Source organism: Columba livia, unplaced genomic scaffold (genome assembly GCF_036013475.1).
Source record: "Columba livia isolate bColLiv1 breed racing homer unplaced genomic scaffold, bColLiv1.pat.W.v2 Scaffold_105, whole genome shotgun sequence".
NCBI lineage: Eukaryota > Metazoa > Chordata > Aves > Columbiformes > Columbidae > Columba > Columba livia.
In genome coordinates this window covers 3243421-3385438 of record NW_027043010.1, presented here as the reverse complement: position 1 = coordinate 3385438, position 142018 = coordinate 3243421, and positions in this window count along the sequence as shown.

Sequence of the window (142018 nt, the reverse complement as noted above, 5' to 3'; positions counted from 1 at the left end):
CCTTGGAGACTTTGGGCCAAACTGGCCCCAAGTCTGGGTATGGTTTGACAAGTTTTCAGAGGCCTGGCTGGTGGCCGCAGCGCCAGCAGGCAGTGACAGGCCCGGGGCTGACAGGCTCCCCATCCCCTAGGGGGCGCTTGGCTGCCACACACAGCTGACATACAACCTTTGTCACAATGCCCGCTACCGTGGCGAGGATGCGGTGGCTCTGCAGGTGACAGGGACACTGCAGGACTTGGTGTCAGCTCCGCAATTTCTCACTTCCCCTAAGAAGCGGAATTCTGCAAATTGCTGCCTTTGCTCTTGAAAGGATGTCATCAGGTGGGTGTTTTGGTGTCATACACTGAAAACAGAGCAGAAACTGTGAAATATTCCCATGATATGCATGGTCCCTGCCCCAAAGCACCATGACTCAGCCTAAGGAGATCTGCAGCTTAGTTTTTTGTACTGCCAGCAGATTGTGGAAGTACAGTATAAAAACCATCCTTATGGAGAGATCTTCCTATTTTAGGCTTAGTCTAAGCGTCTCAAGTAGCTGGGGTTTTTGCTTGGGCCTAATCCATACGGTTTTATGGCTTTCCTCTTAGTATGAAGACGAATGTGCTAGAAACTATAAAGCAAAAACATGTCCTGTAGCCTAGCCTTGCCTTGCCTGTCCTTGCCTGTCCTAGCCTTGCCTTATTTCCTTCTCATCCTGTTCTCTGTCCCATCCTGTCTCACTAACCCCTCGTCTGGCTGCATGTCTCTTCTTTCCTTTTCTCTCACTCTCCTGCTTCCTGCCTCTTTTCTTGCAATTCCTCCATCTCACTCCTGCAGCCCAACACTACTTTTTATTCTTCCTTCCCTTTCTCCTGCTCCCTTCGCTTTCTCCCTCTGTCCCATATCTTTCTTCCCGACTTGTCTCTTGCAGACTTTGGGCCAAACTGGCCCCAAGTCTGGGCATGGTTTGACAAGTTTTCAGAGGCCTGGCTGGTGGCAGCAGGGACACCAGGCAGTGACAGGCTCGGGGCTGACAGGCTCCCCATCCCCTAGGGGGCGCCTGGCTGCCACACCCAGCTGACATAGAACCTTTGTCACAATGCCCGCTACCGTGGCGAGGATGCGGTGGCTCTGCAGGTGGCAGGGACACTGCAGGACTTGGTGTCAGCTCAGCAATTTCTCACTTCCCCTAAGAAGCAGAATTCTGCAAATTGCTGCCTTTGCTCTTGAAAGGATGTCATCAGGTGGGTGTTTTGGTGTCATACACTGAAAACAGAGCAGAAACTGTGAAATATTCCCGTGATATGCATGGTCCCTGCCCCAAAACACCATGACTCAGCCTAAGGAGATCTGCAGCTTATTTTTTTGTACTGCCAGCAGATTGTGGAAGTACAGTATAAAAGCCATCCTTAAGGAGAGATCTTCGTATTTTAGGCTTAGTCTAAGTGTCTCAAGTAGCTGGGGTTTTTGCTTGGGACTAATCCATACGGTCTTATGGCTTTCCTCCTCGTCTGAAGACGAATGTGCTAGAAACTATAAAGCAATAAAATGTCCCGCAGCCTTGCCTGTCCTTGCCTGTTCTTGCCTTGCCTTATTTCCTTCTCATCCTGTTCTCTGTCCCATCCTCTCTCACTTTACCCCTCGGCATGTCTCTTCTTTCCTTTTTTCTCACTCTCCTGCTTCCTGCCTCCTTTCTTGCAATTCCTCCATCTCACTCCTGCAGCCCAACACTACTTTTTATTCTTCCTTCCCTTTCTCCTGCTCCCTTCGCTTTCTCCCCGTGTCCCATATCTTTCTTCCCGACTTGTCTCTTGGAGACTTTGGGCCAAACTGGCCCCAAGTCTGGGCATGGTTTGACAAGTTTTCAGAGGCCTGGCTGGTGACAGCAGGGCCAGCAGGCAGTGACAGTCCCGGGGCTGACAGGCTCCCCATCCCCTAGGGGGCGCCTGGCTGCCACACCCAGCTGACATAGAACCTCTGTCACAATGCCCGCTACCGTGGCGAGGATGCGGTGGCTCTGCAGGTGACAGGGACACCGCAGGACTTGGTGACAGCTCAGCAATTTCTCACTTCCCCTAAGAATCGGAATTCTGCAAATTACACATTATCACACAGAATCACAGAATCGACTGGGTTGGAAGAGACCTCAGAGATCATCGAGTCCAACCCTTGGTCCAACTCTAGTCCGTTTACTAGATCATGGCACTAAGTGCCTTGTCCAATCTCAGTTTAAAAACCTCCAGGGACGGCAAGTCCACTACCTCCCTGGGCAGGCCATTACAATGCCTGATCACTCTCTCTGTAAAGAATTTCTTTCTAATATCCAGCCTAAATTTCCCCTCGTAGAGTTTAAGCCCATGCCCCCTTGTCCTATTGCTAACTGCCTGGGAGAAGAGACCAATCCCCACCTGGCTATTACTTCCCTTCAGGTAGTTATAGAGAGTGATGAGGTCACCTCTAAGCCTCCTCTTCTCTAGACTAAACAACCCCAGCTCCCTCAGCCTCTCCTCATAGGTCTTATGTTCAAGTCCCTTCACCAGTCGTGTTGCTCTTCTCTGGACCCGCTCCAGCACTTCAATGTCTTTCCTGAACTGAGGGGCCCAGAACTGAACACAATACTCCAGGTGTGGCCTCACCAATGCAGAGTACAGGGGAAGGATCACTTCCCTTGTCCTGCTGACCACGCTGTTTTTGATACAGGACAGGATACCGTTGGCCTTCTTGGCCACCTGGGCACACTGTTGGCTCATGTTGAGCTTCCTGTCAATTAGCACCCCCAGGTCCCTTTCTGTCTGACTGCTCTCCAGCCACTCTGCGCCCAGCCTGTAGCGCTGCAGGGGGTTGTTGTGATCAAAGTGCAGCACCCGGCATTTGGCCGTGTTGAACTTCATCCCATTGGAATCAGCCCATTTTTCCAGTCTATCCAGATCCCTCTGCAGAGCCCTCCTGCCTTCCAGCAGGTCGACACTCCCTCCCAACTTGGTGTCATCAGCAAATTTGCTGATGATGGTCTCAATCCCCTCGTCTAAATCATCAATAAAGATGTTAAACAGGACTGGACCCAACACTGACCCCTGGGGAACACCACTAGTGACTGGCCGCCAGCTGGATGCAGCCCCATTCACCAGCACTCTCTGGGCCCGGCCCTCCAGCCAGTTCTTAACCCAGCATAGAGTACACTTGTCCAAGCCATGGGCTACCAGCTTTTGCAAGAGTATATTATGGGAGACAGTGTCAAAGGCCTTGCTGAAGTCCAGATAGACCACATCCACAGCTTTCCCCTCATCCACCAGGTGAGTCACCTGATCATAGAAGGAGATCAGGTTGGTCAGACAGGACCTGCCCCTCCTAAACCCATGCTGGCTGGGTCTGATCGCTTGTCCATCCTGAAGGTGCTGTGTGATTCCATTCAGGATGATCTGCTCCATAACCCTGCCAGGCACCGAGGTCAGGCTGACAGGCCTGTAGTTGCCAGGGTCAGCTCTGCAGCCCTTTTTGTGGACTGGGGTAACGTTGGCCAATTTCCAATCATATGGGACCTCCCCAGTGAGCCAGGACTGTTGGAAGATGATGGAGAGCGGCTTGGCAAGTTCTTCTGCTAGCTCCCTCATCACCCTAGGATGGATCCCATCTGGTCCCATAGACTTGTGAGGATCCAGATGGCTCAGTAAATCACCAACTATGTCCTCCTGGAATACAAGGGGCCTATTTGGCTTCCTATCTCTGCCAGCCACCTCCAGAGATCAGTTGTCCTGAGGGCCACCTGTATTACTGGTAAAAACTGAGGCAAAGTAGGTATTAAGTACCTCAGCTTTCTCCTCATCTTTGTTAACTATATTTCCTTCAGAGTCCAACAGAGAATGGAGGTTTTCCTTGCCCCTCCTTTTGTTATTAACATATTTGAAGAAGGACTTTTTATTATCCCTGACAGAATTGGCCAAGTTAACTTCAAATTGCACTTTTGTTTCCCTGATCTTTTTTCTGCATGATCTAGCTATTTCCATAAATTCTTCATAAGTAGCCAGCCCTTTTTTCCACAGTCGGTAAAGTCTCTTTTTATTTCTGATTTCATTCAAAATCTCCCTGTTTAGCCAAGCCGGTTGTCTTCCCCGCCGGCTAGCCTTTCGGCGCACTGGTATAGCCTGTTCCTGTGCACTCAAAACCACCTGCTTGAAGAATGTCCAACCCTCCTGGGCCCCCTTGTTTTTAAGCATTGTTTCCCAGGGTATGCTCTGAACTAGACTTCTGAATAGGCAAAAATCTGCCCTCCGGAAGTCCAGCGTAGAGGTTTTGTTAATGGTTCTCCCTGCATCTCTGAGTATTGAAAATTCTATTATTTCATGGTCGCTATGCCCCAGGCGGCCTCCAACCACCACATCTCCCACCAGCCCTTCTCTGTTTGTAAACAGTAGGTCTAGCGGGGTCTTGCCCCTGGTGGGCTCATTTACCAGCTGATGAAGGAAATTGTCCTCTATACACTCTAGGAACTTCCTAGACTGCCTCTTCTGTGCAGTATTGAGCTCCCAGCAGATATCCGGCAGGTTAAAGTCACCCACAAGAACAAGGGCCGTCGATTTTGAGACGTCTGCCAGCTGCTTGTAGAATAATTCATCTCCTTCATCGTCCTGGTTGGGTGGTCTGTAACAGACACCCACGAGGATGTCAGCCTTGTTGGACTTCCCCCTGACTCTGGTCCACAGGCACTCAACCTTGTCACTGCTGACCTCAAGTTTAACAGAGTCGAGTGACTCTCTAACATATAAAGCCACCCCTCCACCTCTCCTACCCTGCCTATCTTTTCTGAAGAGCTTGTAGCCACACATAGCAGCACTCCAGTCATATGAGTCATCCCACCATGTTTCTGTGATGACAACTATGTCATAGCTTTCCTGCTGCACGATGGCTTCCAGCTCCTCTTGTTTGTTGCCCATACTGCGTGCATTAGTGTACATGCACTTCAAGTGGGCTGCTGATTTCCCTCTTAATTTGGGCTTTCCATCCGTAGGCTGATTTTTGGAGAGCCCAGTTTCAATCCCTTCCCCCTTCAAACCTAGTTTAAAGCCCTCCTGATCAGCCCTGCCAACTTATGGGCTATAGTCCTCTTGCTCCCCCTAGAAGGATGAAGTCCATCTGATTTTAGGAGACTGGGTACCACGAAGCTTGGCCCATGGTCAAAAAACCCAAAATTTTGACGGTGACACCAATCCTTAAGCCACCTGTTGATGAGATGGGCTTTTCTGCTCCTCTCTTTATTTAGTTCCTCATCCATCCCAGCTAGCACAGGAACTGAGGCAAATATCACTTGTGCTCCCGTCCCATGAACTGACTGACCCAGTGCTTTAAAGTCCTTTTTAATTATCTTGATACTTCTTCTGTTGATGTCCTCGCTGCCAGCTTGGACTACTAACAGGGGATAGTAGTCTGAGGGCTGAATTAGCTCTGGAAGTCTTCTATTAATGTCCCTCACCCTGGCCCCAGGAAGGCAGCAGACCTCCCTGTGGGATGGGTCTGGGCGACATATAGGGCCCTCTGTTCCCCTCAGAAGAGAGTCGCCGACTACTACCACTCTTCTTTTTTTTTTTCCTCTTACAGCTGCAGTTATGATTCTTTTTGTTGATGAGGTCCATCCAGAGGGCTCTCCAGGTGGATCTTCTTGGCTATCCTCTGCCTGATTTTCAGGGTCCAGGGCCTCATATCTATTTGTTAGGGGCACCAAGGGTGGTGATGGGGTTCGAGAGAGGGTTCTTTTACCTCTCCGATCAGGGACCTGTTTCCATTCCCCCCCATTAATTAGATCTGCTGTATCCGCCTTATGGCAGGAGGGACAAGGCTTTGCCATCTCCTGTTGCACACCCTTAGGAGTCAAAAGAGCCTGACCCCACCAGTCTATTTCTTTTTCACTCTCCCTAATGCTCCTTAGTCTCTCCACCTCTTCCTTAAGCTCTGCCACTAGGCACAGTAAGTCATTCACCTGGTCACATCGTACACAGGTGCCTCCCATACCATTCTCGGATACTAATGCCAGGCACAGACACTCTGCGCAGCCAGAAGCCTGGGTGGCTGCATCCTTCTTGGCAGGTAGTGTCTGTGTAGACACACTCTTTGTATTAACGGCAGCAACAGCTTTCCTTTTTCTAGAAACCATTGCTACCCTTAGCTAAATTGGGGACAAGAAAACAAATGTAACCCCGGACAAACTCACCTACAAGAGCTAGTTGTGTCCAGTCTACTTGCCCTGCCACACCCCAGTCTGTGTCACCAGCAGCAAGTGAGAGGTCTAACAGCGAGGAATGACAGAACCTCTGAGCCCCACTGCACAAGCAGCCCCAGTCGCTGCTGCAGCACCGTGTGGGTGGTGCTCACCTGCCTCACAAGCACTTCACCTTCCAGCACCTGGTGGGCAGCGACGTGTCGCTGCCCTCCAAGAGGCTTTTTCAAAGCAAGGGGGAGGGGTGTGACTCCCGTCACCGTGGTAACGGTCGCGCCACGTCAGCCGGTTCCGCAAGGGCTGCCGGGGACTCCCGGGTAGCAGAATCGAAAACGCGACCAGAAACCCCTCTCTTTACCCTCTCTTACCTCTGTAGCTTCGAGATTTCGCTCCCGGCTCCGGCAGAGCTGGCTTCAGTCAGCTGATCCGAGGAACTGAGTGCTTGTCTCGAGTTACAGCCGCTTTTAAATCTCCCGCGTCACCGTGGTAACGGTCGCGCCACGTCAGCCGGTTCTGCAAGGGCTGCCGGGGACTCCCGGGTAGCAGAATCGAAAACGCGACCAGAAACCCCTCTCTTTACCCTCTCTTACCTCTGTAGCTTCGAGATTTCGCTCCCGGCTCCGGCAGAGCTGGCTTCAGTCAGCTGATGCGAGGAACTGAGTGCTTGTCTCGAGTTACAGCCGCTTTTAAATCTCCCGCGTCACCGTGGTAAAGGTCGCGCCACGTCAGCCGGTTCCGCAAGGGCTGCCGGGGACTCCCGGGTAGCGGAATCGAAAACGCGACCAGAAACCCCTCTCTTTACCCTCTCTTACCTCTGTAGCTTCGAGATTTCGCTCCCAGCTCCGGCAGAGCTGGCTTCAGTCAGCTGATCCGAGGAACTGAGTGCTTGTCTCGAGTTACAGCCCCTTTCAAATCTCCCGCGTCACCGTGTTCCCTTTGCTCTTGAAAGGATGTCATCAGGTGGGTGTTTTGGTGTCATACACTGAAAACAGAGCAGAAACTGTGAAATATTCCCATGATATGCATGGTCCCTGCCCCAAAGCACCATGACTAAGCCTAAGGAGATCTGCAGCTTATTTTTTTGTACTGCCAGCAGATTGTTTAAGTACAGTATAAAAACCATCCTTATGGAGAGATCTTCGTATTTTAGGCTTAGTCTAAGTGTCTCAAGTAGTTGGGGTTTTTGCTTGGGCCTAATCCATACGGTCTTATGGCTTTCCTCCTAGTCTGAAGATGAAAGTGCTAGAAACTATAAAGCAAAAACATGTCCTGCAGCCTAGCCTTGCCTTGCCTGTCCTTGCCTGTCCTTGCCTTGCCTTATTCCTACTCATCCTGTTCTCTGTCCCATCCTCTCTCACTAACCCCTCGTCTGGCTGCATGTCTCTTCTTTCCTTTTCTCTCACTCTCCTGCTTCCTGCCTCTTTTCTTGCAATTCCTCCATCTCACTCCTGCAGCCCCACACTACTTTTTATTCTTCCTTCCCTTTCTCCTGCTCCCTTCGCTTTCTCCCTCTGTCCCATATCTTTCTTCCCGACTTGTCTCTTGGAGACCTTAGGCCAAACTGGCCCCAAGTCTGGGCATGGTTTGACAAGTGTTCCGAGGGCTGGCTGGTGACAGCAGGGCCAGCAGGCAGTGACAGTCCCGGGGCTGACAGGCTCCCCATCCCCTAGGGGGCGCCTGGCTGCCACACCCAGCTGACATAGAACCTTTTTCTCAATGCCAGCTACCGTGGCGAGGATGCGGTGGCTCTGCAGGTGACAGCTACACTGCAGGACTTGGTGTCAGCTCAGCAATTTCTCACTTCCCCTAAGAAGCGGAATTCTGCAAATTGCTGCCTTTGCTCTTGAAAGGATGTCATCAGGTGGGTGTTTTGGTGTCATACACTGAAAACAGAGCAGAAACTGTGAAATATTCCCATGATATGCATGGTCCCTGCCCCAAAGCACCATGACTCAGCCTAAGGAGATCTGCAGCTTATTTTTTTGTACTGCCAGCAGATTGTGGAAGTACAGTATAAAAACCATCCTTATGGAGAGATCTTCCTATTTATAGGCTTAGTCTAAGTGCCTCAAGTAGCTGGGGTTTTTGCTTGGGCCTAATCCATACGGTTTTATGGCTTTCCTCCTAGTCTGAAGACGAATGTGCTAGAAACTATAAAGCAAAAAAATGTCCCGCAGCCTACCCTTGCCTTGCCTGTCCTTGCCTGTCCTAGCCTTGCCTTATTTCCTTCTCATCCTGTTCTCTGTCCCATCCTCTCTCACTAACCCCTCGTCTGGCTTCATGTCTCTTCTTTCCTTTTCTGTCACTCTCCTGCTTCCTGCCTCTTTTCTTGCAATTCCTCCATCTCACTCCTGCAGCCCAACACTACTTTTTATTCTTCCTTCCCTTTCTCCTGCTCCCTTCGCTTTCTCCCTCTGTCCCATATCTTGCTCCCCGACTTGTCTCTGGGAGACTTTGGGCCAAACTGGTCCCACGTCTGGGCATTGTTTGACAAGTTTTCAGAGGCCTGTCTGGAGACAGCAGGGACAGCAGGCAGTGAGAGGCCCGGGGCTGACAGGCTCCCCATCCCCTAGGGGGCGCCTGGCTGCCACACCCAGCTGACATAGAACCTTTGTCACAATGCCCGCTACCGTGGCCAGGATGCGGTAACTATGCAGGTGACAGGGACACTGCAGGACTTGGTGTCAGCTCAGCAATATCTCACTTCCCCAAAAAAGCGGAATTCTGCAAATTGCTGCCTTTGCTCTTGAAAGGATGTCATCAGGTGGGTGTTTGGGTGTAATACACTGAAAACAGAGCAGAAACTGTGAAATATTCCCGTGATATGCATGGTCCCTGCCCCAAAGCACCATGACTCAGCCTAAGGAGATCTGCAGCTTATTTTTTTGTACTGCCAGCAGATTGTGGAAGTACAGTATAAAAGCCATCCTTAAGGAGAGATCTTCCTATTTTAGGCTTAGTCTAAGTGTCTCAAGTAGCTGGGGTTTTTGCTTGGGACTAATCCATACGGTCTTATGGCTTTCCTCCTAGTCTGAAGACGAATGTGCTAGAAACTATAAAGCAAAAAAATGTCCCGCAGCCTACCCTAGCCTTGCCTGTCCTTGCCTTGCCTTCTTTCCTTCTCATCCTGTTCTCTGTCCCATCCTCTCTCACTTTACCCCTCGGCATGTCTCTTCTTTCCTTTTCTCTCACTCTCCTGCTTCCTGCCTCTTTTCTTGCAATTTCTCCATCTCACTCCTGCAGCCCAACACTACTTTTTATTCTTCCTTCCCTTTCTCCTGCTCCCTTCGCTTTCTCCCTGTGTCCCATATCTTTCTTCCCGACTTGTCTCTTGGAGACTTTGGGCCAAACTGGCCCCAAGTCTGGGCATGGTTTGACAAATTTTCCGAGGCCTGGCTGGTGACAGCAGGGCCAGCAGGCAGTGACAGGCCCGGGGCTGACAGGCTCCCCATCACCTAGGGGGCGCCTGGCTGCCACACCCAGCTGACATAGAACCTCTGTCACAATGCCCGCTACCGTGGCGAGGATGCGGTGGCTCTGCAGGTGACAGGGACACTGCAGGACTTGGTGTCAGCTCAGCAATTTCTCACTTCCCCTAAGAAGCGGAATTCTGCAAATTGCTGCCTTTGCTCTTGAAAGGATGTCATCAGGTGGGTGTTTTGGTGTCATACACTGAAAACAGAGCAGAAACTGTGAAATATTCCCATGATATGCATGGTCCCTGCCCCAAAGCACCATGACACAGCCTAAGGAGATCTGCAGCTTATTTTTTTGTACTGCCAGCAGATTGTGAAAGTACAGTATAAAAACCATCCTTATGGAGAGACCTTGGTATTTTAAGGCGTAGTCTAAGTGTCTCAAGTAGCTGGGGTTTTTGCTTGGGCCTAATCCATACGGTCTTATGGCTTTCCTCCTAGTCTGAAGACGAATGTGCTAGAAACTATAAAGCAAAAACATGTCCTGCAGCCTAGCCTTGCCTTGCCTGTCCTTGCCTGTCCTAGCCTTGCCTTATTTCCTTCTCATCCTGTTCTCCGTCCCATCCTGTCTCTCTAATCCCTCGTCTGGCTGCATGTCTCTTCTTTCCTTTTGTCTCACTCTTCTGCTATCTGCCTCTATTCTTGCAATTCCTCCATCTCACTCCTGCAGCCCAACACTACTTTTTATTCTTCCTTCCCTTTCTCCTGCTCCCTTCACTTTCTCCCTCTGTCCCATATATTTCTTCACGACTTGTCTCTTGCAGACTTTGGGCCAAACTGGCCCAAAGTCTAGGCAAGGTTTGACAAGTTTTCAGAGGCCTGGCTGGTGGCAGCACGGACACCAGCAGTGACAGGCCCGGGGCTGACAGGCTCCCCATCCCCTAGGGGGCGCCTGGCTGCCACACCTGGCTGACATAGAACCTCTGTCAAAATGCCCGCTACCGTGGCGAGGATGCGGTGGCTCTGCAGGTGACAGGGACACTGCAGGACTTGGTGTCAGCTCAGCAATTTCTCACTTCCCCTAAGAAGCGGAATTCTGCAAATTGCTGCCTTTGCTCTTGAAAGGATGTCATCAGGTGGGTGTTTTGTTGTCATACACTGAAAACAGAGCAGAAACTGTGGAATATTCCCATGATATGCATGGTCCCTGCCCCAAAGCACCATGACTCAGCCTAAGGAGATCTGCAGCTTATTTTTTTGTACTGCCAGCAGATTGTGGAAGTACAGTATAAAAACCATCCTTATGGAGAGATCTTGGTATTTTAGGCTTAGTCTAAGTGTCTCAAGTAGCTGGGGTTTTTGCTTGGGCCTAATATATACGGTTTTATGGCTTTCCTCCTAGTCTGAAGACGAATGTGCTAGAAACTATAAAGCAAAAACATGTCCTGTAGCCTAGCCTTGCCTTGGCTGTCATTGCCTGTCCTTGCCTTGCCTTATTTCCTTCTCATCCTGTTCTCTGTCCCATCCTGTCTCACTTACCCCTCGTCTGGCTGCATGTCTCTTATATCCTTTTCTCTCACTCTCCTGCTTCCTGCCTCTTTTCTTTCAATTCCTACATCTCACTCCTGCAGCCCAACACTACTTTTTATTCTTCCTTCCCTTTCTCCTGCTCCCTTCGATTTCTCCCTCTCTCCCATATTTTTCTTCCCGACTTGTCTCTTGGAGACTTTGGGCCAAATTGGCCCCAAGTCTGGGCATGGTTTGACAAGTTTTCAGAGGCCTGGCTGGTGACAGCAGGGCAAGCAGGCAGTGACAGGCCCGGGGCTGACAGGCTCCCCATCCCCTAGGGGGCACCTGGCTGCCACACCCAGCTGACATAGAACCTTTGTCACAATGCCCGCTACCGTGGCCAGGATGCGGTGACTCTGCAGGTGACAGGGACACTGCAGGACTTGGTGTCAGCTCAGCAATATCTCACTTCCCCAAAAAAGCGGAATTCTGCAAATTGCTGCCTTTGCTCTTGAAAGGATGTCATCAGGTGGGTGTTTTGGTGTCATACACTGAAAACAGAGCAGAAACTGTGAAATATTCCCGTGATATGCATGGTCCCTGCCCCAAAGCACCATGACTCAGCCTAAGGAGATCTGCAGCTTATTTTTTTGTACTGCCAGCAGATTGTGGAAGTACAGTATAAAAGCCATCCTTAAGGAGAGATCTTGGTATTTCAGGCTTAGTCTAAGTGTCTCAAGTAGTTGGTGTTTTTGCTTTAGCCTAATCCATAAGGTGTTATGGCTTTCCTCCTAGTCTGAAGACGAATGTGCTAGAAACTATAAAGCAAAAACATGTCCTGTAGCCTAGCCTTGCCTTGCCTGTCCTTGCTTGTCCTAGCCTTGCCTTATTTCCTTCTCATCCTGTTCTCTGTCCCATCCTGTCTCACTAAACCCTCGTCTGGCTGCATGTCTCTTCTTTCCTTTTCTCTCACTCTCCTGCTTCCTGCCTCTTTTCTTGCAATTCCTCCATCTCACTCCTGCAGCCCATCACTACTCTTTATTCTTCCTTCCCTTTCTCCTGCTCCCTTCGCTTTCCCCCTCTGTCCCGTATCTTTCTTCCCGACTTGTCTCTTGGAGACTTTGGGCCAAACTGGCCCCAAGTCTGGGCATGGTTTGACAAGTTTTCAGAGGCCTGGCTGGTGGCAGCAGGGACACCAGGCAGTGACAGGCCCGGGGCTGACAGGCTCCCCATCCCCTAGGGGGCGCTTGGCTGCCACACACAGCTGACATACAACCTTTGTCACAATGCCCGCTACCGTGGCGAGGATGCGGTGGCTCTGCAGGTGACAGGGACACTGCAGGACTTGGTGTCAGCTCAGCAATTTCTCACTTCCCCTAAGAAGCGGAATTCTGCAAATTGCTGCCTTTCCTCTTAAAAGGATGTCATCAGGTGGGTGTTTTGGTGTCATACACTGAAAACAGAGCAGAAACTGTGAAATATTCCCATGATATGCATGGTCCCTGCTCCAAAGCACCATGACTCATCCTAACAGATCTGCAGCTTATTTTTTTGTACTACCAGCAGATTGTGGAAGTACAGTATAAAAACCATCCTTATGGAGAGATCTTGGTATTTTAGGCTTAGTCTAAGTGTCTCAAGTAGCTGGGGTTTTTGCTTGGGCCTAATCCATACGGTCTTATGGCTTTCCTCCTAGTCTGAAGACGAATGTGCTAGAAACTATAAAGCAAAAACATGTCTTGCAGCGTAGCCTTGCCTTGCATGTCCTTGCCTGTCCTAAACTTGCCTTATGTCCTTCTCATTCTGTTCTCTGTCCCATCCTCTCTCACTAAGCGCTCGTCTAGCTGCATGTCTCTTCTTTCCTTGTCTCTCACTCTCCTGCTTCCTGCCTCTTTTCTTGCAATTCCTCCATCTCACTCCTGCAGCCCAACACTGCTTTTTATCCTTCCTTCCCTTTCTCCTGCTCCCTTCGCTTTCTTCCTCTGTCCCATATCTTTCTTCCCGACTTGTCTCTTGGAGACTTTGGGCCAAACTGGCCCCAAGTCTGGGCATGGTTTGACAAGTTTTCAGAGGCCTGGCTGGTGGCAGCAGGGACACCAGGCAGTGACAGGCCCGGGGCTGACAGGCTCCCCATCCCCCAGGGGGCGCCTGGCTGCCACACCCAGCTAACATAGAACCTTTGTCACAATGCCCGCTACCGTGGCGAGGATGCGGTGGCTCTGCAGGTGACAGGGACACTGCAGGACTTGGTGTCAGCTCAGCAATTTCTCACTTCCCCCAAGAAGCGGAATTCTGCAAATTGCTGCCTTTGCTCTTGAAATGATGTCATCAGGTGGGTGTTTTGGTGTCATACACTGAAAACAGAGCAGAAACTGTGAAATATTCCCATGATATGCATGGTCCCTGCCCCAAAGCACCATGACTCAGCCTAAGGAGTTCTGCAGCTTATTTTTTTGTATGGCCAGCAGATTGTGGAAGTACAGTATAAAAACCATCCTTATGGAGAGATCTTGGTATTTTAGGCTTAGTCTAAGTGTCTCAAGTAGCTGGGGTTTTTGCTTGGGCCTAATCCATACGGTCTTATAGCTTTCCTCCTAGTCTGAATACAAATGTGCTAGAAACTATAAAGCAAAAACATGTCCTGCAGCCTAGCCTTGCCCTGCCTGTCCTTGCCTGTCCTAGCCTTGCCTTATGTCCTTCTCATCCTGTTCTCTGTCCCATCCTCTTTCACTAACCCCTCGTCTGGCTGCATGTCTCTTCTTTCCTTTTCTCTCACTCTCCTGCTTCCTGCCTCTTTTCTTGCAATTCCTCCATCTCGCTCCTGTAGCCCAACACTACTTTTTATTCTTCCTTCCCTTTCTCCTGCTCCCTTCGCTTTCTCCCTCTGTCCCATACCTCTCTTTGTGACTTGTCTCTTGGAGACTTTGGGCCATACTGGTCCCAAGTCTGGGCATGGTTTGACAAGTTTTCAGAGGCCTGGCTGGTGGCTGCAGGGACACCAGGCAGTGACAGGCCCGGGGTTGACAAGCTCCCCATTCCCTAGGGGGTGCCTGGCTGCCACACCTAGCTGACATAGAACCTTTGTCACAATGCCCGCTACCGTGGCGAGGATGCGGTGGCTCTGCAGGTGACAGGGACACTGCAGGACTTGGTGTCAGCTCAGCAATTTCTCACTTCCCCTAAGAAGCGGAATTCTGTAAATTGCTGCCTTTGCTCTTGAAATGATGTCATGAGGTGGGTGTTTTGGTGTCATACACTGAAAACAGAGCAGAAACTGTGAAATATTCCCATGATATGCATGGTCCCTGCCCCAAAGCACCATGACTCAGCCTAAGGAGATCTGGAGCTTATTTTTTTGTACTGCCAGCAGATTGTGGAAGTACAGTATAAAAACCATCCTTATGGAGAGATCTTGGTATTTTAGGCTTAGACTAAGTGTCTCAAGTAGCTGGGGTTTTTGCTTGGGCCTAATCCATACGGTCTTATGGCTTTCCTCCTAGTCTGAAGACGAATGTGCTGGAAACTATAAAGCAAAAACATGTCCTGCAGCCTAGCCTTGCCTTGCCTGTCCTTGCCTGTCCTAGCCTTGCCTTATGTCCTTCTCATCCTGTTCTCTGTCCCATCCTCTCTCACTAAGCCCTCGTCTGGCTGCATGTCTCTTCTTTCCTTTTCTCTCACTCTCCTGCTTCCTGCCTCTTTTCTTGCAATTCCTCCATCTCACTCCTGTAGCCCAACACTACTTTTTATTCTTCCTTCCCTTTCTCCTGCTCCCTTCGCTTTCTCCCTCTGTCCCATACCTCTCTTTGTGACTTGTCTCTTGGAGACTTTGGGCCAAACTGGCCCCAAGTCTGGGCATGGTTTGACAAGTTTTCAGAGGCCTGGCTGGTGGCAGCAGGGACACCAGGCAGTGACAGGCCCGGGGCTGACAGGCTCCGCATCCCCTAGGGGTCGCCTGGCTGCCACACCCAGCTGACATAGAAGCTTTGTCACAATGCCCGCTACCGTGGCGAGGATGCGGTGGCTCTGCAGGTGACAGGGACACTGCAGGACTTGGTGTCAGTTCAGCAATTTCTCACTTCCCCTAAGAAGCGGAATTCTGCAAATTGCTGCCTTTGCTCTTGAAAAGATGTCATCAGGTGGGTGTTTTGGTGTCATACACTGAAAACAGAGCAGAAACTGTGAAATATTCCCATGATATGCATGGTCCCTGCCCCAAAGCACCATGACTCAGCCTAAGGAGATCTGCAGCTTATTTTTTTGTACTGCCAGCAGATTGTGGAAGTACAGTATAAAAACCATCCTTATGGAGAGATCTTGGTATTTTAGGCTTTGTCTAAGTGTCTCAAGTAGCTGGGGTTTTTGCTTGGGCATAGTCCATACGGTGTTATGGCTTTCCTCCTAGTCTGAAGACGAATGTGCTAGAAACTATAAAGCAAAAACATGTCCTGCAGCCTAGCCTTGCCTTGCCTGTCCTTGCCTGTCCTTGCCTTGCCTTATTTCCTTCTCATCCTTTTCTCTGTCCCATCCTCTCTCACTAAGCCCTCGTCTGGCTGCATGTCTCTTCTTTCCTTTTCTCTCACTCTCCTGCTTCCTGCCTCTTTTCTTGCAATTCCTCCATCTCACTCCTGTAGCCCAACACTACTTTTTATTCTTCCTTCCCTTTCTCCTGCTCCCTTCGCTTTCTCCCTCTGTCCCATACCTCTCTTCCCGACTTGTCTCTTTGAGACTTTGGGCCAAACTGGCCCCAAGTCTGGGCATGGTTTGACAAGTTTTCAGAGGCCTGGCTGGTGGCAGCAGGGACACCAGGCAGTGACAGGCCCGGGGCTGACAGGCTCCGCATCCCCTAGGGGGCGCCTGGCTGCCACACCTAGCTGACATAGAACCTTTGTCACAATGCCCGCTACCGTGGTGAGGATGCGGTGGCTCTGCAGGTGACAGGGACACTGCAGGACTTGGTGTCAGCTCAGCAATTTCTCACTTCCCCTAAGAAGCGGAATTCTGCAAATTGCTGCCTTTGCTCTTGAAAAGATGTCATCAGGTGGGTGTTTTGGTGTCATACACTGAAAACAGAGCAGAAACTCTGAAATATTCCCATGATATGCATGGTCCCTGCCCCAAAGCACCATGACACAGCCTAAGGAGATCTGCATCTTATTTTTTTGTACTGCCAGCAGATTGTGGAAATACAGTATAAAAACCATCCTTATGGAGAGATCTTGGTATTTTACGCTTAGTCTAAGTGTCTCAAGTAGCTGGGGTTTTTGCTTGGGCATAGTCCATACGGTGTTATGGCTTTCCTCCTAGTCTGAAGACGAATGTGCTAGAAACTATAAAGCAAAAACATGTCCTGCAGCCTAGCCTTGCCTTGCCTGTCCTTGACTGTCCTTGCCTTGCCTTATTTCCTTCTCATCCTGTTCTCTGTCCCATCCTCTCTCACTAAGCCCTCGTCTGGCTGCATGTCTCTTCTTTCCTTTTCTCTCACTCTCCTGCTTCCTGCCTCTTTTCTTGCAATTCCTCCATCTCACTCCTGCATCTCAACACTACTTTTTATTCTTCCTTCCCTGTATCCTGCTCCCTTCGCTTTCTCCCTCTGTCCCATATCTTTCTTCCCGACTTGTCTCTTGGAGACTTTGGGCCAAACTGGCCCCAAGTCTGGGCATGGTTTGACAAGTTTTCAGAGGCCTGGCTGGTGGCAGCAGGGACACCAGGCAGTGACAGGCCCGGGGCTGACAGGCTCCCCATCCCCTAGGGGGCGCCTGGCTGCCACACCTAGCTCACATAGCACCTTTGTCACAATGCCCGCTACCGTGGCGAGGATGCGGTGGCTCTGCAGGTGACAGGGACACTGCAGGACTTGGTGTCAGCTCAGCAATTTCTCACTTCCCCTAAGAAGCAGAATTCTGCAAATTGCTGCCTTTGCTCTTGAAAGGATGTCATCGGGTGGGTGTTTTGGTGTCATACACTGAAAACAGAGCAGAAACTGTGAAATATTCCCATGATATGCATGGTCCCTGCCCAAAGCACCATGACTCAGCCTAAGGAGATCTGCAGCTTATGTTTTTGTACTGCCAGCAGATTGTGGAAGTACAGTATAAAAACCATCCTTATGGAGAGATCTTGGTATTTTAGGCTTAGTCTAAGTGTCTCAAGTAGCTGGGGTTTTTGCTTGGGCCTAATCCATACGGTCTTATGGCTTTCCTCCTAGTCTGAAGACGAATGTGCTAGAAACTATAAAGCAAAAACATGTCCTGCAGCCTAGCCTTGCCTTGCCTGTCCTTGCCTGTCCTAGCCTTGCCTTATTTCCTTCTCATCCTGTTCTCTGTCCCATCCTCTCTCACTAAGCCCTCGTCTGGCTTCATGTCTCTTCTTTCCTTTTCTCTCACTCTCCTGCTTCCTGCCTCTTTTCTTTCAATTCCTCCATCTCACTCCTGCAGCCCAACACTACTTTTAATTCTTCCTTCCCTTTCTCCTGCTCCCTTCGCTTTCTCCCTCTGTCCCATATCTTTCTTCCCGACTTGTCTCTTGCAGATTTTGGGCCAAACTGGCCCCAAGTCTGGGCATGCTTTTACAAGTTTTCAGAGGCCTGGCTGGTGGCAGCAGGGACACCAGGCAGTGACAGGCCCGGGGCTGATGGGCTCCCCATCCCCTAGGGGGCGCCTGGCTGCCACACCTGGCTGACATAGAACCTTTGTCACAATGCCCGCTACCGTGGCAAGGATGCGGTGGCTCTGCAGGTGACAGGGACACTGCAGGACTTGGTGTCAGCTCAGCAATTTCTCACTTCCCCTAAGAAGCGGAATTCTGCAAATTGCTGCCTTTGCTCTTGAAAGGATGTCATCAGGTGGGTGTTTTAGTGTCATACACTGAAAACAGAGCAGAAACTGTGAAATATTCCCATGATATGCATGGTCCCTGCCCCAAAGCACCATGACTCAGCCTAAGGAGATCTGCAGCTTATTTTTTTGTACTGCCAGCAGATTGTGGAAGTACAGTATAAAAACCATCCTTATGGAGAGATCTTGGTATTTTAGGCTTAGTCTAAGTGTCTCAAGTAGCTGGGGTTTTTGCTTGGGCCTAATCCATAAGGTCTTATGGCTTTCCTCCTAGTCTGAAGACGAATGTGCTAGAAACTATAAAGCAAAAACATGTCCTGCAGCCTAGCCTTGCCTTGCCTGTCCTTGCCTGTCCTAGCCTTGCCTTATGTCCTCATCCTGTTCTCTGTCCCATCCTCTCTCACTAAGCCCTCGTCTGGCTGCATGTCTCTTCTTTCCTTTTCTCTCACTCTCCTGCTTCCTGCCTCTTTTCTTGCAATTCCTCCATCTCACTCCTGTAGCCCAACACTACTTTTTATTCTTCCTTCCCTTTCTCCTGCTCCCTTCGCTTTCTCCCTCTGTCCCATACCTCTCTTTGTGACTTGTCTCTTGGAGACTTTGGGCCAAACTGGACCCAAGTCTGGGCATGGTTTGACAAGTTTTCAGAGGCCTGGCTGGTGGCAGCAGGGACACCAGGCAGTGACAGGCCTGGGGCTGACAGGCTCCCCATCCCCTAGGGGGCGCCTGGCTGCCACACCCAGCTGACATAGAAGCTTTGTCACAATGCCCGCTACCGTGGTGAGGATGCGGTGGCTCTGCAGGTGACAGGGACACTGCAGGACTTGGTGTCAGTTCAGCAATTTCTCACTTCCCCTAAGAAGCGGAATTCTGCAAATTGCTGCCTTTGCTCTTGAAAAGATGTCATCAGGTGGGTGTTTTGGTGTCATACACTGAAAACAGAGCAGAAACTGTGAAATATTCCCATGATATGCATGGTCCCTGCCCCAAAGCACCATGACTCAGCTTAAGGAGATCTGCATCTTATTTTTTTATACTGCCAGCAGATTGTGGAAGTACAGTATAAAAACCATCCTTATGGAGAGATCTTCGTATTTTAGGCTTAGTCTAAGTGTCTCAAGTAGCTGGGGTTTTTGCTTGGGCCTAATCCATATGGTCTTATGGCTTTCCTCCTAGTCTGAAGACGAATGTGCTAGAAACTATAAAGCAAAAACATGTCCTGCAGCCTAGCCTTGCCTTGCCTGTCCTTGCCTGTCCTAGCCTTGCCTTATTTCCTTCTCATCCTGTTCTCTGTCCCATCCTCTCTCACTAAGCCCTCGTCTGGTTGCATGTCTCTTCTTTCCTTTTCTCTCACTCTCCTCCTTCCTGCCTCTTTTCTTGCAATTCCTCCATCTCACTCCTGCAGCCCAACACTACTTTTTATTCTTCCTTCACTTTCTCCTGCTCCCTTCGCTTTCTCCCTCTGTCCCATATCTTTCTTTCTGACTTGTCTCTTGGAGACTTTGGGCCAAACTGGCCCCAAGTCTGGGCATGGTTTGACAAGTTTTCAGAGGCCTGGCTGGTGCCAGCAGGGACACCAGGCAGTGAGAGGCCCAGGGCTGACAAGCTCCCCATTCCCTAGGGGGCGCCTGGCTGCCACACCTAGCTGACATAGAACCTTTGTCACAATGCCCGCTACCGTGGCGAGGATGCGGTGGCTCTGCAGGTGACAGGGACACTGCAGGTCTTGGTGTCAGCTCAGCAATTTCTCACTTCCTCTAAGAAGCAGAATTCTGCAAATTGCTGCCTTTGCTCTTGAAAGGATGTCATCAGGTGGGTGTTTTGGTGTCATACACTGAAAACAGAGCAGAAACTGTGAAATATTCCCGTGATATGCATGGTCCCTGCCCCAAAGCACCATGACTCAGCCTAAGGAGATCTGCAGCTTATTTTTTTGTACTGCCAGCAGATTGTGGAAGTACAGTATAAAAACCATCCTTATGGAGAGATCTTGGTATTTTAGGCTTTGTCTAAGTGTCTCAAGTAGCTGGGGTTTTTGCTTGGGCATAGTCCATACGGTGTTATGGCTTTCCTCCTAGTCTGAAGACGAATGTGCTAGAAACTATAAAGCAAAAACATGTCCTGCAGCCTAGCCTTGCCTTGCCTGTCCTTGCCTGTCCTTGCCTTGCCTTATTTCCTTCTCATCCTTTTCTCTGTCCCATCCTCTCTCACTAAGCCCTCGTATGGCTGCATGTCTCTTCTTTCCTTTTCTCTCACTCTCCTGCTTCCTGCCTCTTTTCTTGCAATTCCTCCATCTCACTCCTGTAGCCCAACACTACTTTTTATTCTTCCTTCCCTTTCTCCTGCTCCCTTCGCTTTCTCCCTCTGTCCCATACCTCTCTTCCCGACTTGTCTCTTTGAGACTTTGGGCCAAACTGGCCCCAAGTGTGGGCATGGTTTGACAAGTTTTCAGAGGCCTGGCTGGTGGCAGCAGGGACACCAGGCAGTGACAGGCCCGGGGCTGACAGGCTCCGCATCCCCTAGGGGGCGCCTGGCTGCCACACCTAGCTGACATAGAACCTTTGTCACAATGCCCGCTACCGTGGTAAGGATGCGGTGGCTCTGCAGGTGACAGGGACACTGCAGGACTTGGTGTCAGCTCAGCAATTTCTCACTTCCCCTAAGAAGCGGAATTCTGCAAATTGCTGCCTTTGCTCTTGAAAGGATGTCATCAGGTGGGTGTTTTGGTGTCATACACTGAAAACAGAGCAGAAACTGTGAAATATTCCCATGATATGCATGGTCCCTGCCCCAAAGCACCATGACTCAGCCTAAGGAGTTCTGCAGCTTATTTTTTTGTATGGCCAGCAGATTGTGGAAGTACAGTATAAAAACCATCCTTATGGAGAGATCTTGGTATTTTACGCTTAGTCTAAGTGTCTCAAGTAGCTGGGGTTTTTGCTTGGGCCTAATCCATACGGTCTTATAGCTTTCCTCCTAGTCTGAATACAAATGTGCTAGAAACTATAAAGCAAAAACATGTCCTGCAGCCTAGCCTTGCCCTGCCTGTCCTTGCCTGTCCTAGCCTTGCCTTATGTCCTTCTCATCCTGTTCTCTGTCCCATCCTCTTTCACTAACCCCTCGTCTGGCTGCATGTCTCTTCTTTCCTTTTCTCTCACTCTCCTGCTTCCTGCCTCTTTTCTTGCAATTCCTCCATCTCGCTCCTGTAGCCCAACACTACTTTTTATTCTTCCTTCCCTTTCTCCTGCTCCCTTCGCTTTCTCCCTCTGTCCCATACCTCTCTTTGTGACTTGTCTCTTGGAGACTTTGGGCCATACTGGTCCCAAGTGTGGGCATGGTTTGACAAGTTTTCAGAGGCCTGGCTGGTGGCTGCAGGGACACCAGGCAGTGACAGGCCCGGGGTTGACAAGCTCCCCATTCCCTAGGGGGTGCCTGGCTGCCACACCCAGCTGACATAGAACCTTTGTCACAATGCCCGCTACCGTGGCGAGGATGCGGTGGCTCTGCAGGTGACAGGGACACTGCAGGACTTGGTGTCAGTTCAGCAATTTCTCACTTCCCCTAAGAAGCGGAATTCTGCAAATTGCTGCCTTTGCTCTTGAAAAGATGTCATCAGGTGGGTGTTTTGGTGTCATACACTGAAAACAGAGCAGAAACTGTGAAATATTCCCATGATATGCATGGTCCCTGCCCCAAAGCACCATGACTCAGCTTAAGGAGATCTGCATCTTATTTTTTTGTACTGCCAGCAGATTGTGGAAGTACAGTATAAAAACCATCCCTATGGAGAGATCTTGGTATTTTAGGCTTAGTCTAAGTGTCTCAAGTAGCTGGGGTTTTTGCTTGGGCCTAATCCATATGGTCTTATGGCTTTCCTCCTAGTCTGAAGACGAATGTGCTAGAAACTATAAAGCAAAAACATGTCCTGCAGCCTAGCCTTGCCTTGCCTGTCCTTGCCTGTCCTAGCCTTGCCTTATTTCCTTCTCATCCTGTTCTCTGTCCCATCCTCTCCCACTAAGCCCTCGTCTGGTTGCATGTCTCTTCTTTCCTTTTCTCTCACTCTCCTCCTTCCTGCCTCTTTTCTTGCAATTCCTCCATCTCACTCCTGCAGCCCAACACTACTTTTTATTCTTCCTTCACTTTCTCCTGCTCCCTTCGCTTTCTCCCTCTGTCCCATATCTTTCTTTCTGACTTGTCTCTTGGAGACTTTGGGCCAAACTGGCCCCAAGTCTGGGCATGGTTTGACAAGTTTTCAGAGGCCTGGCTGGTGCCAGCAGGGACACCAGGCAGTGAGAGGCCCAGGGCTGACAAGCTCCCCATTCCCTAGGGGGCGCCTGGCTGCCACACCTAGCTGACATAGAACCTTTGTCACAATGCCCGCTACCGTGGCGAGGATGCGGTGGCTCTGCAGGTGACAGGGACACTGCAGGTCTTGGTGTCAGCTCAGCAATTTCTCACTTCCTCTAAGAAGCAGAATTCTGCAAATTGCTGCCTTTGCTCTTGAAAGGATGTCATCAGGTGGGTGTTTTGGTGTCATACACTGAAAACAGAGCAGAAACTCTGAAATATTCCCATGATATGCATGGTCCCTGCCCCAAAGCACCATGACTCAGCCTAAGGAGATCTGCAGCTTATTTTTTTGTACTGCCAGCAGATTGTGGAAGTACAGTATAAAAACCATCCTTATGGAGAGATCTTGGTATTTTAGGCTTTGTCTAAGTGTCTCAAGTAGCTGGGGTTTTTGCTTGGGCATAGTCCATACGGTGTTATGGCTTTCCTCCTAGTCTGAAGACGAATGTGCTAGAAACTATAAAGCAAAAACATGTCCTGCAGCCTAGCCTTGCCCTGCCTGTCCTTGCCTGTCCTAGCCTTGCCTTATGTCCTTCTCATCCTGTTCTCTGTCCCATCCTCTTTCACTAACCCCTCGTCTGGCTGCATGTCTCTTCTTTCCTTTTCTCTCACTCTCCTGCTTCCTGCCTCTTTTCTTGCAATTCCTCCATCTCGCTCCTGCAGCCCAACACTACTTTTTATTCTTCCTTCCCTTTCTCCTGCTCCCTTCGCTTTCTCCCTCTGTCCCATACCTCTCTTTGTGACTTGTCTCTTGGAGACTTTGGGCCATACTGGTCCCAAGTGTGGGCATGGTTTGACAAGTTTTCAGAGGCCTGGCTGGTGGCTGCAGGGACACCAGGCAGTGACAGGCCCGGGGTTGACAAGCTCCCCATTCCCTAGGGGGTGCCTGGCTGCCACACCTAGCTGACATAGAACCTTTGTCACAATGCCTGCTACCGTGGCGAGGATGCGGTGGCTCTGCAGGTGACAGGGACACTGCAGGACTTGGTGTCAGCTCAGCAATTTCTCACTTCCCCTAAGAAGCGGAATTCTGTAAATTGCTGCCTTTGCTCTTGAAATGATGTCATGAGGTGGGTGTTTTGGTGTCATACACTGAAAACAGAGCAGAAACTGTGAAATATTCCCATGATATGCATGGTCCCTGCCCCAAAGCACCATGACTCAGCCTAAGGAGATCTGGAGCTTATTTTTTTGTACTGCCAGCAGATTGTGGAAGTACAGTATAAAAACCATCCTTATGGAGAGATCTTGGTATTTTAGGCTTAGACTAAGTGTCTCAAGTAGCTGGGGTTTTTGCTTGGGCCTAATCCATACGGTCTTATGGCTTTCCTCCTAGTCTGAAGACGAATGTGCTGGAAACTATAAAGCAAAAACATGTCCTGCAGCCTAGCCTTGCCTTGCCTGTCCTTGCCTGTCCTAGCCTTGCCTTATGTCCTCATCCTGTTCTCTGTCCCATCCTCTCTCACTAAGCCCTCGTCTGGCTGCATGTCTCTTCTTTCCTTTTCTCTCACTCTCCTGCTTCCTGCCTCTTTTCTTGCAATTCCTCCATCTCACTCCTGTAGCCCAACACTACTTTTTATTCTTCCTTCCCTTTCTCCTGCTCCCTTCGCTTTCTCCCTCTGTCCCATACCTCTCTTTGTGACTTGTCTCTTGGAGACTTTGGGCCATACTGGTCCCAAGTGTGGGCATGGTTTGACAAGTTTTCAGAGGCCTGGCTGGTGGCAGCAGGGACACCAGGCAGTGACAGGCCCGGGGCTGACAGGCTCCCCATCCCCTAGGGGGCGCCTGGCTGCCACACCCAGCTGACATAGAAGCTTTGTCACAATGCCCGCTACCGTGGTGAGGATGCGGTGGCTCTGCAGGTGACAGGGACACTGCAGGACTTGGTGTCAGTTCAGCAATTTCTCACTTCCCCTAAGAAGCGGAATTCTGCAAATTGCTGCCTTTGCTCTTGAAAAGATGTCATCAGGTGGGTGTTTTGGTGTCATACACTGAAAACAGAGCAGAAACTGTGAAATATTCCCATGATATGCATGGTCCCTGCCCCAAAGCACCATGACTCAGCTTAAGGAGATCTGCATCTTATTTTTTTGTACTGCCAGCAGATTGTGGAAGTACAGTATAAAAACCATCCTTATGGAGAGATCTTCGTATTTTAGGCTTAGTCTAAGTGTCTCAAGTAGCTGGGGTTTTTGCTTGGGCCTAATCCATATGGTCTTATGGCTTTCCTCCTAGTCTGAAGACGAATGTGCTAGAAACTATAAAGCAAAAACATGTCCTGCAGCCTAGCCTTGCCTTGCCTGTCCTTGCCTGTCCTAGCCTTGCCTTATTTCCTTCTCATCCTCTTCTCGGTCCCATCCTCTCTCACTAAGCCCTCGTCTGGTTGCATGTCTCTTCTTTCCTTTTCTCTCACTCTCCTGCTTCCTGCCTCTTTTCTTGCAATTCCTCCATCTCACTCCTGCAGCCCAACACTACTTTTTATTCTTCCTTCACTTTCTCCTGCTCCCTTCGCTTTCTCCCTCTGTCCCATATCTTTCTTTCTGACTTGTCTCTTGGAGACTTTGGGCCAAACTGGCCCCAAGTCTGGGCATGGTTTGACAAGTTTTCAGAGGCCTGGCTGGTGCCAGCAGGGACACCAGGCAGTGAGAGGCCCAGGGCTGACAAGCTCCCCATTCCCTAGGGGGCGCCTGGCTGCCACACCTAGCTGACATAGAACCTTTGTCACAATGCCCGCTACCGTGGCGAGGATGCGGTGGCTCTGCAGGTGACAGGGACACTGCAGGTCTTGGTGTCAGCTCAGCAATTTCTCACTTCCTCTAAGAAGCAGAATTCTGCAAATTGCTGCCTTTGCTCTTGAAAGGATGTCATCAGGTGGGTGTTTTGGTGTCATACACTGAAAACAGAGCAGAAACTCTGAAATATTCCCATGATATGCATGGTCCCTGCCCCAAAGCACCATGACTCAGCCTAAGGAGATCTGCAGCTTATTTTTTTGTACTGCCAGCAGATTGTGGAAGTACAGTATAAAAACCATCCTTATGGAGAGATCTTGGTATTTTAGGCTTTGTCTAAGTGTCTCAAGTAGCTGGGGTTTTTGCTTGGGCATAGTCCATACGGTGTTATGGCTTTCCTCCTAGTCTGAAGACGAATGTGCTAGAAACTATAAAGCAAAAACATGTCCTGCAGCCTAGCCTTGCCTTGCCTGTCCTTGCCTGTCCTTGCCTTGCCTTATTTCCTTCTCATCCTTTTCTCTGTCCCATCCTCTCTCACTAAGCCCTCGTCTGGCTGCATGTCTCTTCTTTCCTTTTCTCTCACTCTCCTGCTTCCTGCCTATTTTCTTGCAATTCCTCCATCTCACTCCTGTAGCCCAACACTACTTTTTATTCTTCCTTCCCTTTCTCCTGCTCCCTTCGCTTTCTCCCTCTGTCCCATACCTCTCTTCCCGACTTGTCTCTTTGAGACTTTGGGCCAAACTGGCCCCAAGTGTGGGCATGGTTTGACAAGTTTTCAGAGGCCTGGCTGGTGGCAGCAGGGACACCAGGCAGTGACAGGCCCGGGGCTGACAGGCTCCGCATCCCCTAGGGGGCGCCTGGCTGCCACACCTAGCTGACATAGAACCTTTGTCACAATGCCCGCTACCGTGGTAAGGATGCGGTGGCTCTGCAGGTGACAGGGACACTGCAGGACTTGGTGTCAGCTCAGCAATTTCTCACTTCCCCTAAGAAGCGGAATTCTGCAAATTGCTGCCTTTGCTCTTGAAAGGATGTCATCAGGTGGGTGTTTTGGTGTCATACACTGAAAACAGAGCAGAAACTGTGAAATATTCCCATGATATGCATGGTCCCTGCCCCAAAGCACCATGACTCAGCCTAAGGAGATCTGCAGCTTATTTTTTTGTACTGCCAGCAGTTTGTGGAAGTACAGTATAAAAACCATCCTTATGGAGAGATCTTCGTATTTTAGGATTAGTCTACGTGTCTCAAGTAGCTGGGGTTTTTGCTTGGGCCTAATCCATACGGTCTTATGGCTTTCCTCCTAGTCTGAAGACGAATGTGCTGGAAACTATAAAGCAAAAACATGTCCTGCAGCCTAGCCTTGCCTTGCCTGTCCTTGCCTGTCCTAGCCTTGCCTTATTTCCTTCTCATCCTGTTCTCTGTCCCATCCTCTCTCACTAAGCCCTCGTCTGGCTTCATGTCTCTTCTTTCCTTTTCTCTCACTCTCCTGCTTCGTGCCTCTTTTCTTGCAATTCCTCCATCTCACTCCTGCAGCCCAACACTACTTTTTATTCTTCCTTCCCTTTCTCCTGCTCCCTTTGCTTTCTTCCTCTGTCCCATACCTCTCTTTGTGACTTGTCTCTTGGAGACTTTGGGCCAAACTGGCCCCAAGTCTGGGCATGGTTTGACAAGTTTTCAGAGGCCTGGCTGGTGGCAGCAGGGCCAGCAGGCAGTGACAGGCCCGGGGCTGACAGGCTCCCCATCCCCTAGGGGGCGCCTGGCTGCCACACCCAGCTGACATAGAACCTTTGTCACAATGCCCGCTACCGTGGCGAGGATGCGGTGGCTCTGCAGGTGACAGGGACACTGCAGGACTTGGTGTCAGCTCAGCAATTTCTCACTTCCCCTAAGAAGCGGAATTCTGCATATTGCTGCCTTTGCTCTTGAAAGGATGTCATCAGGTGTGTGTTTTGGTGTCATACACTGAAAACAGAGCAGAAACTGTGAAATATTCCCATGGTATGCATGGTCCCTGCCCCAAAGCACCATGACTCAGCCTAAGGAGATCTGCATCTTATTTTTTTGTACTGCCAGCAGATTGTGGAAGTACAGTATAAAAACCATCCTTATGGAGAGATCTTGGTATTTTAGGCTTAGTCTAAGTGTCTCAAGTAGCTGGGGTTTTTGCTTGGGCCTAATCCATACGGTCTTATGGCTTTCCTCCTAGTCTGAATACGAATGTGCTAGAAACTATAAAGCAAAAACATGTCCTGCAGCCTAGCCTTGCCTTGCCTGTCCTTGCCTGTCCTAGCCTTGCCTTATTTCCTTCTCATCCTGTTCTCTGTCCCTTCCTCGCTCTACTAAGCCCTCGTCTGGCTTCATGTCTCTTCTTTCCTTTTCTCTCACTCTCCTGCTTCCTGCCTCTTTTCTTGCAATTCCTCCATCTCACTCCTGCAGCCCAACACTACTTTTTATTCTTCCTTCACTTTCTCCTGCTCCCTTCGCTTTCTCCCTCTGTCCCATATCTTTCTTTCTGACTTGTCTCTTGGAGACTTTGGGCCAAACTGGCCCCAAGTCTGGGCATGGTTTGACAAGTTTTCAGAGGCCTGGCTGGTGCCAGCAGGGACACCAGGCAGTGAGAGGCCCAGGGCTGACAAGCTCCCCATTCCCTAGGGGGCGCCTGGCTGCCACACCTAGCTGACATAGAACCTTTGTCACAATGCCCGCTACCGTGGCGAGGATGCGGTGGCTCTGCAGGTGACCGGGACACTGCAGGTCTTGGTGTCAGCTCAGCAATTTCTCACTTCCTCTAAGAAGCAGAATTCTGCAAATTGCTGCCTTTGCTCTTGAAAGGATGTCATCAGGTGGGTGTTTTGGTGTCATACACTGAAAACAGAGCAGAAACTCTGAAATATTCCCATGATATGCATGGTCCCTGCCCCAAAGCACCATGACTCAGCCTAAGGAGATCTGCAGCTTATTTTTTTGTACTGCCAGCAGATTGTGGAAGTACAGTATAAAAACCATCCTTATGGAGAGATCTTGGTATTTTAGGCTTTGTCTAAGTGTCTCAAGTAGCTGGGGTTTTTGCTTGGGCATAGTCCATACGGTGTTATGGCTTTCCTCCTAGTCTGAATACAAATGTGCTAGAAACTATAAAGCAAAAACATGTCCTGCAGCCTAGCCTTGCCCTGCCTGTCCTTGCCTGTCCTAGCCTTGCCTTATGTCCTTCTCATCCTGTTCTCTGTCCCATCCTCTTTCACTAACCCCTCGTCTGGCTGCATGTCTCTTCTTTCCTTTTCTCTCACTCTCCTGCTTCCTGCCTCTTTTCTTGCAATTCCTCCATCTCGCTCCTGTAGCCCAACACTACTTTTTATTCTTCCTTCCCTTTCTCCTGCTCCCTTCGCTTTCTCCCTCTGTCCCATACCTCTCTTTGTGACTTGTCTCTTGGAGACTTTGGGCCATACTGGTCCCAAGTGTGGGCATGGTTTGACAAGTTTTCAGAGGCCTGGCTGGTGGCTGCAGGGACACCAGGCAGTGACAGGCCCGGGGTTGACAAGCTCCCCATTCCCTAGGGGGTGCCTGGCTGCCACACCTAGCTGACATAGAACCTTTGTCACAATGCCCGCTACCGTGGCGAGGATGCGGTGGCTCTGCAGGTGACAGGGACACTGCAGGACTTGGTGTCAGCTCAGCAATTTCTCACTTCCCCTAAGAAGCGGAATTCTGTAAATTGCTGCCTTTGCTCTTGAAATGATGTCATGAGGTGGGTGTTTTGGTGTCATACACTGAAAACAGAGCAGAAACTGTGAAATATTCCCATGATATGCATGGTCCCTGCCCCAAAGCACCATGACTCAGCCTAAGGAGATCTGGAGCTTATTTTTTTGTACTGCCAGCAGATTGTGGAAGTACAGTATAAAAACCATCCTTATGGAGAGATCTTGGTATTTTAGGCTTAGAGTAAGTGTCTCAAGTAGCTGGGGTTTTTGCTTGGGCCTAATCCATACGGTCTTATGGCTTTCCTCCTAGTCTGAAGACGAATGTGCTGGAAACTATAAAGCAAAAACATGTCCTGCAGCCTAGCCTTGCCTTGCCTGTCCTTGCCTGTCCTAGCCTTGCCTTATGTCCTCATCCTGTTCTCTGTCCCATCCTCTCTCACTAAGCCCTCGTCTGGCTGCATGTCTCTTCTTTCCTTTTCTCTCACTCTCCTGCTTCCTGCCTCTTTTCTTGCAATTCCTCCATCTCACTCCTGTAGCCCAACACTACTTTTTATTCTTCCTTCCCTTTCTCCTGCTCCCTTCGCTTTCTCCCTCTGTCCCATACCTCTCTTTGTGACTTGTCTCTTGGAGACTTTGGGCCAAACTGGCCCCAAGTCTGGGCATGGTTTGACAAGTTTTCAGAGGCCTGGCTGGTGGCAGCAGGGACACCAGGCAGTGACAGGCCCGGGGCTGACAGGCTCCCCATCCCCTAGGGGGCGCCTGGCTGCCACACCCAGCTGACATAGAAGCTTTGTCACAATGCCCGCTACCGTGGTGAGGATGCGGTGGCTCTGCAGGTGACAGGGACACTGCAGGACTTGGTGTCAGTTCAGCAATTTCTCACTTCCCCTAAGAAGCGGAATTCTGCAAATTGCTGCCTTTGCTCTTGAAAAGATGTCATCAGGTGGGTGTTTTGGTGTCATACACTGAAAACAGAGCAGAAACTGTGAAATATTCCCATGATATGCATGGTCCCTGCCCCAAAGCACCATGACTCAGCTTAAGGAGATCTGCATCTTATTTTTTTGTACTGCCAGCAGATTGTGGAAGTACAGTATAAAAACCATCCTTATGGAGAGATCTTCGTATTTTAGGCTTAGTCTAAGTGTCTCAAGTAGCTGGGGTTTTTGCTTGGGCCTAATCCATATGGTCTTATGGCTTTCCTCCTAGTCTGAAGACGAATGTGCTAGAAACTATAAAGCAAAAACATGTCCTGCAGCCTAGCCTTGCCTTGCCTGTCCTTGCCTGTCCTAGCCTTGCCTTATTTCCTTCTCATCCTGTTCTCTGTCCCATCCTCTCTCACTAAGCCCTCGTCTGGTTGCATGTCTCTTCTTTCCTTTTCTCTCACTCTCCTGCTTCCTGCCTCTTTTCTTGCAATTCCTCCATCTCACTCCTGTAGCCCAACACTACTTTTTATTCTTCCTTCCCTTTCTCCTGCTCCCTTCGCTTTCTCCCTCTGTCCCATACCTCTCTTCCCGACTTGTCTCTTTGAGACTTTGGGCCAAACTGGCCCCAAGTGTGGGCATGGTTTGACAAGTTTTCAGAGGCCTGGCTGGTGGCAGCAGGGACACCAGGCAGTGACAGGCCCGGGGCTGACAGGCTCCGCATCCCCTAGGGGGCGCCTGGCTGCCACACCTAGCTGACATAGAACCTTTGTCACAATGCCCGCCACCGTGGTAAGGATGCGGTGGCTCTGCAGGTGACAGGGACACTGCAGGACTTGGTGTCAGCTCAGCAATTTCTCACTTCCCCTAAGAAGCGGAATTCTGCAAATTGCTGCCTTTGCTCTTGAAAGGATGTCATCAGGTGGGTGTTTTGGTGTCATACACTGAAAACAGAGCAGAAACTGTGAAATATTCCCATGATATGCATGGTCCCTGCCCCAAAGCACCATGACTCAGCCTAAGGAGATCTGCAGCTTATTTTTTTGTACTGCCAGCAGATTGTGGAAGTACAGTATAAAAACCATCCTTATGGAGAGATCTTGGTATTTTAGGCTTAGTCTACGTGTCTCAAGTAGCTGGGGTTTTTGCTTGGGCCTAATCCATACGGTCTTATGGCTTTCCTCCTAGTCTGAAGACGAATGTGCTGGAAACTATAAAGCAAAAACATGTCCTGCAGCCTAGCCTTGCCTTGCCTGTCCTTGCCTGTCCTAGCCTTGCCTTATTTCCTTCTCATCCTGTTCTCTGTCCCATCCTCTCTCACTAAGCCCTCGTCTGGCTGCATGTCTCTTCTTTCCTTTTCTCTCACTCTCCTGCTTCGTGCCTCTTTTCTTGCAATTCCTCCATCTCACTCCTGCAGCCCAACACTACTTTTTATTCTTCCTTCCCTTTCTCCTGCTCCCTTTGCTTTCTTCCTCTGTCCCATACCTCTCTTTGTGACTTGTCTCTTGGAGACTTTGGGCCAAACTGGCCCCAAGTCTGGGCATGGTTTGACAAGTTTTCAGAGGCCTGGCTGGTGGCAGCAGGGCCAGCATGCAGTGACAGGCCCGGGGCTGACAGGCTCCCCATCCCCTAGGGGGCGCCTGGCTGCCACACCCAGCTGACATAGAACCTTTGTCACAATGCCCGCTACCGTGGCGAGGATGCGGTGGCTCTGCAGGTGACAGGGACACTGCAGGACTTGGTGTCAGCTCAGCAATTTCTCACTTCCCCTAAGAAGCGGAATTCTGCATATTGCTGCCTTTGCTCTTGAAAGGATGTCATCAGGTGGGTGTTTTGGTGTCATACACTGAAAACAGAGCAGAAACTGTGAAATATTCCCATGGTATGCATGGTCCCTGCCCCAAAGCACCATGACTCAGCCTAAGGAGATCTGCATCTTATTTTTTTGTACTGCCAGCAGATTGTGGAAGTACAGTATAAAAACCATCCTTATGGAGAGATCTTGGTATTTTAGGCTTAGTCTAAGTGTCTCAAGTAGCTGGGGTTTTTGCTTGGGCCTAATCCATACGGTCTTATGGCTTTCCTCCTAGTCTGAATACGAATGTGCTAGAAACTATAAAGCAAAAACATGTCCTGCAGCCTAGCCTTGCCTTGCCTGTCCTTGCCTGTCCTAGCCTTGCCTTATTTCCTTCTCATCCTGTTCTCTGTCCCATCCTCGCTCTACTAAGCCCTCGTCTGGCTGCATGTCTCTTCTTTCCTTTTCTCTCACTCTCCTGCTTCCTGCCTCTTTTCTTGCAATTCCTCCATCTCACTCCTGCAGCCCAACACTACTTTTTATTCTTCCTTCACTTTCTCCTGCTCCCTTCGCTTTCTCCCTCTGTCCCATATCTTTCTTTCTGACTTGTCTCTTGGAGACTTTGGGCCAAACTGGCCCCAAGTCTGGGCATGGTTTGACAAGTTTTCAGAGGCCTGGCTGGTGCCAGCAGGGACACCAGGCAGTGAGAGGCCCAGGGCTGACAAGCTCCCCATTCCCTAGGGGGCGCCTGGCTGCCACACCTAGCTGACATAGAACCTTTGTCACAATGCCCGCTACCGTGGCGAGGATGCGGTGGCTCTGCAGGTGACAGGGACACTGCAGGTCTTGGTGTCAGCTCAGCAATTTCTCACTTCCTCTAAGAAGCAGAATTCTGCAAATTGCTGCCTTTGCTCTTGAAAGGATGTCATCAGGTGGGTGTTTTGGTGTCATACACTGAAAACAGAGCAGAAACTCTGAAATATTCCCATGATATGCATGGTCCCTGCCCCAAAGCACCATGACTCAGCCTAAGGAGATCTGCAGCTTATTTTTTTGTACTGCCAGCAGATTGTGGAAGTACAGTATAAAAACCATCCTTATGGAGAGATCTTGGTATTTTAGGCTTTGTCTAAGTGTCTCAAGTAGCTGGGGTTTTTGCTTGGGCATAGTCCATACGGTGTTATGGCTTTCCTCCTAGTCTGAAGACGAATGTGCTAGAAACTATAAAGCAAAAACATGTCCTGCAGCCTAGCCTTGCCCTGCCTGTCCTTGCCTGTCCTAGCCTTGCCTTATGTCCTTCTCATCCTGTTCTCTGTCCCATCCTCTTTCACTAACCCCTCGTCTGGCTGCATGTCTCTTCTTTCCTTTTCTCTCACTCTCCTGCTTCCTGCCTCTTTTCTTGCAATTCCTCCATCTCGCTCCTGTAGCCCAACACTACTTTTTATTCTTCCTTCCCTTTCTCCTGCTCCCTTCGCTTTCTCCCTCTGTCCCATACCTCTCTTTGTGACTTGTCTCTTGGAGACTTTGGGCCATACTGGTCCCAAGTGTGGGCATGGTTTGACAAGTTTTCAGAGGCCTGGCTGGTGGCTGCAGGGACACCAGGCAGTGACAGGCCCGGGGTTGACAAGCTCCCCATTCCCTAGGGGGTGCCTGGCTGCCACACCTAGCTGACATAGAACCTTTGTCACAATGCCCGCTACCGTGGCGAGGATGCGGTGGCTCTGCAGGTGACAGGGACACTGCAGGACTTGGTGTCAGCTCAGCAATTTCTCACTTCCCCTAAGAAGCGGAATTCTGTAAATTGCTGCCTTTGCTCTTGAAATGATGTCATGAGGTGGGTGTTTTGGTGTCATACACTGAAAACAGAGCAGAAACTGTGAAATATTCCCATGGTATGCATGGTCCCTGCCCCAAAGCACCATGACTCAGCCTAAGGAGATCTGGAGCTTATTTTTTTGTACTGCCAGCAGATTGTGGAAGTACAGTATAAAAACCATCCTTATGGAGAGATCTTGGTATTTTAGGCTTAGTCTAAGTGTCTCAAGTAGCTGGGGTTTTTGCTTGGGCCTAATCCATACGGTCTTATGGCTTTCCTCCTAGTCTGAATACGAATGTGCTAGAAACTATAAAGCAAAAACATGTCCTGCAGCCTAGCCTTGCCTTGCCTGTCCTTGCCTGTCCTAGCCTTGCCTTATTTCCTTCTCATCCTGTTCTCTGTCCCATCCTCGCTCTACTAAGCCCTCGTCTGGCTGCATGTCTCTTCTTTCCTTTTCTCTCACTCTCCTGCTTCCTGCCTCTTTTCTTGCAATTCCTCCATCTCACTCCTGCAGCCCAACACTACTTTTTATTCTTCCTTCACTTTCTCCTGCTCCCTTCGCTTTCTCCCTCTGTCCCATATCTTTCTTTCTGACTTGTCTCTTGGAGACTTTGGGCCAAACTGGCCCCAAGTCTGGGCATGGTTTGACAAGTTTTCAGAGGCCTGGCTGGTGCCAGCAGGGACACCAGGCAGTGAGAGGCCCAGGGCTGACAAGCTCCCCATTCCCTAGGGGGCGCCTGGCTGCCACACCTAGCTGACATAGAACCTTTGTCACAATGCCCGCTACCGTGGCGAGGATGCGGTGGCTCTGCAGGTGACAGGGACACTGCAGGTCTTGGTGTCAGCTCAGCAATTTCTCACTTCCTCTAAGAAGCAGAATTCTGCAAATTGCTGCCTTTGCTCTTGAAAGGATGTCATCAGGTGGGTGTTTTGGTGTCATACACTGAAAACAGAGCAGAAACTCTGAAATATTCCCATGATATGCATGGTCCCTGCCCCAAAGCACCATGACTCAGCCTAAGGAGATCTGCAGCTTATTTTTTTGTACTGCCAGCAGATTGTGGAAGTACAGTATAAAAACCATCCTTATGGAGAGATCTTGGTATTTTAGGCTTTGTCTAAGTGTCTCAAGTAGCTGGGGTTTTTGCTTGGGCATAGTCCATACGGTGTTATGGCTTTCCTCCTAGTCTGAAGACGAATGTGCTAGAAACTATAAAGCAAAAACATGTCCTGCAGCCTAGCCTTGCCCTGCCTGTCCTTGCCTGTCCTAGCCTTGCCTTATGTCCTTCTCATCCTGTTCTCTGTCCCATCCTCTTTCACTAACCCCTCGTCTGGCTGCATGTCTCTTCTTTCCTTTTCTCTCACTCTCCTGCTTCCTGCCTCTTTTCTTGCAATTCCTCCATCTCGCTCCTGTAGCCCAACACTACTTTTTATTCTTCCTTCCCTTTCTCCTGCTCCCTTCGCTTTCTCCCTCTGTCCCATACCTCTCTTTGTGACTTGTCTCTTGGAGACTTTGGGCCATACTGGTCCCAAGTGTGGGCATGGTTTGACAAGTTTTCAGAGGCCTGGCTGGTGGCTGCAGGGACACCAGGCAGTGACAGGCCCGGGGTTGACAAGCTCCCCATTCCCTAGGGGGTGCCTGGCTGCCACACCTAGCTGACATAGAACCTTTGTCACAATGCCCGCTACCGTGGCGAGGATGCGGTGGCTCTGCAGGTGACAGGGACACTGCAGGACTTGGTGTCAGCTCAGCAATTTCTCACTTCCCCTAAGAAGCGGAATTCTGTAAATTGCTGCCTTTGCTCTTGAAATGATGTCATGAGGTGGGTGTTTTGGTGTCATACACTGAAAACAGAGCAGAAACTGTGAAATATTCCCATGATATGCATGGTCCCTGCCCCAAAGCACCATGACTCAGCCTAAGGAGATCTGGAGCTTATTTTTTTGTACTGCCAGCAGATTGTGGAAGTACAGTATAAAAACCATCCTTATGGAGAGATCTTGGTATTTTAGGCTTAGAGTAAGTGTCTCAAGTAGCTGGGGTTTTTGCTTGGGCCTAATCCATACGGTCTTATGGCTTTCCTCCTAGTCTGAAGACGAATGTGCTGGAAACTATAAAGCAAAAACATGTCCTGCAGCCTAGCCTTGCCTTGCCTGTCCTTGCCTGTCCTAGCCTTGCCTTATGTCCTCATCCTGTTCTCTGTCCCATCCTCTCTCACTAAGCCCTCGTCTGGCTGCATGTCTCTTCTTTCCTTTTCTCTCACTCTCCTGCTTCCTGCCTCTTTTCTTGCAATTCCTCCATCTCACTCCTGTAGCCCAACACTACTTTTTATTCTTCCTTCCCTTTCTCCTGCTCCCTTCGCTTTCTCCCTCTGTCCCATACCTCTCTTTGTGACTTGTCTCTTGGAGACTTTGGGCCAAACTGGCCCCAAGTCTGGGCATGGTTTGACAAGTTTTCAGAGGCCTGGCTGGTGGCAGCAGGGACACCAGGCAGTGACAGGCCCGGGGCTGACAGGCTCCCCATCCCCTAGGGGGCGCCTGGCTGCCACACCCAGCTGACATAGAAGCTTTGTCACAATGCCCGCTACCGTGGTGAGGATGCGGTGGCTCTGCAGGTGACAGGGACACTGCAGGACTTGGTGTCAGTTCAGCAATTTCTCACTTCCCCTAAGAAGCGGAATTCTGCAAATTGCTGCCTTTGCTCTTGAAAAGATGTCATCAGGTGGGTGTTTTGGTGTCATACACTGAAAACAGAGCAGAAACTGTGAAATATTCCCATGATATGCATGGTCCCTGCCCCAAAGCACCATGACTCAGCTTAAGGAGATCTGCATCTTATTTTTTTGTACTGCCAGCAGATTGTGGAAGTACAGTATAAAAACCATCCTTATGGAGAGATCTTCGTATTTTAGGCTTAGTCTAAGTGTCTCAAGTAGCTGGGGTTTTTGCTTGGGCCTAATCCATATGGTCTTATGGCTTTCCTCCTAGTCTGAAGACGAATGTGCTAGAAACTATAAAGCAAAAACATGTCCTGCAGCCTAGCCTTGCCTTGCCTGTCCTTGCCTGTCCTTGCCTTGCCTTATTTCCTTCTCATCCTTTTCTCTGTCCCATCCTCTCTCACTAAGCCCTCGTCTGGCTGCATGTCTCTTCTTTCCTTTTCTCTCACTCTCCTGCTTCCTGCCTCTTTTCTTGCAATTCCTCCGTCTCACTCCTGTAGCCCAACACTACTTTTTATTCTTCCTTCCCTTTCTCCTGCTCCCTTCGCTTTCTCCCTCTGTCCCATACCTCTCTTCCCGACTTGTCTCTTTGAGACTTTGGGCCAAACTGGCCCCAAGTGTGGGCATGGTTTGACAAGTTTTCAGAGGCCTGGCTGGTGGCAGCAGGGACACCAGGCAGTGACAGGCCCGGGGCTGACAGGCTCCGCATCCCCTAGGGGGCGCCTGGCTGCCACACCTAGCTGACATAGAACCTTTGTCACAATGCCCGCTACCGTGGTAAGGATGCGGTGGCTCTGCAGGTGACAGGGACACTGCAGGACTTGGTGTCAGCTCAGCAATTTCTCACTTCCCCTAAGAAGCGGAATTCTGCAAATTGCTGCCTTTGCTCTTGAAAGGATGTCATCAGGTGGGTGTTTTGGTGTCATACACTGAAAACAGAGCAGAAACTGTGAAATATTCCCATGATATGCATGGTCCCTGCCCCAAAGCACCATGACTCAGCCTAAGGAGATCTGCAGCTTATTTTTTTGTACTGCCAGCAGATTGTGGAAGTACAGTATAAAAACCATCCTTATGGAGAGATCTTGGTATTTTAGGCTTAGTCTACGTGTCTCAAGTAGCTGGGGTTTTTGCTTGGGCCTAATCCATACGGTCTTATGGCTTTCCTCCTAGTCTGAAGACGAATGTGCTGGAAACTATAAAGCAAAAACATGTCCTGCAGCCTAGCCTTGCCTTGCCTGTCCTTGCCTGTCCTAGCCTTGCCTTATTTCCTTCTCATCCTGTTCTCTGTCCCATCCTCTCTCACTAAGCCCTCGTCTGGCTTCATGTCTCTTCTTTCCTTTTCTCTCACTCTCCTGCTTCCTGCCTCTTTTCTTGCAATTCCTCCATCTCACTCCTGCAGCCCAACACTACTTTTTATTCTTCCTTCCCTGTATCCTGCTCCCTTTGCTTTCTTCCTCTGTCCCATACCTCTCTTTGTGACTTGTCTCTTGGAGACTTTGGGCCAAACTGGCCCCAAGTCTGGGCATGGTTTGACAAGTTTTCAGAGGCCTGGCTGGTGGCAGCAGGGCCAGCAGGCAGTGACAGGCCCGGGGCTGACAGGCTCCCCATCCCCTAGGGGGCGCCTGGCTGCCACACCCAGATGCCATAGAACCTTTGTCACAATGCCCGCTACCGTGGCGAGGATGCGGTGGCTCTGCAGGTGACAGGGACACTGCAGGACTTGGTGTCAGCTCAGCAATTTCTCACTTCCCCTAAGAAGCGGAATTCTGCATATTGCTGCCTTTGCTCTTGAAAGGATGTCATCAGGTGGGTGTTTTGGTGTCATACACTGAAAACAGAGCAGAAACTGTGAAATATTCCCATGGTATGCATGGTCCCTGCCCCAAAGCACCATGACTCAGCCTAAGGAGATCTGCATCTTATTTTTTTGTACTGCCAGCAGATTGTGGAAGTACAGTATAAAAACCATCCTTATGGAGAGATCTTGGTATTTTAGGCTTAGTCTAAGTGTCTCAAGTAGCTGGGGTTTTTGCTTGGGCCTAATCCATACGGTCTTATGGCTTTCCTCCTAGTCTGAAGACGAATGTGCTAGAAACTATAAAGCAAAAACATGTCCTGCAGCCTAGCCTTGCCTTGCCTGTCCTTGCCTGTCCTAGCCTTGCCTTATTTCCTTCTCATCCTGTTCTCTGTCCCATCCTCGCTCTACTAAGCCCTCGTCTGGCTGCATGTCTCTTCTTTCCTTTTCTCTCACTCTCCTGCTTCCTGCCTCTTTTCTTGCAATTCCTCCATCTCACTCCTGTAGCCCAACACTACTTTTTATTCTTCCTTCCCTTTCTCCTGCTCCCTTCGCTTTCTCCCTCTGTCCCATACCTCTCTTTGTGACTTGTCTCTTGGAGACTTTGGGCCAAACTGGCCCCAAGTCTGGGCATGGTTTGACAAGTTTTCAGAGGCCTGGCTGGTGGCAGCAGGGACACCAGGCAGTGACAGGCCTGGGGCTGACAGGCTCCCCATCCCCTAGGGGGCGCCTGGCTGCCACACCTAGCTGACATAGAACCTTTGTCACAATGCCCGCTACCGTGGTGAGGATGCGGTGGCTCTGCAGGTGACAGGGACACTGCAGGTCTTGGTGTCAGCTCAGCAATTTCTCACTTCCCCTAAGAAGCAGAATTCTGCAAATTGCTGCCTTTGCTCTTGAAAAGATGTCATCAGGTGGGTGTTTTGGTGTCATACACTGAAAACAGAGCAGAAACTCTGAAATATTCCCATGATATGCATGGTCCCTGCCCCAAAGCACCATGACTCAGCCTAAGGAGATCTGCAGCTTATTTTTTTGTACTGCCAGCAGATTGTGGAAGTACAGTATAAAAACCATCCTTATGGAGAGATCTTGGTATTTTAGGCTTAGTCTAAGTGTCTCAAGTAGCTGGGGTTTTTGCTTGGGCCTAATCCATACGGTCTTATGGCTTTCCTCCTAGTCTGAAGACGAATGTGCTAGAAACTATAAAGCAAAAACATGTCCTGCAGCCTAGCCTTGCCTTGCCTGTCCTTGCCTGTCCTAGCCTTGCCTTATTTCCTTCTCATCCTGTTCTCTGTCCCATCCTCGCTCTACTAAGCCCTCGTCTGGCTGCATGTCTCTTCTTTCCTTTTCTCTCACTCTCCTGCTTCCTGCCTCTTTTCTTGCAATTCCTCCATCTCACTCCTGTAGCCCAACACTACTTTTTATTCTTCCTTCCCTTTCTCCTGCTCCCTTCGCTTTCTCCCTCTGTCCCATACCTCTCTTTGTGACTTGTCTCTTGGAGACTTTGGGCCAAACTGGCCCCAAGTCTGGGCATGGTTTGACAAGTTTTCAGAGGCCTGGCTGGTGGCAGCAGGGACACCAGGCAGTGACAGGCCTGGGGCTGACAGGCTCCCCATCCCCTAGGGGGCGCCTGGCTGCCACACCTAGCTGACATAGAACCTTTGTCACAATGCCCGCTACCGTGGTGAGGATGCGGTGGCTCTGCAGGTGACAGGGACACTGCAGGTCTTGGTGTCAGCTCAGCAATTTCTCACTTCCCCTAAGAAGCAGAATTCTGCAAATTGCTGCCTTTGCTCTTGAAAAGATGTCATCAGGTGGGTGTTTTGGTGTCATACACTGAAAACAGAGCAGAAACTCTGAAATATTCCCATGATATGCATGGTCCCTGCCCCAAAGCACCATGACTCAGCCTAAGGAGATCTGCAGCTTATTTTTTTGTACTGCCAGCAGATTGTGGAAGTACAGTATAAAAACCATCCTTATGGAGAGATCTTGGTATTTTAGGCTTTGTCTAAGTGTCTCAAGTAGCTGGGGTTTTTGCTTGGGCATAGTCCATACGGTGTTATGGCTTTCCTCCTAGTCTGAAGACGAATGTGCTAGAAACTATAAAGCAAAAACATGTCCTGCAGCCTAGCCTTGCCTTGCCTGTCCTTGCCTGTCCTTGCCTTGCCTTATTTCCTTCTCATCCTTTTCTCTGTCCCATCCTCTCTCACTAAGCCCTCGTCTGGCTGCATGTCTCTTCTTTCCTTTTCTCTCACTCTCCTGCTTCCTGCCTCTTTTCTTGCAATTCCTCCATCTCACTCCTGTAGCCCAACACTACTTTTTATTCTTCCTTCCCTTTCTCCTGCTCCCTTCGCTTTCTCCCTCTGTCCCATACCTCTCTTCCCGACTTGTCTCTTTGAGACTTTGGGCCAAACTGGCCCCAAGTGTGGGCATGGTTTGACAAGTTTTCAGAGGCCTGGCTGGTGGCAGCAGGGACACCAGGCAGTGACAGGCCCGGGGCTGACAGGCTCCGCATCCCCTAGGGGGCGCCTGGCTGCCACACCTAGCTGACATAGAACCTTTGTCACAATGCCCGCTACCGTGGTAAGGATGCGGTGGCTCTGCAGGTGACAGGGACACTGCAGGACTTGGTGTCAGCTCAGCAATTTCTCACTTCCCCTAAGAAGCGGAATTCTGCAAATTGCTGCCTTTGCTCTTGAAAGGATGTCATCAGGTGGGTGTTTTGGTGTCATACACTGAAAACAGAGCAGAAACTGTGAAATATTCCCATGATATGCATGGTCCCTGCCCCAAAGCACCATGACTCAGCCTAAGGAGATCTGCAGCTTATTTTTTTGTACTGCCAGCAGATTGTGGAAGTACAGTATAAAAACCATCCTTATGGAGAGATCTTGGTATTTTAGGCTTAGTCTACGTGTCTCAAGTAGCTGGGGTTTTTGCTTGGGCCTAATCCATACGGTCTTATGGCTTTCCTCCTAGTCTGAAGACGAATGTGCTGGAAACTATAAAGCAAAAACATGTCCTGCAGCCTAGCCTTGCCTTGCCTGTCCTTGCCTGTCCTAGCCTTGCCTTATTTCCTTCTCATCCTGTTCTCTGTCCCATCCTCTCTCACTAAGCCCTCGTCTGGCTTCATGTCTCTTCTTTCCTTTTCTCTCACTCTCCTGCTTCCTGCCTCTTTTCTTGCAATTCCTCCATCTCACTCCTGCAGCCCAACACTACTTTTTATTCTTCCTTCCCTTTCTCCTGCTCCCTTTGCTTTCTTCCTCTGTCCCATACCTCTCTTTGTGACTTGTCTCTTGGAGACTTTGGGCCAAACTGGCCCCAAGTCTGGGCATGGTTTGACAAGTTTTCAGAGGCCTGGCTGGTGGCAGCAGGGCCAGCAGGCAGTGACAGGCCCGGGGCTGACAGGCTCCCCATCCCCTAGGGGGCGCCTGGCTGCCACACCCAGATGCCATAGAACCTTTGTCACAATGCCCGCTACCGTGGCGAGGATGCGGTGGCTCTGCAGGTGACAGGGACACTGCAGGACTTGGTGTCAGCTCAGCAATTTCTCACTTCCCCTAAGAAGCGGAATTCTGCATATTGCTGCCTTTGCTCTTGAAAGGATGTCATCTGGTGGGTGTTTTGGTGTCATACACTGAAAACAGAGCAGAAACTGTGAAATATTCCCATGGTATGCATGGTCCCTGCCCCAAAGCACCATGACTCAGCCTAAGGAGATCTGCATCTTATTTTTTTGTACTGCCAGCAGATTGTGGAAGTACAGTATAAAAACCATCCTTATGGAGAGATCTTGGTATTTTAGGCTTAGTCTAAGTGTCTCAAGTAGCTGGGGTTTTTGCTTGGGCCTAATCCATACGGTCTTATGGCTTTCCTCCTAGTCTGAAGACGAATGTGCTAGAAACTATAAAGCAAAAACATGTCCTGCAGCCTAGCCTTGCCTTGCCTGTCCTTGCCTGTCCTAGCCTTGCCTTATTTCCTTCTCATCCTGTTCTCTGTCCCATCCTCGCTCTATTAAGCCCTCGTCTGGCTGCATGTCTCTTCTTTCCTTTTCTCTCACTCTCCTGCTTCCTGCCTCTTTTCTTGCAATTCCTCCATCTCACTCCTGTAGCCCAACACTACTTTTTATTCTTCCTTCCCTTTCTCCTGCTCCCTTCGCTTTCTCCCTCTGTCCCATACCTCTCTTTGTGACTTGTCTCTTGGAGACTTTGGGCCAAACTGGCCCCAAGTCTGGGCATGGTTTGACAAGTTTTCAGAGGCCTGGCTGGTGGCAGCAGGGACACCAGGCAGTGACAGGCCTGGGGCTGACAGGCTCCCCATCCCCTAGGGGGCGCCTGGCTGCCACACCTAGCTGACATAGAACCTTTGTCACAATGCCCGCTACCGTGGTGAGGATGCGGTGGCTCTGCAGGTGACAGGGACACTGCAGGTCTTGGTGTCAGCTCAGCAATTTCTCACTTCCCCTAAGAAGCAGAATTCTGCAAATTGCTGCCTTTGCTCCTGAAAAGATGTCATCAGGTGGGTGTTTTGGTGTCATACACTGAAAACAGAGCAGAAACTGTGAAATATTCCCATGATATGCATGGTCCCTGCCCCAAAGCACCATGACTCAGCCTAAGGAGATCTGCAGCTTATTTTTTTGTACTGCCAGCAGATTGTGGAAGTACAGTATAAAAACCATCCTTATGGAGAGATCTTGGTATTTTAGGCTTAGTCTAAGTGTCTCAAGTAGCTGGGGTTTTTGCTTGGGCATAGTCCATACGGTGTTATGGCTTTCCTCCTAGTCTGAAGACGAATGTGCTAGAAACTATAAAGCAAAAACATGTCCTGCAGCCTAGCCTTGCCTTGCCTGTCCTTGCCTGTCCTTGCCTTGCCTTATTTCCTTCTCATCCTTTTCTCTGTCCCATTCTCTCTCACTAAGCCCTCGTCTGGTTGCATGTCTCTTTTTTCCTTTTCTCTCACTCTCCTGCTTCCTGCCTCTTTTCTTGCAATTCCTCCATCTCACTCCTGCAGCCCAACACTACTTTTTATTCTTCCTTCCCTTTCTCCTGCTCCCTTCGTTTTCTCCCTCTGTCCCATATCTTTCTTCCCGACTTGTCTCTTGGAGACTTTGGGCCAAACTGGCCCCAAGTCTGGGCATGGTTTGACAAGTTTTCAGAGGCCTGGCTGGTGGCAGCAGGGACACCAGGCAGTGACAGGCCCGGGGCTGACAGGCTCCGCATCCCCTAGGGGGCGCCTGGCTGCCACACCTAGCTGACATAGAACCTTTGTCACAATGCCCGCTACCGTGGCGAGGATGCGGTGGCTCTGCAGGTGACAGGGACACTGCAGGACTTGGTGTCAGCTCAGCAATTTCTCACTTCCCCTAAGAAGCGGAATTCTGCATATTGCTGCCTTTGCTCTTGAAAGGATGTCATGAGGTGGGTGTTTTGGTGTCATACACTGAAAACAGAGCAGAAACTCTGAAATATTCCCACGATATGCATGGTCCCTGCCCCAAAGCACCATGACTCAGCCTAAGGAGATCTGCAGCTTATTTTTTTGTACTGCCAGCAGATTGTGGAAGTACAGTATAAAAACCATCCTTATGGAGAGATCTTGGTATTTTAGGCTTAGTCTAAGTGTCTCAAGTAGCTGGGGTTTTTGCTTGGGCCTAATCCATACGGTCTTATGGCTTTCCTCCTAGTCTGAAGATGAATGTGCTAGAAACTATAAAGCAAAAACATGTCCTGCAGCCTAGCCTTGCCTTGCCTGTCCTTGCCTGTCCTAGCCTTGCCTTATGTCCTTCTCATCCTGTTCTCTGTCCCATCCTCTCTCACTAAGCCCTCGTCTGGCTGCATGTCTCTTCTTTCCTTTTCTCTCACTCTCCTGCTTCCTGCCTCTTTTCTTGCAATTCCTCCATCTCACTCCTGTAGCCCAACACTACTTTTTATTCTTCCTTCCCTTTCTCCTGCTCCCTTCGCTTTCTCCCTCTGTCCCATATCTTTCTTCCCGACTTGTCTCTTGGAGACTTTGGGCCAAACTGGCCCCAAGTCTGGGCATGGTTTGACAAGTTTTCAGAGGCCTGGCTGGTGGCAGCAGGGACACCAGGCAGTGACAGGCCCGGGGCTGACAGGATCCCCATTTCCTAGGGGGCGCCTGGCTGCCACACCCAGCTGACATTGAACCTTTGTCACAATGCCCGCTACCGTGGCGAGGATGCGGTGGCTCTGCAGGTGACAGGGACACTGCAGGACTTGGTGTCAGCTCAGCAATTTCTCACTTCCCCTAAGAAGCAGAATTCTGCAAATTGCTGCCTTTGCTCTTGAAAGGATGTCATCAGGTGGGTGTTTTGGTGTCATTCACTGAAAACCAGAGCAGAAATGGTGAAATATTCCCATGATATGCATGGTCCCTGCCCCAAAGCACCATGACTCAGCCTAAGGAGATCTGCATCTTATTTTTTTGTACTGCCAGCAGATTGTGGAAGTACAGTATAAAAACCATCCTTATGGAGAGATCTTGGTATTTTAGGCTTAGTCTAAGTGTCTCAAGTAGCTGGGGTTTTTGCTTGGGCCTAATCCATACGGTCTTATGGCATTCCTCCTAGTCTGAAGACGAATGTGCTAGAAACTATAAAGCAAAAACATGTCCTGCAGCCTAGCCTTGCCTTGCCTGTCCTTGCCTGTCCTAGCCTTGCCTTATGTCCTTCTCATCCTGTTCTCTGTCCCATCCTCTCTCACTAAGCCCTCGTCTGGCTGCATGTCTCTTCTTTCCTTTTCTCTCACTCTCCTGCTTCCTGCCTCTTTTCTTGCAATTCCTCCATCTCACTCCTGTAGCCCAACACTACTTTTTATTCTTCCTTCCCTTTCTCCTGCTCCCTTCTCTTTCTCCCTCTGTCCCATACCTCTCTTCACGACTTGACTCTTGGAGACTTTGGTCCAAACTGGTCCCACGTCTGGGCATGGTTTGACAAGTTTTCAGAGGCCTGGCTGGTAGCTGCAGGGACACCAGGCAGTGACAGGCCTAGGGCTGACAAGCTCCCCATTCCCTAGGGGGCGCCTGGCTGCCACACCTAGCTGACATAGAACCTTTGTCACAATGCCCGCTACCGTGGCGAGGATGCGATGGTTCTGCAGGTGACAGGGACACTGCAGGACTTGGTGTCAGCTCAGCAATTTCTCACTTCCCCTAAGAAGCAGAATTCTGTAAATTGCTGCCTTTGCTCTTGAAAGGATGTCATCAGGTGGGTGTTTTGGTGTCATACACTGAAAACAGAGCAGAAACTCTGAAATATTCCCATGATATGCATGGTCCCTGCCCCAAAGCACCATGACTCAGCCTAAGGAGATCTGCAGCTTATTTTTTTGTACTGCCAGCAGACTGTGGAAGTACAGTATAAAAACCATCCTTATGGAGAGATCTTGGTATTTTAGGCTTAGTCTAAGTCTCTCAAGTAGCTGGGGTTTTTGCTTGGGCCTAATCCATACGGTCTTATGGCTTTCCTCCTAGTCTGAAGACGAATGTGCTGGAAACTATAAAGCAAAAACATGTCCTGCAGCCTAGCCTTGCCTTGCCTGTCCTTGCCTGTCCTAGCCTTGCCTTATGTCCTTCTCATCCTGTTCTCTGTCCCATCCTCTCTAAGCCCTCGTCTGGCTGCATGTCTCTTCTTTCCTTTTCTCTCACTCTCCTGCTTCCTGCCTCTTTTCTTGCAATTCCTCCATCTCACTCCTGCAGCCCAACACTACTTTTTATTCTTCCTTCCCAGTATCCTGCTCTCTTCGCTTTCTCCCTCTGTCCCATATCTTTCTTCCCGACATGTCTCTTGGAGACTTTGGGCCAAACTGGCCCCAAGTCTGGGCATGGTTTGACAAGTTTTCCGAGGCCTGGCTGGTGGCAGCAGGGACACCAGGCAGTGAGAGGCCCGTGGCTGACAGGCTCCCCATCCCCTAGGGGGCGCCTGGCTGCCACACCCAGCTGACATAGCACCTTTGTCACAATGCCCGCTACCATGGCGAGGATGCGGTGGCTCTGCAGCTGACAGGGACACTGCAGGACTTGGTGTCAGCTCAGCAATTTCTCACTTCCCCTAAGAAGCGGAATTCTGCAAATTGCTGCCTTTGCTCTTGAAAGGATGTCATCAGGTGGGTGTTTTGTCGTCATACACTGAAAACAGAGCAGAAACTGTGAAATATTCCCATGATATGCATGGTCCCTGCCCCAAAGCACCATGACTCAGCCTAAGGAGATCGGCAGCTTATTTTTTTCTACTGCCAGCAGATTGTGGAAGTACAGTATAAAAACCATCCTTATGGAGAGATCTTGGTATTTTAGGCTTAGTCTAAGTGTCTCAAGTAGCTGGGGTTTTTGCTTGGGCCTAATCCATACGGTCTTATGGCTTTCCTCATAGTCTAAAGACGAATGTGCTAGAAACTATAAAGCAAAAACATGTCCTGCAGCCTAGCCTTGCCTTGCCTGTCCTTGCCTGTCCTCGCCTTGCCTTATTTCCTTCTCATCCTGTTCTCTGTCCCATCCTCTCTCACTAAGCCCTCGTCTGGCTGCATGTCTCTTCTTTCCTTTTCTCTCACTCTCCTGCTTCCTGCCTCTTTTCTTGCAATTCCTCCATCTCACTCCTGCAGCCCAACACTACTTTTTATTCTTCCTTCCCTGTATCCTGCTCCCTTCGCTTTCTCCCTCTGTCCCATATCTTTCTTCCCGACTTGTCTCTTGGAGACTTTGGGCCAAAATGGCCCCAAGTCTGGGCATGGTTTGACAAGTTTTCAGAGGCCTGGCTGGTGGCAGCAGGGACAGCAGGCAGTGACAGGCCCGGGGCTGACAGGCTCCCCATCCCCTAGGGCGCGCCTGGCTGCCACACCCAGCTGACATAGAACCTTTGTCACAATGCCCGCTACCGTGGCGAGGATGCGGTGGCTCTGCAGGTGACAGGGACACTGCAGGACTTGGTGTCAGCTCAGCAATTTCTCACTTCCCCTAAGAAGCGGAATTCTGCAAATTGCTGCCTTTGCTCTTGAAAGGATGTCATCAGGTGGGTGTTTTGGTGTCATACACTGAAAACAGAGCAGAAACTGTGAAATATTCCCATGATATGCATGGTCCCTGCCCCAAAGCACCATGACTCAGCCTAAGGAGATCTGCAGCTTATTTTTTTTGTACTGCCAGCAGATTGTGGAAGTACAGTATAAAAACCATCCTTATGGAGAGATCTTGGTATTTTAGGCTTAGTCTAAGTGTCTCAGGTAGCTGGGGTTTTTGCTTGGGCCTAATCCATACGGTCTTATGGCTTTCCTCCTAGTCTGAAGACGAATGTGCTAGAAACTATAAAGCAAAAACATGTCCTGCAGCCTAGCCTTGCCTTGCCTGTCCTTCCCTGTCCCAGCCTTGCCTTATGTCCTTCTCATCCTGTTCTCTGTCCCATCCTCTCTCACTAAGCCCTCATCTGGCTGCATGTCTCTTCTTTCCTTTTCTCTCACTCTCCTGTTTCCTGCCTCTTTTCTTGCAATTCCTCCACCTCACTCCTGCAGCCCAACACTACTTTTTATTCTTCCTTCCCTGTATCCTGCTCCCTTCGCTTTCTCCCTCTGTCCCATATCTTTCTTCCCGACTTGTCTCTTGGAGACTTTGGGCCAAACTGGCCCCAAGTCTGGGCATGGTTTGACAAGTTTTCAGAGGCCTGGCTGGTGGCAGCAGGGACACCAGGCAATGACAGGCCCGGGGCTGACAGGCTCCCCATCCCCTAGGGGGCGCCTGGCTGCCACACCCAGCTGACATAGAACCTTTGTCACAATGCCCACTATGGTGGCGATGATGCGGTGGCTCTGCAGGTGACAGGGACACTGCAGGACTTGGTGTCAGCTCAGCAATTTCTCACTTCCCCTAAGAAGCGGAATTCTGCAAATTGCTGCCTTTGCTCTTTAAAGGATTTCATCAGGTGGGTGTTTTGGTGTCATACACTGAAAACCAGAGCAGAAACTGTGAAATATTCCCATGATATGCATGGTCCCTGCCCCAAAGCACCATGACTCAGCCTAAGGAGATCTGCAGCTTATTTTTTTGTACTGCCAGCAGATTGTGGAAGTACAGTATAAAAACCATCCTTATGGAGAGATCTTGGTATTTTAGGCTTAGTCTAAGTGTCTCAAGTAGCTGGGTTTTTTGCTTGGGCCTAATCCATACGGTCTTATGGCTTTCCTCCTAGTCTGAAGACGAATGTGCTAGAAACTATAAAGCAAAAACATGTCCTGCAGCCTAGCCTTGCCTTGCCTGTCCTTGCCTGTCCCAGCCTTGCCTTATGTCCTTCTCATCCTGTTCTCTGTCCCATCCTCTCTCACTAAGCCCTCATCTGGCTGCATGTCTCTTCTTTCCTTTTCTCTCACTCTCCTGCTTCCTGCCTCTTTTCTTGCAATTCCTCCATCTCACTCCTGCAGCCCAACACTACTTTTTATTCTTCCTTCCCTGTATCCTGCTCCCTTCGCTTTCTCCCTCTGTCCCATATCTTTCTTCCCGACTTGTCTCTTGGAGACTTTGGGCCAAACTGGCCCCAAGTCTGGGCATGGTTTGACAAGTTTTCAGAGGCCTGGCTGGTGGCAGCAGGGACACCAGGCAATGACAGGCCCGGGGCTGACAGGCTCCCCATCCCCTAGGGGGCGCCTGGCTGCCACACCCAGCTGACATAGAACCTTTGTCACAATGCCCGCTACCGTGGCGATGATGCGGTGGCTCTGCAGGTGACAGGGACACTGCAGGACTTGGTGTCAGCTCAGCAATTTCTCACTTCCCCTAAGAAGCGGAATTCTGCAAATTGCTGCCTTTGCTCTTGAAAGGATGTCATCAGGTGGGTGTTTTGGTGTCATACACTGAAAACCAGAGCAGAAACTGTGAAATATTCCCATGATATGCATGGTCCCTGCCCCAAAGCACCATGACTCAGCCTAAGGAGATCGGCAGCTTATTTTTTTTGTACTGCCAGCAGTTTGTGGAAGTACAGTATAAAAACCATCCTTATGGAGAGATCTTGGTATTTTAGGCTTAGTCTAAGTGTCTCAAGTAGCTGGGGTTTTTGCTTGGGCCTAATCCATACGGTCTTATGGCTTTCCTCCTAGTCTGAAGACGAATGTGCTAGAAACTATAAAGCAAAAACATGTCCTGCAGCCTAGCCTTGCTTTGCCTGTCCTTGCCTGTCCCAGCCTTGCCTTATGTCCTTCTCATCCTGTTCTCTGTCCCATCCTCTCTCACTAAGCCCTCATCTGGCTGCATGTCTCTTCTTTCCTTTTCTCTCACTCTCCTGCTTCCTGCCTCTTTTCTTGCAATTCCTCCATCTCACTCCTGCAGCCCAACACTACTTTTTATTCTGCCTTCCCTGTATCCTGCTCCCTTCACTTTCTCCCTCTGTCCCATATCTCTCTTCCCGACTTGTCTCTTGGAGACTTTGGGCCAAACTGGCCCCAAGTCTGGGCATGGTTTGACAAGTTTTCAGAGGCCTGGCTGGTGGCAGCAGGGACACCAGGCAATGACAGGCCCGGGGCTGACAGGCTCCCCATCCCCTAGGGGGCGCCTGGCTGCCACACCCAGCTGCCATAGCACCTTTGTCACAATGCCCGCTACCGTGGCGAGGATGCGGTGGCTCTGCAGCTGACAGGGACGCTGCAGGTCTTGGTGTCAGCTCAGCAATTTCTCACTTCCCCTAAGAAGCGGAATTCTGCAAATTGCTGCCTTTGCTCTTGAAAGGATGTCATCAGGTGGGTGTTTTGTCGTCATACACTGAAAACAGAGCAGAAACTGTGAAATATTCCCATGATATGCATGGTCCCTGCCCCAAAGCACCATGACTCAGCCTAAGGAGATCGGCAGCTTATTTTTTTGTACTGCCAGCAGATTGTGGAAGTACAGTATAAAAACCATCCTTATGGAGAGATCTTGGTATTTTAGGCTTAGTCTAAGTGTCTCAAGTAGCTGGGGTTTTTGCTTGGGCCTAATCCATACAGTCTTATTACTTTCCTCCTAGTCTGAAGACGAATGTGCTAGAAACTATAAAGCAAAAACATGTCCTGCAGCCTAGCCTTGCCTTGCCTGTCCTTGCCTGTCCTCGCCTTGCCTTATTTCCTTCTCATCCTCTTCTCGGTCCCATCCTCTCTCACTAAGCCCTCGTCTGGCTGCATGTCTCTTCTTTCCTTTTCTCTCACTCTCCTGCTTCCTGCCTCTTTTCTTGCAATTCCTCCATCTCACTCCTGCAGCCCAACACTACTTTTTATTCTTCCTTCCCTTTCTCCTGCTCCCTTCGCTTTCTCCCTCTGTCCCATATCTTTCTTCCCGACTTGTCTCTTGGAGACTTTGGGCCAAAATGGCCCCAAGTCTGGGCATGGTTTGACAAGTTTTCAGAGGCCTGGCTGGTAGCAGCAGGGACAGCAGGCAGTGACAGGCCCGGGGCTGACAGGCTCCCCATCCCCTAGGGCGCGCCTGGCTGCCACACCCAGCTGACATAGAACCTTTGTCACAATGCCCGCTACCGTGGCGATGATGCTGTGGCTCTGCAGGTGACAGGGACGCTGCAGGACTTGGTATCAGCTCAGCAATTTCTCACTTCCCCTAAGAAGCAGAATTCTGCAAATTGCTGCCTTTGCTCTTGAAAGGATGTCATCAGGTGGGTGTTTTGTCGTCATACACTGAAAACAGAGCAGAAACGGTGAAATATTCCCATGGTATGCATGGTCCCTGCCCCAAAGCACCATGACTCAGCCTAAGGAGATCTGCAGCTTATTTTTTTGTACTGCCAGCAGATTGTGGAAGTACAGTATAAAAACCATCCTTATGGAGAGATCTTGGTATTTTAGGCTTAGTCTAAGTGTCTCAAGTAGCTGGGGTTTTTGCTTGGGCCTAATCCATACGGTCTTATGGCTTTCCTCCTAGTCTGAAGACGAATGTGCTAGAAACTATAAAGCAAAAACATGTCCTGCAGCCTAGCCTTGCCTTGCTTGTCCTTGCCTGTCCCAGCCTTGCCTTATGTCCTTCTCATCCTCTTCTCTGTCCCATCCTCTCTCACTAAGCCCTCGTCTGGCTGCATGTCTCTTCTTTCCTTTTCTCTCACTCTCCTGTTTCCTGCCTCTTTTCTTGCAATTCCTCCACCTCACTCCTGCAGCCCAACACTACTTTTTATTCTTCCTTCCCTTTCTCCTGCTCCCTTCGCTTTCTCCCTCTGTCCCATATCTTTCTTCCCGACTTGTCTCTTGGAGACTTTGGACCAAAATGACCCCAAGTTTGAGCATGGTTTGACAAGTTTTCAGAGGCCTGGCTGGTGGCAGCAGGGACACCAGGCAATGACAGGCCCGGGGCTGACAGGCTCCCCATCCCCTAGGGGGCGCCTGGCTGCCACACCCAGCTGCCATAGCACCTTTGTCACAATGCCCGCTACCGTGGCGAGGATGCGGTGGCTCTGCAGCTGACAGGGACGCTGCAGGTCTTGGTGTCAGCTCAGCAATTTCTCACTTCCCCTAAGAAGCGGAATTCTGCAAATTGCTGCCTTTGCTCTTGAAAGGATGTCATCAGGTGGGTGTTTTGTCGTCATACACTGAAAACAGAGCAGAAACTGTGAAATATTCCCATGATATGCATGGTCCCTGCCCCAAAGCACCATGACTCAGCCTAAGGAGATTGGCAGCTTATTTTTTTGTACTGCCAGCAGATTGTGGAAGTACAGTATAAAAACCATCCTTATGGAGAGATCTTGGTATTTTAGGCTTAGTCTAAGTGTCTCAAGTAGCTGGGGTTTTTGCTTGGGCCTAATCCATACGGTCTTATGGCTTTCCTCATAGTCTGAAGACGAATGTGCTAGAAACTATAAAGCAAAAACATGTCCTGCAGCCTAGCCTTGCCTTGCCTGTCCTTGCCTGTCCTCGCCTTGCCTTATTTCCTTCTCATCCTGTTCTCTGTCCCATCCTCTCTCACTAAGCCCTCGTCTGGCTGCATGTCTCTTCTTTCCTTTTCTCTCACTCTCCTGCTTCCTGCCTCTTTTCTTGCAATTCCTCCATCTCACTCCTGCAGCCCAACACTACTTTTTATTCTTCCTTCCCTTTCTCCTGCTCCCTTCGCTTTCTCCCTCTGTCCCATATCTTTCTTCCCGACTTGTCTCTTGGAGACTTTGGGCCAAAATGGCCCCAAGTCTGGGCATGGTTTGACAAGTTTTCAGAGGCCTGGCTGGTAGCAGCAGGGACAGCAGGCAGTGACAGGCCCGGGGCTGACAGGCTCCCCATCCCCTAGGGCGCGCCTGGCTGCCACACCCAGCTGACATAGAACCTTTGTCACAATGCCCGCTACCGTGGCGAGGATGCGGTGGCTCTGCAGGTGACAGGGACACTGCAGGACTTGGTGTCAGCTCAGCAATTTCTCACTTCCCCTAAGAAGCAGAATTCTGCAAATTGCTGCCTTTGCTCTTGAAAGGATGTCATCAGGTGGGTGTTTTGTCGTCATACACTGAAAACAGAGCAGAAACGGTGAAATATTCCCATGGTATGCATGGTCCCTGCCCCAAAGCACCATGACTCAGCCTAAGGAGATCTGCAGCTTATTTTTTTGTACTGCCAGCAGATTGTGGAAGTACAGTATAAAAACCATCCTTATGGAGAGATCTTGGTATTTTAGGCTTAGTCTAAGTGTCTCAAGTAGCTGGGGTTTTTGCTTGGGCCTAATCCATACGGTCTTATGGCTTTCCTCCTAGTCTGAAGACGAATGTGCTAGAAACTATAAAGCAAAAACATGTCCTGCAGCCTAGCCTTGCCTTGCTTGTCCTTGCCTGTCCCAGCCTTGCCTTATGTCCTTCTCATCCTCTTCTCTGTCCCATCCTCTCTCACTAAGCCCTCGTCTGGCTGCATGTCTCTTCTTTCCTTTTCTCTCACTCTCCTGTTTCCTGCCTCTTTTCTTGCAATTCCTCCACCTCACTCCTGCAGCCCAACACTACTTTTTATTCTTCCTTCCCTGTATCCTGCTCCCTTCGCTTTCTCCCTCTGTCCCATATCTTTCTTCCCGACTTGTCTCTTGGAGACTTTGGGCTAAAATGGCCCCAAGTCTGAGCATGGTTTGACAAGTTTTCAGAGGCCTGGCTGGTGGCAGCAGGGACACCAGGCAGTGACAGGCCCGGGGCTGACAGGCTCCCCATCCCCTAGGGGGCGCCTGGCTGCCACACCCAGCTGACATAGAACCTTTGTCACAATGCCCGCTACCGTGGCGAGGATGCGGTGGCTCTGCAGGTGACAGGGACACTGCAGGACTTGGTGTCAGCTCAGCAATTTCTCACTTCCCCTAAGAAGCGGAATTCTGCAAATTGCTGCCTTTGCTCTTGAAAGGATTTCATCAGGTGGGTGTTTTGGTGTCATACACTGAAAACCAGAGCAGAAACTGTGAAATATTCCCATGATATGCATGGTCCCTGCCCCAAAGCACCATGACTCAGCCTAAGGAGATCTGCAGCTTATTTTTTTGTACTGCCAGCAGATTGTGGAAGTACAGTATAAAAACCATCCTTATGGAGAGATCTTCGTATTTTAGGCTTAGTCTAAGTGCCTCAAGTAGCTGGGGTTTTTGCTTGGGCCTAATCCATACGGTCTTATGGCTTTCCTCCTAGTCTGAAGACGAATGTGCTAGAAACTATAAAGCAAAAACATGTCCTGCAGCCTAGCCTTGCCTTGCTTGTCCTTGCCTGTCCCAGCCTTGCCTTATGTCCTTCTCATCTTCTTCTCTGTCCCATCCTCTCTCACTAAGCCCTCGTCTGGCTGCATGTCTCTTCTTTCCTTTTCTCTCACTCTCCTGCTTCCTGCCTCTTTTCTTGCAATTCCTCCATCTCACTCCTGCAGCCCAACACTACTTTTTATTCTTCCTTCCCTGTATCCTGCTCCCTTCGCTTTCTCCCTCTGTCCCATATCTTTCTTCCCGACTTGTCTCTTGGAGACTTTGGGCCAAAATGGCCCCAAGTCTGAGCATGGTTTGACAAGTTTTCAGAGGCCTGGCTGGTGGCAGCAGGGACACCAGGCAGTGACAGGCCCGGGACTGACAGGCTCCCCATCCCCTAGGGGGCGCCTGGCTGCCACACCCAGCTGACATAGAACCTTTGTCACAATGCTTACTACCGTGGCGAGGATGCAGTGGCTCTGCAGGTGACAGGGACACTGCAGGACTTGGTGTCAGCTCAGCAATTTCTCACTTCCCCTAAGAAGCAGAATTCTGCAAATTGCTGCCTTTGCTCTTGAAAGGATGTCATCAGGTGGGTGTTTTGGTGTCATACACTGAAAACAGAGCAGAAACTGTGAAATATTCCCATGATATGCATGGTCCCTGCCCCAAAGCACCATGACTCAGCCTAAGGAGATCTGCAGCTTATTTTTTTGTACTGCCAGCAGATTGTGGAAGTACAGTATAAAAACCATCCTTATGGAGAGATCTTGGTATTTTAGGCTTAATCTAAGTGCCTCAAGTAGCTGGGGTTTTTGCTTGGGCCTAATCCATACGGTCTTATGGCTTTCCTCCTAGTCTGAAGACGAATGTGCTAGAAACTATAAAGCAAAAACATGTCCTGCAGCCTAGCCTTGCCTTGCCTGTCCTTGCCTGTCCCAGCCTTGCCTTATGTCCTTCTCATCCTGTTCTCTGTCCCATCCTCTCTCACTAAGCCCTCATCTGGCTGCATGTCTCTTCTTTCCTTTTCTCTCACTCTCCTGCTTCCTGCCTCTTTTCTTGCAATTCCTCCATCTCACTCCTGCAGCCCAACACTACTTTTTATTCTTCCTTCCCTGTATCCTGCTCCCTTCGCTTTCTCCCTCTGTCCCATATCTTTCTTCCCGACTTGTCTCTTGGAGACTTTGGGCCAAACTGGCCCCAAGTCTGGGCATGGTTTGACAAGTTTTCAGAGGCCTGGCTGGTGGCAGCAGGGACACCAGGCAATGACAGGCCCGGGGCTGACAGGCTCCCCATCCCCTAGGGGGCGCCTGGCTGCCACACCCAGCTGACATAGAACCTTTGTCACAATGCCCGCTACCGTGGCGATGATGCGGTGGCTCTGCAGGTGACAGGGACACTGCAGGACTTGGTGTCAGCTCAGCAATTTCTCACTTCCCCTAAGAAGCGGAATTCTGCAAATTGCTGCCTTTGCTCTTGAAAGGATTTCATCAGGTGGGTGTTTTGGTGTCATACACTGAAAACCAGAGCAGAAACTGTGAAATATTCCCATGATATGCATGGTCCCTGCCCCAAAGCACCATGACTCAGCCTAAGGGGATCTGCAGCTTATTTTTTTTGTACTGCCAGCAGATTGTGGAAGTACAGTATAAAAACCATCCTTATGGAGAGATCTTCGTATTTTAGGCTTAGTCTAAGTGCCTCAAGTAGCTGGGGTTTTTGCTTGGGCCTAATCCATACGGTCTTATGGCTTTCCTCCTAGTCTGAAGACGAATGTGCTAGAAACTATAAAGCAAAAACATGTCCTGCAGCCTAGCCTTGCCTTGCTTGTCCTTGCCTGTCCCAGCCTTGCCTTATGTCCTTCTCATCTTCTTCTCTATCCCATCCTCTCTCACTAAGCCCTCGTCTGGCTGCATGTCTCTTCTTTCCTTTTCTCTCACTCTCCTGCTTCCTGCCTCTTTTCTTGCAATTCCTCCATCTCACTCCTGCAGCCCAACACTACTTTTTATTCTTCCTTCCCTTTCTCCTGCTCCCTTCGCTTTCTCCCTCTGTCCCATATCTTTCTTCCCGACTTGTCTCTTGGAGACTTTGGGCCAAAATGGCCCCAAGTCTGAGCATGGTTTGACAAGTTTTCAGAGGCCTGGCTGGTGGCAGCAGGGACACCAGGCAGTGACAGGCCCGGGACTGACAGGCTCCCCATCCCCTAGGGGGCGCCTGGCTGCCACACCCAGCTGACATAGAACCTTTGTCACAATGCCCGCTACCGTGGCGAGGATGCGGTGGCTCTGCAGGTGACAGGGACACTGCAGGACTTGGTGTCAGCTCAGCAATTTCTCACTTCCCCTAAGAAGCAGAATTCTGCAAATTGCTGCCTTTGCTCTTGAAAGGATGTCATCAGGTGGGTGTTTTGGTGTCATACACTGAAAACAGAGCAGAAACTGTGAAATATTCCCATGATATGCATGGTCCCTGCCCCAAAGCACCATGACTCAGCCTAAGGAGATCGGCAACTTATTTTTTTTGTACTGCCAGCAGTTTGTGGAAGTACAGTATAAAAACCATCCTTATGGAGAGATCTTGGTATTTTAGGCTTAGTCTAAGTGTCTCAAGTAGCTGGGGTTTTTGCTTGGGCCTAATCCATACGGTCTTATGGCTTTCCTCCTAGTCTGAAGACGAATGTGCTAGAAACTATAAAGCAAAAACATGTCCTGCAGCCTAGCCTTGCCTTGCCTGTCCTTGCCTGTCCTAGCCTTGCCTTATTTCCTTCTCATCCTGTTCTCTGTCCCATCCTCTCTCACTAAGCCCTCGTCTGGCTGCATGTCTCTTCTTTCCTTTTCTCTCACTCTCCTGCTTCCTGCCTCTTTTTTTGCAATTCCTCCATCTCACTCCTGCAGCCCAACACTACTTTTTATTCTGCCTTCCCTGTATCCTGCTCCCTTCACTTTCTCCCTCTGTCCCATATCTTTCTTCCCGACTTGTCTCTTGGAGACTTTGGGCCAAACTGGCCCCAAGTCTGGGCATGGTTTGACAAGTTTTCAGAGGCCTGGCTGGTGGCAGCAGGGACACCAGGCAATGACAGGCCCGGGGCTGACAGGCTCCCCATCCCCTAGGGGGCGCCTGGCTGCCACACCCAGCTGACATAGAACCTTTGTCACAATGCCCGCTACCGTGGCGAGGATGCGGTGGCTCTGCAGGTGACAGGGACACTGCAGGACTTGGTGTCAGCTCAGCAATTTCTCACTTCCCCTAAGAAGCGGAATTCTGCAAATTGCTGCCTTTGCTCTTGAAAGGATGTCATCAGGTGGGTGTTTTGTCGTCATACACTGAAAACAGAGCAGATACGGTGAAATATTCCCATGATATGCATGGTCCCTGCCCCAAAGCACCATGACTCAGCCTAAGGAGATCTGCAGCTTATTTTTTTGTACTGCCAGCAGATTGTGGAAGTACAGTATAAAAACCATCCTTATGGAGAGATCTTGGTATTTTAGGCTTAGTCTAAGTGTCTCAAGTAGCTGGGGTTTTTGCTTGGGCCTAATCCATACGGTCTTATGGCTTTCCTCCTAGTCTGAAGACGAATGTGCTAGAAACTATAAAGCAAAAACATGTCCTGCAGCCTAGCCTTGCCTTGCTTGTCCTTGCCTTTCCCAGCCTTGCCTTATGTCCTTCTTATCCTGTTCTCTGTCCCATCCTCTCTCACTAAGCCCTCGTCTGGCTGCATGTCTCTTCTTTCCTTTTCTCTCACTCTCCTGCTTCCTGCCTCTTTTCTTGCAATTCCTCCATCTCACTCCTGCAGCCCAACACTACTTTTTATTCTTCCTTCCCTTTCTCCTGCTCCCTTCGCTTTCTCCCTCTGTCCCATATCTTTCTTCCCGACTTGTCTCTTGGAGACTTTGGACCAAAATGACCCCAAGTTTAAAGCATGGTTTGACAAGTTTTCAGAGGCCTGGCTGGTGGCAGCAGGGACACCAGGCAATGACAGGCCCGGGGCTGACAGGCTCCCCATCCCCTAGGGGGCGCCTGGCTGCCACACCCAGCTGACATAGAACCTTTGTCACAATGCCCGCTACCGTGGCGAGGATGCGGTGGCTCTGCAGGTGACAGGGACACTGCAGGACTTGGTGTCAGCTCAGCAATTTCTTACTTCCCCTAAGAAGCGGAATTCTGCAAATTGCTGCCTTTGCTCTTGAAAGGATGTCATCAGGTGGGTGTTTTGGTGTCATACACTGAAAACCAGAACAGAAACGGTGAAATATTCCCATGATATGCATGGTCCCTGCCCCAAAGCACCATGACTCAGCCTAAGGACATCTGCAGCTTATTTTTTTGTACTGCCAGCAGATTGTGGAAGTACAGTATAAAAACCATCCTTATGGAGAGATCTTGGTATTTTAGGCTTAGTCTAAGTGTCTCAAGTAGCTGGGGTTTTTGCTTGGGCCTAATCCATACGGTCTTATGGCTTTCCTCCTAGTCTGAAGACGAATGTGCTAGAAACTATAAAGCAAAAACATGTCCTGCAGCCTAGCCTTGCCTTGCCTGTCCTTGCCTGTCCTAGCCTTGCCTTATTTCCTTCTCATCCTGTTCTCTGTCCCATCCTCTCTCACTAAGCCCTCGTCTGGCTGCATGTCTCTTCTTTCCTTTTCTCTCACTCTCCTGCTTCCTGCATCTTTTCTTGCAATTCCTCCACCTCAATCCTGCAGCCCAACACTACTTTTTATTCTTCCATCCCTGTATCCTGCTCCCTTCGCTTTCTCCCTCTGTCCCTTATCTTTCTTCCCGACTTGTCTCTTGCAGACTTTGGGCCAAACTGGCCCCAAGTCTGGGCATGGTTTGACAAGTTTTCAGAGGCCTGGCTGGTGACAGCAGGGACAGCAGGCAGTGACAGGCCCGGGGCTGACAGGCTCCCCATCCCCTAGGGGGCGCCTGGCTGCCACACCCAGCTGCCATAGAACCTTTGTCACAATGCCCGCTACCGTGGCGAGGATGCGGTGGCTCTGCAGGTGACAGGGACACTGCAGGACTTGGTGTCAGCTCAGCAATTTCTCACTTCCCCTAAGAAGCGGAATTCTGCAAATTGCTGCCTTTGCTCTTGAAAGGATTTCATCAGGTGGGTGTTTTGGTGTCATACACTGAAAACCAGAGCAGAAACTGTGAAATATTCCCATGATATGCATGGTCCCTGCCCCAAAGCACCATGACTCAGCCTAAGGAGATCGGCAGCTTATTTTTTTGTACTGCCAGCAGATTGTGGAAGTACAGTATAAAAACCATCCTTATGGAGAGATCTTGGTATTTTAGGCTTAGTCTAAGTGCCTCAAGTAGCTGGGGTTTTTGCTTGGGCCTAATCCATACGGTCTTATGGCTTTCCTCCTAGTCTGAAGACGAATGTGCTAGAAACTATAAAGCAAAAACATGTCCTGCAGCCTAGCCTTGCCTTGCTTGTCCTTGCCTGTCCCAGCCTTGCCTTATGTCCTTCTTATCCTGTTCTCTGTCCCATCCTCTCTCACTAAGCCCTCGTCTGGCTGCATGTCTCTTCTTTCCTTTTCTCTCACTCTCCTGCTTCCTGCCTCTTTTCTTGCAATTCCTCCATCTCACTCCTGCAGCCCAACACTACTTTTTATTCTTCCTTCCCTTTCTCCTGCTCCCTTCGCTTTCTCCCTCTGTCCCATATCTTTCTTCCCGACTTGTCTCTTGGAGACTTTGGACCAAAATGACCCCAAGTTTGAGCATGGTTTGACAAGTTTTCAGAGGCCTGGCTGGTGGCAGCAGGGACACCAGGCAGTGACAGGCCCGGGGCTGACAGGCTCCCCATCCCCTAGGGGGCGCCTGGCTGCCACACCCAGCTGCCATAGAACCTTTGTCACAATGCCCGCTACCGTGGCGAGGATGCGGTGGCTCTGCAGGTGACAGGGACACTGCAGGACTTGGTGTCAGCTCAGCAATTTCTCACTTCCCCTAAGAAGCGGAATTCTGCAAATTGCTGCCTTTGCTCTTGAAAGGATGTCATCAGGTGGGTGTTTTGTCGTCATACACTGAAAACAGAGCAGAAACTGTGAAATATTCCCATGATATGCATGGTCCCTGCCCCAAAGCACCATGACTCAGCCTAAGGAGATCTGCAGCTTATTTTTTTGTACTGCCAGCAGATTGTGGAAGTACAGTATAAAAACCATCCTTATGGAGAGATCTTGGTATCTTAGGCTTAGTCTAAGTGTCTCAAGTAGCTGGGGTTTTTGCTTGGGCCTAATCCATACGGTCTTATGGCTTTCCTCCTCGTCTGAAGACGAATGTGCTAGAAACTATAAAGCAAAAACATGTCCTGCAGCCTAGCCTTGCCTTGCCTGTCCTTGCTTGTCCCATCCTTCCCTTATGTCCTTCTCATCCTGTTCTCTGTCCCATCCTCTCTCACTAACCCCTCGTCTGGCTGCATGTCTCTTCTTTCCTTTTCTCTCACTCTCCTGCTTCCTGCCTCTTTTCTTGCAATTCCTCCATCTCACTCCTGCAGCCCAACACTACTTTTTATTCTTCCTTCCCTGTATCCTGCTCCCTTCGCTTTCTCCCTCTGTCCCATATCTTTCTTCCCGACTTGTCTCTTGGAGACTTTGGGCCAAACTGGCCCCAAGTCTGGGCATGGTTTGACAAGTTTTCAGAGGCCTGGCTGTTGGCAGCAGGGACACCAGGCGATGACAGGCCCGGGGCTGACAGGCTCCCCATCCCCTAGGGGGCGCCTGGCTGCCACACCCAGCTGACATAGAACCTTTGTCACAATGCCCGCTACCGTGGCGAGGATGCGGTGGCTCTGCAGGTGACAGGGACACTGCAGGACTTGGTGTCAGCTCAGCAATTTCTCACTTCCCCTAAGAAGCGGAATTCTGCAAATTGCTGCCTTTGCTCTTGAAAGGATGTCATCAGGTGGGTGTTTTGTCGTCATACAATGAAAACAGAGCAGAAACTCTGAAATATTCCCATGATATGCATGGTCCCTGCCCCAAAGCACCATGACTCAGCCTAAGGAGATCTGCAGCTTATTTTTTTGTACTGCCAGCAGATTGTGGAAGTACAGTATAAAACCATCCTTATGGAGAGATCTTGGTATTTTACGCTTAGTCTAAGTGTCTCAAGTAGCTGGGGTTTTTGCTTGGGCCTAATCCATACGGTCTTATGGCTTTCCTCCTAGTCTGAAGACGAATGTGCTAGAAACTATAAAGCAAAAACATGTCCTGCAGCCTAGCCTTGCCTTGCTTGTCCTTGCCTGTTCCAGCCTTGCCTTATGTCCTTCTCATCCTCTTCTCTGTCCCATCCTCTCTCACTAAGCCCTCGTCTGGCTGCATGTCTCTTCTTTCCTTTTCTCTCACTCTCCTGCTTCCTGCCTCTTTTCTTGCAATTCCTCCATCTCACTCCTGCAGCCCAACACTACTTTTTATTCTTCCTTCCCTTTCTCCTGCTCCCTTCGCTTTCTCCCTCTGTCCCATATCTTTCTTCCCGACTTGTCTCTTGGAGACTTTGTGCCAAACTGGCCCCAAGTCTGGGCACGGTTTGACAAGTTTTCAGAGGCCTGGCTGGTGGCAGCAGGGACACCAGGCGATGACAGGCCCGGGGCTGACAGGCTCCCCATCCCCTAGGGGGCGCCTGGCTGCCACACCCAGCTGACATAGAACCTTTGTCACAATGCCCGCTACCGTGGCGAGGATGCGGTGGCTCTGCAGGTGACAGGGACACTGCAGGACTTGGTGTCAGCTCAGCAATTTCTCACTTCCCCTAAGAAGCGGAATTCTGCAAATTGCTGCCTTTGCTCTTGAAAGGATGTCATCAGGTGGGTGTTTTGTCGTCATACAATGAAAACAGAGCAGAAACTGTGAAATATTCCCATGATATGCATGGTCCCTGCCCCAAAGCACCATGACTCAGCCTAAGGAGATCTGCAGCTTATTTTTTTGTACTGCCAGCAGATTGTGGAAGTACAGTATAAAAACCATCCTTATGGAGAGATCTTGGTATTTTAGGCTTAGTCTAAGTGTCTCAAGTAGCTGGGGTTTTTGCTTGGGCCTAATCCATACGGTCTTATGGCTTTCCTCCTAGTCTGAAGACGAATGTGCTAGAAACTATAAAGCAAAAACATGTCCTGCAGCCTAGCCTTGCCTTGCCTGTCGTTGCTTGTCCCATCCTTCCCTTATGTCCTTCTCATCCTGTTCTCTGTCCCATCCTCTCTCACTAAGCCCTCGTCTGGCTGCATGTCTCTTCTATCCTTTTCTCTCACTCTCCTGCTTCCTGCCTCTTTTCTTGCAATTCCTCCATCTCACTCCTGCAGCCCAACACTACTTTTTATTCTTCCTTCCCTGTATCCTGCTCCCTTCGCTTTCTCCCTCTGTCCCATATCTTTCTTCCCGACTTGTCTCTTGGAGACTTTGTGCCAAACTGGCCCCAAGTCTGGGCATGGTTTGACAAGTTTTCAGAGGCCAGGCTGGTGGCAGCAGGGACACCAGGCGATGACAGGCCCGGGGCTGACAGGCTCCCCATCCCCCAGGGGGCGCCTGGCTGCCACACCCAGCTGACATAGAACCTTTGTCACAATGCCCGCTACCGTGGCGAGGATGCGGTGGCTCTGCAGGTGACAGGGACACTGCAGGACTTGGTGTCAGCTCAGCAATTTCTCACTTCCCCTAAGAAGCGGAATTCTGCAAATTGCTGCCTTTGCTCTTGAAAGGATGTCATCAGGTGGGTGTTTTGGTGTCATACACTTTAAACCAGAGCAGAAACTGTGAAATATTCCCATGATATGCATGGTCCCTGCCCCAAAGCACCATGACTCAGCCTAAGGAGATCTGCAGCTTATTTTTTTGTACTGCCAGCAGATTGTGGAAGTACAGTGTAAAAACCATCCTTATGGAGAGATCTTGGTATTTTAGGCTTAGTCTAAGTGTCTCAAGTAGCTGGGGTTTTTGCTTGGGCCTAATCCATACGGTCTTATGGCTTTCCTCCTAGTCTGAAGACGAATGTGCTAGAAACTATAAAGCAAAAACATGTCCTGCACCCTAGCCTTGCCTTGCCTGTCCTTGCTTGTCCCATCCTTCCCTTATGTCCTTCTCATCCTCTTCTCTGTCCCATCCTCTCTCACTAAGCCCTCGTCTGGCTGCATGTCTCTTCTTTCCTTTTCTCTCACTCTCCTGCTTCCTGCCTCTTTTCTTGCAATTCCTCCATCTCACTCCTGCAGCCCAACACTACTTTTTATTCTTCCTTCCCTGTATCCTGCTCCCTTCGCTTTCTCCCTCTGTCCCATATCTTTCTTCCCGACTTGTCTCTTGGAGACTTTGTGCCAAACTGGCCCCAAGTCTGGGCATGGCTTGAAAAGTTTTCAGAGGCCTGGCTGGTGGCAGCAGGGACACCAGGCGATGACAGGCCCGGGGCTGACAGGCTCCCCATCCCCTAGGGGGCGCCTGGCTGCCACACCCAGCTGACATAGAACCTTTGTCACAATGCCCGCTACCGTGGCGAGGATGCGGTGGCTCTGCAGGTGACAGGGACACTGCAGGACTTGGTGTCAGCTCAGCAATTTCTCACTTCCCCTAAGAAGCGGAATTCTGCAAATTGCTGCCTTTGCTCTTGAAAGGATGTCATCAGGTGGGTGTTTTGTCGTCATACAATGAAAACAGAGCAGAAACTGTGAAATATTCCCATGATATGCATGGTCCCTGCCCCAAAGCACCATGACTCAGCCTAAGGAGATCTGCAGCTTATTTTTTTGTACTGCCAGCAGATTGTGGAAGTACAGTATAAAAACCATCCTTATGGAGAGATCTTGGTATTTTAGGCTTAGTCTAAGTGTCTCAAGTAGCTGGGGTTTTTGCTTGGGCCTAATCCATATGTCTTATGGCTTTCCTCCTAGTCTGAAGACGAATGTGCTAGAAACTATAAAGCAAAAACATGTCCTGCAGCCTAGCCTTGCCTTGCTTGTCCTTGCCTGTCCTAGCCTTGCCTTATGTCCTTCTCATCCTGTTCTCTGTCCCATCCTCTCTCACTAAGCCCTCGTCTGGCTGCATGTCTCTTCTTTCCTTTTCTCTCACTCTCCTGCTTCCTGCCTCTTTTCTTGCAATTCCTCCATCTCACTCCTGCAGCCCAACACTACGTTTTATTCTGCCTTCCCTGTATCCTGCTCCCTTCGCTTTCTCCCTCTGTCCCATATCTTTCTTCCCGACTTGTCTCTTGGAGACTTTGGGCCAAAATGGCCCCAAGTCTGAGCATGGTTTGACAAGTTTTCAGAGGCCAGGCTGGTGGCAGCAGGGTCACCAGGCAGTGACAGGCCCGGGGCTGACAGGCTCCCCATCCCCTAGGGGGCGCCTGGCTGCCACACCCAGCTGACATAGAACCTTTCTCACAATGCCCGCTACCGTGGCGAGGATGCGGTGGCTCTGCAGGTGACAGGGACACTGCAGGACTTGGTGTCAGCTCAGCAATTTCTCACTTCCCCTAAGAAGCGGAATTCTGCAAATTGCTGCCTTTGCTCTTGAAAGGATGTCATCAGGTGGGTGTTTTGGTGTCATACACTGAAAACCAGAACAGAAACGGTGAAATATTCCCATGATATGCATGGTCCCTGCCCCAAAGCACCATGACTCAGCCTAAGGAGATCTGCAGCTTATTTTTTTGTACTGCCAGCAGATTGTGGAAGTACAGTGTAAAAACCATCCTTATGGAGAGATCTTGGTATTTTAGGCTTAGTCTAAGTCTCTCAAGTAGCTGGGGTTTTTGCTTGGGCCTAATCCATACGGTCTTATGGCTTTCCTCCTAGTCTGAAGACGAATGTGCTAGAAACTATAAAGCAAAAACATGTCCTGCAGCCTAGCCTTGCCTTGCCTGTCCTTGCCTGTCCTAGCCTTGCCTTATTTCCTTCTCATCCTGTTCTCTGTCCCATCCTCTCTCACTAAGCCCTCGTCTGGCTGCATGTCTCTTCTTTCCTTTTCTCTCACTCTCCTGCTTCCTGCATCTTTTCTTGCAATTCCTCCACCTCACTCCTGCAGCCCAACACTACTTTTTATTCTTCCATCCCTGTATCCTGCTCCCTTCGCTTTCTCCCTCTGTCCCTTATCTTTCTTCCCGACTTGTCTCTTGCAGACTTTGGGCCAAACTGGCCCCAAGTCTGAGCATGGTTTGACAAGTTTTCAGAGGCCAGGCTGGTGGCAGCAGGGACACCAGGCAGTGACAGGCCCGGGGCTGACAGGCTCCCCTTCCCCTAGGGGGCACCTGGCTGCCACACCCAGCTGACATAGAACCTTTGTCACAATGCCCGCTACCGTGGCGAGGATGCGGTGGCTCTGCAGGTGACAGGGACACTGCAGGACTTGGTGTCAGCTCAGCAATTTCTCACTTCCCCTAAGAAGCGGAATTCTGCAAATTGCTGCCTTTGCTCTTGAAAGGATGTCATCAGGTGGGTGTTTTGGTGTCATACACTGAAAACCAGAGCAGAAACTGTGAAATATTCCCATGATATGCATGGTCCCTGCCCCAAAGCACCATGACTCAGCCTAAGGAGATCTGGAGCTTATTTTTTTGTACTGCCAGCAGATTGTGGAAGTACAGTATAAAAACCATCCTTATGGAGAGATCTTGGTATCTTAGGCTTAGTCTAAGTGTCTCAAGTAGCTGGGGTTTTTGCTTGGGCCTAATCCATACGGTCTTATGGCTTTCCTCCTAGTCTGAAGACGAATGTGCTAGAAACTATAAAGCAAAAACATGTCCTGCAGCCTAGCCTTGCCTTTCTTGTCCTTGCCTGTCCCAGCCTTGCCTTATGTCCTTCTCATCCTGTTCTCTGTCCCATCCTCTCTCACTAAGCCCTCGTCTGGCTGCATGTCTCTTCTTTCCTTTTCTCTCACTCTCCTGCTTCCTGCATCTTTTCTTGCAATTCCTCCACCTCACTCCTGCAGCCCAACACTACTTTTTATTCTTCCATCCCTGTATCCTGCTCCCTTCGCTTTCTCCCTCTGTCCCTTATCTTTCTTCCCGACTTGTCTCTTGCAGACTTTGGGCCAAACTGGCCCCAAGTCTGGGCATGGTTTGACAAGTTTTCAGAGGCCTGGCTGGTGACAGCAGGGACAGCAGGCAGTGACAGGCCCGGGGCTGACAGGCTCCCCATCCCCTAGGGGGCGCCTGGCTGCCACACCCAGCTGCCATAGAACCTTTGTCACAATGCCCGCTACCGTGGCGAGGATGCGGTGGCTCTGCAGGTGACAGGGACACTGCAGGACTTGGTGTCAGCTCAGCAATTTCTCACTTCCCCTAAGAAGCGGAATTCTGCAAATTGCTGCCTTTGCTCTTGAAAGGATGTCATCAGGTGGGTGTTTTGTCGTCATACACTGAAAACAGAGCAGAAACTGTGAAATATTCCCATGATATGCATGGTCCCTGCCCCAAAGCACCATGACTCAGCCTAAGGAGATCTGCAGCTTATTTTTTTGTACTGCCAGCAGATTGTGGAAGTACAGTATAAAAACCATCCTTATGGAGAGATCTTGGTATTTTAGGCTTAGTCTAAGTGTCTCAAGTAGCTGGGGTTTTTGCTTGGGCCTAATCCATACGGTCTTATGGCTTTCCTCCTAGTCTGAAGACGAATGTGCTAGAAACTATAAAGCAAAAACATGTCCTGCACCCTAGCCTTGCCTTGCCTGTCCTTGCTTGTCCCATCCTTCCCTTATGTCCTTCTCATCCTCTTCTCTGTCCCATCCTCTCTCACTAAGCCCTCGTCTGGCTGCATGTCTCTTCTTTCCTTTTCTCTCACTCTCCTGCTTCCTGCCTCTTTTCTTGCAATTCCTCCATCTCACTCCTGCAGCCCAACACTACTTTTTATTCTTCCTTCCCTGTATCCTGCTCCCTTCGCTTTCTCCCTCTGTCCCATATCTTTCTTCCCGACTTGTCTCTTGGAGACTTTGTGCCAAACTGGCCCCAAGTCTGGGCATGGTTTGACAAGTTTTCAGAGGCCTGGCTGGTGGCAGCAGGGACACCAGGCGATGACAGGCCCGGGGCTGACAGGCTCCCCATCCCCTAGGGGGCGCCTGGCTGCCACACCCAGCTGACATACAACCTTTGTCACAATGCCCGCTACCGTGGCGAGGATGCGGTGGCTCTGCAGGTGACAGGGACACTGCAGGACTTGGTGTCAGATCAGCAATTTCTCACTTCCCCTAAGAAGCGGAATTCTGCAAATTGCTGCCTTTGCTCTTGAAAGGATGTCATCAGGTGGGTGTTTTGGTGTCATACACTGAAAACCAGAGCAGAAACTGTGAAATATTCCCATGATATGCATGGTCCCTACCCCAAAGCACCATGACTCAGCCTAAGGAGATCTGCAGCTTATTTTTTGTACTGCCAGCAGATTGTGGAAGTACAGTATAAAAACCATCCTTATGGAGAGATCTTGGTATTTTAGGCTTAGTCTAAGTGTCTCAAGTAGCTGGGGTTTTTGCTTGGGCCTAATCCATACGGTCTTATGGCTATGCTCCTAGTCTGAAGACGAATGTGCTAGAAACTATAAAGCAAAAACATGTCCTGCAGCCTAGCCTTGCCTTGCTTGTCCTTGCCTGTCCCAGCCTTGCCTTATGTCCTTCTCATCCTCTTCTCTGTCCCATCCTCTCTCACTAAGCCCTCGTCTGGCTGCATGTCTCTTCTTTCCTTTTCTCTCACTCTCCTGCTTCCTGCCTCTTTTCTTGCAATTCCTCCATCTCACTCCTGCAGCCCAACACTACTTTTTATTCTTCCTTCCCTTTCTCCTGCTCCCTTCGCTTTCTCCCTCTGTCCCATATCTTTCTTCCCGACTTGTCTCTTGGAGACTTTGGGCCAAAATGGCCCCAAGTCTGAGCATGGTTTGACAAGTTTTCAGAGGCCAGGCTGGTGGCAGCAGGGATACCAGGCAGTGACAGGCCCGGGGCTGACAGGCTCCCCATCCCCTAGGGGGCGCCTGGCTGCCACACCCAGCTGACATAGAACCTTTCTCACAATGCCCGCTATGGTGGCGAGGATGCGGTGGCTCTGCAGGTGACAGGGACACTGCAGGACTTGGTGTCAGCTCAGCAATTTCTCACTTCCCCTAAGAAGCGGAATTCTGCAAATTGCTGCCTTTGCTCTTGAAAGGATGTCATCAGGTGGGTGTTTTGGTGTCATACACTGAAAACAGAGCAGAAACGGTGAAATATTCCCATGATATGCATGGTCCCTGCCCCAAAGCACCATGACGCAGCCTAAGGAGATCTGCAGCTTATTTTTTTGTACTGCCAGCAGATTGTGGAAGTACAGTGTAAAAACCATCCTTATGGAGAGATCTTGGTATTTTAGGCTTAGTCTAAGTGTCTCAAGTAGCTGGGGTTTTTGCTTGGGCCTAATCCATACGGTCTTATGGCTTTCCTCCTAGTCTGAAGACGAATGTGCTAGAAACTATAAAGCAAAAACATGTCCTGCACCCTAGCCTTGCCTTGCCTGTCCTTGCTTGTCCCATCCTTCCCTTATGTCCTTCTCATCCTGTTCTCTGTCCCATCCTCTCTCACTAAGCCCTCGTCTGGCTGCATGTCTCTTCTATCCTTTTCTCTCACTCTCCTGCTTCCTGCCTCTTTTCTTGCAATGCCTCCATCTCACTCCTGCAGCCCAACACTACTTTTTATTCTTCCTTCCCTGTATCCTGCTCCCTTCGCTTTCTCCCTCTGTCCCATATCTTTCTTCCCGACTTGTCTCTTGGAGACTTTGTGCCAAACTGGCCCCAAGTCTGGGCATGGTTTGACAAGTTTTCAGAGGCCAGGCTGGTGGCAGCAGGGACACCAGGCGATGACAGGCCCGGGGCTGACAGGCTCCCCATCCCCCAGGGGGCGCCTGGCTGCCACACCCAGCTGACATAGAACCTTTGTCACAATGCCCGCTACCGTGGCGAGGATGCGGTGGCTCTGCAGGTGACAGGGACACTGCAGGACTTGGTGTCAGCTCAGCAATTTCTCACTTCCCCTAAGAAGCGGAATTCTGCAAATTGCTGCCTTTGCTCTTGAAAGGATGTCATCAGGTGGGTGTTTTGGTGTCATACACTGAAAACAGAGCAGAAACTGTGAAATATTCCCATGATATGCATGGTCCCTGCCCCAAAGCACCATGACTCAGCCTAAGGAGATCTGCAGCTTATTTTTTTGTACTGCCAGCAGATTGTGGAAGTACAGTATAAAAACCATCCTTATGGAGAGATCTTGGTATTTTAGGCTTAGTCTAAGTGTCTCAAGTAGCTGGGGTTTTTGCTTGGGCCTAATCCATACGGTCTTATGGCTATGCTCCTAGTCTGAAGAGGAATGTCCTAGAAACTATAAAGCAAAAACATGTCCTGCAGCCCTGCCTTGCCTTGCCTGTCCTTGCCTGTCCTAGCCTTGCCTTATTTCCTTCTCATCCTGTTCTCTGTCCTATCCTCTCTCACTAAGACCTTGTCTGGCTGCATGTCTCTTCTTTCCTTTTCTCTCACTCTCCTGCTTCCTGCCTCTTTTCTTGCAATTCCTCCATCTCACTCCTGCAGCCCAACACTACGTTTTATTCTGACTTCCCTGTATCCTGCTCCCTTCGCTTTCTCCCTCTGTCCCTTATCTTTCTTCCCGACTTGTCTCTTGCAGACTTTGGGCCAAACTGGCCCCAAGTCTGGGCATGGTTTGACAAGTTTTCAGAGGCCAGGCTGGTGGCAGCAGGGACACCAGGCAGTGACAGGCCCGGGGCTGACAGGCTCCCCTTCCCCTAGGGGGCACCTGGCTGCCACACCCAGCTGACATAGAACCTTTGTCACAATGCCCGCTACCGTGGCGAGGATGCGGTGGCTCTGCAGGTGACAGGGACACTGCAGGACTTGGTGTCAGCTCAGCAATTTCTCACTTCCCCTAAGAAGCGGAATTCTGCAAATTGCTGCCTTTGCTCTTGAAAGGATGTCATCAGGTGGGTGTTTTGGTGTCATACACTGAAAACCAGAGCAGAAACTGTGAAATATTCCCATGATATGCATGGTCCCTGCCCCAAAGCACCATGACTCAGCCTAAGGAGATCTGCAGCTTATTTTTTTGTACTGCCAGCAGATTGTGGAAGTACAGTATAAAAACCATCCTTATGGAGAGATCTTGGTATTTTAGGCTTAGTCTAAGTGTCTCAAGTAGCTGGGGTTTTTGCTTGGGCCTAATCCATTCGGTCTTATGGCTTTCCTCCTAGTCTGAAGACGAATGTGCTAGAAACTATAAAGCAAAAACATGTCCTGCACCCTAGCCTTGCCTTGCCTGTCCTTGCTTGTCCCATCCTTCCCTTATGTCCTTCTCATCCTGTTCTCTGTCCCATCCTCTCTCACTAAGCCCTCGTCTGGCTGCATGTCTCTTCTTTCCTTTTCTCTCACTCTCCTGCTTCCTGCCTCTTTTCTTGCAATTCCTCCATCTCACTCCTGCAGCCCAACACTACTTTTTATTCTTCCTTCCCTGTATCCTGCTCCCTTCGCTTTCTCCCTCTGTCCCATATCTTTCTTCCCGACTTGTCTCTTGGAGACTTTGTGCCAAACTGGCCCCAAGTCTGGGCATGGTTTGACAAGTTTTCAGAGGCCAGGCTGGTGGCAGCAGGGACACCAGGCGATGACAGGCCCGGGGCTGACAGGCTCCCCATCCCCCAGGGGGCGCCTGGCTGCCACACCCAGCTGACATAGAACCTTTGTCACAATGCCCGCTACCGTGGCGAGGATGCGGTGGCTCTGCAGGTGACAGGGACACTGCAGGACTTGGTGTCAGCTCAGCAATTTCTCACTTCCCCTAAGAAGTGGAATTCTGCAAATTGCTGCCTTTGCTCTTGAAAGGATGTCATCAGGTGGGTGTTTTGTCGTCATACACTGAAAACAGAGCAGAAACGGTGAAATATTCCCATGATATGCATGGTCCCTGCCCCAAAGCACCATGACTCAGCCTAAGGAGATCTGCAGCTTATTTTTTTGTACTGCCAGCAGATTGTGGAAGTACAGTATAAAAACCATCCTTATGGAGAGATCTTGGTATTTTACGCTTAGTCTAAGTGTCTCAAGTAGCTGGGGTTTTTGCTTGGGCCTAATCCATACGGTCTTATGGCTTTCCTCCTAGTCTGAAGACGAATGTGCTAGAAACTATAAAGCAAAAACATGTCCTGCACCCTAGCCTTGCCTTGCCTGTCCTTACTTGTCCCATCCTTCCCTTATGTCCTTCTCATCCTGTTCTCTGTCCCATCCTCTCTCACTAAGCCCTTGTCTGGCTGCATGTCTCTTCTTTCCTTTTCTCTCACTCTCCTGCTTCCTGCCTCTTTTCTTGCAATTCCTCCATCTCACTCCTGCAGCCCAACACTACTTTTTATTCTTCCTTCCCTGTATCCTGCTCCCTTCGCTTTCTCCCTCTGTCCCATATCTTTCTTCCCGACATGTCTCTTGGAGACTTTGGGCCAAACTGGCCCCAAGTCTGGGCATGGTTTGATACGTTTTCAGAGTCTTGGCTGGAGGCAGCAGGGCCAGCAGGCAGTGACAGTGCCGGGGCTGACAGGCTCACCATCCCCTAGGGGGCGCCTGGCTGCCACACCCAGCTGCCATAGAACCTTTGTCACAATGCCCGCTACCGTGGCGAGGATGCGGTGGCTCTGCAGGTGACAGGGACACTGCAGGACTTGGTGTCAGCTCAGCAATTTCTCACTTCCCCTAAGAAGCGGAATTCTGCAAATTGCTGCCTTTGCTCTTGAAAGGATGTCATCAGGTGGGTGTTTTGTCGTCATACACTGAAAACAGAGCAGAAACTGTGAAATATTCCCATGATATGCATGGTCCCTGCCCCAAAGCACCATGACTCAGCCTAAGGAGATCTGCAGCTTATTTTTTTGTACTGCCAGCAGATTGTGGAAGTACAGTATAAAAACCATCCTTATGGAGAGATCTTGGTATTTTAGGCTTAGTCTAAGTGTCTCAAGTAGCTGGGGTTTTTGCTTGGGCCTAATCCATACGGTCTTATGGCTATGCTCCTAGTCTGAAGACGAATGTGCTAGAAACTATAAAGCAAAAACATGTCCTGCAGCCTAGCCTTGCCTTGCCTGTCCTTGCTTGTCCTAGCCTTGCCTTATTTCCTTCTCATCCTGTTCTCTGTCCCATCCTCTCTCACTAAGCCCTCGTCTGGCTGCATGTCTCTTCTTTCCTTTTCTCTCACTCTCCTGCTTCCTGCCTCTTTTCTTGCAATTCCTCCATCTCACTCCTGCAGCCCAACACTACTTTTTATTCTTCCTTCCCAGTATCATGCTCCCTTCGCTTTCTCCCTCTGTCCCATGTCTTTCTTCCCGACTTGTCTCTTGGAGACTTTGGGCCAAACTCGCCCCAAGTCTGGGCATGGTTTGACAAGTTTTCAGAGGCCTGGCTGGTGACAGCAGGGACACCAGGCAGTGACAGGCCCGGGGCTGACAGGCTCCCCATCCCCTAGGGGGCGCCTGGCTGCCACACCCAGCTGCCATAGAACCTTTGTCACAATGCCCGCTACCGTGGCGAGGATGCGGTGGCTCTGCAGGTGACAGGGACACTGCAGGACTTGGTGTCAGCTCAGCAATTTCTCACTTCCCCTAAGAAGCGGAATTCTGCAAATTGCTGCCTTTGCTCTTGAAAGGATGTCATCAGGTGGGTGTTTTGGTGTCATACACTGAAAACAGAGCAGAAACTGTGAAATATTCCCATGATATGCATGGTCCCTGCCCCAAAGCACCATGACTCAGCCTAAGGAGATCTGCAGCTTATTTTTTTGTACTGCCAGCAGATTGTGGAAGTACAGTATAAAAACCATCCTTATGGAGAGATCTTGGTATTTTAGGCTTAGTCTAAGTGTCTCAAGTAGCTGGGGTTTTTGCTTGGGCCTAATCCATACGGTCTTATGGCTTTCCTGCTAGTCTGAAGACGAATGTGCAAGAAACTATAAAGCAAAAACACGTCCTGCAGCCTAGCCTTGCCTTGCCTGTCCTTGCCTGTCCTTGCCTTGCCTTATGTCCTTCTCATCCTGTTCTCTGTCCCATCCTCTCTCACTAAGCCCTCGTCTGGCTGCATGTCTCTTCTTTCCTTTTCTCTCACTCTCCTGCTTCCTGCCTCTTTTCTTGCAATTCCTCCATCTCACTCCCGCAGCCCAACACTGCTTTTTATTCTTCCTTCCCTGTATCCTGCTCCCTTCGCTTTCTCCCTCTGTCCCATATCTTTCTTCCCGACATGTCTCTTGGAGACTTTGGGCCAAACTGGCCCCAAGTCTGGGCATGGTTTGATACGTTTTCAGAGTCTTGGCTGGAGGCAGCAGGGCCAGCAGGCAGTGACAGTGCCGGGGCTGACAGGCTCACCATCCCCTAGGGGGCGCCTGGCTGCCACACCCAGCTGCCATAGAACCTTTGTCACAATGCCCGCTACCGTGGCGAGGATGCGGTGGCTCTGCAGGTGACAGGGACACTGCAGGACTTGGTGTCAGCTCAGCAATTTCTCACTTCCCCTAAGAAGCGGAATTCTGCAAATTGCTGCCTTTGCTCTTGAAATGATGTCATCAGGTGGGTGTTTTGGTGTCATACACTGAAAACAGAGCAGAAACTGTGAAATATTCCCATGATATGCATGGTCCCTGCCCCAAAGCACCATGACTCAGCCTAAGGAGATCTGCAGCTTATTTTTTTGTACTGCCAGCAGATTGTGGAAGTACAGTATAAAAACCATCCTTATGGAGAGATCTTGGTATTTTAGGCTTAGTCTAAGTGTCTCAAGTAGCTGGGGTTTTTGCTTGGGCCTAATCCATACGGTCTTATGGCTATGCTCCTAGTCTGAAGAGGAATGTCCTAGAAACTATAAAGCAAAAACATGTCCTGCAGCCCTGCCTTGCCTTGCCTGTCCTTGCTTGTCCTAGCCTTGCCTTATTTCCTTCTCATCCTGTTCTCTGTCCCATCCTTCTCACTAAGCCCTCGTCTGGCTGCATGTCTCTTCTTTCCTTTTCTCTCACTCTCCTGCTTCCTGCCTCTTTTCTTGCAATTCCTCCATCTCACTCCTGCAGCCCAACACTACTTTTTATTCTTCCTTCCCAGTATCATGCTCCCTTCGCTTTCTCCCTCTGTCCCATGTCTTTCTTCCCGACTTGTCTCTTGGAGACTTTGGGCCAAACTCGCCCCAAGTCTGGGCATGGTTTGACAAGTTTTCAGAGGCCAGGCTGGTGGCAGCAGGGACACCAGGCAGTGACAGGCCCGGGGCTGACAGGCTCCCCATCCCCTAGGGGGCGCCTGGCTGCCACACCCAGCTGACATAGAACCTTTGTCACAATGCCCGCTACCGTGGCGAGGATGCGGTGGCTCTGCAGGTGACAGGGACACTGCAGGACTTGGTGTCAGCTCAGCAATTTCTCACTTCCCCTAAGAAGTGGAATTCTGCAAATTGCTGCCTTTGCTCTTGAAAGGATGTCATCAGGTGGGTGTTTTGGTGTCATACACTGAAAACCAGAGCAGAAACGGTGAAATATTCCCATGATATGCATGGTCCCTGCCCCAAAGCACCATGACTCAGCCTAAGGAGATCTGCAGCTTATTTTTTTGTACTGCCAGCAGATTGTGGAAGTACAGTACAAAAACCATCCTTATGGAGAGATCTTCGTATTTTACGCTTAGTCTAAGTGTCTCAAGTAGCTGGGGTTTTTGCTTGGGCCTAATCCATTCGGTCTTACGGCTTTCCTCCTAGTCTGAAGACGAATGTGCTAGAAACTATAAAGCAAAAACATGTCCTGCACCCTAGCCTTGCCTTGCCTGTCCTTGCTTGTCCCATCCTTCCCTTATGTCCTTCTCATCCTGTTCTCTGTCCCATCCTCTCTCACTAAGCCCTCGTCTGGCTGCATGTCTCTTCTTTCCTTTTCTCTCACTCTCCTGCTTCCTGCCTCTTTTCTTGCAATTCCTCCACCTCACTCCTTGCAGCCCAACACTACTTTTTATTCTTCTTTCCCTGTATCCTGCTCCCTTCGCTTTCTCCCTCTGTCCCATATCTTTCTTCCCGACATGTCTCTTGGAGTCTTTGGGCCAAACTGGCCCCAAGTCTGGACATGGTTTGACAAGTTTTCAGAGGCCAGGCTGGTGGCAGCAGGGACACCAGGCGATGACAGGCCCGGGGCTGACAGGCTCCCCATCCCCTAGGGGGCGCCTGGCTGCCACACCCAGCTGAAATAGAATCTTTGTCACAATGCCCGCTACCGTGGCGAGGATGCGGTGGCTCTGCAGGTGACAGGGACACTGCAGGACTTGGTGTCAGCTCAGCAATTTCTCACTTCCCCTAAGAAGTGGAATTCTGCAAATTGCTGCCTTTGCTCTTGAAAGGATGTCATCAGGTGGGTGTTTTGGTGTCATACACTGAAAACCAGAGCAGAAACGGTGAAATATTCCCATGATATGCATGGTCCCTGCCCCAAAGCACCATGACTCAGCCTAAGGAGATCTGCAGCTTATTTTTTTGTACTGCCAGCAGATTGTGGAAGTACAGTATAAAAGCCATCCTTATGGAGAGATCTTCGTATTTTACGCTTAGTCTAAGTGTCTCAAGTAGCTGGGGTTTTTGCTTGGGCCTAATCCATACGGTCTTATGGCTATGCTCCTAGTCTGAAGACGAATGTGCTAGAAACTATAAAGCAAAAACATGTCCTGCAGCCTAGCCTTGCCTTGCCTGTCCTTGCTTGTCCTAGCCTTGCCTTATTTCCTTCTCATCCTGTTCTCTGTCCCATCCTCTCTCACTAAGCCCTCGTCTGGCTGCATGTCTCTTCTTTCCTTTTCTCTCACTCTCCTGCTTCCTGCATCTTTTCTTGCAATTCCTCCATCTCACTCCTGCAGCCCAACACTACTTTTTATTCTTCCTTCCCAGTATCATGCTCCCTTCGCTTTCTCCCTCTGTCCCATGTCTTTCTTCCCGACTTGTCTCTTGGAGACTTTGGGCCAAACTCGCCCCAAGTCTGGGCATGGTTTGACAAGTTTTCAGAGGCCTGGCTGGTGACAGCAGGGACACCAGGCAGTGACAGGCCCGGGGCTGACAGGCTCCCCATCCCCTAGGGGGCGCCTGGCTGCCACACCCAGCTGCCATAGAACCTTTGTCACAATGCCCACTACCGTGGTGAGGATGCGGTGGCTCTGCAGGTGACAGGGACACTGCAGGACTTGGTGTCAGCTCAGCAATTTCTCACTTCCCCTAAGAAGCGGAATTCTGCAAATTGCTGCCTTTGCTCTTGAAAGGATGTCATCAGGTGGGTGTTTTGGTGTCATACACTGAAAACAGAGCAGAAACTGTGAAATATTCCCATGATATGCATGGTCCCTGCCCCAAAGCACCATGACTCAGCCTAAGGAGATCTGCAGCTTATTTTTTTGTACTGCCAGCAGATTGTGGAAGTACAGTATAAAAACCATCCTTATGGAGAGATCTTGGTATTTTAGGCTTAGTCTAAGTGTCTCAAGTAGCTGGGGTTTTTGCTTGGGCCTAATCCATACGGTCTTATGGCTTTCCTCCTAGTCTGAAGATGAATGTGCAAGAAACTATAAAGCAAAAACACGTCCTGCAGCCTAGCCTTGCCTTGCCTGTCCTTGCCTGTCCTTGCCTTGCCTTATGTCCTTCTCATCCTGTTCTCTGTCCCATCCTCTCTCACTAAGCCCTCGTCTGGCTGCATGTCTCTTCTTTCCTTTTCTCTCACTCTCCTGCTTCCTGCCTCTTTTCTTGCAATTCCTCCATCTCACTCCCGCAGCCCAACACTACTTTTTATTCTTCCTTCCCTGTATCCTGCTCCCTTCGCTTTCTCCCTCTGTCCCATATCTTTCTTCCCGACATGTCTCTTGGAGACTTTGGGCCAAACTGGCCCCAAGTCTGGACATGGTTTGACAAGTTTTCAGAGGCCTGGCTGGTGGCAGCAGGGAAACCAGGCAGTGACAGGCCTGGGGCTGACAGGCTCCCCATCCCCTAGGGGGCGCCTGGCTGCCACACCCAGCTGAAATAGAATCTTTGTCACAATGTCCGCTACCGTGGCGAGGATGCGGTGGCTCTGCAGGTGACAGGGACACTGCAGGACTTGGTGTCAGCTCAGCAATTTCTCACTTCCCCTAAGAAGTGGAATTCTGCAAATTGCTGCCTTTGCTCTTGAAAGGATGTCATCAGGTGGGTGTTTTGGTGTCATACACTGAAAACAGAGCAGAAACGGTGAAATATTCCCATGATATGCATGGTCCCTGCCCCAAAGCACCATGACTCAGCCTAAGGAGATCTGCAGCTTATTTTTTTGTACTGCCAGCAGATTGTGGAAGTACAGTACAAAAACCATCCTTATGGAGAGATCTTCGTATTTTACGCTTAGTCTAAGTGTCTCAAGTAGCTGGGGTTTTTGCTTGGGCCTAATCCATTCGGTCTTACGGCTTTCCTCCTAGTCTGAAGACGAATGTGCTAGAAACTATAAAGCAAAAACATGTCCTGCACCCTAGCCTTGCCTTGCCTGTCCTTGCTTGTCCCATCCTTCCCTTATGTCCTTCTCATCCTGTTCTCTGTCCCATCCTCTCTCACTAAGCCCTCGTCTGGCTGCATGTCTCTTCTTTCCTTTTCTCTCACTCTCCTGCTTCCTGCCTCTTTTCTTGCAATTCCTCCACCTCACTCCTTGCAGCCCAACACTACTTTTTATTCTTCTTTCCCTGTATCCTGCTCCCTTCGCTTTCTCCCTCTGTCCCATATCTTTCTTCCCGACATGTCTCTTGGAGTCTTTGGGCCAAACTGGCCCCAAGTCTGGACATGGTTTGACAAGTTTTCAGAGGCCTGGCTGGTGGCAGCAGGGACACCAGGCAGTGACAGGCCCAGGGCTGACAGGCTCCCCATCCCCTAGAGGGCGCCTGGCTGCCACACCCAGCTGAAATAGAATCTTTGTCACAATGCCCGCTACCGTGGCGAGGATGCGGTGGCTCTGCAGGTGACAGGGACACTGCAGGACTTGGTGTCAGCTCAGCAATTTCTCACTTCCCCTAAGAAGTGGAATTCTGCAAATTGCTGCCTTTGCTCTTGAAAGGATGTCATCAGGTGGGTGTTTTGGTGTCATACACTGAAAACCAGAGCAGAAACGGTGAAATATTCCCATGATATGCATGGTCCCTGCCCCAAAGCACCATGACTCAGCCTAAGGAGATCTGCAGCTTATTTTTTTGTACTGCCAGCAGATTGTGGAAGTACAGTATAGAAGCCATCCTTATGGAGAGATCTTCGTATTTTACGCTTAGTCTAAGTGTCTCAAGTAGCTGGGGTTTTTGCTTGGGCCTAATCCATACGGTCTTATGGCTTTCCTCCTAGTCTGAAGACGAATGTGCTAGAAACTATAAAGCAAAAACATGTCCTGCAGCCTAGCCTTGCCTTGCCTGTCCTTGCCTGTCCCAGCCTTGCCTTATGTCCTTCTCATCCTTTTCTCTGTCCCATCCTCTCTCACTAAGGCCTCATCTGGCTGCATGTCTCTTCTTTCCTTTTCTCTCACTCTCCTGCTTCCTGCCTCTTTTCTTGCAATTCCTCCATCTCACTCCTGCAGCCCAACACTACTTTTTATTCTTCCTTCCCTTTATCCTGCTCCCTTCGCTTTCTCCCTCTGTCCCATATCTTTCTTCCCGACATGTCTCTTGGAGACTTTGGGCCAAACTGGCCCCAAGTCTGGGCATGGTTTGATACGTTTTCAGAGTCTTGGCTGGAGGCAGCAGGGCCAGCAGGCAGTGACAGTGCCGGGGCTGACAGGCTCACCATCCCCTAGGGGGCGCCTGGCTGCCACACCCAGCTGCCATAGAACCTTTGTCACAATGCCCGTTACCGTGGCGAGGATGCGGTGGCTCTGCAGGTGACAGGGACACTGCAGGACTTGGTGTCAGCTCAGCAATTTCTCACTTCCCCTAAGAAGCAGAATTCTGCAAATTGCTGCCTTTGCTCTTGAAAGGATGTCATCAGGTGGGTGTTTTGGTGTCATACACTGAAAACCAGAGCAGAAACTGTGAAATATTCCCATGATATGCATGGTCCCTGCCCCAAAGCACCATGACTCAGCCTAAGGAGATCTGCAGCTTATTTTTTTGTACTGCCAGCAGATTGTGGAAGTACAGTATAAAAACCATCCTTATGGAGAGATCTTGGTATTTTAGGCTTAGTCTAAGTGTCTCAAGTAGCTGGGGTTTTTGCTTGGGCCTAATCCATACGGTCTTACGGCTTTCCTCCTAGTCTGAAGACGAATGTGCTAGAAACTATAAAGCAAAAACATGTCCTGCACCCTAGCCTTGCCTTGCCTGTCCTTGCTTGTCCCATCCTTCCCTTATGTCCTTCTCATCCTGTTCTCTGTCCCATCCTCTCTCACTAAGCCCTCGTCTGGCTGCATGTCTCTTCTTTCCTTTTCTCTCACTCTCCTGCTTCCTGCCTCTTTTCTTGCAATTCCTCCATCTCACTCCTGCAGCCCAACACTACTTTTTATTCTTCCTTCCCTGTATCCTGCTCCCTTCGCTTTCTCCCTCTGTCCCATATCTTTCTTCCCGACATGTCTCTTGGAGACTTTGGGCCAAACTGGCCCCAAGTCTGGGCATGGTTTGATACGTTTTCAGAGTCTTGGCTGGAGGCAGCAGGGCCAGCAGGCAGTGACAGTGCCGGGGCTGACAGGCACACCATCCCCTAGGGGGCGCCTGGCTGCCACACCCAGCTGCCATAGAACCTTTGTCACAATGCCCGCTACCGTGGCGAGGATGCGGTGGCTCTGCAGGAGACAGGGACACTGCAGGACTTGGTGTCAGCTCAGCAATTTCTCACTTCCCCTAAGAAGCGGAATTCTGCAAATTGCTGCCTTTGCTCTTGAAAGGATGTCATCAGGTGGGTGTTTTGTCGTCATACACTGAAAACAGAGCAGAAACTGTGAAATATTCCCATGATATGCATGGTCCCTGCCCCAAAGCACCATGACTCAGCCTAAGGAGATCTGCAGCTTATTTTTTTGTACTGCCAGCAGATTGTGGAAGTACAGTATAAAAACCATCCTTATGGAGAGATCTTGGTATTTTAGGCTTAGTCTAAGTGTCTCAAGTAGCTGGGGTTTTTGCTTGGGCCTAATCCATACGGTCTTTTGGCTATGCTCCTAGTCTGAAGACGAATGTCCTAGAAACTATAAAGCAAAAACATGTCCTGCACCCTAGCCTTGCCTTGCCTGTCCTTGCCTGTCCTAGCCTTGCCTTATTTCCTTCTCATCCTGTTCTCTGTCCCATCCTCTCTCACTAAGCCCTCGTCTGGCTGCATGTCTCTTCTTTCCTTTTCTCTCACTCTCCTGCTTCCTGCCTCTTTTCTTGCAATTCCTCCATCTCACTCCTGCAGCCCAACACTACTTTTTATTCTTCCTTCCCTGTATCCTGCTCCCTTCGCTTTCTCCCTCTGTCCCATACCTTTCTTCCCGACTTGTCTCTTGGAGACTTTGGGCCAAAATGGCCCCAAGTCTGAGCATGGTTTGACAAGTTTTCAGAGGCCTGGCTGGTGGCAGCAGGGACACCAGGCAGTGACAGGCCCGGGGCTGACAGGCTCCCCATCCCCTAGGGGGCGCCTGGCTGCCACACCCAGCTGACATAGAACCTTTGTCACAATGCCCGCTACCGTGGCGAGGATGCGGTGGCTCTGCAGGAGACAGGGACACTGCAGGACTTGGTGTCAGCTCAGCAATTTCTCACTTCCCCTAAGAAGCGGAATTCTGCAAATTGCTGCCTTTGCTCTTGAAAGGATGTCATCAGGTGGGTGTTTTGGTGTCATACACTGAAAACAGCAGAAACTGTGAAATATTCCCATGATATGCATGGTCCCTGCCCCAAAGCACCATGACTCAGCCTAAGGAGATCTGCAGCTTATTTTTTTTGTACTGCCAGCAGATTGTGGAAGTACAGTATAAAAACCATCCTTATGGAGAGATCTTGGTATTTTAGGTTTAGTCTAGGTGTCTCAAGTAGCTGGGGTTTTTGCTTGGGCCTAATCCATACGGTCTTATGGCTTTCCTCCTAGTCTGAAGACGAATGTTCTAGAAACTATAAAGCAAAAACATGTCCTGCACCCTAGCCTTGCCTTGCCTGTCCTTGCTTGTCCCATCCTTAGCTTATGTCCTTCTCATCCTGTTCTCTGTCCCATCCTCTCTCACTAAGCCCTCGTCTGGCTGCATGTCTCTTCTTTCCTTTTCTCTCACTCTCCTGCTTCCTGCCTCTTTTCTTGCAATTCCTCCATCTCACTCCTGCAGCCCAACACTACTTTTTATTCTTCCTTCCCTTTCTCCTGCTCCCTTCGCTTTCTCCCTCTGTCCCATATCTTTCTTCCTGACTTGTCTCTTGGAGACTTTGGGCCAAACTGGCCCCACGTCTGGGCATGGTTTGATACGTTTTCAGAGTCTTGGCTGGAGGCAGCAGGGCCAGCAGGCAGTGACAGTGCCGGGGCTGACAGGCTCCCCATCCCCTAGGGGGCGCCTGACTGCCACACCCAGCTGCCATAGAACCTTTGTCACAATGTCCGCTACCGTGGCGAGGATGCGGTGGCTCTGCAGGTGACAGGGACACTGCAGGACTTGGTGTCAGCTCAGCAATTTCTCACTTCCCCTAAGAAGCGGAATTCTGCAAATTGCTGCCTTTGCTCTTGAAAGGATGTCATCAGGTGGGTGTTTTGGTGTCATACACTGAAAACAGAGCAGAAACTGTGAAATATTCCCATGGTATGCATGGTTCCTGCCCCAAAGCACCATGACTCAGCCTAAGGAGATCTGCAGCTTATTTTTTTGTACTGCCAGCAGATTGTGGAAGTACAGTATAAAAACCATCCTTATGGAGAGATCTTGGTATTTTAGGCTTAGTCTAAGTGTCTCAAGTAGCTGGGGTTTTTGCTTGGGCCTAATCCATACGGTCTTATGGCTATGCTCCTAGTCTGAAGACGAATGTGCTAGAAACTATAAAGCAAAAACATGTCCTGCAGCCTAGCCTTGCCTTGCCTGTCCTTGCCTGTCCCAGCCTTGCCTTATGTCCTTCTCATCCTGTTCTCTGTCCCATCCTCTCTCACTAAGCCCTCGTCTGGCTGCATGTCTCTTCTTTCCTTTTCTCTCACTCTCCTGCTTCCTGCCTCTTTTCTTGCAATTCCTCCATCTCACTCCTGCAGCCCAACACTACTTTTTATTCTTCCTTCCCTGTATCCTGCTCCCTTCGCTTTTTCCCTCTGTCCCTTATCTTTCTTCCCGACTTGTCTCTTGCAGACTTTGGGCCAAACTGGCCCCAAGTCTGGGCATGGTTTGACAAGTTTTCAGAGGCCTGGCTGCTGGCAGCAGGGACACCAGGCAGTGACAGGCCCGGGGCTGACAGGCTCCCCATCCCCTAGGGGGCGCCTGGCTGCCACACCCAGCTGACATAGAACCTTTGTCACAATGCCCGCTACCGTGGCGAGGATGCGGTGGCACTGCAGGTGACAGGGACACTGCAGGACTTGGTGTCAGCTCAGCAATTTCTCACTTCCCCTAAGAAGCGGAATTCTGCAAATTGCTGCCTTTGCTCTTGAAAGGATGTCATCAGGTGGGTGTTTTGGTGTCATACACTGAAAACAGAGCAGAAACTGTGAAATATTCCCATGATATGCATGGTCCCTGCCCCAAAGCACCATGACTCAGCCTAAGGAGATCTGCAGCTTATTTTTTTGTACTGCCAGCAGATTGTGGAAGTACAGTATAAAAACCATCCTTATGGAGAGATCTTGGTATTTTAGGCTTAGTCTAAGTGTCTCAAGTAGCTGGGGTTTTTGCTTGGGCCTAATCCATATGTCTTATGGCTTTCCTCCTAGTCTGAAGACGAATGTGGTAGAAACTATAAAGCAAAAACATGTCCTGCAGCCTAGCCTTGCCTTGCCTGTCCTTGCTTGTCCCATCCTTCCCTTATGTCCTTCTCATCCTGTTCTCTGTCCCATCCTCTCTCACTAAGCCCTCGTCTGGCTGCATGTCTCTTCTTTCCTTTTCTCTCACTCTCCTGCTTCCTGCCTCTTTTCTTGCAATTCCTCCATCTCACTCCTGCAGCCAAACACTACTTTTTATTCTTCCTTCCCTGTATCCTGCTCCCTTCGCTTTCTCCCTCTGTCCCATATCTTTCTTCCCGACTTGTCTCTTGGAGACTTTGGGCCAAACTGGCCCCACGTCTGGGCATGGTTTACAGGTTTTCAGAGGCCTGGCTGGTGGCAGCAGGGACACCAAGCAGTGACAGACCCGGGGCTGAAAGGCTCCCCATCCCCTAGGGGGCGCCTGGCTGCCACACCCAGCTGACATAGAACCTTTGTCACAATGCCCGCTACCGTGGCGAGGATGCGGTGGCACTGCAGGTGACAGGGACACTGCAGGACTTGGTGTCAGCTCAGCAATTTCTCACTTCCCCTAAGAAGCGGAATTCTGCAAATTGCTGCCTTTGCTCTTGAAAGGATGTCATCAGGTGGGTGTTTTGGTGTCATACACTGAAAACAGAGCAGAAACTGTGAAATATTCCCATGATATGCATGGTCCCTGCCCCAAAGCACCATGACTCAGCCTAAGGAGATCTGCAGCTTATTTTTTTGTACTGCCAGCAGATTGTGGAAGTACAGTATAAAAACCATCCTTATGGAGAGATCTTGGTATTTTAGGCTTAGTCTAAGTGTCTCAAGTAGCTGGGGTTTTTGCTTGGGCCTAATCCATACGGTCTTATGGCTATGCTCCTAGTCTGAAGAGGAATGTCCTAGAAACTATAAAGCAAAAACATGTCCTGCAGCCCTGCCTTGCCTTGCCTGTCCTTGCCTGTCCTAGCCTTGCCTTATTTCCTTCTCATCCTGTTCTCTGTCCTATCCTCTCTCACTAAGACCTCGTCTGGCTGCATGTCTCTTCTTTCCTTTTCTCTCACTCTCCTGCTTCCTGCCTCTTTTCTTGCAATTCCTCCATCTCACTCCTGCAGCCCAACACTACTTTTTATTCTTCCTTCCCTGTATCCTGCTCCCTTCGCTTTCTCCCTCTGTCCCATATCTTTCTTCCCGACTTGTCTCTTGCAGACTTTGGGCCAAACTGGCCCCACGTCTGGGCATGGTTTGACAAGTTTTCAGAGGCCTGGCTGGTGGCAGCAGGGACACCAGGCAGTGACAGGCCCGGGGCTGAAAGGCTCCCCATCCCCTAGGGGGCGCCTGGCTGCCACACCCAGCTGACATAGAACCTTTGTCACAATGCCCACTATGGTGGCGATGATGCGGTGGCTCTGCAGGTGACAGGGACACTGCAGGACTTGGTGTCAGCTCAGCAATTTCTCACTTCCCCTAAGAAGCGGAATTCTGCAAATTGCTGCCTTTGCTCTTGAAAGGATGTCATCAGGTGGGTGTTTTGGTGTCATACACTGAAAACCAGAACAGAAACTGTGAAATATTCCCATGATATGCATGGTCCCTGCCCCAAAGCACCATGACTCAGCCTAAGGAGATCTGCAGCTTATTTTTTTGTACTGCAAGCAGATTGTGGAAGTACAGTATAAAAACCATCCTTATGGAGAGATCTTGGTATTTTAGGCTTAGTCTAAGTGTCTCAAGTAGCTGGGGTTTTTGCTTGGGCCTAATCCATACGGTCTTATGGCTTTCCTCCTAGTCTGAAGACGAATGTTCTAGAAACTATAAAGCAAAAACATGTCCTGCACCCTAGCCTTGCCTTGCCTGTCCTTGCTTGTCCCATCCTTAGCTTATGTCCTTCTCATCCTGTTCTCTGTCCCATCCTCTCTCACTAAGCCCTCGTCTGGCTGCATGTCTCTTCTTTCCTTTTCTCTCACTCTCCTGCTTCCTGCCTCTTTTCTTGCAATTCCTCCATCTCACTCCTGCAGCCCAACACTACTTTTTATTCTTCCTTCCCTTTCTCCTGCTCCCTTCGCTTTCTCCCTCTGTCCCATATCTTTCTTCCCGACTTGTCTCTTGCAGACTTTGGGCCAAACTGGCCCCAAGTCTGGGCATGGTTTGACAAGTTTTCAGAGGCCTGGCTGGTGGCAGCAGGGACACCAGGCAATGACAGGCCCGGGGCTGAAAGGCTCCCCATCCCCTAGGGGGCGCCTGGCTGCCACACCCAGCTGACATAGAACCTTTGTCACAATGCCCGCTATGGTGGCGAGGATGCGGTGGCTCTGCAGGTGACAGGGACACTGCAGGACCTGGTGTCAGCTCAGCAATTTCTCACTTCCCCTAAGAAGCGGAATTCTGCAAATTGCTGCCTTTGCTCTTGAAAGGATGTCATTAGGTGGGTGTTTTGGTGTCATACCCTGAAAACAGAGCAGAAACTGTGAAATACTCCCATGATATGCATGGTCCCTTCCCCAAAGCACCACGACTCAGCCTAAGGAGATCTGTAGCTTATTTTTTTGTACTGCCAGCAGATTGTGGAAGTACAGTATAAAAACCATCCTTATGGAGAGATCTTGGTATTTTAGGCTTAGTCTAAGTGTCTCAAGTAGCTGGGGTTTTTGCTTGGGCCTAATCCATATGTCTTATGGCTTTCCTCCTAGTCTGAAGACGAATGTGCTAGAAACTATAAAGCAAAAACATGTCCTGCAGCGTAGCCTTGCCTTGCCTGTCCTTGCCTGTCCTAGCCTTGCCTTATTTCCTTCTCATCCTCTTCTCTGTCCCATCCTCTCTCACTAAGCCCTCGTCTGGCTGCATGTCTCTTCTTTCCTTTTCTCTCACTCTCCTCCTTCCTGCCTCTTTTCTTGCAATTCCTCCATCTCACTCTTGCAGCCCAACACTACTTTTTATTCTTCCTTCCCTGTATCCTGCTCCCTTCGCTTTCTCCCTCTGTCCCATATCTTTCTTCCCGACTTGTCTCTTGGAGACTTTGGGCCAAACTGGCCCCAAGTCTGGGCATGGTTTGACAAGTTTTCAGAGGCCTGGCTGGTGGCAGCAGGGACACCAGGCAATGACAGGCCCGGGGCTGACAGGCTCCCCTTCCCCTAGGGGGCGCGTGGCTGCCACACCCAGCTGCCATAGAACCTTTGTCACAATGCCCGCTACCGTGGCGAGGATGCGGTGGCTCTGCAGGTGAGAGGGACACTGCAGGACTTGGTGTCAGCTCAGCAATTTCTCACTTCCCCTAAGAAGCGGAATTCTGCAAATTGCTGCCTTTGCTCTTGAAACGATGTCATCAGGTGGGTGTTTTGGTGTCATACACTGAAAACAGAGCAGAAACTGTGAAATATTCCCATGATATGCATGGTCCCTGCCCCAAAGCACCATGACTCAGCCTAAGGAAATTGGCAGCTTATTTTTCTTACTGCCAGCAGATTGTGGAAGTACAGTATAAAAACCATCCTTATGGAGAGATCTTGGTATTTTAGGTTTAGTCTAAGTGCCTCAAGTAGCTGGGGTTTTTGCTTGGGCCTAATCCATACGGTCTTATGGCTTTCCTGCTAGTCTGAAGACGAATGTGCTAGAAACTATAAAGCAAAAGCATGTCCTGCAGCCTAGCCTTGCCTTGCCTGTCCTTGCCTGTCCTAGCCTTGCCTTATGTCCTTCTCATCCTCTTCTCTGTCCCATCCTCTCTCACTAAGCCCTCGTCTGGCTGCATGTCTCTTCTTTCCTTTTCTCTCACTCTCCTGCTTCCTGCCTCTTTTCTTGCAATTCCACCATCTCACTCCTGCAGCCCAACACTACTTTTTATTCTTCCTTCCTTTCTCCTGATCCCTTCGCTTTCTCCCTCTGTCCCATATTTTTCTTCCCGACTTGTCTCTTGGAGACTTTGGGCCAAAATGGCCCCAAGTCTGAGCATGGTTTGACAAGTTTTCAGAGGCCTGGCTGGTGGCAGCAGGGTCACCAGGCAGTGACAGGCCCGGGGCTGACAGGCTCCCCATCCCCTAGGGGGCGCCTGGCTGCCACACCCAGCTGACATAGAACCTTTGTCACAATGCCCACTATGGTGGCGATGATGCGGTGGCTCTGCAGGTGACAGGGACACTGCAGGACTTGGTGTCAGCTCAGCAATTTCTCACTTCCCCTAAGAAGCAGAATTCTGCAAATTGCTGCCTTTGCTCTTGAAAGGATGTCATCAGGTGGGTGTTTTGGTGTCATACACTGAAAACCAGAACAGAAACTGTGAAATATTCCCATGATATGCATGGTCCCTGCCCCAAAGCACCATGACTCAGACTAAGGAGATCTGCAGCTTATTTTTTTGTACTGCCAGCAGATTGTGGAAGTACAGTATAAAAGCCATCCTTATGGAGAGATCTTGGTATTTTAGGCTTAGTCTAAGTGTCTCAAGTAGCTGGGGTTTTTGCTTGGGCCTAATCCATATGTCTTATGGCTTTCCTCCTAGTCTGAAGACGAATGTGCTAGAAACTATAAAGCAAAAACATGTCCTGCAGCCTAGCCTTGCCTTGCCTGTCCTTGCTTGTCCCATCCTTCCCTTATGTCCTTCTCATCCTGTTCTCTGTCCCATCCTCTCTCACTAAGCCCTCGTCTGGCTGCATGTCTCTTCTTTCCTTTTCTCTCACTCTCCTGCTTCCTGCCTCTTTTCTTGCAATTCCTCCATCTCACTCCTGCAGCCCAACACTACTTTTTATTCTTCCTTCCCTTTCTCCTGCTCCCTTCGCTTTCTCCCTCTGTCCCATATCTTTCTTCCCGACTTGTCTCTTGCAGACTTTGGGCCAAACTGGCCCCAAGTCTGGGCATGGTTTGACAAGTTTTCAGAGGCCTGGCTGGTGGCAGCAGGGACACCAGGCAATGACAGGCCCGGGGCTGAAAGGCTCCCCATCCCCTAGGGGGCGCCTGGCTGCCACACCCAGCTGACATAGAACCTTTGTCACAATGCCCGCTATGGTGGCGAGGATGCGGTGGCTCTGCAGGTGACAGGGACACTGCAGGACCTGGTGTCAGCTCAGCAATTTCTCACTTCCCCTAAGAAGCGGAATTCTGCAAATTGCTGCCTTTGCTCTTGAAAGGATGTCATTAGGTGGGTGTTTTGGTGTCATACCCTGAAAACAGAGCAGAAACTGTGAAATACTCCCATGATATGCATGGTCCCTTCCCCAAAGCACCACGACTCAGCCTAAGGAGATCTGTAGCTTATTTTTTTGTACTGCCAGCAGATTGTGGAAGTACAGTATAAAAACCATCCTTATGGAGAGATCTTGGTATTTTAGGCTTAGTCTAAGTGTCTCAAGTAGCTGGGGTTTTTGCTTGGGCCTAATCCATATGTCTTATGGCTTTCCTCCTAGTCTGAAGACGAATGTGCTAGAAACTATAAAGCAAAAACATGTCCTGCAGCGTAGCCTTGCCTTGCCTGTCCTTGCCTGTCCTAGCCTTGCCTTATTTCCTTCTCATCCTCTTCTCTGTCCCATCCTCTCTCACTAAGCCCTCGTCTGGCTGCATGTCTCTTCTTTCCTTTTCTCTCACTCTCCTCCTTCCTGCCTCTTTTCTTGCAATTCCTCCATCTCACTCCTGCAGCCCAACACTACTTTTTATTCTTCCTTCCCTGTATCCTGCTCCCTTCGCTTTCTCCCTCTGTCCCATATCTTTCTTCCCGACTTGTCTCTTGGAGACTTTGGGCCAAACTGGCCCCAAGTCTGGGCATGGTTTGACAAGTTTTCAGAGGCCTGGCTGGTGGCAGCAGGGACACCAGGCAATGACAGGCCCGGGGCTGACAGGCTCCCCATCCCCTAGGGGGCGCGTGGCTGCCACACCCAGCTGCCATAGAACCTTTGTCACAATGCCCGCTACCGTGGCGAGGATGCGGTGGCTCTGCAGGTGACAGGGACACTGCAGGACTTGGTGTCAGCTCAGCAATTTCTCACTTCCCCTAAGAAGCGGAATTCTGCAAATTGCTGCCTTTGCTCTTGAAACGATGTCATCAGGTGGGTGTTTTGGTGTCATACACTGAAAACAGAGCAGAAACTGTGAAATATTCCCATGATATGCATGGTCCCTGCCCCAAAGCACCATGACTCAGCCTAAGGAAATTGGCAGCTTATTTTTCTTACTGCCAGCAGATTGTGGAAGTACAGTATAAAAACCATCCTTATGGAGAGATCTTGGTATTTTAGGTTTAGTCTAAGTGCCTCAAGTAGCTGGGGTTTTTGCTTGGGCCTAATCCATACGGTCTTATGGCTTTCCTGCTAGTCTGAAGACGAATGTGCTAGAAACTATAAAGCAAAAGCATGTCCTGCAGCCTAGCCTTGCCTTGCCTGTCCTTGCCTGTCCTAGCCTTGCCTTATGTCCTTCTCATCCTCTTCTCTGTCCCATCCTCTCTCACTAAGCCCTCGTCTGGCTGCATGTCTCTTCTTTCCTTTTCTCTCACTCTCCTGCTTCCTGCCTCTTTTCTTGCAATTCCACCATCTCACTCCTGCAGCCCAACACTACTTTTTATTCTTCCTTCCTTTCTCCTGATCCCTTCGCTTTCTCCCTCTGTCCCATATTTTTCTTCCCGACTTGTCTCTTGGAGACTTTGGGCCAAAATGGCCCCAAGTCTGAGCATGGTTTGACAAGTTTTCAGAGGCCAGGCTGATGGCAGCAGGGACACCAGGCAGTGACAGGCCCGGGGCTGACAGGCTCCCCATCCCCTAGGGGGCGCCTGGCTGCCACACCCAGCTGACATAGAACCTTTGTCACAATGCCCGCTACCGTGGCGAGGATGCGGTGGCACTGCAGGTGACAGGGACACTGCAGGACTTGGTGTCAGCTCAGCAATTTCTCACTTCCCCTAAGAAGCGGAATTCTGCAAATTGCTGCCTTTGCTCTTGAAAGGATGTCATCAGGTGGGTGTTTTGGTGTCATACACTGAAAACAGAGCAGAAACTGTGAAATATTCCCATGATATGCATGGTCCCTGCCCCAAAGCACCATGACTCAGCCTAAGGAGATCTGCAGCTTATTTTTTTGTACTGCCAGCAGATTGTGGAAGTACAGTATAAAAACCATCCTTATGGAGAGATCTTGGTATTTTAGGCTTAGTCTAAGTGTCTCAAGTAGCTGGGGTTTTTGCTTGGGCCTAATCCATATGTCTTATGGCTTTCCTCCTAGTCTGAAGACGAATGTGGTAGAAACTATAAAGCAAAAACATGTCCTGCAGCCTAGCCTTGCCTTGCCTGTCCTTGCTTGTCCCATCCTTCCCTTATGTCCTTCTCATCCTGTTCTCTGTCCCATCCTCTCTCACTAAGCCCTCGTCTGGCTGCATGTCTCTTCTTTCCTTTTCTCTCACTCTCCTGCTTCCTGCCTCTTTTCTTGCAATTCCTCCATCTCACTCCTGCAGCCCAACACTACTTTTTATTCTTCCTTCCCTGTATCCTGCTCCCTTCGCTTTCTCCCTCTGTCCCATATCTTTCTTCCCGACTTGTCTCTTGGAGACTTTGGGCCAAACTGGCCCCACGTCTGGGCATGGTTTACAGGTTTTCAGAGGCCTGGCTGGTGGCAGCAGGGACACCAAGCAGTGACAGACCCGGGGCTGAAAGGCTCCCCATCCCCTAGGGGGCGCCTGGCTGCCACACCCAGCTGACATAGAACCTTTGTCACAATGCCCGCTACCGTGGCGAGGATGCGGTGGCACTGCAGGTGACAGGGACACTGCAGGACTTGGTGTCAGCTCAGCAATTTCTCACTTCCCCTAAGAAGCGGAATTCTGCAAATTGCTGCCTTTGCTCTTGAAAGGATGTCATCAGGTGGGTGTTTTGGTGTCATACACTGAAAACAGAGCAGAAACTGTGAAATATTCCCATGATATGCATGGTCCCTGCCCCAAAGCACCATGACTCAGCCTAAGGAGATCTGCAGCTTATTTTTTTGTACTGCCAGCAGATTGTGGAAGTACAGTATAAAAACCATCCTTATGGAGAGATCTTGGTATTTTAGGCTTAGTCTAAGTGTCTCAAGTAGCTGGGGTTTTTGCTTGGGCCTAATCCATACGGTCTTATGGCTATGCTCCTAGTCTGAAGAGGAATGTCCTAGAAACTATAAAGCAAAAACATGTCCTGCAGCCCTGCCTTGCCTTGCCTGTCCTTGCCTGTCCTAGCCTTGCCTTATTTCCTTCTCATCCTGTTCTCTGTCCTATCCTCTCTCACTAAGACCTCGTCTGGCTGCATGTCTCTTCTTTCCTTTTCTCTCACTCTCCTGCTTCCTGCCTCTTTTCTTGCAATTCCTCCATCTCACTCCTGCAGCCCAACACTACTTTTTATTCTTCCTTCCCTGTATCCTGCTCCCTTCGCTTTCTCCCTCTGTCCCATATCTTTCTTCCCGACTTGTCTCTTGCAGACTTTGGGCCAAACTGGCCCCACGTCTGGGCATGGTTTGACAAGTTTTCAGAGGCCTGGCTGGTGGCAGCAGGGACACCAGGCAGTGACAGGCCCGGGGCTGAAAGGCTCCCCATCCCCTAGGGGGCGCCTGGCTGCCACACCCAGCTGACATAGAACCTTTGTCACAATGCCCACTATGGTGGCGATGATGCGGTGGCTCTGCAGGTGACAGGGACACTGCAGGACTTGGTGTCAGCTCAGCAATTTCTCACTTCCCCTAAGAAGCGGAATTCTGCAAATTGCTGCCTTTGCTCTTGAAAGGATGTCATCAGGTGGGTGTTTTGGTGTCATACACTGAAAACCAGAACAGAAACTGTGAAATATTCCCATGATATGCATGGTCCCTGCCCCAAAGCACCATGACTCAGCCTAAGGAGATCTGCAGCTTATTTTTTTGTACTGCAAGCAGATTGTGGAAGTACAGTATAAAAACCATCCTTATGGAGAGATCTTGGTATTTTAGGCTTAGTCTAAGTGTCTCAAGTAGCTGGGGTTTTTGCTTGGGCCTAATCCATACGGTCTTATGGCTTTCCTCCTAGTCTGAAGACGAATGTTCTAGAAACTATAAAGCAAAAACATGTCCTGCACCCTAGCCTTGCCTTGCCTGTCCTTGCTTGTCCCATCCTTAGCTTATGTCCTTCTCATCCTGTTCTCTGTCCCATCCTCTCTCACTAAGCCCTCGTCTGGCTGCATGTCTCTTCTTTCCTTTTCTCTCACTCTCCTGCTTCCTGCCTCTTTTCTTGCAATTCCTCCATCTCACTCCTGCAGCCCAACACTACTTTTTATTCTTCCTTCCCTGTATCCTGCTCCCTTCGCTTTCTCCCTCTGTCCCATATCTTTCTTCCCGACTTGTCTCTTGCAGACTTTGGGCCAAACTGGCCCCACGTCTGGGCATGGTTTGACAAGTTTTCAGAGGCCTGGCTGGTGGCAGCAGGGACACCAGGCAGTGACAGGCCCGGGGCTGAAAGGCTCCCCATCCCCTAGGGGGCGCCTGGCTGCCACACCCAGCTGACATAGAACCTTTGTCACAATGCCCACTATGGTGGCGATGATGCGGTGGCTCTGCAGGTGACAGGGACACTGCAGGACTTGGTGTCAGCTCAGCAATTTCTCACTTCCCCTAAGAAGCGGAATTCTGCAAATTGCTGCCTTTGCTCTTGAAAGGATGTCATCAGGTGGGTGTTTTGGTGTCATACACTGAAAACCAGAACAGAAACTGTGAAATATTCCCATGATATGCATGGTCCCTGCCCCAAAGCACCATGACTCAGCCTAAGGAGATCTGCAGCTTATTTTTTTGTACTGCAAGCAGATTGTGGAAGTACAGTATAAAAACCATCCTTATGGAGAGATCTTGGTATTTTAGGCTTAGTCTAAGTGTCTCAAGTAGCTGGGGTTTTTGCTTGGGCCTAATCCATACGGTCTTATGGCTTTCCTCCTAGTCTGAAGACGAATGTTCTAGAAACTATAAAGCAAAAACATGTCCTGCACCCTAGCCTTGCCTTGCCTGTCCTTGCTTGTCCCATCCTTAGCTTATGTCCTTCTCATCCTGTTCTCTGTCCCATCCTCTCTCACTAAGCCCTCGTCTGGCTGCATGTCTCTTCTTTCCTTTTCTCTCACTCTCCTGCTTCCTGCCTCTTTTCTTGCAATTCCTCCATCTCACTCCTGCAGCCCAACACTACTTTTTATTCTTCCTTCCCTTTCTCCTGCTCCCTTCGCTTTCTCCCTCTGTCCCATATCTTTCTTCCCGACTTGTCTCTTGCAGACTTTGGGCCAAACTGGCCCCAAGTCTGGGCATGGTTTGACAAGTTTTCAGAGGCCTGGCTGGTGGCAGCAGGGACACCAGGCAATGACAGGCCCGGGGCTGAAAGGCTCCCCATCCCCTAGGGGGCGCCTGGCTGCCACACCCAGCTGACATAGAACCTTTGTCACAATGCCCGCTATGGTGGCGAGGATGCGGTGGCTCTGCAGGTGACAGGGACACTGCAGGACCTGGTGTCAGCTCAGCAATTTCTCACTTCCCCTAAGAAGCGGAATTCTGCAAATTGCTGCCTTTGCTCTTGAAAGGATGTCATTAGGTGGGTGTTTTGGTGTCATACCCTGAAAACAGAGCAGAAACTGTGAAATACTCCCATGATATGCATGGTCCCTTCCCCAAAGCACCACGACTCAGCCTAAGGAGATCTGTAGCTTATTTTTTTGTACTGCCAGCAGATTGTGGAAGTACAGTATAAAAACCATCCTTATGGAGAGATCTTGGTATTTTAGGCTTAGTCTAAGTGTCTCAAGTAGCTGGGGTTTTTGCTTGGGCCTAATCCATATGTCTTATGGCTTTCCTCCTAGTCTGAAGACGAATGTGCTAGAAACTATAAAGCAAAAACATGTCCTGCAGCGTAGCCTTGCCTTGCCTGTCCTTGCCTGTCCTAGCCTTGCCTTATTTCCTTCTCATCCTCTTCTCTGTCCCATCCTCTCTCACTAAGCCCTCGTCTGGCTGCATGTCTGTTCTTTCCTTTTCTCTCACTCTCCTCCTTCCTGCCTCTTTTCTTGCAATTCCTCCATCTCACTCTTGCAGCCCAACACTACTTTTTATTCTTCCTTCCCTGTATCCTGCTCCCTTCGCTTTCTCCCTCTGTCCCATATCTTTCTTCCCGACTTGTCTCTTGGAGACTTTGGGCCAAACTGGCCCCAAGTCTGGGCATGGTTTGACAAGTTTTCAGAGGCCTGGCTGGTGGCAGCAGGGACACCAGGCAATGACAGGCCCGGGGCTGACAGGCTCCCCTTCCCCTAGGGGGCGCGTGGCTGCCACACCCAGCTGCCATAGAACCTTTGTCACAATGCCCGCTACCGTGGCGAGGATGCGGTGGCTCTGCAGGTGAGAGGGACACTGCAGGACTTGGTGTCAGCTCAGCAATTTCTCACTTCCCCTAAGAAGCGGAATTCTGCAAATTGCTGCCTTTGCTCTTGAAACGATGTCATCAGGTGGGTGTTTTGGTGTCATACACTGAAAACAGAGCAGAAACTGTGAAATATTCCCATGATATGCATGGTCCCTGCCCCAAAGCACCATGACTCAGCCTAAGGAAATTGGCAGCTTATTTTTCTTACTGCCAGCAGATTGTGGAAGTACAGTATAAAAACCATCCTTATGGAGAGATCTTGGTATTTTAGGTTTAGTCTAAGTGCCTCAAGTAGCTGGGGTTTTTGCTTGGGCCTAATCCATACGGTCTTATGGCTTTCCTGCTAGTCTGAAGACGAATGTGCTAGAAACTATAAAGCAAAAGCATGTCCTGCAGCCTAGCCTTGCCTTGCCTGTCCTTGCCTGTCCTAGCCTTGCCTTATGTCCTTCTCATCCTCTTCTCTGTCCCATCCTCTCTCACTAAGCCCTCGTCTGGCTGCATGTCTCTTCTTTCCTTTTCTCTCACTCTCCTGCTTCCTGCCTCTTTTCTTGCAATTCCACCATCTCACTCCTGCAGCCCAACACTACTTTTTATTCTTCCTTCCTTTCTCCTGATCCCTTCGCTTTCTCCCTCTGTCCCATATTTTTCTTCCCGACTTGTCTCTTGGAGACTTTGGGCCAAAATGGCCCCAAGTCTGAGCATGGTTTGACAAGTTTTCAGAGGCCTGGCTGGTGGCAGCAGGGTCACCAGGCAGTGACAGGCCCGGGGCTGACAGGCTCCCCATCCCCTAGGGGGCGCCTGGCTGCCACACCCAGCTGACATAGAACCTTTGTCACAATGCCCACTATGGTGGCGATGATGCGGTGGCTCTGCAGGTGACAGGGACACTGCAGGACTTGGTGTCAGCTCAGCAATTTCTCACTTCCCCTAAGAAGCAGAATTCTGCAAATTGCTGCCTTTGCTCTTGAAAGGATGTCATCAGGTGGGTGTTTTGGTGTCATACACTGAAAACCAGAACAGAAACTGTGAAATATTCCCATGATATGCATGGTCCCTGCCCCAAAGCACCATGACTCAGACTAAGGAGATCTGCAGCTTATTTTTTTGTACTGCCAGCAGATTGTGGAAGTACAGTATAAAAGCCATCCTTATGGAGAGATCTTGGTATTTTAGGCTTAGTCTAAGTGTCTCAAGTAGCTGGGGTTTTTGCTTGGGCCTAATCCATATGTCTTATGGCTTTCCTCCTAGTCTGAAGACGAATGTGCTAGAAACTATAAAGCAAAAACATGTCCTGCAGCCTAGCCTTGCCTTGCCTGTCCTTGCTTGTCCCATCCTTCCCTTATGTCCTTCTCATCCTGTTCTCTGTCCCATCCTCTCTCACTAAGCCCTCGTCTGGCTGCATGTCTCTTCTTTCCTTTTCTCTCACTCTCCTGCTTCCTGCCTCTTTTCTTGCAATTCCTCCATCTCACTCCTGCAGCCCAACACTACTTTTTATTCTTCCTTCCCTTTCTCCTGCTCCCTTCGCTTTCTCCCTCTGTCCCATATCTTTCTTCCCGACTTGTCTCTTGCAGACTTTGGGCCAAACTGGCCCCAAGTCTGGGCATGGTTTGACAAGTTTTCAGAGGCCTGGCTGGTGGCAGCAGGGACACCAGGCAATGACAGGCCCGGGGCTGAAAGGCTCCCCATCCCCTAGGGGGCGCCTGGCTGCCACACCCAGCTGACATAGAACCTTTGTCACAATGCCCGCTATGGTGGCGAGGATGCGGTGGCTCTGCAGGTGACAGGGACACTGCAGGACCTGGTGTCAGCTCAGCAATTTCTCACTTCCCCTAAGAAGCGGAATTCTGCAAATTGCTGCCTTTGCTCTTGAAAGGATGTCATTAGGTGGGTGTTTTGGTGTCATACCCTGAAAACAGAGCAGAAACTGTGAAATACTCCCATGATATGCATGGTCCCTTCCCCAAAGCACCACGACTCAGCCTAAGGAGATCTGTAGCTTATTTTTTTGTACTGCCAGCAGATTGTGGAAGTACAGTATAAAAACCATCCTTATGGAGAGATCTTGGTATTTTAGGCTTAGTCTAAGTGTCTCAAGTAGCTGGGGTTTTTGCTTGGGCCTAATCCATATGTCTTATGGCTTTCCTCCTAGTCTGAAGACGAATGTGCTAGAAACTATAAAGCAAAAACATGTCCTGCAGCGTAGCCTTGCCTTGCCTGTCCTTGCCTGTCCTAGCCTTGCCTTATTTCCTTCTCATCCTCTTCTCTGTCCCATCCTCTCTCACTAAGCCCTCGTCTGGCTGCATGTCTCTTCTTTCCTTTTCTCTCACTCTCCTCCTTCCTGCCTCTTTTCTTGCAATTCCTCCATCTCACTCCTGCAGCCCAACACTACTTTTTATTCTTCCTTCCCTGTATCCTGCTCCCTTCGCTTTCTCCCTCTGTCCCATATCTTTCTTCCCGACTTGTCTCTTGGAGACTTTGGGCCAAACTGGCCCCAAGTCTGGGCATGGTTTGACAAGTTTTCAGAGGCCTGGCTGGTGGCAGCAGGGACACCAGGCAATGACAGGCCCGGGGCTGACAGGCTCCCCATCCCCTAGGGGGCGCGTGGCTGCCACACCCAGCTGCCATAGAACCTTTGTCACAATGCCCGCTACCGTGGCGAGGATGCGGTGGCTCTGCAGGTGACAGGGACACTGCAGGACTTGGTGTCAGCTCAGCAATTTCTCACTTCCCCTAAGAAGCGGAATTCTGCAAATTGCTGCCTTTGCTCTTGAAACGATGTCATCAGGTGGGTGTTTTGGTGTCATACACTGAAAACAGAGCAGAAACTGTGAAATATTCCCATGATATGCATGGTCCCTGCCCCAAAGCACCATGACTCAGCCTAAGGAAATTGGCAGCTTATTTTTCTTACTGCCAGCAGATTGTGGAAGTACAGTATAAAAACCATCCTTATGGAGAGATCTTGGTATTTTAGGTTTAGTCTAAGTGCCTCAAGTAGCTGGGGTTTTTGCTTGGGCCTAATCCATACGGTCTTATGGCTTTCCTGCTAGTCTGAAGACGAATGTGCTAGAAACTATAAAGCAAAAGCATGTCCTGCAGCCTAGCCTTGCCTTGCCTGTCCTTGCCTGTCCTAGCCTTGCCTTATGTCCTTCTCATCCTCTTCTCTGTCCCATCCTCTCTCACTAAGCCCTCGTCTGGCTGCATGTCTCTTCTTTCCTTTTCTCTCACTCTCCTGCTTCCTGCCTCTTTTCTTGCAATTCCACCATCTCACTCCTGCAGCCCAACACTACTTTTTATTCTTCCTTCCTTTCTCCTGATCCCTTCGCTTTCTCCCTCTGTCCCATATTTTTCTTCCCGACTTGTCTCTTGGAGACTTTGGGCCAAAATGGCCCCAAGTCTGAGCATGGTTTGACAAGTTTTCAGAGGCCAGGCTGATGGCAGCAGGGACACCAGGCAGTGACAGGCCCGGGGCTGACAGGCTCCCCATTTCCTAGGGGGCGCCTGGCTGCCACACCCAGCTGACATACAACCTTTGTCACAATGCCCGCTACCGTGGCGAGGATGCGGTGGCTCTGCAGGTGACAGGGACACTGCAGGACTTGGTGTCAGATCAGCAATTTCTCACTTCCCCTAAGAAGCGGAATTCTGCAAATTGCTGCCTTTGCTCTTGAAAGGATGTCATCAGGTGGGTGTTTTGGTGTCATACACTGAAAACCAGAGCAGAAACTGTGAAATATTCCCATGATATGCATGGTCCCTGCCCCAAAGCACCATGACTCAGCCTAAGGAGATCTGCAGCTTATTTTTTTGTACTGCCAGCAGATTGTGGAAGTACAGTATAAAAACCATCCTTATGGAGAGATCTTGGTATTTTAGGCTTAGTCTAAGTGTCTCAAGTAGCTGGGGTTTTTGCTTGGGCCTAATCCATACGGTCTTATGGCTTTCCTCCTAGTCTGAAGACGAATGTTCTAGAAACTATAAAGCAAAAACATGTCCTGCACCCTAGCCTTGCCTTGCCTTTCCTTGCTTGTCCCATCCTTAGCTTATGTCCTTCTCATCCTGTTCTCTGTCCCATCCTCTCTCACTAAGCCCTCGGCTGGCTGCATGTCTCTTCTTTCCTTTTCTCTCACTCTCCTGCTTCCTGCCTCTTTTCTTGCAATTCCTCCATCTCACTCCTGCAGCCCAACACTACTTTTTATTCTTCCTTCCCTGTATCCTGCTCCCTTCGCTTTCTCCCTCTGTCCCATATCTTTCTTCCCGACTTGTCTCTTGCAGACTTTGGGCCAAACTGGCCCCACGTCTGGGCATGGTTTGACAAGTTTTCAGAGGCCTGGCTGGTGGCAGCAGGGTCACCAGGCAGTGACAGGCCCGGGGCTGACAGGCTCCCCATCCCCTAGGGGGCGCCTGGCTGCCACACCCAGCTGACATAGAACCTTTGTCACAATGCCCACTATGGTGGCGATGATGCGGTGGCTCTGCAGGTGACAGGGACACTGCAGGACTTGGTGTCAGCTCAGCAATTTCTCACTTCCCCTAAGAAGCAGAATTCTGCAAATTGCTGCCTTTGCTCTTGAAAGGATGTCATCAGGTGGGTGTTTTGGTGTCATACACTGAAAACCAGAACAGAAACTGTGAAATATTCCCATGATATGCATGGTCCCTGCCCCAAAGCACCATGACTCAGACTAAGGAGATCTGCAGCTTATTTTTTTGTACTGCCAGCAGATTGTGGAAGTACAGTATAAAAGCCATCCTTATGGAGAGATCTTGGTATTTTAGGCTTAGTCTAAGTGTCTCAAGTAGCTGGGGTTTTTGCTTGGGCCTAATCCATATGTCTTATGGCTTTCCTCCTAGTCTGAAGACGAATGTGCTAGAAACTATAAAGCAAAAACATGTCCTGCAGCCTAGCCTTGCCTTGCCTGTCCTTGCTTGTCCCATCCTTCCCTTATGTCCTTCTCATCCTGTTCTCTGTCCCATCCTCTCTCACTAAGCCCTCGTCTGGCTGCATGTCTCTTCTTTCCTTTTCTCTCACTCTCCTGCTTCCTGCCTCTTTTCTTGCAATTCCTCCATCTCACTCCTGCAGCCCAACACTACTTTTTATTCTTCCTTCCCTGTATCCTGCTCCCTTCGCTTTCTCCCTCTGTCCCATATCTTTCTTCCCGACTTGTCTCTTGGAGACTTTGGGCCAAACTGGCCCCAAGTCTGGGCATGGTTTGACAAGTTTTCAGAGGCCTGGCTGGTGGCAGCAGGGACACCAGGCAATGACAGGCCCGGGGCTGAAAGGCTCCCCATCCCCTAGGGGGCGCCTGGCTGCCACACCCAGCTGACATAGAACCTTTGTCACAATGCCCACTACCGTGGCGAGGATGCGGTGGCTCTGCAGGTGACAGGGACACTGCAGGACTTGGTGTCAGCTCAGCAATTTCTCACTTCCCCTAAGAAGCGGAATTCTGCAAATTGCTGCCTTTGCTCTTGAAAGGATGTCATCAGGTGGGTGTTTTGGTGTCATACACTGAAAACAGAGCAGAAACTGTGAAATATTCCCATGATATGCATGGTCCCTGCCCCAAAGCACCATGACTCAGCCTAAGGAGATTGGCAGCTTATTTTTCTTACTGCCAGCAGATTGTGGAAGTACAGTATAAAAACCATCCTTATGGAGAGATCTTGGTATTTTAGGTTTAGTCTAAGTGCCTCAAGTAGCTGGGGTTTTTGCTTGGGCCTAATCCATACGGTCTTATGGCTTTCCTGCTAGTCTGAAGACGAATGTGCTAGAAACTATAAAGCAAAAGCATGTCCTGCAGCCTAGCCTTGCCTTGCCTGTCCTTGCCTGTCCTAGCCTTGCCTTATGTCCTTCTCATCCTCTTCTCTGTCCCATCCTCTCTCACCAAGCCCTCGTCTGGCTGCATGTCTCTTCTTTCCTTTTCTCTCACTCTCCTGCTTCCTGCCTCTTTTCTTGCAATTCCTCCATCTCACTCCTGCAGCCCAACACTACTTTTTATTCTTCCTTCCCAGTATCATGCTCCCTTCGCTTTCTCCCTCTGTCCCATATCTTTCTTCCCGACTTGTCTCTTGGAGACTTTGGGCCAAAATGGCCCCAAGTCTGAGCATGGTTTGACAAGTTTTCAGAGGCCAGGCTGATGGCAGCAGGGACACCAGGCAGTGACAGGCCCGGGTCTGACAGGCTCCCCATTTCCTAGGGGGCGCCTGGCTGCCACACCCAGCTGACATTGAACCTTTGTCACAATGCCCGCTACCGTGGCGAGGATGCGGTGGCTCTGCAGGTGACAGGGACACTGCAGGACTTGGTGTCAGCTCAGCAATTTCTCACTTCCCCTAAGAAGCGGAATTCTGCAAATTGCTGCCTTTGCTCTTGAAAGGATGTCATCAGGTGGGTGTTTTGGTGTCATACACTGAAAACAGAGCAGAAACTGTGAAATATTCCCATGATATGCATGGTCCCTGCCCCAAAGCACCATGACTCAGCCTAAGGAGATTGGCAGCTTATTTTTCTTACTGCCAGCAGATTGTGGAAGTACAGTATAAAAACCATCCTTATGGAGAGATCTTGGTATTTTAGGTTTAGTCTAAGTGCCTCAAGTAGCTGGGGTTTTTGCTTGGGCCTAATCCATACGGTCTTATGGCTTTCCTGCTAGTCTGAAGACGACTGTGCTAGAAACTATAAAGCAAAAGCATGTCCTGCAGCCTAGCCTTGCCTTGCCTGTCCTTGCCTGTCCTAGCCTTGCCTTATGTCCTTCTCATCCTCTTCTCTGTCCCATCCTCTCTCACCAAGCCCTCGTCTGGCTGCATGTCTCTTCTTTCCTTTTCTCTCACTCTCCTGCTTCCTGCCTCTTTTCTTGCAATTCCTCCATCTCACTAATGCAGCCCAACACTACTTTTTATTCTTCCTTCCTTTCTCCTGATCCCTTCGCTTTCTCCCTCTGTCCCATATCTTTCTTCCCTACTTGTCTCTTGGAGACTTTGGGCCAAAATGGCCCCAAGTCTGAGCATGGTTTGACAAGTTTTCAGAGGCCAGGCTGATGGCAGCAGGGACACCAGGCAGTGACAGGCCCGGGGCTGACAGGCTCCCCATCCCCTAGGGGGCGCCTGGCTGCCACACCCAGCTGACATACAACCTTTGTCACAATGCCCGCTACCGTGGCGAGGATGCGGTGGCTCTGCAGGTGACAGGGACACTGCAGGACTTGGTGTCAGCTCAGCAATTTCTCACTTCCCCTAAGAAGCGGAATTCTGCAAATTGCTGCCTTTGCTCTTGAAAGGATGTCATCAGATGGGTGTTTTGGTGTCATACACTGAAAACCAGAGCAGAAACTGTGAAATATTCCCATGATATGCATGGTCCCTGCCCCAAAGCACCATGACTCAGCCTAAGGAGATCTGCAGCTTATTTTTTTGTACTGCCAGCAGATTGTGGAAGTACAGTATAAAAACCATCCTTATGGAGAGATCTTGGTATTTTAGGCTTAGTCTAAGTGTCTCAAGTAGCTGGGGTTTTTGCTTGGGCCTAATCCATACGGTCTTATGGCTATGCTCCTAGTCTGAAGAGGAATGTCCTAGAAACTATAAAGCAAAAACATGTCCTGCAGCCCTGCCTTGCCTTGCCTGTCCTTGCCTGTCCTAGCCTTGCCTTATTTCCTTCTCATCCTGTTCTCTGTCCTATCCTCTCTCACTAAGACCTCGTCTGGCTGCATGTCTCTTCTTTCCTTTTCTCTCACTCTCCTGCTTCCTGCCTCTTTTCTTGCAATTCCTCCATCTCACTCCTGCAGCCCAACACTACTTTTTATTCTTCCTTCCCTGTATCCTGCTCCCTTCGCTTTCTCCCTCTGTCCCATATCTTTCTTCCCGACTTGTCTCTTGCAGACTTTGGGCCAAACTGGCCCCACGTCTGGGCATGGTTTGACAAGTTTTCAGAGGCCTGGCTGGTGGCAGCAGGGACACCAGACAGTGACAGGCCCGGGGCTGAAAGGCTCCCCATCCCCTAGGGGGCGCCTGGCTGCCACACCCAGCTGACATAGAACCTTTGTCACAATGCCCACTATGGTGGCGATGATGCGGTGGCTCTGCAGGTGACAGGGACACTGCAGGACTTGGTGTCAGCTCAGCAATTTCTCACTTCCCCTAAGAAGCGGAATTCTGCAAATTGCTGCCTTTGCTCTTGAAAGGATGTCATCAGGTGGGTGTTTTGGTGTCATACACTGAAAACCAGAACAGAAACTGTGAAATATTCCCATGATATGCATGGTCCCTGCCCCAAAGCACCATGACTCAGCCTAAGGAGATCTGCAGCTTATTTTTTTGTACTGCCAGCAGATTGTGGAAGTACAGTATAAAAACCATCCTTATGGAGAGATCTTGGTATTTTAGGCTTAGTCTAAGTGTCTCAAGTAGCTGGGGTTTTTGCTTGGGCCTAATCCATACGGTCTTATGGCTTTCCTCCTAGTCTGAAGACGAATGTTCTAGAAACTATAAAGCAAAAACATGTCCTGCACCCTAGCCTTGCCTTGCCTTTCCTTGCTTGTCCCATCCTTAGCTTATGTCCTTCTCATCCTGTTCTCTGTCCCATCCTCTCTCACTAAGCCCTCGGCTGGCTGCATGTCTCTTCTTTCCTTTTCTCTCACTCTCCTGCTTCCTGCCTCTTTTCTTGCAATTCCTCCATCTCACTCCTGCAGCCCAACACTACTTTTTATTCTTCCTTCCCTGTATCCTGCTCCCTTCGCTTTCTCCCTCTGTCCCATATCTTTCTTCCCGACTTGTCTCTTGCAGACTTTGGGCCAAACTGGCCCCACGTCTGGGCATGGTTTGACAAGTTTTCAGAGGCCTGGCTGGTGGCAGCAGGGTCACCAGGCAGTGACAGGCCCGGGGCTGACAGGCTCCCCATCCCCTAGGGGGCGCCTGGCTGCCACACCCAGCTGACATAGAACCTTTGTCACAATGCCCACTATGGTGGCGATGATGCGGTGGCTCTGCAGGTGACAGGGACACTGCAGGACTTGGTGTCAGCTCAGCAATTTCTCACTTCCCCTAAGAAGCAGAATTCTGCAAATTGCTGCCTTTGCTCTTGAAAGGATGTCATCAGGTGGGTGTTTTGGTGTCATACACTGAAAACCAGAACAGAAACTGTGAAATATTCCCATGATATGCATGGTCCCTGCCCCAAAGCACCATGACTCAGACTAAGGAGATCTGCAGCTTATTTTTTTGTACTGCCAGCAGATTGTGGAAGTACAGTATAAAAGCCATCCTTATGGAGAGATCTTGGTATTTTAGGCTTAGTCTAAGTGTCTCAAGTAGCTGGGGTTTTTGCTTGGGCCTAATCCATATGTCTTATGGCTTTCCTCCTAGTCTGAAGACGAATGTGCTAGAAACTATAAAGCAAAAACATGTCCTGCAGCCTAGCCTTGCATTGCCTGTCCTTGCTTGTCCCATCCTTCCCTTATGTCCTTCTCATCCTGTTCTCTGTCCCATCCTCTCTCACTAAGCCCTCGTCTGGCTGCATGTCTCTTCTTTCCTTTTCTCTCACTCTCCTGCTTCCTGCCTCTTTTCTTGCAATTCCTCCATCTCACTCCTGCAGCCCAACACTACTTTTTATTCTTCCTTCCCTGTATCCTGCTCCCTTCGCTTTCTCCCTCTGTCCCATATCTTTCTTCCCGACTTGTCTCTTGGAGACTTTGTGCCAAACTGGCCCCAAGTCTGGGCATGGTTTGACAAGTTTTCAGAGGCCTGGCTGGTGGCAGCAGGGACACCAGGCAATGACAGGCCCGGGGCTGAAAGGCTCCCCATCCCCTAGGGGGCGCCTGGCTGCCACACCCAGCTGACATAGAACCTTTGTCACAATGCCCGCTATGGTGGCGAGGATGCGGTGGCTCTGCAGGTGACAGGGACACTGCAGGACCTGGTGTCAGCTCAGCAATTTCTCACTTCCCCTAAGAAGCGGAATTCTGCAAATTGCTGCCTTTGCTCTTGAAAGGATGTCATTAGGTGGGTGTTTTGGTGTCATACCCTGAAAACAGAGCAGAAACTGTGAAATACTCCCATGATATGCATGGTCCCTTCCCCAAAGCACCACGACTCAGCCTAAGGAGATCTGTAGCTTATTTTTTTGTACTGCCAGCAGATTGTGGAAGTACAGTATAAAAACCATCCTTATGGAGAGATCTTGGTATTTTAGGCTTAGTCTAAGTGTCTCAAGTAGCTGGGGTTTTTGCTTGGGCCTAATCCATATGTCTTATGGCTTTCCTCCTAGTCTGAAGACGAATGTGCTAGAAACTATAAAGCAAAAACATGTCCTGCAGCGTAGCCTTGCCTTGCCTGTCCTTGCCTGTCCTAGCCTTGCCTTATTTCCTTCTCATCCTCTTCTCTGTCCCATCCTCTCTCACTAAGCCCTCGTCTGGCTGCATGTCTCTTCTTTCCTTTTCTCTCACTCTCCTCCTTCCTGCCTCTTTTCTTGCAATTCCTCCATCTCACTCCTGCAGCCCAACACTACTTTTTATTCTTCCTTCCCTGTATCCTGCTCCCTTCGCTTTCTCCCTCTGTCCCATATCTTTCTTCCCGACTTGTCTCTTGGAGACTTTGGGCCAAACTGGCCCCAAGTCTGGGCATGGTTTGACAAGTTTTCAGAGGCCTGGCTGGTGGCAGCAGGGACACCAGGCAATGACAGGCCCGGGGCTGACAGGCTCCCCATCCCCTAGGGGGCGCGTGGCTGCCACACCCAGCTGCCATAGAACCTTTGTCACAATGCCCGCTACCGTGGCGAGGATGCGGTGGCTCTGCAGGTGACAGGGACACTGCAGGACTTGGTGTCAGCTCAGCAATTTCTCACTTCCCCTAAGAAGCGGAATTCTGCAAATTGCTGCCTTTGCTCTTGAAACGATGTCATCAGGTGGGTGTTTTGGTGTCATACACTGAAAACAGAGCAGAAACTGTGAAATATTCCCATGATATGCATGGTCCCTGCCCCAAAGCACCATGACTCAGCCTAAGGAAATTGGCAGCTTATTTTTCTTACTGCCAGCAGATTGTGGAAGTACAGTATAAAAACCATCCTTATGGAGAGATCTTGGTATTTTAGGTTTAGTCTAATTGCCTCAATTAGCTGGGGTTTTTGCTTGGGCCTAATCCATACGGTCTTATGGCTTTCCTGCTAGTCTGAAGACGAATGTGCTAGAAACTATAAAGCAAAAGCATGTCCTGCAGCCTAGCCTTGCCTTGCCTGTCCTTGCCTGTCCTAGCCTTGCCTTATGTCCTTCTCATCCTCTTCTCTGTCCCATCCTCTCTCACTAAGCCCTCGTCTGGCTGCATGTCTCTTCTTTCCTTTTCTCTCACTCTCCTGCTTCCTGCCTCTTTTCTTGCAATTCCACCATCTCACTCCTGCAGCCCAACACTACTTTTTATTCTTCCTTCCTTTCTCCTGATCCCTTCGCTTTCTCCCTCTGTCCCATATTTTTCTTCCCGACTTGTCTCTTGGAGACTTTGGGCCAAAATGGCCCCAAGTCTGAGCATGGTTTGACAAGTTTTCAGAGGCCAGGCTGATGGCAGCAGGGACACCAGGCAGTGACAGGCCCGGGGCTGACAGGCTCCCCATTTCCTAGGGGGCGCCTGGCTGCCACACCCAGCTGACATACAACCTTTGTCACAATGCCCGCTACCGTGGCGAGGATGCGGTGGCTCTGCAGGTGACAGGGACACTGCAGGACTTGGTGTCAGCTCAGCAATTTCTCACTTCCCCTAAGAAGCGGAATTCTGCAAATTGCTGCCTTTGCTCTTGAAAGGATGTCATCAGGTGGGTGTTTTGGTGTCATACACTGAAAACCAGAGCAGAAACTGTGAAATATTCCCATGATATGCATGGTCCCTGCCCCAAAGCACCATGACTCAGCCTAAGGAGATCTGCAGCTTATTTTTTTGTACTGCCAGCAGATTGTGGAAGTACAGTATAAAAACCATCCTTATGGAGAGATCTTGGTATTTTAGGCTTAGTCTAAGTGTCTCAAGTAGCTGGGGTTTTTGCTTGGGCCTAATCCATACGGTCTTATGGCTTTCCTCCTAGTCTGAAGACGAATGTTCTAGAAACTATAAAGCAAAAACATGTCCTGCAGCCTAGCCTTGCCTTGCCTTTCCTTGCTTGTCCCATCCTTAGCTTATGTCCTTCTCATCCTGTTCTCTGTCCCATCCTCTCTCACTAAGCCCTCGGCTGGCTGCATGTCTCTTCTTTCCTTTTCTCTCACTCTCCTGCTTCCTGCCTCTTTTCTTGCAATTCCTCCATCTCACTCCTGCAGCCCAACACTACTTTTTATTCTTCCTTCCCTGTATCCTGCTCCCTTCGCTTTCTCCCTCTGTCCCATATCTTTCTTCCCGACTTGTCTCTTGCAGACTTTGGGCCAAACTGGCCCCACGTCTGGGCATGGTTTGACAAGTTTTCAGAGGCCTGGCTGGTGGCAGCAGGGTCACCAGGCAGTGACAGGCCCGGGGCTGACAGGCTCCCCATCCCCTAGGGGGCGCCTGGCTGCCACACCCAGCTGACATAGAACCTTTGTCACAATGCCCACTATGGTGGCGATGATGCGGTGGCTCTGCAGGTGACAGGGACACTGCAGGACTTGGTGTCAGATCAGCAATTTCTCACTTCCCCTAAGAAGCAGAATTCTGCAAATTGCTGCCTTTGCTCTTGAAAGGATGTCATCAGGTGGGTGTTTTGGTGTCATACACTGAAAACCAGAACAGAAACTGTGAAATATTCCCATGATATGCATGGTCCCTGCCCCAAAGCACCATGACTCAGACTAAGGAGATCTGCAGCTTATTTTTTTGTACTGCCAGCAGATTGTGGAAGTACAGTATAAAAGCCATCCTTATGGAGAGATCTTGGTATTTTAGGCTTAGTCTAAGTGTCTCAAGTAGCTGGGGTTTTTGCTTGGGCCTAATCCATATGTCTTATGGCTTTCCTCCTAGTCTGAAGACGAATGTGCTAGAAACTATAAAGCAAAAACATGTCCTGCAGCCTAGCCTTGCCTTGCCTGTCCTTGCTTGTCCCATCCTTCCCTTATGTCCTTCTCATCCTGTTCTCTGTCCCATCCTCTCTCACTAAGCCCTCGTCTGGCTGCATGTCTCTTCTTTCCTTTTCTCTCACTCTCCTGCTTCCTGCCTCTTTTCTTGCAATTCCTCCATCTCACTCCTGCAGCCCAACACTACTTTTTATTCTTCCTTCCCTGTATCCTGCTCCCTTCGCTTTCTCCCTCTGTCCCATATCTTTCTTCCCGACTTGTCTCTTGGAGACTTTGGGCCAAACTGGCCCCAAGTCTGGGCATGGTTTGACAAGTTTTCAGAGGCCTGGCTGGTGGCAGCAGGGACACCAGGCAATGACAGGCCCGGGGCTGAAAGGCTCCCCATCCCCTAGGGGGCGCCTGGCTGCCACACCCAGCTGACATAGAACCTTTGTCACAATGCCCACTACCGTGGCGAGGATGCGGTGGCTCTGCAGGTGACAGGGACACTGCAGGACTTGGTGTCAGCTCAGCAATTTCTCACTTCCCCTAAGAAGCGGAATTCTGCAAATTGCTGCCTTTGCTCTTGAAAGGATGTCATCAGGTGGGTGTTTTGGTGTCATACACTGAAAACAGAGCAGAAACTGTGAAATATTCCCATGATATGCATGGTCCCTGCCCCAAAGCACCATGACTCAGCCTAAGGAGATTGGCAGCTTATTTTTCTTACTGCCAGCAGATTGTGGAAGTACAGTATAAAAACCATCCTTATGGAGAGATCTTGGTATTTTAGGTTTAGTCTAAGTGCCTCAAGTAGCTGGGGTTTTTGCTTGGGCCTAATCCATACGGTCTTATGGCTTTCCTCCTAGTCTGAAGACGAATGTGCTAGAAACTATAAAGCAAAAGCATGTCCTGCAGCCTAGCCTTGCCTTGCCTGTCCTTGCCTGTCCTAGCCTTGCCTTATGTCCTTCTCATCCTCTTCTCTGTCCCATCCTCTCTCACCAAGCCCTCGTCTGGCTGCATGTCTCTTCTTTCCTTTTCTCTCACTCTCCTGCTTCCTGCCTCTTTTCTTGCAATTCCTCCATCTCACTCCTGCAGCCCAACACTACTTTTTATTCTTCCTTCCTTTCTCCTGATCCCTTCGCTTTCTCCCTCTGTCCCATATCTTTCTTCCCTACTTGTCTCTTGGAGACTTTGGGCCAAAATGGCCCCAAGTCTGAGCATGGTTTGACAAGTTTTCAGAGGCCAGGCTGATGGCAGCAGGGACACCAGGCAGTGACAGGCCCGGGTCTGACAGGCTCCCCATTTCCTAGGGGGCGCCTGGCTGCCACACCCAGCTGACATAGAACCTTTGTCACAATGCCCGCTACCGTGGCGAGGATGCGGTGGCTCTGCAGGTGACAGGGACACTGCAGGACTTGGTGTCAGCTCAGCAATTTCTCACTTCCCCTAAGAAGCGGAATTCTGCAAATTGCTGCCTTTGCTCTTGAAAGGATGTCATCAGGTGGGTGTTTTGGTGTCATACACTGAAAACCAGAGCAGAAACTGTGAAATATTCCCATGATATGCATGGTCCCTGCCCCAAAGCACCACGACTCAGCCTAAGGAGATCTGTAGCTTATTTTTTTGTACTGCCAGCAGATTGTGGAAGTACAGTATAAAAACCATCCTTATGGAGAGATCTTGGTATTTTAGGCTTAGTCTAAGTGTCTCAAGTAGCTGGGGTTTTTGCTTGGGCCTAATCCATACGGTCTTATGGCTTTCCTGCTAGTCTGAAGACGACTGTGCTAGAAACTATAAAGCAAAAGCATGTCCTGCAGCCTAGCCTTGCCTTGCCTGTCCTTGCCTGTCCTAGCCTTGCCTTATGTCCTTCTCATCCTCTTCTCTGTCCCATCCTCTCTCACCAAGCCCTCGTCTGGCTGCATGTCTCTTCTTTCCTTTTCTCTCACTCTCCTGCTTCCTGCCTCTTTTCTTGCAATTCCTCCATCTCACTAATGCAGCCCAACACTACTTTTTATTCTTCCTTCCCTGTATCCTGCTCCCTTCGCTTTCTCCCTCTGTCCCATATCTTTCTTCCCGACTTGTCTCTTGGAGACTTTGGGCCAAACTGGCCCCAAGTCTGGGCATGGTTTGACAAGTTTTCAGAGGCCTGGCTGGTGGCAGCAGGGACACCAGGCAATGACAGGCCCGGGGCTGAAAGGCTCCCCATCCCCTAGGGGGCGCCTGGCTGCCACACCCAGCTGACATAGAACCTTTGTCACAATGCCCACTACCGTGGCGAGGATGCGGTGGCTCTGCAGGTGACAGGGACACTGCAGGACTTGGTGTCAGCTCAGCAATTTCTCACTTCCCCTAAGAAGCGGAATTCTGCAAATTGCTGCCTTTGCTCTTGAAAGGATGTCATCAGGTGGGTGTTTTGGTGTCATACACTGAAAACAGAGCAGAAACTGTGAAATATTCCCATGATATGCATGGTCCCTGCCCCAAAGCACCATGACTCAGCCTAAGGAGATTGGCAGCTTATTTTTCTTACTGCCAGCAGATTGTGGAAGTACAGTATAAAAACCATCCTTATGGAGAGATCTTGGTATTTTAGGTTTAGTCTAAGTGCCTCAAGTAGCTGGGGTTTTTGCTTGGGCCTAATCCATACGGTCTTATGGCTTTCCTGCTAGTCTGAAGACGAATGTGCTAGAAACTATAAAGCAAAAGCATGTCCTGCAGCCTAGCCTTGCCTTGCCTGTCCTTGCCTGTCCTAGCCTTGCCTTATGTCCTTCTCATCCTCTTCTCTGTCCCATCCTCTCTCACCAAGCCCTCGTCTGGCTGCATGTCTCTTCTTTCCTTTTCTCTCACTCTCCTGCTTCCTGCCTCTTTTCTTGCAATTCCTCCATCTCACTCCTGCAGCCCAACACTACTTTTTATTCTTCCTTCCTTTCTCCTGATCCCTTCGCTTTCTCCCTCTGTCCCATATCTTTCTTCCCGACTTGTCTCTTGGAGACTTTGGGCCAAAATGGCCCCAAGTCTGAGCATGGTTTGACAAGTTTTCAGAGGCCAGGCTGATGGCAGCAGGGACACCAGGCAGTGACAGGCCCGGGTCTGACAGGCTCCCCATTTCCTAGGGGGCGCCTGGCTGCCACACCCAGCTGACATAGAACCTTTGTCACAATGCCCGCTACCGTGGCGAGGATGCGGTGGCTCTGCAGGTGACAGGGACACTGCAGGACTTGGTGTCAGCTCAGCAATTTCTCACTTCCCCTAAGAAGCGGAATTCTGCAAATTGCTGCCTTTGCTCTTGAAAGGATGTCATCAGGTGGGTGTTTTGGTGTCATACACTGAAAACCAGAGCAGAAACTGTGAAATATTCCCATGATATGCATGGTCCCTGCCCCAAAGCACCACGACTCAGCCTAAGGAGATCTGTAGCTTATTTTTTTGTACTGCCAGCAGATTGTGGAAGTACAGTATAAAAACCATCCTTATGGAGAGATCTTGGTATTTTAGGCTTAGTCTAAGTGTCTCAAGTAGCTGGGGTTTTTGCTTGGGCCTAATCCATACGGTCTTATGGCTTTCCTGCTAGTCTGAAGACGACTGTGCTAGAAACTATAAAGCAAAAACATGTCCTGCAGCCTAGCCTTGCCTTGCCTGTCCTTGCTTGTCCCATCCTTCCCTTATGTCCTTCTCATCCTGTTCTCTGTCCCATCCTCTCTCACTAAGCCCTCGTCTGGCTGCATGTCTCTTCTTTCCTTTTCTCTCACTCTCCTGCTTCCTGCCTCTTTTCTTGCAATTCCTCCATCTCACTCCTGCAGCCCAACACTACTTTTTATTCTTCCTTCCCTGTATCCTGCTCCCTTCGCTTTCTCCCTCTGTCCCATATCTTTCTTCCCGACTTGTCTCTTGGAGACTTTGGGCCAAACTGGCCCCAAGTCTGGGCATGGTTTGACAAGTTTTCAGAGGCCTGGCTGGTGGCAGCAGGGACACCAGGCAATGACAGGCCCGGGGCTGAAAGGCTCCCCATCCCCTAGGGGGCGCCTGGCTGCCACACCCAGCTGACATAGAACCTTTGTCACAATGCCCGCTACCGTGGTGAGGATGCGGTGGCTCTGCAGGTGACAGGGACACTGCAGGACTTGGTGTCAGCTCAGCAATTTCTCACTTCCCCTAAGAAGCGGAATTCTGCAAATTGCTGCCTTTGCTCTTGAAAGGATGTCATCAGGTGGGTGTTTTGGTGTCATACACTGAAAACAGAGCAGAAATTGTGAAATATTCCCATGATATGCATGGTCCCTGCCCCAAAGCACCATGACTCAGCCTATGGAGATCTGCAGCTTATTTTTTTTGTACTGCCAGCAGATTGTGGAAGTACAGTATAAAAACCATCCTTATGGAGAGATCTTCGTATTTTAGGCTTAGTCTAAGTGTCTCAAGTAGCTGGGGTTTTTGCTTGGGCCTAATCCATACGGTCTTATGGCTTTCCTCCTAGTCTGAAGACGAATGTTCTAGAAACTATAAAGCAAAAACATGTCCTGCAGCCTAGCCTTGCCTTGCCTGTCCTTGCCTGTCCTAGCCTTGCCTTATTTCCTTCTCATCCTCTTCTCTGTCCCATCCTCTCTCACTAAGCCCTCGTCTGGCTGCATGTCTCTTCTTTCCTTTTCTCTCACTCTCCTGCTTCCTGCCTCTTTTCTTGCAATTCCTCCATCTCACTCCTGCAGCCCAACACTACTTTTTATTCTTCCTTCAATTTCTCCTGCTCCCTTCGCTTTCTCCCTCTGTCCCATATCTTTCTTCCCGACTTGTCTCTTGCAGACTTTGGGCCAAACTGGCCCCACGTCTGGGCATGGTTTGACAAGTTTTCAGAGGCCTGGCTGGTGGCAGCAGGGAAACCAGGCAGTGACAGGCCCGGGGCTGACAGGCTCCACATCCCCTAGGGGGCGCCTGGCTGCCACACCCAGCTGACATAGAACCTTTGTCACAATGCCCGCTACCGTGGCGAGGATGCGGTGGCTCTGCAGGTGACAGGGACACTGCAGGACTTGGTGTCAGATCAGCAATTTCTCACTTCCCCTAAGAAGCGGAATTCTGCAAATTGCTGCCTTTGCTCTTGAAAGGATGTCATCAGGTGGGTGTTTTGGTGTCATACACTGAAAACAGAGCAGAAACTGTGAAATATTCCCATGATATGCATGATCCCTGTCCCAAAGCACCATGACTCAGCCTAAGGAGATCTGCAGCTTATTTTTTTAGTACTGCCAGCAGATTGTGGAAGTACAGTATAAAATCCATCCTTAAGGAGAGATCTTGGTATTTTAGGCTTAGTCTAAGTGTCTCAAGTAGCTGGTGTTTTTGCTTGGGCCTAATCCATACGGTCTTATGGCTTTCCTGCTAGTCTGAAGACGAATGTGCTAGGAACTATAAAGCAAAAACATGTCTTCCAGCCGAGCATTGCCTTGCCTGTCCTTGCCTGTCCTAGCCTTGCCTTATTTACTTCTCATCCTCTTCTCTGTCTCATCCTCTCTCACTAAGCCCTCATCTGGCTGCATGTCTCTTCTTTCCTTTTCTCTCACTCTCCTGCTTCCTGCCTCTTTTCTTGCAATTCCTCCATCTCACTCCTGCAGCCCAACACTACTTTTTATTCTTCCTTCCCTGTATCCTGCTCCCTTCGCTTTCTCCCTCTGTCCCATATCTTTCTTCCCGACTTGTCTCTTGCAGACTTTGGGCCAAACTGGCCCCAAGTCTGGGCATGGTTTGACAAGTTTTCAGAGGCCTGGCTGGTGGCAGCAGGGACACTAGGCAGTGACAGGCCCGGGGCTGACAGGCTCCCCATCCCCTAGGGGGCGCCTGGCTGCCACACCCAGCTGACATAGAACCTTTGTCACAATGCCCGCTACCGTGGCGAGGATGCGGTGGCTCTGCAGGTGACAGGGACACTGCAGGACTTGGTGTCAGTTCAGCAATTTCTCACTTCCCCTAAGAAGCGGAATTCTGCAAATTGCTGCCTTTGCTCTTGAAAGGATGTCATCAGGTGGGTGTTTTGGTGTCATACACTGAAAACAGAGCAGAAATTGTAAAAATTCCCATGATATGCATGGTCCCTGCTCCAAAGCACCATTACTCAGACTAAGGAGATCTGTAGCTTATTTTTTTGTACTGCCAGCAGATTGTGGAAGTACAGTATAAAAACCATCCTTATGGAGAGATCTTGGTATTTTAGGCTTAGTCTAAGTGTCTCAAGTAGCTGGGTTTTTGCTTGGGCCTAATCCATACGGTCTTATGGCTTTCCTCCTAGTCTGAAGACGAATGTGCTAGAAACTATAAAGCAAAAACATGTCCTGCAGCCTAGCCTTGCCTTGCCTGTCCTTGCCTGTCCTAGCCTTGCCTTATTTCCTTCTCATCCTGTTCTCTGTCCCATCCTCTCTCACTAAGCTCTCGTCTGGCTGCATGTCTCTTCTTTCCTTTTCTCTCACTCTCCTGCTTCCTGCCTCTTTTCTTGCAATTCCTCCACCTCACTCCTGCAGCCCAACACTACTTTTTATTCTTCCTTCCCTGTATCCTGCTCCCTTCGCTTTCTCCCTCTGTCCCATATCTTTCTTCGCGACTTGTCTCTTGGAGACTTTGGGCCAAACTGGCCCCAAGTCTGGGCATGGTTTGGCAAATTTTCAGAGGCCTGGCTGGTGGTAGCAGGGACACCAGGCAGTGACAGGCCCGGGGCTGACGGGCTACCCATCCCCTAGGGCGCGCCTGGCTGCCACACCTAGCTGACATAGAACCTTTGTCACAATGCCCGCTACCGTGGCGAGGATGCGGTGGCTCTGCAGGTGACAGGGACACTGCAGGACTTGGTGTCAGCTCAGCAATTTCTCACTTCCCCTAAGAAGCGGAATTCTGCAAATTGCTGCCTTTGCTCTTGAAAGGATGTCATCAGGTGGGTGTTTTGGTGTCATACACTGAAAACAGAGCAGAAACTGTGAAATATTCCCATGATATGCATGGTCCCTGCCCCAAAGCACCATGACTCAGCCTAAGGAGATCTGCAGCTTATTTTTTTTGTACTGCCAGCAGATTGTGGAAGTACAGTATAAAAACCATCCTTATGGAGAGATCTTGGTATTTTAGGCTTAGTCTAAGTCTCTCAAGTTGCTGGGGTTTTTGCTTGGGCCTAATCCATACGGTCTTATGGCTTTCCTCCTAGTCTGAAGACGAATGTGCTAGAAACTATAAAGCAAAAACATGTCCTGCAGCCTAGCCTTGCCTTGCCTGTCCTTGACTGTCCTAGCCTTGCCTTATGTCCTTCTCATCCTCTTCTCTGTCCCATCCTCTCTCACTAAGCCCTCGTCTGGCTGCATGTCTCTTCTTTCCTTTTCTCTCACTCTCCTGCTTCCTGCCTCTTTTCTTGCAATTCCTCCATCTCACTCCTGCAGCCCAACACTACTTTTTATTCTTCCTTCCCTGTATACTGCTCCCTTCGCTTTCTCCCTCTGTCCCATATCTTTCTTCCCGACTTTTCTCTTGGAGACTTTGGGCCAACATGGCCCCAAGTCTGGGCATGGTTTGACAAGTTTTCAGAGGCCTGGCTGGTGACAGCAGGGCCAGCAGGCAGTGACAGGCCCGGGGCTGACAGGCTCCCCATCCCCTAGGGGGCGCCTGGCTGCCACACCCAGCTGCCATAGAACCTTTGTCACAATGCCCGCTACCGTGGCGAGGATGCGGTGGCTCTGCAGGTGACAGGGACACTGCAGGACTTGGTGTCAGCTCAGCAATTTCTCACTTCCCCTAAGAAGCGGAATTCTGCAAATTGCTGCCTTTGCTCTTGAAAGGATGTCATCAGGTGGGTGTTTTGGTGTCATACACTGAAAACAGAGCAGAAACTGTGAAATATTCCCATGATGTGCATGGTCCCTGCACCAAAGCACCATGACTCAGCCTAAGGAGATCTGCAGCTTATTTTTTTTGTACTGCCAGCAGATTGTGGAAGTACAGTATAAAAACCATCCTTATGGAGAGATCTAGGTATTTTAGGCTTAGTCTAAGTGCCTCAAGTAGCTGGGGTTTTTGCTTGGGCCTAATCCATACGGTCTTATGGCTTTCCTCCTAGTCTGAAGACGAATGTTCTAGAAACTATAAAGCAAAAACATGTCCTGCAGCCTAGCCTTGCCTTGCCTGTCCTTGCCTGTCCTAGCCTTGCCTTATTTCCTTCTCATCCTCTTCTCTGTCCCATCCTCTCTCACTAAGCCCTCGTCTGGCTGCATGTCTCTTCTTTCCTTTTCTCTCACTCTCCTGCTTCCTGCCTCTTTTCTTGCAATTCCTCCATCTCACTCCTGCAGAACAACAGTACTTTTTATACTTCCTTCCCTGTATCCTGCTCCCTTCGCTTTCTCCCTCTGTCCCATATCTTTCTTCCCGACTTTTCTCTTGGAGACTTTGGGCCAAACTGGCCCCAAGTCTGGGCATGGTTTGACAAGTTTTCAGAGGCCTGGCTGGTGGCAGCAGGGACACCAGGCAGTGACAGGCCCGGGGCTGACAGGCTCCCCATCCCCTAGGGGGCGCCTGGCTGCCACACCCAGCTGACATAGAACCTTTGTCACAATGCCCGCTACCGTGGCGAGGATGCGGTGGCTCTGCAGGTGACAGGGACACTGCAGGACTTGGTGTCAGCTCAGCAATTTCTCACTTCCCCTAAGAAGTGGAATTCTGCAAATTGCTGCCTTTGCTCTTGAAAGGATGTCATCAGGTGGGTGTTTTGGTGTCATACACTGAAAACAGAGCAGAAATTGTGAAATATTCCCATGATATGCATGGTCCCTGCCCCAAAGCACCATGACTCAGACTAAGGAGATCTGCAGCTTATTTTCTTACTGCCAGCAGATTGTGGAAGTACAGTATAAAAACCATCCTTATGGAGAGATCATGGTATTTTAGGCTTAGTCTAAGTGTCTCAAGTAGCTGGGGTTTTTGCTTGGGACTAATCCATACGGTCTTATGGCTTTCCTCCTAGTCTGAAGACGAATGTTCTAGAAACTATAAAGCAAAAACATGTCCTGCAGCCTAGCCTTGCCTTGCCTGTCCTTGCCTGTCCTAGCCTTGCCTTATTTCCTTCTCATCCTGTTCTCTGTCCCATCGTCTCTCACTAAGCCCTCGTCTGGCTGCATGTCTCTTCTTTCCTTTTCTCTCACTCTCCTGCTTCCTGCCTCTTTTCTTGCAATTCCTCCACCTCACTCCTGCAGCCCAACACTACTTTTTATTCTTCCTTCCCTTTCTCCTACTCCCTTCGCTTTCTCCCTCTGTCCCATATCTTTCTTCCCGACTTGTCTCTTGCAGACTTTGGGCCAAACTGGCCCCAAGTCTGGGCATGGTTTGACAAGTTTTCCGAGGCCTGGCTGGTGGCAGCAAGGACACCAGGCAGTGACAGGCCCGGGGCTGACAGGCTCCCCATCCCCTAGGGGGCGCCTGGCTGCCACACCCAGCTGACATAGAACCTTTGTCACAATGCCCGCTACCGTGGCGAGGATGCGGTGGCTCTGCAGGTGACAGGGACACTGCAGGACTTGGTGTCAGCTCAGCAATTTCTCACTTCCCCTAAGAAGCGGAATTCTGCAAATTGCTGCCTTTGCTCTTGAAAGGATGTCATCAGGTGGGTGTTTTGGTGTCATACACTGAAAACAGAGCAGAAACTGTGAAATATTCCCATGATATGCATGGTCCCTGCACCAAAGCACCATGACTCAGCCTAAGGAGATCTGCAGCTTATTTTTTTTGTACTGCCAGCAGATTGTGGAAGTACAGTATAAAAACCATCCTTATGGAGAGATCTAGGTATTTTAGGCTTAGTCTAAGTGCCTCAAGTAGCTGGGGTTTTTGCTTGGGCCTAATCCATACGGTCTTATGGCTTTCCTGCTAGTCTGAAGACGAATGTTCTAGAAACTATAAAGCAAAAACATGTCCTGCAGCCTAGCCTTGCCTTGCCTGTCCTTGCCTGTCCTAGCCTTGCCTTATTTCCTTCTCATCCTCTTCTCTGTCCCATCCTCTCTCACTAAGCCCTCGTCTGGCTGCATGTCTCTTCTTTCCTTTTCTCTCACTCTCCTGCTTCCTGCCTCTTTTCTTGCAATTCTTCCATCTTACTCCTGCAGAACAACAGTACTTTTTATTCTTCCTTCCCTGTATCCTGCTCCCTTCGCTTTCTCCCTCTGTCCCATATCTTTCTTCCCGACTTTTCTCTTGGAGACTTTGGGCCAAACTGGCCCCAAGTCTGGGCATGGTTTGACAAGTTTTCAGAGGCCTGGCTGGTGGCAGCAGGGACACCAGGCAGTGACAGGCCCGCGGCTGACGGGCTACCCATCCCCTAGGGCGCGCCTGGCTGCCACACCTAGCTGACATAGAACCTTTGTCACAATGCCCGCTACCGTGGCGAGGATGCGGTGGGTCTGCAGGTGACAGGGACACTGCAGGACTTGGTGTCAGCTCAGCAATTTCTCACTTCCCCTAAGAAGCGGAATTCTGCAAATTGCTGCCTTTGCTCTTGAAAGGATGTCATCAGGTGGGTGTTTTGGTGTCATACACTGAAAACAGAGCAGAAACTGTGAAATATTCCCATGATATGCATGGTCCCTGCCCCAAAGCACCATGACTCAGCCTAAGGAGATCTGCAGCTTATTTTTTTTGTACTGCCAGCAGATTGTGGAAGTACAGTATAAAAACTATCCTTATGGAGAGATCTTGGTATTTTAGGCTTAGTCTAAGTGTCTCAAGTAGCTGGGGTTTTTGCTTGGGCCTAATCCATACGGTCTTATGGCTTTCCTGCTAGTCTGAAGACGAATGTACCAGAAACTATAAAGCAAAAAAATGTCCTGCAGCCTAGCCTTGCCTTGCCTGTCCTTGCCTGTCCTAGCCTTGCCTTATTTCCTTCTCATCCTCTTCTCTGTCCCATCCTTTCTCACTAAGCCCTCGTCTGGCTGCATGTCTCTTCTTTCCTTTTCTCTCACTCTCCTGCTTCCTGCCTCTTTTCTTGCAATTCCTCCACCTCACTCTTGCAGCCCAACACTACTTTTTATTCTTCCTTCCCTTTCTCCTGCTCCCTTCGCTTTCTCCCTCTGTCCCATATCTTTCTTATCGACTTGTCTCTTGGAGACTTTGGGCCAAACTGGCCCCACGTCTGGGCATGGTTTGGCAAGTTTTCAGAGGCCTGGCTGGTGGCAGCAGGGACACCAGGCAGTGACAGGCCCGGGGCTGACAGGCTCCCCATCCCCTCGGGGGCGCCTGGCTGCCACACCTAGCTGACATAGAACCTTTGTCACAATGCCCGCTACCGTGGCGAGGATGCGGTGGCTCTGCAGGTGACAGGGACACTGCAGGACTTGGTGTCAGCTCAGCAATTTCTCACTTCCCCTAAGAAGTGGAATTCTGCAAATTGCTGCCTTTGCTCTTGAAAGGATGTCATCAGGTGGGTGTTTTGGTGTCATACACTGAAAACCAGAGCAGAAACTGTGAAATATTCCCATGATATGCATGGTCCCTGCCCCAAAGCACCATGACTCAGACTAAGGAGATCTTTAGCTTATTTTTTTGTACTGCCAGCAGATTGTGGAAGTACAGCATAAAAACCATCCTTATGGAGAGATCTTGGTATTTTAGGCTTAGTCTAAGTGTCTCAAGTAGCTGGGGTTTTTGCTTGGGCCGAATCCATACGGTCTTATGGCTTTCCTCCTCGTCTGAAGACGAATGTGCTAGAAACTATAAAGCAAAAACATGTCCTGCAGCCTAGCCTTGCCTTGCCTGTCCTTGCCTGTCCTAGCCTTGCCTTATGTCCTTCTCATCCTCTTCTCTGTCCCATCCTCTCTCACTAAGCCCTCGTCTGGCTGCATGTCTCTTCTTTCCTTTTCTCTCACTCTCCTGCTTCCTGCGTCTTTTCTTGCAATTCCTCCATCTCACTCCTGCAGCCCAACACTACTTTTTATTCTTCCTTCCCTTTCTCCTGCTCCCTTCGCTTTCTCCCTCTGTCCCCTATCTTTCTTCCCGACTTGTCTCTTGGAGACTTTGGGCCAAACTGGCCCCACGTCTGGGCATGGTTTGACAAGTTTTCAGAGGCCTGGCTGGTGGCAGCAGGGACACCAGGCAGTGACAGGCCCGGGGCTGACAGGCTCCCCATCCCCTAGGGGGCGCCTGGCTGCCACACCCAGCTGACATAGAACCTTTGTCACAATGCCCGCTACCGTGGCGAGGATGCGGTGGCTCTGCAGGTGACAGGGACACTGCAGGACTTGGTGTCAGATCAGCAATTTCTCACTTCCCCTAAGAAGTGGAATTCTGCAAATTGCTGCCTTTGCTCTTGAAAGGATGTCATCAGGTGGGTGTTTTGGTGTCATACACTGAAAACAGAGCAGAAATTGTGAAATATTCCCATGATATGCATGGTCCCTGCCCCAAAGCACCATGACTCAGCCTAAGGAGATCTGTAGCTTATTTTTTTGTACTGCCAGCAGATTGTGGAAGTACAGCATAAAAACCATCCTTATGGAGAGATCTTGGTATTTTAGGCTTAGTCTAAGTGTCTCAAGTAGCTGGGGTTTTTGCTTGGGCCTAATCCATACGGTCTTATGGCTTTCCTCCTCGTCTGAAGACGAATGTTCTAGAAACTATAAAGCAAAAACATGTCCTGCAGCCTAGCCTTGCCTTGCCTGTCCTTGCCTGTCCTAGCCTTGCCTTATGTCCTTCTCATCCTCTTCTCTGTCCCATCCTCTCTCACTAAGCCCTCGTCTGGCTGCATGTCTCTTCTTTCCTTTTCTCTCACTCTCCTGCTTCCTGCCTCTTTTCTTGCAATTCCTCCATCTCACTCCTGCAGCCCAACACTACTTTTTATTCTTCCTTCCCTGTATCCTGCTCCCTTCGCTTTCTCCCTCTGTCCCATATCTTTCTTCCCGACTTTTCTCTTGGAGACTTTGGGCCAACATGGCCCCAAGTCTGGGCATGGTTTGACAAGTTTTCAGAGGCCTGGCTGGTGGCAGCAGGGACACCAGGCAATGACAGGCCCGGGACTGACAGGCTCCCCATCCCCTAGGGGGCGCCTGGCTGCCACACCCAACTGACATAGAACCTTTGTCACAATGCCCGCTACCGTGGCGAGGATGCGGTGGCTCTGCAGGTGACAGGGACACTGCAGGACTTGGTGTCAGCTCAGCAATTTCTCACTTCCCCTAAGAAGCGGAATTCTGCAAATTGCTGCCTTTGCTCTTGAAAGGATGTCATCAGGTGGGTGTTTTGGTGTCATACACTGAAAACAGAGCAGAAACTGTGAAATATTCCCATGATATGCATGGTCCCTGCCCCAAAGCACCATGACTCAGCCTAAGGAGATCTGCAGCTTATTTTTTTTGTACTGCCAGCAGATTGTGGAAGTACAGTATAAAAACCATCCTTATGGAGAGATCTTGGTATTTTAGGCTTAGTCTAAGTGTCTCAAGTAGCTGGGGTTTTTGCTTGGGCCTAATCCATACGGTCTTATGGCTTTCCTCCTCGTCTGAAGACGAATGTGCTAGAAACTATAAAGCAAAAACATGTCCTGCAGCCTAGCCTTGCCTTGCCTGTCCTTGACTGTCCTAGCCTTGCCTTATGTCCTTCTCATCCTCTTCTCTGTCCCATCCTCTCTCACTAAGCCCTCGTCTGGCTGCATGTCTCTTCTTTCCTTTTCTCTCACTCTCCTGCTTCCTGCCTCTTTTCTTGCAATTCCTCCATCTCACTCCTGCAGCCCAACACTACTTTTTATTCTTCCTTCCCTTTCTCCTGCTCCCTTCGCTTTCTCCCTCTGTCCCCTATCTTTCTTCCCGACTTGTCTCTTGGAGACTTTGGGCCAAACTGGCCCCAAGTCTGGGCATGGTTTGACAAATTTTCAGAGGCCTGGCTGGTGGCAGCAGGGTCACCAGGCAGTGACAGGCCCGGGGCTGACAGGCTCCCTATCCCCTAGAGCGCACCTGGCTGCCACACCCAGCTGCCATAGAACCTTTGTCACAATGCCTGCTACCGTGGCGAGGATGCGGTGGCTCTGCAGGTGACAGGGACACTGCAGGACTTGGTGTCAGCTCAGCAATTTCTCACTTCCCCTAAGAAGCGGAATTCTGCAAACTGCTGCCTTTGCTCCTGCAAGGATGTCATCAGGTGGGTGTTTTGGTGTCATACACTGAAAACAGAGCAGAAACGGTGAAATATTCCCATGATATGCATGGTCCCTGCCCCAAAGCACTATGACTCAGCCTAAGGAGATCTGCAGCTTATTTTCTTACTGCCAGCAGATTGTGGAAGTACAGTGTAAAAACCATCCTTATGGAGAGATCATGGTATTTTAGGCTTAGTCAAAGTGTCTCAAGTAGCTGGGGTTTTTGCTTGGGCCTAATCCATACGGTCTTATGGCTTTCCTCCTAGTCTGAAGACGAATGTGCTAGAAACTATAAAGCAAAAACATGTCCTGCAGCCTAGCCTTGCCTTGCCTGTCCTTGCCTGTCCTAGCCTTGCCTTATTTCCTTCTCATCCTGTTCTCTGTCCCATCCTCTCTCACTAAGCCCTCGTCTGGCTGCATGTCTCTTCTTTCCTTTTCTCTCACTCTCCTGCTTCCTGCCTCTTTTCTTGCAATTCCTCCACCTCACTCCTGCAGCCCAACACTACTTTTTATTCTTCCTTCCCTTTCTCCTGCTCCCTTCTCTCTCTCCCTCTGTCCCATATCTTTCTTCCCGACTTGTCTCTTGGAGACTTTGGGCCAAACTGGCCCCAAGTCTGGGCATGGTTTGACAAATTTTCAGAGGCCTGGCTGGTGGCAGCAGGGTCACCAGGCAGTGACAGGCCCGGGGCTGACAGGCTCCCTATCTCCTAGAGGGCGCCTGGCTGCCACACCCAGCTGCCATAGAACCTTTGTCACAATGCCCGCTACCGTGGCGAGGATGCGGTGGCTCTGCAGGTGACAGGGACACTGCAGGACTTGGTGTCAGCTCAGCAATTTCTCACTTCCCCTAAGAAGCGGAATTCTGCAAACTGCTGCCTTTGCTCTTGCAAGGATGTCATCAGGTGGGTGTTTTGGTGTCATACACTGAAAACAGAGCAGAAACGGTGAAATATTCCATGATATGCATGGTCCCTGCCCCAAAGCACCATGACTCAGCCTAAGGAGATCTGCAGCTTATTTTTTTGTACTGCCAGCAGATTGTGGAAGTACAGTGTAAAAACCATCCTTATGGAGAGATCATGGTATTTTAGGCTTAGTCAAAGTGTCTCAAGTAGCTGGGGTTTTTGCTTGGGCCTAATCCATACGGTCTTATGGCTTTCCTCCTAGTCTGAAGACGAATGTGCTAGAAACTATAAAGCAAAAACATGTCCTGCAGCCTAGCCTTGCCTTGCCTGTCCTTGCCTGTCCTAGCCTTGCTTTATTTCCTTCTCATCCTGTTCTCTGTCCCATCGTCTCTCACTAAGCCCTCGTCTGGCTGCATGTCTCTTATTTCTTTTCTCTCACTCTCCTGCTTCCTGCCTCTTTTCTTGCAATTCCTCCAACTCACTCCTGCAGCCCAACACTACTTTTTATTCTTCCTTCCCTTTCTCCTGCTCCCTTCTCTCTCTCCCTCTGTCCCATATCTTTTTTCCTGACTTGTCTCTTGGAGACTTTGGGCCAAACTGGCCCCAAGTCTGGGCATGGTTTGACAAATTTTCAGAGGCCTGGCTGGTGGCAGCAGGGTCACCAGGCAGTGAAAGGCCCGGGGCTGACAGGCTCCCTATCCCCTAGAGGGCGCCTGGCTGCCACACCCAGCTGCCATAGAACCTTTGTCACAATGCCCGCTACAGTGGCGAGGATGCGGTGGCTCTGCAGGTGACAGGGACACTGCAGGACTTGGTGTCAGCTCAGCAATTTCTCACTTCCCCTAAGAAGCAGAATTCTGCAAATTGCTGCCTTTGCTCTTGAAAGGATGTCATCAGGTGGGTGTTTTGGTGTCATACACTCAAAACAGAGCAGAAACTGTGAAATATTCCCATGATATGCATGGTCCCTGCCCCAAAGCACCATGACTCAGCCTAAGGAGATCTGCAGCTTATTTTCTTACTGCCAGCAGATTGTGGAAGTACAGTATAAAAACAATCCTTATGGAGAGATCTTGCTATTTTAGGCTTAGTCTAAGTGTCTCAAGTAGCTGGGGTTTTTGCTTGGGCCTAATCCATACGGTCTTATGGCTTTCCTCCTAGTCTGAAGACGAATGTTCTAGAAACTATAAAGCAAAAACATGTCCTGCAGCCTAGCCTTGCCTTGCCTGTCCTTGCCTGTCCTAGCCTTGCCTTATTTCCTTCTCATCCTGTTCTCTGTCCCATCGTCTCTCACTAAGCCCTCGTCTGGCTGCATGTCTCTTCTTTCCTTTTCTCTCACTCTCCTGCTTCCTGCCTCTTTCCTTGCAATTCCTCCACCTCACTCCTGCAGCCCAACACTACTTTTTATTCTTCCTTCCCTTTCTCCTACTCCCTTCGCTTTCTCCCTCTGTCCCATATCTTTCTTCCCGACTTGTCTCTTGCAGACTTTGGGCCAAACTGGCCCCAAGTCTGGGCATGGTTTGACAAGTTTTCCGAGGCCTGGCTGGTGGCAGCAGGGACACCAGGCAGTGACAGGCCCGGGGCTGACAGGCTCCCTATCCCCTAGAGGGCGCCTGGCTGCCACACCCAGCTGCCATAGAACCTTTGTCACAATGCCCGCTACCGTGGCGAGGATGCGGTGGCTCTGCAGGTGACAGGGACACTGCAGGACTTGGTGTCAGCTCAGCAATTTCTCACTTCCCCTAAGAAGCGGAATTCTGCAAACTGCTGCCTTTGCTCTTGCAAGGATGTCATCAGGTGGGTGTTTTGGTGTCATACACTGAAAACAGAGCAGAAACGGTGAAATATTCCATGATATGCATGGTCCCTGCCCCAAAGCACCATGACTCAGCCTAAGGAGATCTGCAGCTTATTTTCTTACTGCCAGCAGATTGTGGAAGTACAGTGTAAAAACCATCCTTATGGAGAGATCATGGTATTTTAGGCTTAGTCAAAGTGTCTCAAGTAGCTGGGGTTTTTGCTTGGGCCTAATCCATACGGTCTTATGGCTTTCCTCCTAGTCTGAAGACGAATGTGCTAGAAACTATAAAGCAAAAACATGTCCTGCAGCCTAGCCTTGCCTTGCCTGTCCTTGCCTGTCCTAGCCTTGCCTTATTTCCTTCTCATCCTGTTCTCTGTCCCATCGTCTCTCACTAAGCCCTCGTCTGGCTGCATGTCTCTTATTTCTTTTCTCTCACTCTCCTGCTTCCTGCCTCTTTTCTTGCAATTCATCCACCTCACTCCTGCAGCCCAACACTACTTTTTATTCTTCCTTCCCTTTCTCCTGCTCCCTTCTCTCTCTCCCTCTGTCCCATATCTTTCTTCCCGACTTGTCTCTTGCAGACTTTGGGCCAAACTGGCCCCACGTCTGGGCATGGTTTGACAAATTTTCCGAGGCCTGGCTGGTGGCAGCAGGGACACCAGGCAGTGACAGGCCCGGGGCTGACAGGCTCCCCATCCCCTAGGGGGCGCCTGGCTGCCACACCCAGCTGACATAGAACCTTTGTCACAATGCCCGCTACCGTGGCGAGGATGCGGTGGCTCTGCAGGTGACAGGGACACTGCAGGACTTGGTGTCTGCTCAGCAATTTCTCACTTCCCCTAAGAAGCGGAATTCTGCAAATTGCTGCCTTTGCTCTTGAAAGGATGTCATCAGGTGGGTGTTTTGGTGTCATACACTGAAAACAGAGCAGAAACGGTGAAATATTCCATGATATGCATGGTCCCTGCCCCAAAGCACCATGACTCAGCCTAAGGAGATCTGCAGCTTATTTTCTTACTGCCAGCAGATTGTGGAAGTACAGTGTAAAAACCATCCTTATGGAGAGATCATGGTATTTTAGGCTTAGTCAAAGTGTCTCAAGTAGCTGGGGTTTTTGCTTGGACCTAATCCATACGGTCTTATGGCTTTCCTCCTAGTCTGAAGACGAATGTGCTAGAAACTATAAAGCAAAAACATGTCCTGCAGCCTAGCCTTGCCTTAACTGTCCTTGCCTGTCCTAGCCTTGCCTTATTTCCTTCTCATCCTGTTCTCTGTCCCATCGTCTCTCACTAAGCCCTCGTCTGGCTGCATGTCTCTTATTTCTTTTCTCTCACTCTCCTGCTTCCTGCCTCTTTTCTTGCAATTCCTCCACCTCACTCCTGCAGCCCAACACTACTTTTTATTCTTCTTTCCCTTTCTCCTGCTCCCTTCTCTCTCTCCCTCTGTCCCATATCTTTTTTCCCGACTTGTCTCTTGGAGACTTTGGGCCAAACTGGCCCCAAGTCTGGGCATGGTTTGACAAATTTTCAGAGGCCTGGCTGGTGGCAGCAGGGACACCAGGCAGTGACAGGCCCGGGGCTGACAGGCTCCCCATCCCCTAGGGGGTGCCTGGCTGCCACACCCGGCTGCCATAGCACCTTTGTCACAATGCCCACTACCGTGGCGAGGATGCGGTGGCTCTGCAGGTGACAGGGACACTGCAGGACTTGGTGTCAGCTCAGCAATTTCTCACTTCCCCTAAGAAGCGGAATTCTGCAAATTGCTGCCTTTGCTCTTGAAAGGATGTCATCAGGTGGGTGTTTTGGTGTCATACACTCAAAACAGAGCAGAAACTGTGAAATATTCCCATGATATGCATGGTCCCTGCCCCAAAGCACCATGACTCAGCCTAAGGAGATCTGCAGCTTATTTTTTTACTGCAAGCAGATTGTGGAAGTACAGTATAAAAACCATCCTTATGGAGAGATCTTGGTATTTTAGGCTTAGTCTAAGTGTCTCAAGTAGCTGGGGTTTTTGCTTGGGCCTAATCCATACGGTCTTATGGCTTTCCTCCTAGTCCGAAGACGAATGTTCTAGAAACTATAAAGCAAAAACATGTCCTGCAGCCTAGCCTTGCCTTGCCTGTCCTTGCCTGTCCTAGCCTTGCCTTATTTCCTTCTCATCCTCTTCTCTGTCCCATCCTCTCTCACTAAGCCCTCGTCTGGCTGCATGTCTCTTCTTTCCTTTTCTCTCACTCTCCTGCTTCCTGCCTCTTTTCTTGCAATTCCTCCACCTCACTCCTGCAGCCCAACACTACTTTTTATTCTTCCTTCCCTTTCTCCTGCTCCCTTCGCTTTCTCCCTCTGTCCCATATCTTTCTTCCCGACTTGTCTCTTGGAGACTTTGGGCCAAACTGGCCCCAAGTCTGGGCATGGTTTGACAAATTTTCAGAGGCCTGGCTGGTGGCAGCAGGGACACCAGGCAGTGACAGGCCCGGGGCTGACAGGCTCCCTATCCCCTAGAGGGCGCCTGGCTGCCACACCCAGCTGCCATAGAACCTTTGTCACAATGCCCGCTACCGTGGCGAGGATGCGGTGGCTCTGCAGGTGACAGGGACACTGCAGGACTTGGTGTCAGCTCAGCAATTTCTCACTTCCCCTAAGAAGCGGAATTCTGCAAACTGCTGCCTTTGCTCTTGCAAGGATGTCATCAGGTGGGTGTTTTGGTGTCATACACTGAAAACAGAGCAGAAACGGTGAAATATTCCATGATATGCATGGTCCCTGCCCCAAAGCACCATGACTCAGCCTAAGGAGATCTGCAGCTTATTTTTTTGTACTGCCAGCAGATTGTGGAAGTACAGTGTAAAAACCATCCTTATGGAGAGATCATGGTATTTTAGGCTTAGTCAAAGTGTCTCAAGTAGCTGGGGTTTTTGCTTGGGCCTAATCCATACGGTCTTATGGCTTTCCTCCTAGTCTGAAGACGAATGTGCTAGAAACTATAAAGCAAAAACATGTCCTGCAGCCTAGCCTTGCCTTGCCTGTCCTTGCTTGTCCTAGCCTTGCTTTATTTCCTTCTCATCCTGTTCTCTGTCCCATCGTCTCTCACCAAGCCCTCGTCTGGCTGCATGTCTCTTCTTTCCTTTTCTCTCACTCTCCTGCTTCCTGCCTCTTTTCTTGCAATTCCTCCACCTCACTCCTGCAGCCCAACACTACTTTTTATTCTTCCTTCCCTTTCTCCTGCTCCCTTCTCTCTCTCCCTCTGTCCCATATCTTTTTTCCCGACTTGTCTCTTGGAGACTTTGGGCCAAACTGGCCCCAAGTCTGGGCATGGTTTGACAAATTTTCAGAGGCCTGGCTGGTGGCAGCAGGGTCACCAGGCAGTGAAAGGCCCGGGGCTGACAGGCTCCCCATCCCCTAGGGGGCGCCTGGCTGCCACACCCAGCTGCCATAGAACCTTTGTCACAATGCCCGCTACAGTGGCGAGGATGAGGTGGCTCTGCAGGTGACAGGGACACTGCAGGACTTGGTGTCAGCTCAGCAATTTCTCACTTCCCCTAAGAAGCGGAATTCTGCAAATTGCTGCCTTTGCTCTTGAAAGGATGTCATCAGGTGGGTGTTTTGGTGTCATACACTCAAAACAGAGCAGAAACTGTGAAATATTCCCATGATATGCATGGTCCCTGCCCCAAAGCACCATGACTCAGCCTAAGGAGATCTGCAGCTTATTTTCTTACTGCCAGCAGATTGTGGAAGTACAGTATAAAAACCATCCTTATGGAGAGATCATGGTATTTTAGGCTTAGTCTAAGTGTCTCAAGTAGCTGGGGTTTTTGCTTGGGCCTAATCCAAACGGTCTTATGGCTTTCCTCCTAGTCTGAAGACGAATGTTCTAGAAACTATAAAGCAAAAACATGTCCTGCAGCCTAGCCTTGCCTTGCCTGTCCTTGCCTGTCCTAGCCTTGCCTTATTTCCTTCTCATCCTGTTCTCTGTCCCATCGTCTCTCACTAAGCCCTCGTCTGGCTGCATGTCTCTTCTTTCCTTTTCTCTCACTCTCCTGCTTCCTGCCTCTTTCCTTGCAATTCCTCCACCTCACTCCTGCAGCCCAACACTACTTTTTATTCTTCCTTCCCTTTCTCCTGCTCCCTTCTCTCTCTCCCTCTGTCCCATATCTTTTTTCCCGACTTGTCTCTTGCAGACTTTGGGCCAAACTGGCCCCAAGTCTGGGCATGGTTTGACAAGTTTTCCGAGGCCTGGCTGGTGGCAGCAGGGACACCAGGCAGTGACAGGCCCGGGGCTGACAGGCTCCCCATCCCCTAGGGGGCGCCTGGCTGCCACACCCAGCTGACATAGAACCTTTGTCACAATGCCCGCTACCGTGGCGAGGATGCGGTGGCTCTGCAGGTGACAGGGACACTGCAGGACTTGGTGTCAGCTCAGCAATTTCTCACTTCCCCTAAGAAGCGGAATTCTGCAAATTGCTGCCTTTGCTCTTGAAAGGATGTCATCAGGTGGGTGTTTTGGTGTCATACACTCAAAACAGAGCAGAAACTGTGAAATATTCCCATGATATGCATGGTCCCTGCCCCAAAGCACCATGACTCAGCCTAAGGAGATCTGCAGCTTATTTTCTTACTGCCAGCAGATTGTGGAAGTACAGTATAAAAACCATCCTTATGGAGAGATCTTGGTATTTTAGGCTTAGTCTAAGTGTCTCAAGTAGCTGGGGTTTTTGCTTGGGCCTAATCCATACGGTCTTATGGCTTTCCTCCTAGTCCGAAGACGAATGTTCTAGAAACTATAAAGCAAAAACATGTCCTGCAGCCTAGCCTTGCCTTGCCTGTCCTTGCCTGTCCTAGCCTTGCCTTATTTCCTTCTCATCCTGTTCTCTGTCCCATCGTCTCTCACTAAGCCCTCGTCTGGCTGCATGTCTCTTCTTTCCTTTTCTCTCACTCTCCTGCTTCCTGCCTCTTTTCTTGCAATTCCTCCACCTCACTCCTGCAGCCCAACACTACTTTTTATTCTTCCTTCCCTTTCTCCTACTCCCTTCGCTTTCTCCCTCTGTCCCATATCTTTCTTCCCGACTTGTCTCTTGCAGACTTTGGGCCAAACTGGCCCCAAGTCTGGGCATGGTTTGACAAGTTTTCCGAGGCCTGGCTGGTGGCAGCAGGGACACCAGGCAGTGACAGGCCCGGGGCTGACAGGCTCCCCATCCCCTAGGGGGCGCCTGGCTGCCACACCCAGCTGACATAGAACCTTTGTCACAATGCCCGCTACCGTGGCGAGGATGCGGTGGCTCTGCAGGTGACAGGGACACTGCAGGACTTGGTGTCAGCTCAGCAATTTCTCACTTCCCCTAAGAAGCGGAATTCTGCAAACTGCTGCCTTTGCTCTTGCAAGGATGTCATCAGGTGGGTGTTTTGGTGTCATACACTGAAAACAGAGCAGAAACGGTGAAATATTCCATGATATGCATGGTCCCTGCCCCAAAGCACCATGACTCAGCCTAAGGAGATCTGCAGCTTATTTTTTTGTACTGCCAGCAGATTGTGGAAGTACAGTGTAAAAACCATCCTTATGGAGAGATCATGGTATTTTAGGCTTAGTCAAAGTGTCTCAAGTAGCTGGGGTTTTTGCTTGGGCCTAATCCATACGGTCTTATGGCTTTCCTCCTAGTCTGAAGACGAATGTGCTAGAAACTATAAAGCAAAAACATGTCCTGCAGCCTAGCCTTGCCTTGCCTGTCCTTGCCTGTCCTAGCCTTGCTTTATTTCCTTCTCATCCTGTTCTCTGTCCCATCGTCTCTCACCAAGCCCTCGTCTGGCTGCATGTCTCTTCTTTCCTTTTCTCTCACTCTCCTGCTTCCTGCCTCTTTTCTTGCAATTCCTCCACCTCACTCCTGCAGCCCAACACTACTTTTTATTCTTCCTTCCCTTTCTCCTGCTCCCTTCTCTCTCTCCCTCTGTCCCATATCTTTTTTCCCGACTTGTCTCTTGGAGACTTTGGGCCAAACTGGCCCCAAGTCTGGGCATGGTTTGACAAATTTTCAGAGGCCTGGCTGGTGGCAGCAGGGTCACCAGGCAGTGAAAGGCCCGGGGCTGACAGGCTCCCCATCCCCTAGGGGGCGCCTGGCTGCCACACCCAGCTGCCATAGAACCTTTGTCACAATGCCCGCTACAGTGGCGAGGATGAGGTGGCTCTGCAGGTGACAGGGACACTGCAGGACTTGGTGTCAGCTCAGCAATTTCTCACTTCCCCTAAGAAGCGGAATTCTGCAAATTGCTGCCTTTGCTCTTGAAAGGATGTCATCAGGTGGGTGTTTTGGTGTCATACACTCAAAACAGAGCAGAAACTGTGAAATATTCCCATGATATGCATGGTCCCTGCCCCAAAGCACCATGACTCAGCCTAAGGAGATCTGCAGCTTATTTTCTTACTGCCAGCAGATTGTGGAAGTACAGTATAAAAACCATCCTTATGGAGAGATCATGGTATTTTAGGCTTAGTCTAAGTGTCTCAAGTAGCTGGGGTTTTTGCTTGGGCCTAATCCAAACGGTCTTATGGCTTTCCTCCTAGTCTGAAGACGAATGTTCTAGAAACTATAAAGCAAAAACATGTCCTGCAGCCTAGCCTTGCCTTGCCTGTCCTTGCCTGTCCTAGCCTTGCCTTATTTCCTTCTCATCCTGTTCTCTGTCCCATCGTCTCTCACTAAGCCCTCGTCTGGCTGCATGTCTCTTCTTTCCTTTTCTCTCACTCTCCTGCTTCCTGCCTCTTTCCTTGCAATTCCTCCACCTCACTCCTGCAGCCCAACACTACTTTTTATTCTTCCTTCCCTTTCTCCTGCTCCCTTCTCTCTCTCCCTCTGTCCCATATCTTTTTTCCCGACTTGTCTCTTGCAGACTTTGGGCCAAACTGGCCCCAAGTCTGGGCATGGTTTGACAAGTTTTCCGAGGCCTGGCTGGTGGCAGCAGGGACACCAGGCAGTGACAGGCCCGGGGCTGACAGGCTCCCCATCCCCTAGGGGGCGCCTGGCTGCCACACCCAGCTGACATAGAACCTTTGTCACAATGCCCGCTACCGTGGCGAGGATGCGGTGGCTCTGCAGGTGACAGGGACACTGCAGGACTTGGTGTCAGCTCAGCAATTTCTCACTTCCCCTAAGAAGCGGAATTCTGCAAATTGCTGCCTTTGCTCTTGAAAGGATGTCATCAGGTGGGTGTTTTGGTGTCATACACTCAAAACAGAGCAGAAACTGTGAAATATTCCCATGATATGCATGGTCCCTGCCCCAAAGCACCATGACTCAGCCTAAGGAGATCTGCAGCTTATTTTCTTACTGCCAGCAGATTGTGGAAGTACAGTATAAAAACCATCCTTATGGAGAGATCTTGGTATTTTAGGCTTAGTCTAAGTGTCTCAAGTAGCTGGGGTTTTTGCTTGGGCCTAATCCATACGGTCTTATGGCTTTCCTCCTAGTCTGAAGACGAATGTTCTAGAAACTATAAAGCAAAAACATGTCCTGCAGCCTAGCCTTGCCTTGCCTGTCCTTGCCTGTCCTAGCCTTGCCTTATTTCCTTCTCATCCTGTTCTCTGTCCCATCGTCTCTCACTAAGCCCTCGTCTGGCTGCATGTCTCTTCTTTCCTTTTCTCTCACTCTCCTGCTTCCTGCCTCTTTTCTTGCAATTCCTCCACCTCACTCCTGCAGCCCAACACTACTTTTTATTCTTCCTTCCCTTTCTCCTACTCCCTTCGCTTTCTCCCTCTGTCCCATATCTTTCTTCCCGACTTGTCTCTTGCAGACTTTGGGCCAAACTGGCCCCAAGTCTGGGCATGGTTTGACAAGTTTTCCGAGGCCTGGCTGGTGGCAGCAGGGACACCAGGCAGTGACAGGCCCGGGGCTGACAGGCTCCCCATCCCCTAGGGGGCGCCTGGCTGCCACACCCAGCTGACATAGAACCTTTGTCACAATGCCCGCTACCGTGGCGAGGATGCGGTGGCTCTGCAGGTGACAGGGACACTGCAGGACTTGGTGTCAGCTCAGCAATTTCTCACTTCCCCTAAGAAGCGGAATTCTGCAAACTGCTGCCTTTGCTCTTGCAAGGATGTCATCAGGTGGGTGTTTTGGTGTCATACACTGAAAACAGAGCAGAAACGGTGAAATATTCCATGATATGCATGGTCCCTGCCCCAAAGCACCATGACTCAGCCTAAGGAGATCTGCAGCTTATTTTTTTGTACTGCCAGCAGATTGTGGAAGTACAGTGTAAAAACCATCCTTATGGAGAGATCATGGTATTTTAGGCTTAGTCAAAGTGTCTCAAGTAGCTGGGGTTTTTGCTTGGGCCTAATCCATACGGTCTTATGGCTTTCCTCCTAGTCTGAAGACGAATGTGCTAGAAACTATAAAGCAAAAACATGTCCTGCAGCCTAGCCTTGCCTTGCCTGTCCTTGCCTGTCCTAGCCTTGCTTTATTTCCTTCTCATCCTGTTCTCTGTCCCATCGTCTCTCACTAAGCCCTCGTCTGGCTGCATGTCTCTTATTTCTTTTCTCTCACTCTCCTGCTTCCTGCCTCTTTTCTTGCAATTCCTCCACCTCACTCCTGCAGCCCAACACTACTTTTTATTCTTCCTTCCCTTTCTCCTGCTCCCTTCTCTCTCTCCCTCTGTCCCATATCTTTTTTCCCGACTTGTCTCTTGGAGACTTTGTGCCAAACTGGCCCCAAGTCTGGGCATGGTTTGACAAATTTTCAGAGGCCTGGCTGGTGGCAGCAGGGTCACCAGGCAGTGAAAGGCCCGGGGCTGACAGGCTCCCCATCCCCTAGGGGGCGCCTGGCTGCCACACCCAGCTGCCATAGAACCTTTGTCACAATGCCCGCTACAGTGGCGAGGATGCGGTGGCTCTGCAGGTGACAGGGACACTGCAGGACTTGGTGTCAGCTCAGCAATTTCTCACTTCCCCTAAGAAGCGGAATTCTGCAAATTGCTGCCTTTGCTCTTGAAAGGATGTCATCAGGTGGGTGTTTTGGTGTCATACACTCAAAACAGAGCAGAAACTGTGAAATATTCCCATGATATGCATGGTCCCTGCCCCAAAGCACCATGACTCAGCCTAAGGAGATCTGCAGCTTATTTTTTTGTACTGCCAGCAGATTGTGGAAGTACAGTGTAAAAACCATCCTTATGGAGAGATCTTGGTATTTTAGGCTTAGTCTAAGTGTCTCAAGTAGCTGGGGTTTTTGCTTGGGCCTAATCCATACGGTCTTATGGCTTTCCTCCTAGTCTGAAGACGAATGTTCTAGAAACTATAAAGCAAAAACATGTCCTGCAGCCTAGCCTTGCCTTGCCTGTCCTTGCCTGTCCTAGCCTTGCCTTATTTCCTTCTCATCCTGTTCTCTGTCCCATCCTCTCTCACTAAGCCCTCGTCTGGCTGCATGTCTCTTCTTTCCTTTTCTCTCACTCTCCTGCTTCCTGCCTCTTTCCTTGCAATTCCTCCACCTCACTCCTGCAGCCCAACACTACTTTTTATTCTTCCTTCCCTTTCTCCTACTCCCTTCGCTTTCTCCCTCTGTCCCATATCTTTCTTCCCGACTTGTCTCTTGCAGACTTTGGGCCAAACTGGCCCCAAGTCTGGGCATGGTTTGACAAGTTTTCCGAGGCCTGGCTGGTGGCAGCGGGACACCAGGCAGTGACAGGCCCGGGGCTGACAGGCTCCCCATCCCCTAGGGGGCGCCTGGCTGCCACACCCAGCTGACATAGAACCTTTGTCACAATGCCCGCTACCGTGGCGAGGATGCGGTGGCTCTGCAGGTGACAGGGACACTGCAGGACTTGGTGTCAGCTCAGCAATTTCTCACTTCCCCTAAGAAGCGGAATTCTGCAAACTGCTGCCTTTGCTCTTGCAAGGATGTCATCAGGTGGGTGTTTTGGTGTCATACACTGAAAACAGAGCAGAAACGGTGAAATATTCCATGATATGCATGGTCCCTGCCCCAAAGCACCATGACTCAGCCTAAGGAGATCTGCAGCTTATTATCTTACTGCCAGCAGATTGTGGAAGTACAGTGTAAAAACCATCCTTATGGAGAGATCATGGTATTTTAGGCTTAGTCAAAGTGTCTCAAGTAGCTGGGGTTTTTGCTTGGGCCTAATCCATACGGTCTTATGGCTTTCCTCCTAGTCTAAAGACGAATGTGCTAGAAACTATAAAGCAAAAACATGTCCTGCAGCCTAGCCTTGCCTTGCCTGTCCTTGCCTGTCCTAGCCTTGCTTTATTTCCTTCTCATCCTGTTCTCTGTCCCATCGTCTCTCACTAAGCCCTCGTCTGGCTGCATGTCTCTTATTTCTTTTCTCTCACTCTCCTGCTTCCTGCCTCTTTTCTTGCAATTCCTCCACCTCACTCCTGCAGCCCAACACTACTTTTTATTCTTCCTTCCCTTTCTCCTGCTCCCTTCTCTCTCTCCCTCTGTCCCATATCTTTTTTCCCGACTTGTCTCTTGGAGACTTTGGGCCAAACTGGCCCCAAGTCTGGGCAGGGTTTGACAAATTTTCAGAGGCCTGGCTGGTGGCAGCAGGGTCACCAGGCAGTGACAGGCCCGGGGCTGACAGGCTCCCTATCCCCTAGAGGGCGCCTGGCTGCCACACCCAGCTGACATAGAACCTTTGTCACAATGCCCGCTACAGTGGCGAGGATGCGGTGGCTCTGCAGGTGACAGGGACACTGCAGGACTTGGTGTCAGCTCAGCAATTTCTCACTTCCCCTAAGAAGCGGAATTCTGCAAATTGCTGCCTTTGCTCTTGAAAGGATGTCATCAGGTGGGTGTTTTGGTGTCATACACTCAAAACAGAGCAGAAACTGTGAAATATTCCCATGATATGCATGGTCCCTGCCCCAAAGCACCATGACTCAGCCTAAGGAGATCTGCAGCTTATTTTCTTACTGCCAGCAGATTGTGGAAGTACAGTATAAAAACCATCCTTATGGAGAGATCGTGGTATTTTAGGCTTAGTCTAAGTGTCTCAAGTAGCTGGGGTTTTTGCTTGGGCCTAATCCATACGGTCTTATGGCTTTCCTCCTAGTCTGAAGACGAATGTTCTAGAAACTATAAAGCAAAAACATGTCCTGCAGCCTAGCCTTGCCTTAACTGTCCTTGCCTGTCCTAGCCTTGCCTTATTTCCTTCTCATCCTGTTCTCTGTCCCATCGTCTCTCACTAAGCCCTCGTCTGGCTGCATGTCTCTTCTTTCCTTTTCTCTCACTCTCCTGCTTATTGCCTCTTTCCTTGCAATTCCTCCACCTCACTCCTGCAGCCCAACACTACTTTTTATTCTTCCTTCCCTTTCTCCTACTCCCTTCCCTTTCTCCCTCTGTCCCATATCTTTCTTCCCGACTTGTCTCTTGCAGACTTTGGGCCAAACTGGCCCCAAGTCTGGGCATGGTTTGACAAGTTTTCCGAGGCCTGGCTGGTGGCAGCAGGGACACCAGGCAGTGACAGGCCCGGGGCTGACAGGCTCCCCATCCCCTAGAGGGCGCCTGGCTGCCACACCCAGCTGACATAGAACCTTTGTCACAATGCCCGCTACCGTGGCGAGGATGCGGTGGCTCTGCAGGTGACAGGGACACTGCAGGACTTGGTGTCAGCTCAGCAATTTCTCACTTCCCCTAAGAAGCGGAATTCTGCAAATTGCTGCCTTTGCTCTTGAAAGGATGTCATCAGGTGGGTGTTTTGGTGTCATACACTGAAAACAGAGCAGAAACTGTGAAATATTCCCATGATATGCATGGTCCCTGCCCCAAAGCACCATGACTCAGCCTAAGGAGATCTGCAGCTTATTTTCTTACTGCCAGCAGATTGTGGAAGTACAGTGTAAAAACCATCCTTATGGAGAGATCATGGTATTTTAGGCTTAGTCTAAGTGTCTCAAGTAGCTGGGGTTTTTGCTTGGGCCTAATCCATACGGTCTTATGGCTTTCCTCCTAGTCTGAAGACGAATGTGCTAGAAACTATAAAGCAAAAACATGTCCTGCAGCCTAGCCTTGCCTTGCCTGTCCTTGCCTGTCCTAGCCTTGCTTTATTTCCTTCTCATCCTGTTCTCTGTCCCATCGTCTCTCACTAAGCCCTCGTCTGGCTGCATGTCTCTTATTTCTTTTCTCTCACTCTCCTGCTTCCTGCCTCTTTTCTTGCAATTCCTCCACCTCACTCCTGCAGCCCAACACTACTTTTTATTCTTCCTTCCCTTTCTCCTGCTCCCTTCGCTTTCTCCCTCTGTCCCATATCTTTCTTCCCGACTTGTCTCTTGGAGACTTTGGGCCAAACTGGCCCCAAGTCTGGGCATGGTTTGACAAATTTTCAGAGGCCTGGCTGGTGGCAGCAGGGTCACCAGGCAGTGAAAGGCCCGGGGCTGACAGGCTCCCTATCCCCTAGAGGGCGCCTGGCTGCCACACCCAGCTGCCATAGAACCTTTGTCACAATGCCCGCTACCGTGGCGAGGATGCGGTGGCTCTGCAGGTGACAGGGACACTGCAGGACTTGGTGTCAGCTCAGCAATTTCTCACTTCCCCTAAGAAGCGGAATTCTGCAAATTGCTGCCTTTGCTCTTGAAAGGATGTCATCAGGTGGGTGTTTTGGTGTCATACACTCAAAACAGAGCAGAAACTGTGAAATATTCCCATGATATGCATGGTCCCTGCCCCAAAGCACCATGACTCAGCCTAAGGAGATCTGCAGCTTATTTTCTTACTGCCAGCAGATTGTGGAAGTACAGTATAAAACCCATCCTTATGGAGAGATCATGGTATTTTAGGCTTAGTCAAAGTGTCTCAAGTAGCTGGGGTTTTTGCTTGGGCCTAATCCATACGGTCTTATGGCTTTCCTCCTAGTCTGAAGACGAATGTTCTAGAAACTATAAAGCAAAAACATGTCCTGCAGCCTAGCCTTGCCTTGCCTGTCCTTGCCTGTCCTAGCCTTGCCTTATTTCCTTCTCATCCTGTTCTCTTTCCCATCGTCTCTCACTAAGCCCTCGTCTGGCTGCATGTCTCTTATTTCTTTTCTCTCACTCTCCTGCTTCCTGCCTCTTTTCTTGCAATTCCTCCACCTCACTCCTGCAGCCCAACACTACTTTTTATTCTTCCTTCCCTTTCTCCTGCTCCCTTCTCTCTCTCCCTCTGTCCCATATCTTTCTTCCCGACTTGTCTCTTGCAGACTTTGGGCCAAACTGGCCCCACGTCTGGGCATGGTTTGACAAGTTTTCAGAGGCCTGGCTGGTGGCAGCAGGGAAACCAGGCAGTGAGAGGCCCGGGGCTGACAGGCTCCCCATCCCCTAGGGGGCGCCTGGCTGCCACACCCAGCTGACATAGAACCTTTGTCACAATGCCCGCTACCGTGGCGAGGATGCGGTGGCTCTGCAGGTGACAGGGACACTGCAGGACTTGGTGTCTGCTCAGCAATTTCTCACTTCCCCTAAGAAGCGGAATTCTGCAAATTGCTGCCTTTGCTCTTGAAAGGATGTCATCAGGTGGGTGTTTTGGTGTCATACACTGAAAACAGAGCAGAAACGGTGAAATATTCCATGATATGCATGGTCCCTGCCCCAAAGCACCATGACTCAGCCTAAGGAGATCTGCAGCTTATTTTCTTACTGCCAGCAGATTGTGGAAGTACAGTGTAAAAACCATCCTTATGGAGAGATCATGGTATTTTAGGCTTAGTCAAAGTGTCTCAAGTAGCTGGGGTTTTTGCTTGGGCCTAATCCATACGGTCTTATGGCTTTCCTCCTAGTCCGAAGACGAATGTTCTAGAAACTATAAAGCAAAAACATGTCCTGCAGCCTAGCCTTGCCTTGCCTGTCCTTGCCTGTCCTAGCCTTGCCTTATTTCCTTCTCATCCTCTTCTCTGTCCCATCCTCTCTCACTAAGCCCTCGTCTGGCTGCATGTCTCTTCTTTCCTTTTCTCTCACTCTCCTGCTTCCTGCCTCTTTTCTTGCAATTCCTCCACCTCACTCCTGCAGCCCAACACTACTTTTTATTCTTCCTTCCCTTTCTCCTGCTCCCTTCGCTTTCTCCCTCTGTCCCATATCTTTCTTCCCGACTTGTCTCTTGGAGACTTTGGGCCAAACTGGCCCCAAGTCTGGGCATGGTTTGACAAATTTTCAGAGGCCTGGCTGGTGGCAGCAGGGTCACCAGGCAGTGACAGGCCCGGGGCTGACAGGCTCCCTATCCCCTAGAGGGCGCCTGGCTGCCACACCCAGCTGCCATAGAACCTTTGTCACAATGCCCGCTACCATGGCGAGGATGCGGTGGCTCTGCAGGTGACAGGGACACTGCAGGACTTGGTGTCAGCTCAGCAATTTCTCGCTTCCCCTAAGAAGCGGAATTCTGCAAATTGCTGCCTTTGCTCTTGAAAGGATGTCATCAGGTGGGTGTTTTGGTGTCATACACTGAAAACAGAGCAGAAAGTGTGAAATATTCCCATGATATGCATGGTCCCTGCCCCAAAGCACCATGACTCAGCCTAAGGAGATCTGCAACTTATTTTTTTTGTACTGCCAGCAGATTGTGGAAGTACAGTATAAAAACCATCCTTATGGAGAGATCTTGGTATTTTAGGCTTAGTCTAAGTGTCTCAAGTAGCTGGGGTTTTTGCTTGGGCCTAATCCATACGGTCTTATGGATTTCCTCCTAGTCTGAAGACGAATGTACTAGAAACTGTAAAGCAAAAAAATGTCCGGCAGCCTAGCCTTGCCTTGCCTGTCCTTGCCTGTCCTAGCCTTGCATTATGTCCTTCTCTTCCTGTTCTCTGTCCCATCCTCTCTCACTAAGCCCTCGTCTGGCTGCATGTCTCTTCTTTCCTTTTCTCTCACTCTCCTGCTTCCTGCCTCTTTTCTTGCAATTCCTCCATCTCACTCCTGCAGCCCAACACTACTTTTTATTCTTCCTTCCCTTTCTCCTGCTCCCTTCGCTTTCTCCCTCTGTCCCATATCTTTCTTCGCGACTTGTCTCTTGCAGACTTTGGGCCAAACTGGCCCCAAGTCTGGGCATGGTTTGACAAGTTTTCAGAGGCCTGGCTGGTGGCAGCAGGGACACCAGGCAGTGACAGGCCCGGGGCTGACAGGCTCCCCATCCCCTAGGGGTCGCCTGGCTGCCACACCCAGCTGACATAGAACCTTTGTCACAATGCCCGCTACCGTGGCGAGGATGCGGTGGCTCTGCAGGTGACAGGGACACTGCAGGACTTGGTATCAGCTCAGCAATTTCTCACTTCCCCTAAGAAGCGGAATTCTGCAAATTGCTGCCTTTGCTCTTGAAAGGATGTCATCAGGTGGGTGTTTTGGTGTCATACACTGAAAACAGAGCAGAAACTGTGAAATATTCCCATGATATGCATGGTCCCTGCCCCAAAGCACCATGACTCAGCCTAAGGAGATCTGTAGCTTATTTTTTTTGTACTGCCAGCAGATTGTGGAAGTACAGTATAAAAACCATCCTTATGGAGAGATCTTGGTATTTTAGGCTTAGTCTAAGTGTCTCAAGTAGCTGGGGTTTTTGCTTGGGCCTAATCCATACGGTCTTATGGCTTTCCTCCTAGTCTGAAGACGAATGTGCTGGAAACTATAAAGCAAAAACATGTCCTGCAGCCTAGCCTTGCCTTGCCTGTCCTTGCCTGTCCTAGCCTTGCCTTATTTCCTTCTCATCCTCTTCTCTGTCCCATCCTCTCTCAATACCCCCTCGTCTCGCTGCATGTCTCTTCTTTCCTTTTCTCTCACTCTCCTGCTTCCTGCGTCTTTTCTTGCAATTCCTCCACCTCACTCCTGCAGCCCAACACTACTTTTTATTCTTCCTTCCCTTTCTCCTGCTCCCTTCGCTTTCTCCCTCTGTCCCATATCTTTCTTCCCGACTTGTCTCTTGGAGACTTTGGGCCAAAATGGCCCCAAGTCTGGGCATGGTTTGACAAGTTTTCAGAGGCCTGGCTGGTGGCAGCAGGGACACCAGGCAGTGACAGGCCCGGGGCTGACAGGCTCCCCATCCCCTAGGGGGCGCCTGGCTGCCACACCCAGCTGACATACAACCTTTGTCACAATGCCCGCTACCGTGGCGAGGATGCAGTGGCTCTGCAGGTGACAGGGACACTGCAGGACTTGGTGTCAGCTCAGCAATTTCTCACTTCCCCTAAGAAGCGGAATTCTGCAAATTGCTGCCTTTGCTCTTGAAAGGATGTCATCAGGTGGGTGTTTTGGTGTCATACACTCAAAACAGAGCAGAAACTGTGAAATATTCCCATGATATGCATGGTCCCTGCCCCAAAGCACCATGACTCAGCCTAAGGAGATCTGCAACTTATTTTTTTTGTACTGCAGGCAGATTGTGGAAGTACAGTATAAAAACCATCCTTATGGAGAGATCTTGGTATTTTAGGCTTAGTCTAAGTGTCTCAAGTAGCTGGGGTTTTTGCTTGGGCCTAATCCATACGGTCTTATGGGTTTCCTCCTAGTCTGAAGACGAATGTTCTAGAAACTATAAAGCAAAAACATGTCCTGCAGCCTAGCCTTGCCTTGCCTGTCCTTGCCTGTCCTAGCCTTGCCTTATTTCCTTCTCATCCTCTTCTCTGTCCCATCCTCTCTCACTAAGCCCTCGTCTGGCTGCATGTCTCTTCTTTCCTTTTCTCTCACTCTCCTGCTTCCTGCCTCTTTCCTTGCAATTCCTCCACCTCACTCCTGCAGCCCAACACTACTTTTTATTCTTCCTTCCCTTTCTCCTACTCCCTTCGCTTTCTCCCTCTGTCCCATATCTTTCTTCCCGACTTGTCTCTTGCAGACTTTGGGCCAAACTGGCCCCACGTCTGGGCATGGTTTGACAAGTTTTCAGAGGCCTGGTTGGTGGCAGCAGGGAAACCAGGCAGTGAGAGGCCCGGGGCTGACAGGCTCCCCATCCCCTAGGGGGCGCCTGGCTGCCACACCCAGCTGACATAGAACCTTTGTCACAATGCCCGCTACCGTGGCGAGGATGCGGTGGCTCTGCAGGTGACAGGGACACTGCAGGACTTGGTGTCAGCTCAGCAATTTCTCACTTCCCCTAAGAAGCGGAATTCTGCAAACTGCTGCCTTTGCTCTTGCAAGGATGTCATCAGGTGGGTGTTTTGGTGTCATACACTGAAAACAGAGCAGAAACGGTGAAATATTCCATGATATGCATGGTCCCTGCCCCAAAGCACCATGACTCAGCCTAAGGAGATCTGCAGCTTATTTTCTTACTGCCAGCAGATTGTGGAAGTACAGTGTAAAAACCATCCTTATGGAGAGATCTTGGTATTTTAGGCTTAGTCTAAGTGTCTCAAGTAGCTGGGGTTTTTGCTTGGGCCTAATCCATACGGTCTTATGGGTTTCCTCCTAGTCTGAAGACGAATGTGCTAGAAACTATAAAGCAAAAACATGTCCTGCAGCCTAGCCTTGCCTTAACTGTCCTTGCCTGTCCTAGCCTTGCCTTATTTCCTTCTCATCCTGTTCTCTGTCCCATCGTCTCTCACTAAGCCCTCGTCTGGCTGCATGTCTCTTCTTTCCTTTTCTCTCACTCTCCTGCTTCCTGCCTCTTTTCTTGCAATTCCTCCATCTCACTCCTGCAGCCCAACACTACTTTTTATTCTTCCTTCCCTTTCTCCTGCTCCCTTCGCTTTCTCCCTCTGTCCCATATCTTTCTTCGCGACTTGTCTCTTGCAGACTTTGGGCCAAACTGGCCCCACGTCTGGGCATGGTTTGACAAGTTTTCAGAGGCCTGGCTGGTGGCAGCAGGGACACCAGGCAGTGACAGGCCCGGGGCTGACAGGCTCCCCATCCCCTAGGGGTCGCCTGGCTGCCACACCCAGCTGACATAGAACCTTTGTCACAATGCCCGCTACCGTGGCGAGGATGCGGTGGCTCTGCAGGTGACAGGGACACTGCAGGACTTGGTATCAGCTCAGCAATTTCTCACTTCCCCTAAGAAGCGGAATTCTGCAAATTGCTGTCTTTGCTCTTGAAAGGATGTCATCAGGTGGGTGTTTTGGTGTCATACACTCAAAACAGAGCAGAAACTGTGAAATATTCCCATGATATGCATGGTCCCTGCCCCAAAGCACCATGACTCAGCCTAAGGAGATCTGCAACTTATTTTTTTTGTACTGCCAGCAGATTGTGGAAGTACAGTATAAAAACCATCCTTATGGAGAGATCTTGGTATTTTAGGCTTAATCTAAGTGTCTCAAGTAGCTGGGGTTTTTGCTTGGGCCTAATCCATACGGTCTTATGGCTTTCCTCCAAGTCTGAAGACGAATGTTCTAGAAACTATAAAGCAAAAACATGTCCTGCAGCCTAGCCTTGCCTTGCCTGTCCTTGCCTGTCCTAGCCTTGCCTTATTTCCTTCTCATCCTGTTCTCTGTCCCATCGTCTCTCACTAAGCCCTCGTCTGGCTGCATGTCTCTTATTTCTTTTCTCTCACTCTCCTGCTTCCTGCCTCTTTTCTTGCAATTCCTCCACCTCACTCCTGCAGCCCAACACTACTTTTTATTCTTCCTTCCCTTTCTCCTGCTCCCTT